The sequence below is a fragment of the Zootoca vivipara genome, chromosome 3 (assembly GCF_963506605.1).
Source record: "Zootoca vivipara chromosome 3, rZooViv1.1, whole genome shotgun sequence".
Taxonomy (NCBI): Eukaryota; Metazoa; Chordata; class Lepidosauria; order Squamata; family Lacertidae; genus Zootoca; species Zootoca vivipara.
The window spans coordinates 114,862,010-115,004,963 of NC_083278.1; the positions used below are offsets into that span (position 1 = coordinate 114,862,010).

The window sequence follows — 142,954 nt, forward strand, 5'->3', positions numbered from 1 at the left end:
TAAGGAAAATAAAATAAAATTTTGTGAATCGTTGCAGGGATAAAATGAGCAGTGGGAGAACTGTGTATGCCACCTTGTGCTCCTTACAATTAAAAGGTTGCTCTGTATTTTTAGGACATTTGGGTTTTGCCTAATAAAGGCATTGCCCTACTGTGGACAATTGTATTCTGCACACTTTGGGATGCCTACATCTCTCTGCAGAACCGTGATCAAGTCATGGATCTCTTCTGGCAGACCGAGAGGCAGGACATGCCACTCTATTTGTCATATCAAACACACACACATCCTTTGATGGTTTAGACCAGGCATCCCCAAACTGCAGCCCTCCAGATGTTTTCGCCTACAACTCCCATGATCCCTAGCTAACAGGACCAGTGGTCAGGGATGATGGGGATTGTAGTCCAAAACATCTGGAGGGCCGAAGTTTGGGGATGCCTGGTTTAGACAACTGTTGGATGGAGAGAAAACGGAATCACAGTTGTCGAATTCCAATGTTGGCCACTAGATGGCGCTGCAAACTAATTCAAGATAAAACAGTGACTTCCTCAGTGCCCCAAATGGGTGCCTGGTTATATTTTAAAAACGTCAAATCCCACTTCCATACAGTGCCAGATTTACGTATAAGCTAAACAAGCTATAGCTTAGGGCCCCACTCTCTTGGGGGGCCCCCAAAAATAAAGGGGGGGAAACTGGATGTACATTTCCAAAATATAAGATAAAAAACAAATAAAATAAAACCTACATACAGTTAGAGCTTAATAATTATGTCACTATTAATATACTTCTTCTTAAACTGTATTTCAGTTCAACAATTACTTTGATAAAATGCATTTTTTGTTTTGTGCAAATGACTTTAGAGACCTATGAGGTCCATAAATTACCATATAGCATATATTCAACACAAAAAACAGTGACAATTTGTTGTTGGCAAAAGACAGCTGGACATATAAAGGGCCCCATTACCTTCAGTAGCTGAGGGCCTCATCAAAGATATATCCAGCCCTGCTTCCATATGTGTGTGTGCAAGCTTTGAAGGCACACAGAGTTCCTCCCCTGGGAGAATGGAAAATTGCCTTATTTGCAGAAAGGTAGGAAGCCAGGCGAGTTTACAATGCCAAGGCTACAAATGCTTCTTAGGACTCAAAATCAGTAACGTTGCTCCGCTCTTTCTGGACACGGCCTACGATTTAATCTCCATATCCAAACATCTTTTTTTTTTATTTTGCTCCGGAGCTTTCCCCTCAAAAACCTGCTCTAGAATCACAGAACCATAGAATTGTAGAGTTGGAAGGGACACCAAGAGTCATCTAGTCCAACCCCCTGCGATGCAGGACCCTGGCAGGTGGCCATCCAAAATCTGCCTAAAAACCTCCAAGGAAGGAGAGTCTGCAACCTCCTGAGGAAGCCCATTCCACTGTCCAACACCTCTCACCCTCAGAAAGCTATTCCTGATGTTTAGTTGGAATCTTCTTTCTTGTAACTCGAAGCCATGGGTTCGAGTCCTACCGTCTGGAGCAGGAGAAAACAAGCTTGCACCATCTTCCATGTGACAGCCCCTCAAGATATTTGAAGATGGCTATCATATCTCCTCTGAGTCTTCTCTTCTCCAGGTTAAACATACCCAGCACCTCCAAGCATTCCTCCTAAGGCTTGGTTTCCAGACCCTTGATCATCTTGGTCGCCCTCCTCTGCGCACCTTCCAGCTTGTCAACATCCTTCTTAAATTGTGGAGCCCAGAATTGGACACAGTGTTCCAAGTGTGGTTTGTTTGACCAAGGCAGAATAGAGTAGAACTATGACTTCCCTTGATCTGGACACTAGACTTCTGTTGATGCAGCCTAGAATAGCATTAGCTCTTTTTGCTGCTGCATCACACTGTTGGCTCATGTTAAGCTTGTCGTCCACTGAGACCCCTAGAACCTTTACACATCTACTGCTAGTACATGTAAAACTCAATGGGAGCAAATGTCTATACGGGTTTTCTGCAGATTGCCATTTTCTCCAATTTAGTTTTATAGAGCGGGTTTTCGTGGGGAGGGAAAAGCAGAGCAAAAGATAAGGGTGAATAAGTCCTTCGTAGCAGCCTTTACTGGTACTGGAAATTACTGATATGTCATTAAATGCAAGGGAATACGTGCATTTACACATGCATGTAACTCCGAGTAATTCTATAGGAGCCCTTCTGCAAATGGCCTTTGCAACACAACTTGGTTAAATGGTAACAAATGATCGAGATGCACCTATTTCAGGGAATGCTTGGACGTAACCCCGTTTTCCCAACGAATTCACAAATTTCTTGCTGACTTATCACTGCTGCCAGTAAAAACTGAGCCGAAATAGTACAGAAAGCAAAACAGTAGCCACGTTTCCAGTCTAGAGACTCCTCCCGTCACAGAGCAGGAATTCTTCCTGAGCCTCCCCTCTGTGAAACTGGTTTAACAAGTATTGATAACTATCCAAGCAGACTTGCCAAAAGAGCAGAAATAGTTGCATGAATGAAAAAGGTCTGTGTCAATGGATTCTGGAGTCAAGGTATTCGCCATTTCAAAAGAATGGCTCAGACTGGCCAAGAAAACGCAATCACTGAGCATAAACAGGAGAGAAGTGACTAGTGGGGTGCCACAGGGTTCTGTCTTGGGCCCAGTCTTATTCAACATCTTTATCAATGGCTTGGATGATGGGCTTGAGGGCATCCTGAGCAAATTTGCAGATGACACCAAATTGGGAGGGGTGGCTAATACCCCAGAGGACAGGATCACACTTCAAAATGACCTTAACAGATTAGACAACTGGGCCAAAGCAAACAAGATGAATTTAAACAGGGAGAAATGTAAAATACTACACTTGGGCAGCTTCAAACAAATATAAAACCACAATAAAACATGAAACATAAAAAAAAAATTCCCTAAACAGATGCCTTCAGATGTCTTCTAAAAATTGTATAGTTACAGTGGTACCTCTGGTTAAGAACTTAATTCGTTCCGGAGGTCCGTTCTTAACTTGAAACTGTTCTTAACCTGAAGCACCACTTTCGCTCATGGGGGTTCCTGCTGGCGCCACGCCAATTTCTGTTCTCGTCCTGAAGCAAAGTTCTTAACCCAAGGTACTATTTCTGGGTTAGCGGAGTCTGTAACCTGAAGCGTTTGTAGCCCAAGGTACCACTGTACTTATCTCCTTAAGTCGGTGGGTCACATAACTCCATATACAGTGGAACCTTGGTTTATGAACACCTCGGTTTATGAATTTTCGGTTTACGAACGCCACGGACCCATCTGGAACGGATTAATTCACTTTCCATTACTTTCAATGGCAAGGTTTGCTTCAGTTTATGAACGCTTCAGTTTATGAACAGACTTCCGGAATCAATTACACCCATGCTTCGGGTTAAGTACGCTTCAGGTTGAGTTCTCCGCGGACCTGTCTGGAATGGATTAATCCACTTTCCATTACTTTCAATGGGAAAATTCGCTTCAGTTTATGAACAGACTTCCGGAACCAATTGTGTTCATAAACCGAGGTACCACTGTACTCCGCTGAAAATAGGGGCTTCCTAAGGAAAAACTTTGGCCACATGCACCATTACGTAACGACGCATGAGTCATTACGTTACGATGCCCTGCCCCACACCCCCGGGCACGGCAATTTTCCGTCCCAGGTGACAAAGCGGCTCCTCCACCACTGCCAAACTGCAGGAGGCAGTGGAAGACAGGAGTGCCTGGCGTGCTCTGGTCCATGGGGTCACGAAGAGTCAGACACGACTAAACGACTAAACAACAACAAGGAAAAACGGGACATTCTGGGATCAAATCAGAAACCAGCTTGGCTTCTGAAAGTCCAAGACTGTCCCTGGAGAATAAGGACACTGGGAGGGTCTGCTTTCTATCGTAGGAGGACAAGCAATAAAAAATAAAATAAAAATATGTGTTTTTTAAATGTCCTTCACTGGTTGCTCTGCAGTTTTGATTCTTAGCTTGCGTGTCCTTTGGTTAAATGTACACTTTAGTGACATTTCCCAATTGTCATCTCAGTCACAAGGGGGTAATCACATGTGCAGCTTTTAATCATGGGGTTGTGGCAGAAGAAGAATTTTAAGCTGTTAGCAGTGACTTTGCAGTTTTAAGGAATGCTCAAGCAAAATAGGGGGGAAAGAGGAAGGAGGCTTAGGAGGCAAACTCTACCGAGCGTCACAGAGCTTATTTTATTTCATTTTTTAGCTTATGCTAAAGTATTGTCATGCTACAATCCAGCCTTGACTCAGGGTCCTCTGCTGAAGTTAAATGGTGAGCGATTCAGGACAGATAGACGGAAGCACTTCTGTGGAACTCCCTGCCGCAGGATATAGTCATGACGACGATCAGCTCGAAAATGACATTCATTGAGGATATGGCTGTGGATGAATACTAGTCATGATGGCTCGACTCTGCCTCCTCATTTCGGATGCAGCAATGCTTCTGAAAACCACTTGCTGGAAACCACAGGAGGGGAGAGTTGCTCTTGTGCTCAAATCCTGCTTTCCGGTTTTCCGTTCGGGTTCGGGTTGGCCCTTGGGAGAACAAGATGCTGGATTGCAGGGGCCATGGTCCTGATACTGCAAACTCTTCTTATGTTCCTAAGTCTTTTTCGTGTAATAATAAATAATTTGTTGTTGTTGTTTATTGGTTTAGTCGTGTCCGACTCTTCGTGACCCCATGGACCAGAGCACGCCAGGCACTCCTGTCTTCCACTGCCTCCCGCAGTTTGGTCAAACTCATGTTCGTAGCTTCGTGAACACTGTCCAACCATCTTGTCCTCTGTCGTCCCCTTCTCCTTTCCCAACAGGAGAGACATGTTTTGTTGCAGCTGGGACAGATGAAGGCGTCCTGTTGTGCTGCTGCAAATGCACCAGGGTGTTTCTTCGCTCTGTGTTACTCCCAGCCATCATTCCTCCTGTGGTCACTCCTGTGGATACATGACCTGTCTCTCTCCAGGCACTGTGATCGCTTGCAAGTCATTTCCACACAGCGGGGCTGATGTTGCCAGCCTTCGTGACATGTTTGCAGACATCTTTGTAACAGAGTTGGTCTGCCAACTGGCCGGGTGCCAGAAGCCAGCTCCCCACAGAGCACACCCTTGGGGATCCTGCCATCTTCCATTCTGCAGAGCCAGAGGTACGCAGAAACTAACAAACCGCACAAAAATACAATTGTCACTCATTGCTCTGCCCTGCTTTTGCTTTTGGCCCCACCCACACTGGAATGTGGCCCCCAGACGGGAACATGGCCCTCAGAGAGAAAAAGACTGTCCTCTCTTCTGTTCCTTTTCTGTGTCCTGAATCTTCACCCCATCATCTAACTTTTTGCAAACATGCCAAAACCTTTCTCCAAAACCCTGAACATAAAAGCACAGCCTGAAAACTACCTTTGTGCATTCCCTAGCTATTGGCTGAGCTGCTGTGATGTCACAGAAACCTAGCAATGTGAGCCATGGCTTCAGAAATCCAGCCCCTCCTTGCAGTTTAACAGAGACCATTCAAAAATGGAAAATGAGTGAAGACAATCCAATACGGATTGAATATCAAGTTGGCTCTTGAAGGAGTATTTTCACATTACCGTCACATTACACTGCTTTTCTTCAATGTAGTCCCATTTACGCTTTCTTTCCTCACAGTCATTTTGAGCTGACAAAAGCTACCATCAACATGTTACTCACTTCGTTTCACTTCAAAGACATCTGACTCACATGTTGCTTTCAAAGAGTCTGAGCATCGCCAGGGCGTAAACTCTTAAATTTAAACTGCAAGGGAAATGAATGCTATTGTCTTCAAATTATTTTTTAACAAGTGTTCCAATAAATATGTCTACATTAACAGCACTTTGGGGTTGTTCTTGCTTTTATTTCGAACATTTCAGGTTAAATACTTACGGTGCAGTTGCGAGCGAAGGTGATCAGTGGAGCAACTCCTCTATGAGAAAGTTAAAGGTAAAGGGACCCCTGACCATTAAGTCCAGTCACCGACTCTGGGGTTGAGGCGCTCATCTCGCTTTACTGGCCGAGGGAACCAGCGTTTGTCCACAGACAGCTTCCAGGTCATGTGGCCAGCATGACTAAGCCGCTTCTGGTAAAACCAGAGCAGCACACGGAAACGTCGTTTACCTTCCCACTTGGAGCGGTACCTATTTATCTACTTGCACTTTGACATGCTTTCGAACTGCTAGGTTGGCAGGAGCTGGGACGGAGCAACGGGAGCTCACCCCATCACAGGGATTCGAACCGCCAACCTTCTGATCGGCAAGCCCATGGCTCTGTGGTTTAGACCACAGCACCACCCACATCCCTATGAGGAAGTTACCAGAGGTTTAAAATCACAAAATATGCAGCAAAGTAAAGCATGGAAATATAGGCTGTTAGACCTTTAAAATATGCCCTTCTAAGTTCCCCTAGTGTAAAAAGACCACACATTTGCTAATTTTAAAATAGTTTACAGTGGTACCTCGGTTTATGAACACAATTGGTTCCGGAAGTCTGTTCATAAACTGAAGCGTTCATAAACTGAAGCGAACTTTGCCATTGAAATTAATGGAAAGTGGATTAATCTGTTCCAGACGGTCCACAGAGTACTTAAACTGAAGTGTTCATAAACTGAAGCGAACTTTCCCATTGAAAGTAATGGAAAGTGGATTAATCCGTTCCAGACGGGTCCGCGGAGTACTCAACCTGAAGTGTACTTAACCCGAAGCATGGGTGTAATTGGTTCCAGAAGTCTGTTCATAAACTGAAGCATTTATAAACTGAAGCGAACTTTCCCATTGAAAGTAATGGAAAGTGAATTAATCCGTTCCAGATGGGTCCGCGGCGTTCGCAAACCGAAAATTCGTAAACCGAGATGTTCATAAACAGAGGTTCCACTGTACTTACAAACTCTCCAAAGGTTAGATTCATGTGCTTTCCCACACAGCATTCAGAAAAGTTGCACAGGCATTAAAGATGGCTTAGTTATAGTGGTGACAGTTCCTAAATTATTGGTATAGGAACTCAAGAAAGGCTTGTTAGGCTTGTTACTTTCCTCCCAAAGTGTAAGGAAGTGACCTAGCTAAGCCCAGCAGGAAAGCTTACTCTATGGCGTCAGGGGTGTAGCAAGGGAGTGGCGTAGGGGGCGCTCTGCCCCGGGCAGCGCGCAATCCTGAGGGTGCCATGGCAGCTGCCCCCGCCCACCCACACTGGGTGCCCTGCCCCCAGAACTCGTGTCCCGCCCCCGCAGACGACACATCCTGCCCCTGTGGGCGACACACCCCGCCCCCAAAATGTGTGCCAGCCCCGCCCCCGCCTGCTCTCCGCCCCCGGTGGCAGAGCATGAAGCTACGCCAGTGTATGGTGTTAACCCCTTTATGCATTAATTAGACTTAAGCATGTTGGTTATATGAGGTTGGTTATCCCACATGTCTGTTAAAGCTATGGTTTTCCCAGTAGTGATGTATGGAAGTGAGAGCTGGACCATAAAGGAGGCTGATTGCCAAAGAATTGATGCTTTTGAATTATGGTGCTGGAGGAGACTCTTGAGAGTCCCATGGACTGCAAGAAGATCAAACCTATCCATTCTGAAGGAAATCAGCTCTGAGTGCTCCCTGGAAGGACAGATCGTGAAGCTGAGGCTCCAAGACTTTGGCCACCTCACGAGAAGAGAAGAATCCTTGGAAAAGACCTTGATGTTGGGAAAGATGGAGGGCACAAGGAGAAGGGGACGACAGAGGACGAGATGGTTGGACAGTGTTCTCGAAGCTACGAACATGAGTCTGACCAAACTGCAGGAGGCAGTGGAAGACAGGAGTGCCTGGCATGCTATGGTCCATGGGGTCACGGAGAGTCGGACACGACTAAATGACTAAACAACAATCCCACATGTCTAAATCAGGTTGTCTACCAACTGCATGTGCAACTCCGTCTGCAGAGGTCCACAGATTAAGCTGCTTGCAAAATGCAAATAAAACATGAGATACCTGTTTGGCTGCTGGGTTAAAGGCACTGCTAGGGAGTCCAGTTGGAAAACAGTCTTAACAACTGTTAAAAAAAACAGATAAAAGGGATGTTTGTGGTGTGTCAAAGTGCTAACAAGAAACCATATGACCTTTTGCAATTTGAATGCTAAACCATTTTCTACTGAGTCATTGAGCAGTGTCAGCAGAGGAGGAAATATGTGTGCTTGTGTATGTTTATATATCTGTGATCTGCTAAATAGGACATATCCAATGTGCTGGGGCCCTGGGATTGTGCATATCCTTGACCCCTGTTTAGCTGGAGCCCAATCCCACCCAAGAAAGTTTGGCTCTTCTAGGAACTAGCTGGTGGGAATCAAACTTTGCTGAGGTCATAACTTCTTTACCCATGCTCTGGAAGTCATGCAGGCACTCAGCTGGGTCAATGGGAAGTACGTCTTTGCAGGAACGTTCTCCAGCCCTTCAGGAAATGAAGGCTAATATGCAAAAAAGAGGCTTGCTTAAATACAGATCAGCTTCTGCTTCTGAATATCGGATTGCTCTTAAAAGGCACAGGAGCAGGGCAGGCTTGTAAAAGGTAGCAATGCGATGTGCAACAGTGTGGCCTTATTTTGGAAGAGAGATGCAAACAAAAGCACTGCCTGCAGCACGCCTAGTTAAACTGTGGAACTTCCTTCCACACAGGAGGTAACGATGGGCCACCAGCTTGGACGGCTTTGTTGTAAGAATTCTAAGGTCATGGAAATAAAATGAACGTTCGGAAGTGCACAAGGAAAGCACGCATACATAAGTATATAAACCACAAATAGTACAGCAGAGTAATCCTGAAGCCATCTTGGCTCTCCTAAAGACTTTAAATGCAGAAGGAAATATCTTGAGAGAAACCTTTCCCAATAGTTCTTTCACTTACAAATCCTGTCTTAAGGGCATATTTTGTGCATGGATAGGGTTAGCCCTGTGTGACCTGAATTCAAGAACTAAAGTATTTACCTTCTCAAAAGAATGGCCAGGCTGCCCAGGTAATGCAATCAGTAAAACATGATCTTGGCAGACAGGAGAGAAGTCATACTCTCAAATTTCTGTGGCAGACCACCTCTTTCTGTGATGTATGGATGAGACCAACTAAGTTTGTTCTTGGTATGAGCTTTCATGTGCATGCACACTTCTTCAGATACACTGAAACAGAAGTCACCAGACCCTTCTATGTATATAGTTGGAGGGTGGGGTGGGTTTTTTTTCTCAGGAGGAGGGTAGTAGGAGATGGGTGATTGACTCAATGGGTATGGTAAACCTGTTGACAACTGTTGCTGAATTATAACTTATCACTTATAAATTGCTGACTTACAACTTATCACTAAACTGAAAACTATGGAGAGACCTGGTCTTAATAGAGATACTGGATTCCTGTCTCATCACATATGCTAATCATATGCATACTATCCCTTGCTTTTACTTGTAGGACTAATTGCAGTCATTAAAAGTCCTTAAGCTATCTTTTGTGTTCAAACAATTTCTGAGCATGTTAGATTTCTGAGTCCGCCTTTCCCAAGTAAAATTTCAGAAAAATGATCTAGTAAAGAAGTATTATTAATTTATTTATTTGGGGGGGGGGGTTATGACCTGCCCTTCATCACAAGGTCCCAGATTGAGTCACAGCAGGGCAAAAACCACAAGATTAAAATCTGTTTAAACCACAGACAATCAAAAGGACAGGGTGGGTCTTAAAGGCCCTTGTCTCTGGTGTCAAAGGTCAGGGTAGAAAAGTGTATTGTCAGCATGTGATCCAAGCCGTACAAGAATGTCTTTCTCCGGACTGACATATCCCTCCCCCTTCTGAATGCCTGACATGGTAGAACTGCAAATAATGCTTCAGAGCATGTGCAGAGTGCTTCCCCCCTATCGCATGCCACCAGTTTTGTAGAGAGGATCAGTTCTGAACAAAGATACCGTTGAGCAACCACAAAGTGCAATCATTTTCTTTGGTAGCATGGAAAAAAAGGGAAACGGCCAAAACACGACCCTCGAAGATTTTTTAGTCAGACCAGTAATATTGTAGGCGATTGGCATAAACAAAATGGATCACCATAAACGCTCCTCTGTTCTCCAAACCCCAGCGGAGATTGAGGCTGATTAGTGTGATTAAAATGAGAAGGTATATAGACCACATTACGGTTGGTGCCTGAATAGGATTTACACCTGCCTACTCAGAAGTAAACCCATACAGAGTTCCATGCAACTCCTAGGGAAATGTGCACAGGAGTGTTACCTAAGAGGTCCAGGAAATCCAAGGCTGCAGACTTGTATTTTATATACTTCTAACAAACACACCTCCACCTTGCCAAGTGCTTTGCAGCGATTTGCCTTCAAGGGGACTTGCACACGAATGTTGAAGCAGGCAGATATAAGATATAACAGGAGATGTGAAATAAATCTAAGATACAAAAAATGTCTAGCGGGTAGAACATGAGACTCTTAATCGTAGTTTCATGGGTTCGAGTCCCACCTTGTGCAAAAGATTCCTGGATTGCAGGGGGTTGGGCTGGATGACCCTCTGGGTTCCTTCCAACTCTTCAATTCTATGATTATGATCATTTTATTTATTGAATTTATATACTGCCCGATTCCTGGAGGTCTCAGGGCGCGATTCACAGAACAAAATTATAAAAAACAAAACAAAATATATAATCAAAATAAAAACAACAACCCAATAACGCCGCGCGCCCCCCCCCCAAAAAAAACAACCCACATTTTAGAAGGGCATAGGATGTTATAATCTATGATTGGAATCAGTCAAAAGAGCGCAAGAGGCAGCAAATGAACAAAAGAGAGCAATTCCATATTGAAACAGCCCTTCAAAGGCATGGGGAAAGCAGATTAAACCAAGACCCTAAAATATACCAGGTAACTGGATTAAGGGAGGGCATTCACGATGCCACACAATCTTATCAGGGATAAGATTTGAGTTTGGGCGCCTGTGGGGTTTGATCATTAATCTCCAAGCTTTTCCAGACACAGCACCCAACTTTTAACCACTTCTGCATTTTGGGACCCAATTTTTTTAAAAAAATTATCATGTGTTTGCTTGGTGGTACTGTCCCTGTTTTAACCTAGGATCAGGCTGTGACCCAGTCTCCTGTCCTGACCCACCAGCTGAAGACCAGGGGTGTAGCAGATAGGACCGGGGAGGCTTGAGTTCTAATCTGCACTCAGTCATGAAGCTCACAGGGTGAAGTTTCACCAGCCACTGTCTTGCAGCCCAAGAGGTTTATGGCCACTGTAAGAACAGGATGCAAGGCTAGTAAAATTCGGGGTGGGTAAGAATGGCTACTCTTTATTGCATTCATAACCACACAGATTCCCCCCCCCATTTAATCCCCACAATCACCCTGTGAGGTAGGTTAGGGCGTAGCCAGGATGACTAACACGCTCCCTCGTGTTGGAAGCAGAATTGCCCCTTCCTGGGAATCACAAGCGAGTGGTTGTTTTGCTCAGGTTCTGATTTTGGGCTTCTGTTTGGCCGCTGTGCAAACGGGGGTACTGGACTAAATGGGCCTTTGGCCTGACCCTGCAGAACTCTCCTTGTGGACACAGCTGAGTTTACTCCCAAGTAAGCATGCCCAGAGCTGCAGCCTTCTGAGATGAACACAAGAGCATCAGATGAGCCTGCTGGATCAGGCCAAGCACCTGCCCTGTGGAAAACCTACAAGCAAGACTTGAGCCGAAGAGCCCCTCTCCCCTCCTTTGTTTTCCAGCAACTGGTATTCAGAAGCATTGCTGCTAGTGACATTGTAAGTCCTCTCCTCCATGAATTTGTCTAATGGTCTTTTAAAGCCATCCAAATTGGTGGCCATCATGTGCTTCCTGTGGCAGCGAGTTCCACCGGTTCACTACCGGTAGCAACTTGCGTGAAGAAGCCCTTTCACAGAATCATAGAACTGTGGAATTGGAAGGGACTATGAGGGTCATCTAGTCCAACTCCCTATGTGGGACTCGAACCCACAACCTTAGTTTAAAAGTCTCATGCTCTACGGACTTGAGCTACCCCGGCTATTTATAATCTATCACGAATCTCCCACCATTCAACTTCATTGGGGCGCCCACGACTGTTCCGAGACAGGGAGAAAAATCTTCCTCGTCCCCTTATCTCCATACCATGGCATTATTTTTATAATCATGGGAAGGAAGGGTGGGTTAAGGAGAGGTGTGCAGGATCGGGCCCGCCGGGGAGCCTCTGTGCGTGCAATCCTTGCCCACCCCCACCCCACCCCCACCATGCCCCATCGACACCGGCAGCGTTTACTTGAGAGTAAAACAAACGGGCGAATACGAAAGCGCCCCTTTGCGCTTTGGAGAGATGGGCGCGCCACCCATCCTTGCAAGCCATGCCACGATCACATGATTTATCTATGGGGTGGGTGGGTGGGGGAGGAGGAGGGAGGGAGGGGGGAGTCACGTGCTGCCGGGTCAGCTGCCGGAGAGGCGCAGCGCCCACGTGGGCTGAGTCAGCAGGAGGAGCTTGCGCTGCGCGACCGAGCCGACCCAACCGGCAGCCGCGCTTAAATAGAGGGGGGACCTGAACTCCGGCTCGCTCGGCTTGGCTCAGATCCACTTCCTATCTCAGGTACCAGTAAGAGCAACGCTTTACTCCTTCCTTAGGGCTAGGCGTGGCCCCGATCCTGGCCGCTTTTGCTGCTGTGAGGGTGTCTATTAGGGTGCGGGAGGAGGAGGAGGAAGTGGCCAGGATGGAGAGGTTTGCAATATTGCGCAAGGCGTGGGACCCTTCCATCTCCTTTTGCCAAGAAATTCCTTATCCAAATTTTCAGCAAGTGCCGCGGGGGGTCGGCCCCATGTACCCCGCTTACTCGCCGGTAAAGAGTGTGCGTGGATCGTGGCCTCGGGCGCGCCCAGACTCAGAAACCCGCTTTGTTGGTTTGTTGTTTTTTAAGAGTACAATAACTAAAGCTGACCTTTAGACTCTGTAAATCCGGCCTCTTGTTTTGTTTTGCAACAGTTACAGCAGGTTTGCAAAAGAGTTTGGCGAATCTGATTTGCTTCCTTACTTCCTTAAAGGAAACCGACGAAGCGGTTGAGGGTTTTTCTGTGGGGGTGGATGGGAGAAGTATACTTCTTCAAGGCATCTGGGGGCGGAAAGTGGCCGGGTGTCTCTCTCTGGAGGGCCCTCTGCACACGCTCTCGTTTCCTGGGCTCACTCAAATGCAAAAGCTTCCTACTCTGATATACAAACAGGTTTTGTTTTCCTCCCACCCCCAGTTGCTATGCTCCGGCAGGTTTTCCGCATATATGTGCAAATATATTGCAAAGGCAGTGGGGGTGTAGTGGTTAGAGTGTCTGGCTAGGGCCCGCAAGAGCAGAGTTCAAATCGCCTGCTCAGCCATGAAGGCTACTGGGTATGGCTTTCGGCTAGCCAGTCTAACCTACTTTTACCTGTGGGTATAGGGTGGTATGCAAATTCAATAAATAATAATAATAAATGAGACTTAACAGGGTTGTTGTGATTATAAAATGGGGAGGGCGAGAACTATATAACCCACCTGGAAGCCCTTGGAGTAAAGGTGGGGTATAAATCAATTATATTTTTTTAGGAGGGGGGGATGTTTTGAAAGGTGGGGCCTCACCAACCCTTTGCTGCTCAGTAATTGTTTTGCTAAAGGTGTGTTCATAATATTGAAGCTGGTAACAATGCCATCCTCCTCCTCTAAACCAGAGTTGGGACAAACTGTGGCTTGCCAGATTTTGCTGGACTAAAGCTGCCACCATCCCTGATCTTTGAGCATGCTGACTGATGGAAGTTGAAAATCCAGTATCTCTTCTCTGTCTGCTCCCCCCCCCCAAATTCCCATTACTCTGGGACCCATAACAGGTTTTTGCTAATTTAGTCTCACAATGCATGTTTGGGCTAGAGGGAAGATGGGAATTGAACCGTTGGTGCTGTCCTGGAGGGCTCTGTTTTTGTGCACGAAGGAGAAAAGATGGCAAGCAGGAGGAGGAAGATCTTCTCCAAGGGTGGGGCTTCTTATATATCTGATTTTGAAACTCAAGGCCTGCTAAAAATAATTTAAAAAAGGACTTCTAAGGAAGCCTCATTAGCATTTGAGTGTTGTTAAGCTTATTTAAGCTTGCAGCTTTAGACAGATGATCCAATTGCCCTTTATCCAGGGCAGCTCTGGTTTTATTTTTAATTTTTTAAGTAGCGTGAACCATGTGAAAAAAGGATCTAGGGGAACAATTTGATTTTTAAGGGGGCCAATTCGAGATTGAGTTATTAACAGTTAATGGACTTTTAGGCTTCCTCCACATGGATAGGAGTTCACTTTTTTGGATAATAAGAATTATATGTCACAGGGGGGGGTGTCCAGCATTTTAGAAATGCTTAGGTGGGGCATGGCCAAAAAAGGGGGGGTTGGGAACCACTGATCTAGGGGGTCTTAGTAGACCGCAAGCTTCACATGAAACAAAGAAAGTAATGCAATTCTAGGCTCCAGCAACAGAAGTACCGTGTCCCTCTCAAGGGAAGTAATAGAACAGGCACCCCCAAACTTCAGCCCTCCAGATGTTTTGGACTACAGTTCCCATCTTCCCCGACCGCTGGTCCTGTTAGCTAGGGATCATGGGAGTTGTAGGCCAAAACATCTGGAGGGCCACAGTTTGGGGATGCCCGTAATAGAATCATAGAATTGTGTTGTCGGAAGGGGGTTGGGCTGGATGACCCTTGGGGGTCCCTTCCAACTCTACAATTCTATGATTCTTTGTATCGCCGGATCAAGTTCATCGGTTCTGCTGAATTAATGAATAGCTCTAATTGGATTTTGAGGAAGTGTGCAGTTAATTGCTACTGCTTTGACTTTTACTGTGTCCTTTCTTCCTTAGCAGATTGTGCAAACCACTATTCTGTTTATAGGGTAAGGGGTGGGCACTGGAGATGAGTTTGTGGAACCAAGATGGCAATCTCCTGAAAATGTTTGGGTGCCACAGGTGTAACTAATCCTGAGCTAGGTGGACTTAAAAGGAAGCTTCCTCTCTTCGTATGTAGAGGTTTGTGTGGACTGGCTTTTCTTAGTGGCAAAGAGATTTGTAAAGGCAACCGATGCCAAGCCAAGCCAAGCAAACAAATTGATGTACTGTAATTTCCAGGAACTGTGAGCTTGTGTCTAGCTAGTGTATTTGGGGGGGGGGTGCTGTTAATTGCAAAAAAAAAAAAGTTTGGGAGGAGTCTGGAGGGAGGTGTCCATGGTGGAAGAAAAACAAAAGAGCCGACCTGATCTGTATTTAACTAGTGTCTGTAGGTATAAACCTCAAGTGTTTTGCATGCCACCCCTGTCCATGGAGGCGCAGGTCAGTTCTGTGTCCAGGGCAGCTGTTCCCCAGCTCCAACTGGCACGCAGGCCGAGACCCGACCTGCCCGCAGACTGACTCGCCAGAGTGGTGCATGCCCTGGTTATCTCCTGCTTGGACTACTGCAAGGCGCTCTTCATGGGGCTACCTTTGAAGGTGACTCGGAAACTGATCCAGATTGCAGCAGCTAGACTGGTGATTGGGAGCGACCGCCAAGACCACATAACACCAGTCTTGAAAGTCCTACATTGGCTCCAAGTACGTTTCTGAGCACAATTCAAAGTGTTGGTGCTGACCTTTAAAGCCCTAAATGGCCTTCGACCCAGTATACCTGAAGGATCGTCTCCACCCCCATCATTCAGCCTGGACACTGAGATCCAGCGCCGAGGGGCTTCTGGCGGTTTCCTCCCTGCAATAAGTGAGGTTACAGGGAACCAGGCAGAGGGCCTTCTTGGTAGTGGCGCCCGCCCTGTGGAACACCTTCCTATGAGATGTCAAGGAAATAAACAACTATCTGACCTTTAGAAGACATCTGAAGGCATCCCTGTTTAGGGAAGTTTTTGATGTTTGATGTTTGATGTTTTATCGCATTTTTAATATTCTATTGGGAGCTGCCCAGAGTGGCTGGGAAACCCAGCCAGATGGGCAGGGTCTAAATAATAATAATTATTATTATAATAAATTAATTAACTGTACCTGGTGATAGGGAGACACTGGGAAGGGTTCAGTGGCACAACACTTGCCTTCCATGCTGAAGGTCTCAGTTTCAATCCCTAGAGAGCTGCTTGCCAGTCAGGGAAGGCAATATTAAGGTAAATGGGCCAGTGATGTCTGACTTGAAAGATGGCATATTCCTACGCTCCTGCATGGGTGTGCCTCCTTTAAATTGGAGCCCTTTGGCAAGTCAGTTGCAGGTGATAGAGTTTTAGAGCGGGAAGGGACCACGGGGGTCATCTAGTCCCAACCCCCTGCAATGCTGGAATCTTTTGCCAAACGTGGGACTCGAACCCGCAACCCTGATAATAAGAGTATCAGGCTCTACTGGCTGAGCAGGCATGGAGTTCCACTGATGGCCTGGCAACTCCTTTAGCGGGGGGGGGGGGGAGAAATGGGGTGAAAGGCAGAGAGATAACCTTGCTGATCTGTGGAAGTTCTCATAGCCTGAGGCCCAGAGATTTCCACCCACTCAACCCTCACATCTCTGTTCCACTCTCTGCAGCTTCATCAGCTCAGACACCGGACCAGATCATTTTTTGGCTGGCTTTTGTGGTTTGAGCTGACATTTTGGCTTCCTTCTCAGGGCTTCCTGGAGCAGCAGTGAAGGGGAAGGGGCAGAGCTGCCTTGAGTTGGCTGAGCAGCGAGTGGAATTTGCAGCCGGGCTGGTTTCCACTACGTTTCGGCTCCGTCTCAGCAAGCAAAAGCTCCGTCGGACTTAGTGACACTTCCTGGTTAAAACAAAATAAAAAAAATTCTTCCAGTAGCACCTTAGAGACCAACTAAGTTTGTCATTGGTATTGAGCTTTCGTGTGCATGCATGTATCTGAAGAAGTGTGCATGCACACGAAAGCTCATACCAATGACACTTATTTGGTGTCTAAGGTGCTACTGGAAGAAATTTCTTTATTTTGTTTTGACTATGCCAGACCAACACGGCTACCTACCTGTAACTTCCTGGTTAGGCAGCCTCACTCAAGGAGGCTAGAAAACAGTGAACGGCATGGCCTGCGGTGGGTTTTGAGGGCCAAATAGAGGGACCTGGTGTGCTGCATTTGGCCCCCGGGCCTGTGTTTCTCCACCCATGCTCTATAGGCCTTGGCCAGGCATCCCCAAACTTCGGCCCTCCAGGTGTTTTGGACTACAGTTCCCATCTTCCGCGACCACTGGTCCTGTTAGCTAGGGATCATGGGAGTTGTAGGCCGAAACATCTGGAGGGCCACAGTTTGGGGGTGCCTGGCCTAGACATTGGGCTGTGAAATTGCAGGGGGTTGGGCTAGATGACCCCTGGGTGTCGCTTCCATTTCTGCGATTCTTACAGAACACCCTGGTACTGGCTCCAGGTCAGGGGTCAGCAACCTAAGGCCCATGGGCCGGAAGCAGCCCGCCAAGCTCTCCCCCAAACCGAGCTGCCTGCTCGTGTGCTGCGCTAAACTGGTGCGGCGCAGGGACTCACTTCTGCAGCGCTGGAAAGCACATCTATGCATGTGCAGATGCCGGAAATCATGGGCTTCTGCACTCTCTCTCTCACACACACGATCCGGCTCATGGAGGGATCTCTGCGGGACTGATCTGGCCCAGGCAAGATAAACCTTGCTCTGACACCTGCTCCAGGTGTTGCTGGGCTCCCCAGCTTTCATTAGCCGGCCCGCCAGCATGCTCAGTGGTCTGGGTGATGGGAACCGGATTCCAAAACACCAGGTTGGAGAAGACTGGGGAATACAAAACATGGTCCAGAATCCTCGTGGGGTTATGTCAGATGAAGCAGAGGCTTCCCAGCAGATTTGGAGAGTTGGAAGGGGCCCTAAAACATCATCTAGTCCAGTGCAGGAACCACAGCTTTAAAATCCCTTTCTGTGAGATGGAAAGCTTGAAAACACGGCTGTCTTAAGGAAACAAGCTCTTGTGTGTACTATCTGGTTTTGTTGCATTGGGAATGGGGGAGGGGAGACACCCACTCTGAAAAATCTCTTCAGAACCACAAATCTGGGCCGTGCGACGCAGATGTTCTGGCTCTCTTTCCAGCTCTGCTTGCTTTTTGAAGAGCTGGGGCCTTTTGTGTGTGTTGTGTGTTTAGAAGGATTTATGTTTGTTTTTACTGGGTCAGGGAGGGGAGAGAGGGTTCCCGCTGCCACCTCCCTGCAAGATCGACTCCAATCGTAAATATAGTCCAAAGTCTGCTTCTTCCTATTGTCTCTGGCGAAGTCACGAGTTGGTTGTGACTTGTTTTAACCTGGGAGGAGGTTGGAAGGAGCAATCCTTAGCTCATCTTCTTAATTCTTGGATCCTTTGTTCGAGGCTTGCACACCTTATCTTGAAGACTGTGATGACTATCCTCTGGTTCCCTCTTTTAACTATTGCCTACGTGCAACTTTTCAAAATGGACATACAGCTCCGATTGCATTTTTAAAAAATAAAAGGGAACTGGCAGATGGCGTTTTTTGTTTTGCTGTCATTTCTCAGGGATCTGTCAACCACTTCTGCATCCATAAAAGTCCCACTTCAAGTATGTGTCTCGGGAACCCTGACTTTAAGCCTGCCTTGGCAGGTTTGGGTGAGGATTATCTTAAAGCTCACGCTTAACATTTTGACTTTCCTCCACCAGAAAGTACTGTGTATGTACCAAGCCATTTGTCCATCTAGCTCAGGCATCCCCAAACTCGGCCCTCCAGATGTTTTGGGACTTCAACTCCCATCATCCCTCGCTAACAGGACCAGTGGTCAGGGTTGATGGGAATTGGTAGTCCCAAAACATCTGGAGGGTCAAGTTTGGGGGGTGCCTGATTTAGCTCAATACTGTCTACACTGATTGGCAGCAAGCAGCTCTTGAGGATTTTAGGCAGGGGAGCAAGCCCAACCCAATCATGGTCATAGACGAGCGTAAGTAGGGTGGGGTACATTCATTTAAAATCTGTAAAACGTTTTGGAAAGCTAAAATTATTAAAGCAGAAGGTATATATAAAAGACTACAGTGGTGCCTCGACTTACGAATTTAATCCGTTCCGAAGGCACCTTCGTAGGTCGAAAAATTCGCAAGTCGAAAAGCGCCATTGGAAACGCGATTTCCCATAGGAATGCATTGTCGAAAAAACCCTATCTAAAACCGCCGCGGTTTCCGTTCGGATGTCGAGAAATTCGTAAGCGTTTGCCCCATTCGTAAGTCGAAAAATTCGGTTGTCAAGTCGTTCGTAAGTCGAGGTACCACTGTATAAAAATCTAAAAGCAGGGTTAGGTGCATAAAAGGTTACTACAGTAAATAAAAGGCTATGTCTATCAATTTACAAAACACTCTGATATGAGTGTTCATTAAAGCTAGTTTGTGGCACAGGTCATCATCCGGCGAATTTTGGAGTCAAACAACATCTCGAGAGCCACAGGTCTTAGGGACGCCATATTTCAGGCAGTGAAAATCTCTGCCCGAGAGTGTTGTTGGGCTCTTGGCTGCTGCTGTGTGTTGGAGCATGACAAAGTTGAGCGAGTCATCGGCTGATGGAAGAGGAAGAACCCTCCTCTGTTGTACATCCCTGGGTATTCTCAGCCTTGTAACCAGAGAGTTTCTCTTTGCTCATCTGTTCATGGAGCAGTTTTTAAAGGCGGTTCTATACTTCAGCTCATCAACAAGTGAGCATGTCAAATGGGGAAATTGATAAGGGCGCAACGTAACTATCAAAGCATCTTGAGTGAAGCAGCTGGTACTATGATAAATCTCCCAGCCTCCCCACAGAGTAACTGTCTTTAAAACTGTCTTGTAGCAGGTTTCTGAGTTTGGCAGAACACTTGAGGATCTCTTCGGGAGCAGACGGACGCTTAAAAAGGAGGAGGGTCAAATATAGATTTGTAGAGGGACCCTGTGGATCATCTAGTCCAACCCCTTGCAATGCAGAAATATGGCAGCTGTCCCAAACGGGGATCGAACCAGCAACCTTGGCATTGTCAGCACCATGCTCTAACCAATTGAGCTATAGTACAAACCAAGTGGCAAGGAAAGTTGCCTTTGGTGTATAAACTATGCAGACTGAATGTGTGCATAATTTGGGTCCCACCCCACCCATCTTACAATGTGGCAACACCTCCCCTTTGGAACTCCCTGCCTGTTGACAAAAGCATATTTTTTTTAGGCAACTCCATATTAAAACATGTATAATGTTTGCGTGCGTTTTAATCTGGTTTTCAGTTTATTGCTGATTTTGCTTATTTTTGGAATATTTTGAATCGTTTTTAACTTTTTCTTACTTCCCCCCCCCCTGATCATTTCATTGTTTTCTTATTTTTGTAAGCAGAACAATTTAGGGGATTGCAGCGGAACTTCCCCACTGAGCTTCCCAGAACCCTCCCGCTTTTAATTTTAATATTTCACTCACGAGTCCCACTTCCTTAAAAGCAGTGGGGAAGTTAGAGGCAGTGGGAATGAGCTTTACGTGTTCCATTTAGTGTTGAAACTTTGGAAACATGCTTCATAACCAGGCTGGTGTCTGTCTGTCTTTCTCTTGGTGCAATTCAGCAAAAAGTGGTGGCCTGTTTTCCTGCATGTCACTTGGGTTCTGAGATAATGCAAAACCCATGATGCTTCAGCTGATCTCTGAGTTGCAAAATGTGTTTGACGGTCTTTAGATAAGAGTCTGTCTGCCCCAAGAGAAGCCTGCAATTCCCATCGCCTCCTTTCCCTTACACCAGACAAGCAAGACCACAGCTGCACCTGTGGGCATGGAGATTCTGTGCTGACTGATCACTAGTGCACATGATAGAATCCTAACCTGATTCACAGGACAGGTGACTGGTCAAAACCAAGTACCATTTCAGGGGTGATGTTTGCCTAGTTATCACCGAGCCTTGAAATCTGTTTGGGCCATCCTACTTCCGTTTTTTTCTTTCTTTCAATAAACATTTTTATTAGATTTTCCAATTTAAATACCTAATCCATCTTCCAATTATACAAATTATGTTGTTGTTGTTGTTGTTGAGTCGTTTAGTCGTGTCCGACTCTTTGTGACCCCATGGACCAGAGCACGCCAGGCACTCCTGTCTTCCACTGCTTCCCGCAGTTTGGTCAAACTCATGTTCGTAGCTTCGAGAACACTGTCCAACCATCTTGTCCTCTGTCGTCCCCTTCTCCTTGTGCCCTCCATCTTTCCCAACATCAGGGTCTTTTCCAGGGAGTCTTCTCTTCTCATGAGGTGGCCAAAGTTTTTCCTTAGGACGCCCCTATTTTCAGCGGAGTATATGGAGTTATGTGACCTACCGAGTCAAGGAGATAAGTACAGTGGTACCTCGGGTTACAAACGCTTCCCAAGAAGCAGGCGTCTTTTAATTTCGTGACTGCTGTCACCATCTGCAGTGATCATGGAGCCCAAGAAAGTAAAATCTCTCACTGCCTCCATTTCTAACCCTTCTATTTGCCAGGAGGTGATGGGACCAGTGGCCATGATCTTGGTTTTTTTGATGTTGAGCTTCAGACCACATTTTGCGCTCTCCTCTTTCACCCTCATTAGTTTGCCTACCCATGGTCAAAACAGTGCAGATCCAAGCATCTTCAGGCATGCCACCTCCAGATGGTGGAGAGATGCCAGTTGCCATACTGACACACTGGCACCGTCGCTTGGTCACAAGTCACCAATAGCCAGGTGCAAAATCTGGGTGCCTGGCTAATTCTGAAAACTGCTTCCTACAAAATTCTCTTCCACACATCTTTCCTTGGATTTCCTGGGTGTGGTTTTTTTTCCCCTACACAGAGAATATTTCAGCCTGAAAAGTGGTACCTTGGTTTACGAACATAATCCGTTCCGGAAGTCCGTTCTTAAACCAAAGCGTACTTTCCCATAGCAGCAGGGGACTCAATTTACAAATGGAACACACTCAACAGGAAGAGAAACATGTTCTTATTCCAAGGCAAAGTTCACAAACCAAAACACCTACTGTCGGGTTTGCAGCGTTCTGAATCCAAGTTGTTCATAAACCAAGTTGTTCTTAAACCAAGGTACCACTGTTTAGGGAAGCTTTTAATGTTCAATAGATTATTGTATTTTAATATTCAGTTGGAAGCCGCCCAGAGTGGCTAGGGAAACCCAGCCAGATGGGCGGGGTATAAATAATAAACTATTATTATTATTATTCCTCAAGCAAAATAAAAATATTGTCTCTTTAATTGGTCCAGATTGCATGATGCATTTTTATATTCAATGAGCTGAGATCTCTGGCTAGGCAATAGCCCAAGACGGTTGGCAGCAGTATGCAAAACCACCGCAGGCAAGATAGCGTTAGCCAAAAAGTTGCATGTCCATAATTACTTGTAACATTTATATGCTCTTTTTAAAAGAGTGATGTGCAGCTTTCTTGTTCGTATTTGTTTGGCAGTTGAACATAGGTAGTCATGCAACTTAAATTTGCTTCCATTCTTTTTCCCCACCCCCACCCCTCTTAGGGTTCCGGTCTCCAAAATGTGGCAGTCCGTGGTATATCTGTGTCTCCTGGTGGTCCTTACGGGCGCTCGCAATGTCCCCGTCTTCCCCCCTCTCTCTCACGACATGGTCAACTACATCAATAAGTTGAACACTACCTGGCAGGTAAGTACCAACTTTTGGCTGGCCAGCTGGGATGGAGGATGACACTGGCAGGAGAAGGAGGTGTTAAGCTGCCTGTTGGGATGACAGCAAGGCAGATGTCCCATTCCTGAGCTTTGTTTTTTGCCTCTCAACCGGTGAAGGATGCAGGGAGAGGTGATCTGGTTTTAGATTCTGGTGGGCACAGTGTTAATTCTACCTCCCTTGGTGAAGGAAGGGCTGTAGCTGAGTGGAAGAGCTTCTATTTTACAGGCAGAAGGTCCCAGTTTCCATCCCTGGCATCTGTTGTTTTTTGCTGTTGGCTAAAAGAAAGATACTAGGCGTAAAATAAAAAGAGAATTTCCTGGATGCATAGGTCCAGGTTTGGGACAAGTACTCTTTGGTGGGAGAACTCCCAGCAGAGATTTAAAATGACAAAACATGCAACAAAATAAAGTGTGGAAATATAGACTGTCCGACCGTTTAAAATATCCCCTTCTAAGTTCCTTCCTAAGTTATCCACTTCCCCCCAGCATAGAAAAATGCCACACGTTTGGTAAGCTTAAATGGTGTACTTGCAAACACTTCAAAGGTCACACTTCATGTGCTTTTCCATGCAGCATTCAGAAAGCACAGGCAGCAAAACTTGATTAGTTCCAAAGTGGTGAAAGCTTCTAAATTATTTGTTGAGAAACACAAGGATGGGTTGTAGAAAGTCATGTGGCCTATTGCCTATGCCTGGAAGCAAGCAGCTCAAATCTCTTTGCATGCCACAGTTCAGATGGTAGACTGAGGGAACAATAGGACTGCCTTGCTTTCCTCCCAAGGTGAAGGGGACCTGACTTGACTAAGCCTGGCAGGACAGCTTACTCTATGGCATTAACCCCTTCCAAGCTTTAATGAAGAGTTGAGCATTTTGGTTATGAGACCGGTTATCCTACAGTTTGTCCTGAGGTTCCCAGTTCAGGTCACCTGCTCTTCTGCCAAGTTCTCAGCTGTGAATTCAACTTAGGGGTGGAGAGGGGAGTGATCAGGTCCTCATCACAAGGCCATTCTGCAGGATACTCCTGCAGAATAGCTATTGGAGAGTGTACAGTGCTAGTTTGGTTCTCAAACTTAATATGTTTTGGAAGTCCATTCCAAAACCAAGGTGCGCTTTCCCATAGAAAGTAATGCAAACTGGATTAATCTGTTCCAGACTTTTATAAACAATCCCTAAAACAAGAATTTAACACGAATTGTACTATCTAACGAGACCATTGATCCACAAAATGAAAGCAATACACAATGTACTGTACTGTAAAATCAATAGAACAGTATTGTAGTTGATAAAAATGAAAATATAAATCCCCCCCTTACCTGCGTTGTCTAAAGTGGCTCTGCAGCTTTTATCCATTTCTGCAGTCACACACTCAATAAACCAGTAGCTGAACTGGGTTCCACACAGTCACAAAAACAAAACTAAAAGCCACAAAAACAAAAAATAAATAGCAAAAACAGACAGACCTCAGCGTAGCACTCAGAATGGAAGTGTGGCACTCAAATTGGAGCATGTTCAGCTTCCGAAAACAGTTCACAAACCAGAACACTTATGTCTGGGTTTGCATTGTTCGGGTTCCAGGTTGCTCGACAACTACCGTATTTTTCACTCCATAAGACACACTTTTTTCCTCCTAAAAAGTAAGGGGGAATGCCTGTGCGTTTTATGGAGCGAATCTGTGGTCCCTGGAGCCAAATTGCCCAGGGGCAAAAAGCAGGTCGTGCTTTTTTTATATGGTATATATAGAAAGAGCTAAAGGCTAACAAGAGGGAAAGAGGGGTGTTGAAAAGCCGCTCAGCAGCTGATTGCAAGAGATCGGGAAGAGGGAGATAAGGGACGCTAGCTCCCTTCCAGCCCTGCCCCCTTGCCCAGGCCTCCATTGTTGAATGTTGTGCAAAGGGAGGCTGGCTGTTTGTTTCCCCAGCAACATGTGACTGGCTGATTGGATTATCTGGCTGATTAGATTATCAGAAGCTGCAGACCTGTGAGTTGAACAGGATTTTTTCCCTTTGCAAAGTAAACTCAACAACTTTGAGCTGATCCTTTAAAAAATGGGGATTTTCCTCTTTGCAAAAGAAGCTGCACAACTGTGAGCTGATCCCCCCCCCCCGCAAAAAAACAGGGCTTTCCCCCTTTCCTCCTCTGAAAACTAAGTGTTTCTTATGGAGCGAAAAATTTGGTAAGCCGTTTGAGAACCAAGGTGCCACTGTACAATTATGTTTCTGTCTTTTCTTAAAGGCTGGTCACAACTTCCACAATGTGGACCTGAGCTATGTGAAAAAGCTGTGTGGCACATTCCTGCATGGCCCCAAACTACCAGAAAGGTGAGTTTTCTGTTTTTTTTACCTCTGGGTGCTTAAGGCTGCACGAGTTTCCTGTAACTCTGGCCTTCTCAATACAGCTTCCAGACACAGGTCTAGCCTGCTTTTTAATGAGGATAATGCTTTAGGTATTAAGTGGAACAAAATATGGATTCCATCTTGTCAAAATGGGAAATTGATTCAATAAATGCAGTAATATCCCTTTGCTATTCCTGACCCCTCCCATCATCTTCTTAAATTGCTGCCAGAGGGGGACTGGTCACGCTTTGCATGCAAAAGATTCCAGGTTCAACCCCTGCCAGCCCATAGTTGATGCTTTGTCTCAGAACCCTACAGAGCTGCTGCCAATCAGTGTAGACTGTACTGAGCTGGGTGGACCAATGGTTTGACTTGGTGTGTTGGGAAAATATTGAGGTTCAATACCCTGGAACCACTGACAGAGCTTTGCCATTGTCTGAAACTCGCTGGCCCTGCAACGCCTAAATAAACATGTTGTTTGACTGACAATTGGACTCTGGATCTTACTTGCCGTCCAGGCTGAACCCACAGAATATTGGGTATTGATTCCCAATATTTCCCCAACGGATCTGTGGTGGTTTCCTATATTCCTAACCTTTGGGGTGGGGAACAGGCTGCGTGTTTTCTGGGCATTTTGGATTACTTGGGTACTTGGCGTGGGAGAAACTTGCAAGACACGCAGTTGATATCAGTGGAAGCTGATAATCTAATGGAAACCGGTTTGCTGACCTATGAAACAGCAGTTTATCTCAGCAACTTCATATTACTGACTTGGTGAGTTCCGAGTCTTATCACCAGTATGGGTGGTTTTTTTACTTATTTCTGTTAACATAATTTTAATACCATTCTTACTTGATAGAAAGCATCTACGCAGTGTGCAAATAACTCTTAAAAGAATCGTTTAGAGACGGCAAGCATGCAAAGTTCGCATTTTTTATTGAAATATAAAAAACATTGGAAAACGGCGGTGTTATTCTGGAAAGTTTTAAATAAACAATAATAGCACTAACCTAAATGAAAAGAAAGAGAAACACGAAGTCCGGTTTAACAGGTAAATCTTAATTTGTCCCACACAGAGAAAGGTGGACCCTTCCCAGCTCTCGCCTCCCTCCCTCCCACCCTGGGAGAGCTTCCCTTCCCTGCCTCTCACAAAAGGGCCCTGCATCAACTAGCTAATTAAAACTAATTTTATTCTGTGAACCATCCTGAGATCTTGTGATGAAGGATGGGTATATAAATTTAATAAATAATAATAACAACCTGCCGCTGCCTTCATTAAATAAGTAAATAAACACAAACTGCCTATAATAAAAAATTAGGTGTTTCAGAATGCATGATAAAATCGCAAGCCCAGTGTAAGCTTGCTGAAATGAAGAAGGGTCTTAGCAGGTGCTGAAAACAATACAGAGAATAGGCCTGCTTAATGTTAATGGGATGAGAGTTTAAAAGGAATTCTTGAATGAAATCTGAATCTATCTCTCTTTTTCATTTATTCATGAGGACTAGCGTCCCTGTTCTAAAAGCAGATTCCATATGCAAAAGGGCATTGATTATCGAATTCTTCCCCCTCCCCAATTTTTATTTATACTCACGCAACGAAAAACTCTCAAGACGGAAGCGTTTTTGTTGACTCGCAAGACGAAGTTTTCTATGGCCGTGCTTCGCAAGACGATTTTTTTGCGTTTTTTTTTGCCTTGCTTTGCTTTGCTTTGCTTACATTGGAAAACCGCAAGATGAAATTTTCGCAATACAAAACGACTCGCGGAACGAATTAATTTTGTCTTGCGAGGCACCACTGTACCATTAATTGCCAGCTTCCCTTCCCCATTCATTCTAGTTTCCATGTTTCATTCTAGTTTCCCCATTGCTGCTGCATATTCCAGGTGCACCCCTAGTCCCTTTTCAAGAGGGCATTGTTTAAAATCTTGGCTGGACTTGGTGGGGGGCACCATCCTGCTTTCATCAGGAAAAAGAAGGAATGCCCAAGACGTTAATCTGTCGCTCCTCTTTCCGCACTCCCAATTTTGAAATGCAAATAGGATTGGATTTTCCAATGACCTGGTCCTGCCTGACAGCTTCGACTCGCGGCAGCAGTGGCCAAAATGTCCGACCATCGGTGAGATCAGAGACCAGGGATCTTGTGGTTCCTGCTGGGTAAGACAGAATTTTAAAGCCTCCCCTTTGCCAGTCCTTCCTTCCTTCCTTCCTTCCTTCCTTCCTTCCTTCCTTCCTTCCTTCCTTCCTTCTTTTTTGGGCCATCTGAATACCAATTTCTGGAAACTGCTTTTACATTGTTAAAATGCTTTTGCAAAAGCAAATTTCATAGCAATGAATGGATATGGTTTGAGACAAAGGTTTGCGCATAAATCGGTGAGGGAGCATGGGAGAGGGCTGGTCCTGTGTGTGGCACAATATGATCAGTGTGCTGTTGTATGATATTTAATTTTTTTTGGAAAGCCTTTTAATCCAATTCCTCGGTGTGTATGCAGTCCAGACAAAGCTGAAGTTCTTTTTATAAAGCTCCACAGATCTGAATCGGAGAGGGCTAAGCACCACCTTAATGTCTCCTAATAAGAATCAGTGGTGCTTTTAAAAAGTGCTCAGTTATGCTTGGAACATAATCCTGCCTATGGAAGCAGCATATACACTGTTGGTACCTTGGTTCTCAAACTTAATCCGTTCCAGAAGTCCGTTCCGAAACAAAGGCATGCTTTCCCATAGAAAGTAATGCAAAAGGGATTAATCCATTCCAGACTTTTAAAAACAATCCCTAAAACAGCCATTTAACATGGATTCTACTATCTAACAAGACTATTGATCCATAAAATGAAAGCAATAATCAATGTACTGTACTATAAAATAAATCAGACAGTATTGTAGATGATAAAATTTAAAATTATTATTTTTTCCTTCCCTGCACTGATGATAGTCATTGTTCGGATGGGGGGCTTTTATCTATTTCCGCAGTCACACAATCAATCAGTAGCTGAACTGGGTTGCACACAGTCACAAAAACAAATTAACCAAAAAAGCCTCAAAAACAAAAACTCAAAATAGCAAAAACAAAAGCGCCAAGCTTAATCTATTCTAGAAATCTGTCTGAAATGTTTGAAAACCAAGGCGCAGCTTCTGATTGGTGCAGGTGCCCCGGAACAATAGCCGACAGCTGCATCGGACGTTTGGCTTCCGAAAAAAGTTCAAAAACCGGAACACTTACTTCCGGGTTTCCGGTGTTTGAGAACCAAAGTACCACTGTACGTACATATGCAAATTTAAATCAAGCCTCTGCCCCGAGGAATTCCCAGTGAGAAAGGGAGGGGGTAAAGTCAAGCTAATGGTAATGGACGGATGCAATTGCACTTGTTTAATTATGGTTTGGCTTTGCGGGTGAAGCCTAAAGGGTTACTCTTCACGAGCTGGCTGGGCTGCTACTTACTCTCTCTCTCTATTGCATTCTCTGCAGGCGTTTGGTGCTGTGGAGGCCATTTCGGACCGGGTGTGCATCCACACCAACACCAAAGTGAATGTGGAGATCTCTGCAGAAGACCTGCTCTCTTGCTGCGGCTTTGAATGTGGAATGGGGTAAGTTCTTTTCCTGTGTATTCACCTTTCAGAATAGCCACCCCCCAAGCTCCCTCTGCTTCCTGACTTTCCAGAATAGCAACCCCAAGCCTTTCCTCTGTTTGAGAAGCTGCCCCATTCGGGAATACAGTTGTACCTTGGTTTTCGAACAGCTTAGTTCTCAAACGTTTTGGCTCCCAAACGCCGCAAACCCAGAAGTGAGTGTTCCAGTTTGTGAATTGTTTTTGGAAGCAAAACGTCCTCTGATTGGCTTCCTGCAGCCAATCAGAAGCTGCACTTTGGTTTTCAAACCTTTTGGAAGTCGAAAGGAATCCCAGAACGGATTCCATTCGACTTTCAACATACAGCTGTAAATGTGCCCATAGTACCTCTGATATAGGGACCCAGGTGGCGCTGTGGTTAAACCACTGAGCCTAGGGCTTGCTGATCAGAAGGTCGGCGGTTCGAATCCCTGTGACGGGGTGAGCTCCCGTTGCTTGGTCCCAGCTCCTGCCAACCTAGCAGTTTGAAAGCACGTCAAAGTGCAAGTAGATAAATAGGTACCACTACAGCGGGAATGTAAACAGCGTTTCCATGTGCTGCTCTAGTTCGCCAGAAGTGGCTTTGCTATGCTGGCCGCATGACCTGGAAGCTGTACGCCGGCTCCCTCGGCCAATAATGCGAGATGAGCGTGCAACCCCAGAGTCGGTCACGAATGGACCTAATGGTCAGGGGTCCCTTTACCTTTACCTTTTTACCTCTGATCCACTGTACGTCAAATAATTTAAGTATGGGGAAAGGATAATTAACTTTAAGTGTCTCTGGGCGTGGGATGTCAGAATACGCCTCTGGGGGCCCACACAACCCCCGGGATGAGACAAACCTCTCCGGGCATTTTCCTGGTGTTGCGCAGCTCTGGGATGTCCACAAATCATCAGTCCCAGTGTGCTCCAGCGACACATAGCAGATGCCTATGTGTGCACACACACTCAGCAGAGATCAGCAGAAACACAGTGGAGATTGCTGTGCTCATTCTAAGCTTTTATTAAGCAGTATATACAGGACAAAGTGATCATGGCATCCTCTCACTTCAGCTCCAAGAGAGAACAGAAAGTAAAAAGTACAAAAACACAACAGAGCGGAAGAGATAAGGCTAGCTTCCGTTCTCAGGCTTCCCAAGCCTAGAAAAGTAATCGCAGACATTCGATGTAACAGTCACACATCAGCAACAGAGGAGGGAAATGCTAAAATGGGATGGGAACTGACATGCAATCCATGGCTGCTGCAGAAGACTCTTGTTATCCACCAACCTGGTCCTGCGTTCCTTTGATAGGATGTTGGCCCACCCACGGTGGTTTGCTCTGCAAATCTTTTTGCAGGCCTCCAGTTAAAACCGCCCCTGCAATTTTTTTTCCCCCACGGATCTTCGCGATAGCATTGCATAAACAGTTGCTTCCTTGCAGGTGCAACGGAGGCTATCCTTCAGCCGCCTGGAAATACTGGACGGAGAAGGGCCTGGTGTCTGGCGGGCTTTACGACTCCCACGTGGGTGAGTTTGACTCCCGTAGCAAAACAGAAGCAAGTGGCTTTTGCTGGCGCTACAAATTGGTTCGCCGTTGCCAGCCCTCCACCCCACCTAGTGGTTTTATCTTTGTTCTACACCTATGTGGGCGCGCGCGCGCACACACACACACACGCCCACTTGTGAATCAGAGGCACGCTGCCTCTATCCGCTGGAACTAGTAAACTGGGTTTAATGCTGCCAGGAAGTTTACAGTGGGCCAGAAGTTCAATTTGCAATAGATGGTTGGCTTAGGATTCCTTGTGTCGGGGGGGGGGGGGGCATTGGTGGGGATGCTTCAGAGCGTTTTGTATGTGGATGAGATTGTGAAGGATGTTTTTGGAAGGTTATGCTTATTTATTTACTTATTTACTTATTTATTTCTTAAAATTTAAACATGGCTTGCTTGTAATAATAAAAACAACAACTGAGAGCTGTTGACAAAGAGAATGAATTATATCGTGTCATCGGCAGAAAGAATCCTTTAAGGAACGTTCAGAAGATAAAAAATCAGCAATAAACTAGAAGCAGATTATAAAACAGAACATCTGCCCCCTTGTGGCTTTCTACATTGCTGTTCAGGATAGATACGGAGACATCCATGGCTTTTTAAGTTCCTGTATAAAAGCCTTGTGTTAAAACTGTTCCGCTGAACCGCTTCCCTTGTTTGAAGGCGACTGAACTGTTCTAACGATGGCCTGTGTCGTCTGCTACTTCTAGCGGATTTGCTGGCTCTAAGGTTACACCTGCACGGTACATTTAAAGCACCACGATCAACACTTTTGACAAGTCATGGAGAATCCTCGGAAGTGCAGCTTGTTGACGGGAAGGGCTGTCGCAGGAAACCAGGTTCAACCCCAGAATGGCATCTCGGGTAGGACTGGGAGGAGAACTACCAGCCTGTATTAGCAACACTTGGCTACATAGACTAATAGTCTGACAAAGCAATAAGGCTGCTGAATCCTAAGGTTGCTGAATTTACAGCGCTGCGCTTCCCCAGCGCCCATGATGAACTACAGTTCCCAGTATTCTCCATGATTGTTAATGGTGGTATAAGAGTGATTTAAATCCATGGGGTGGGTATGGCCATGGTTTTCATTTCCCTTTTAACTTGCAATTGGCTACTTAAAAAAATTCAGGAAGGCAGGGGATATGTGTGTCTTAAAAGCAAATACAGTGGTACCTCGGGTTGCGGACCCATTCTGTTCCGGGGTGCCGTTCGCACCCCGAAAAGTCTGCAACCCGAGCGGAGCTTTAGCGCATGCGGGAAAGTGCGATAGAACGTGTCTGCGCATGCACGAAGCACGCAGAATGCTTATGTGCATGCGCGCGGGGCGGAACCCGGAAGTAAACACTTATGGGTATGCCGCGTTCGCAACCCGGAAAAACGCATCCTGCAGCGGACGCAACGCAAGGTGTAGCTGTTGTCCTGTTCTGCTGTTTCCCGCAAAAGAAAGTCACATTGGGGCCTGAATTGTGGAGCAGGAACAAAATTCTGTAGATGTGCATGTTTTATTTCTGACTGAAGGGTGTGGTGTTGTCCCAGCTGCAGGGTTTCTTGCCCTACGACCCCCTGGATGGAATGTGATTTTTGTATTTTTGCTACTGTCCAACAGGCTGCAGGCCATACTCTATCCCTCCTTGCGAGCACCACACCAATGGAACCCGCCCCCCCTGCACTGGGGAAGGGGGCGAAACCCCAGAGTGCACGAAAAAGTGCGAAGACGGCTATTCTCCATCCTACAAAGAGGACAAGCACTACGGTAACAGCATTGCTTCTTGGCAAAGACCAGCGATAACAATGCAGTTCTTTCTCCCTAGGTTTAAAATATAAAAGACATGGCACAGAAGGAAGAAGGGATGGGGAGGGTAGAGGAAGGAACACCAAGATCAGGCACCACTAGTTCATAGTTAGCAAGAGTTCTTGTAATGACCTGGAGGAATGGAACAAATTAAAGGAATTGCAAATTAAAGGGGTTTATGTTTCAGCAGAGGCAACAAAGCAGCCTTCCTCTCCCTTTGGCACAGTCTGATGGAATCTTTAAAAGACCGTTCACATTGCATGCTCAGGGCTGCAAGCTTTAAAGGGCTGCAATTTAACTTTGTATCTTGTTTTGGAATCCAATACAGACACCCAGGGCAGCTTATTTGAATTTAGCAGTCCTAGAAAAGCAATCTGATTAATGCGGACAGGTTTTTAATTATGACAAAGCCTGCAGTCTTACAACTTGACATTTAATCTAGTGCTTAAGATACGTCCCCTTTGGGGATGCAATCCTGCCACGGTGAGCAGCTTTTCCTACAGGCAGTTCATGGACCAGGGGTGTGACTTCATCACCCTTGCCATCATTGGCCACGCTGGCTAGGACTGACAGGCAGGGGAGGTTATAGTTCTGGCATCCTGCCCTGTTCTTCAAAGTGTGCTTCTAGTCCCTATGATTTAAACAAGGCTTGAGGATGCCTCCTCAGTAAACCACAGCTACTGTGACTCGAATCCCAGCTGGGCACCTGGGGTCAAGCAGAGGGAAGGTGGGAACTCTGCAAATCTGATTCGTTTTTTAAAAAAGGAAAATGCTTTGAATTCGTGCTGATTTGGAGGTTGCCTCCTCTATCTCCGCAGGCGTGACTTCCTACGGTGTCCCTCCCAACCAGGATATGATAAAGGCTGAAATTTACAAGAATGGGCCGGTGGAAGCAGCTTTCGTCGTTTACTCAGACTTCCTCATGTACAAGTCAGGTGAGACTATTTATTCTGAATAAATTGCCTGGCGCTTTAACCCTTACAGCAGGGGTAGGCATTAGAAGTGGCCCTTCAGACCCCTCTGCCTGGCCCCTGGGAGTCTGTTTGGGCCACATCTCTTCCCTAGAAACCCTCCTCAAATATGGAGTCTTTAAGGTGGTTGGATGGTGCCTTGCACGCCTCCTCCTGGAAACTCCTGGAACCAAACTGGTGCCAAATGTATTGCTTTCCTTTCCTTTGGAACACATCAGCGAGGCCGAGGGGTGGGTGGGTCTTGTTGTCTGGGTAGCCCGGGACCTCCAGACACACTGCCCAGGCTTGCACCCTTGGAGGCTCGCTCCATTGTCTTTTGAGGCGGACTGATGCCAGGATCAACAACATCTGGTAAATGCCTCTTATAGTGGAGTTGCGCCATCCCACGGCCCTCGCTCATTTTGGTTTTTAGATGCAGCTACGGTCACTTTCTTCCATCACTTTTGTTCCACTGCAGGCGTCTATCAACACGTCTCTGGAGAGGAAGTTGGCGGCCACGCGATCCGAATCCTCGGCTGGGGCGTCGACAACGGCACCCCCTACTGGTTGGCTGCAAACTCCTGGAACACCGACTGGGGTGAAAATGGTAGGTGGGCAGTTTGGGAGGCCCTGGCTTGTTCAGATGATAACTTGCTGAGTGGCTGGGCAGGAGAAAAAGGTCTTTCATCTCTTTATAAACTGTTCAGTGCCAAGGCTGTTGTGAAAGCACCTGACGCTCCGCTTGATTGAAAAGAGTAGCTTGTTTTTTATTTATTTATTTAAAAAAATGCTTTATGCCTGTAATGATTTGCACAAGTCAATGGGAGTATCTGGCAGAAGACCCAGTCAAAAAGCTATTTCTTGACTTGTGCAAATCACAGCTGGCACGAGTTGTTAAAGGCACCAGCTTCTGTGTCCCATCTCTCTTGCACAAAAAACGCTCCAGGGTTTAAAAGCCTAGCTAAAAACTCCCGGGCTTGGAGACACTTCACTAAGGCATTGCTCTCCATTCCTCCTAGGCTTCTTCAGAATTCTCCGCGGGGAGGACCACTGTGGAATCGAATCCGAGATAGTCGCTGGCATCCCTCGGACCAGCCTGTACTGGAATCAGCTGTAAAACTGCTTTTCTTGAATCCAGCCAGTTAGCCCTTCTGCAAATAATCAGTTGATCATACCTGTGGAGAAAATAAGTTGCCAGGGTTGCGAAAGTCTCATGCAAGACATTTTAGACTTTAGCTTTTTTATTATTATTAAAGCTTTTGGATTTTTGTTTTTTTAATAGTGTTGCACTGCTCCCTCTGGGAAACTCTGCCTTTGCACCGAGAGGCACGTAGCTTGGGTTCGACACAAAGCCTTCCTGGGCTGCAAGCGACAGACAATTTGCAGAGCTGAATTTGGGGAGTCTTCCAGAACAAGTGGAAGTGAATGAAACCCCCATTCATTCTTTTACCACCTCAGTGATGATAATCTGAAACTTCTTCCAAGCCTTAATTGCAACAATCCTCCGGAATTTCTCTTGAGTTGCTGCAGAGCCAATACAGTTGATCCAACGGCCTTGGGGCAGTTCCTTGGCTGCTGTATCCCAGTGCCAAGAGGTTAAAAGGGTATGTTCCCCCAGCCGCCTTCCTCCACCTCAACATGCCCCTAAATTGGGTAAGGGTAGGGGGAACAGTGAGGTTTCAGAAGCCCATGGCCTTATTTCTGAACCCGGACAGCCAAGCGCTCCTGCTTCTATGCTGTAATCTCCATATGAAATGTTTGATTTATTTTAATCTGGCTTTATTGGATTGCCACGCCATCATGTTCGCTGGTGCCTGAAAGCCAGCTTGCAATTATAATTGCATTTAACAGCGGCAGGAGGGACCGACTCTGCCTTTGTTTTGTTTTTAAATTAAGATGTTAAGTGATGACACTCCTTTTTTTTTTAAATTGCCTATTCTGTTTGGAGAGCTGGGCTTGTGCACGAGCAGCTAGTAGTTACGTAAAGAACAAACCTATTTTTGCTATTTCAAATTACCAAATTGTTTTTATGAAAATGAACTAAAGCATGCAGCCAGCAGAATAAGACAGATACACACATCTTCCTTATTTCACTAGCTCCCAACTTGAAATACCCTCCCTTTTTGCATTTGACAAAAGAACCATGTATTACAATTGGCTGCTGTTGCAATCACAGGATTTGTCAATTTGTCTTAACTCTCTACAATAAAGGCCTTGTTACCTGGCTATATAGTAAGTTCTTATTCTTCCCCCTGGTGGCCAGAAATGGTTTTGTGTTTTCCTGGGAAGTGGTATGTTTTAAGCTCCCTGGTCTTGTGTGCATGCCTGCCTGCTTAGCTGTTGCAGGTGGAGAAACTGGTGTGACGATAAACCCCAACCTTACTATAGACCAGGCATCCCAAGACTTCGGTCCTCCAGATGTTTTGGACTACAATTCCCATCATCCCTGACCACTGGTCCTGTTAGCTAGGAATCATGGGAGTTGTAGGCCAAAACACCTGGAGGGCCACAGTTTGGGGATGCCTGCTATAGACAATACTATACACAAAATTCTGTACTTTTAAAGCACATTCATTCCCTCAAGGAATTCTGGGCGCTGTAGTTTGTTACGGGTAGCTGGCGACTGTAGCTCTGCAGCAGCCGAACTACAGTGCCCAGAATTCTTTGAGGGAAAGGACGTGTTTCAAAGGTATAGGTTGTGCCTGAATATTAGAGCTTCTGTTTTGGGAGGGGGAGGCTGCATACATGTTCCTGCTTTTGAACCAGCGTTGCACTCAGAAGGGTGGAGTCTGTTTTGTATGAACTAGGCCAGCATTTGACCAACTGGGCCTTCTGCAATTGTTTCGTACTACAGTTCCAGTTGTGATGGCTGAACCCGATTGGAATTGTGGTCCAATACATCTTAGAGGGGCCCCAAATTCATCAAAGTGCCAAGCAATCAGATCAGAGTCATAGAATCTTAGTAGGAAGGGACTCCGAGGGTCCTCTAGTCCAACCCCGTGCAATGCAGGAATCACAGTTAAAGCATCCATGGCAGATGGCCACCAAACCTCTGCTTGAAAACCTCCAAGGAAGGAGAGACCACCATTTCCCAATGGAGACCGTTCCACTGTCGGAACAGCTCTCACTGTCAGAAAGTTCTTCCTCTTGTGAAAGTCTATTGGCAGTTGCAGTGAAGAGACTCGAAATCTCTCTCCTGGCTGCTTTTAGGTTTCGACTTCCGTTTTTCTTTTCTTTTTAAAGTTTTTATTGAATTACAAAAATATGTGCAATGTCTCTCGTGACATCTTTACAAATCAGTTTCATTTGTCGAGACACCGGGAAGAAAAGGGGGAAAGGTAGATGGGGTGGGAGGGTGGGGTCAGGTGACAATATTTCTATTTTGCTTAGTGTATGTGGGTTTTTTGTTTTGTCAGCGTCGCTTGTGTAGATTCTCCACAATCTGTATGTTCCTTCCCAATTATGCTTCTTAAGCAATGACCACTTCAGCCTTTATAATGTGTTGCGCAGCACCGCAATCTCTGAGCAGTGCGAGATTCCAGGGGTTCCAGATGTTTACGAGAGTTTTGTTTCCTTGGAAGGAGGGACCGCAGAGACTGTGGCATCTTTAGGATGCAATGTATTGTTTATCCACACTTGACATAGGTACCGTAACTTCCTTTCTCGTTCGAAGACCCCATACTTAGGGGCCATAAGTAATAGTCCTTGCCTGGCTTTAGCAATGGGGTTGCTTTTAAATTGTTTTTTTTTAATTAAAGATTTTCTGGGGTTACAAAAGAACACAGATTGTCTCTATTTTCAGATTGTAAAGTCCTTTCTACAGATCAGTTATATTTGATGTGAGACTTTTGATGTTGTATACAATATAAGGTTTGGGGAGAAGGGGGGGGATCTTCTATTATTTTAACCCTTGCTGGATCCAGGAATTAGAAGGCACTCTGGCATCATGCAGCCCAACACACACAGACACAAACTCTCTCAACACTAGAAAAAGCTTATAGCATTGTAGAGCTGGAAGGTACCCAAGCGGTCATCTAGTCAAAAGCCCCCTGCCACAGGAAGGTTGGCCTTCCACCAAAGGTCTTTTAGTAATCCCTGTGGCTCCTTGCTGCATGCTTCAAATGTACAAAGCAAAGCAGAGACTCTCCACTTTAAAGACAAGCTGTCGTTTCCACTTTTTTGGTCAACGTGTTGTGGTTGCTAACACAACCACAACCCATGCCCAGGAGAGGAAGCTTGTGGGGCAAACACAGGAATTGGCTTTTTGTTCGGTCAAAGCAATTTGGTCCATCTGGCTAAGAGTTGCCCACACTGACTGGCAGCGGGTTTCAGAGGAGGGGTTTCCCCCCAGCTCACCTGGGGTTTTCCGCATGTGAAGCAGATGCTCTATGCTCTATCACAGAACTTACAGGTAAAACTCGGAAAATTAGAATATCGTCAAAAAGTGCATTTATTTCAATAATGCAACTTATTTTTTATTTTAATTTTCACAAATGCTTTCTTTCGGAAATTCCACAGTAATAAAACAAATAGTTACAATAATACAAAAATAAACATTGCTATTACATTTCATTTACAACTGACCCGCCTAACGACAAATACAATTACAACGAATAAAGGCTTGACATATCTTGCTTTGCATGTCATGCATCTAAATTGCGTTACTGAAATAAATGCACTTTTCGACGATATCCTAATTTTCCGAGTTTGACCTGTAAGAGGTAGGGTTAGGAAGCTGGAAATAGGTATGTGTTTATTGTGGAATTTACTAGATGGCTGTGTGTGAATAGCAGCATCCCCTAGCACCGCAACATTTTGTTGCAGGTGCAGCTCAGCCTGGATATGATACAGATGCAGGTGCCCTGTGTGACGGAAAAGTTTAACAGTGAGTTGGATTTTGCTGGGAGGGTTCGTTCTGACAGGTGGTGGAGCTGAGGAGAGCAGAGAACTCTCAGCAGATGATCTAAGGTTCTGAATTGCAGAACCCTGTTAAAATAGAAAAGGCACAGTCGCACACAGTGCTTACAGGAAAAAGGGTCCTCGGAGGGAATACTCTCGACAGGAAAAGGCAGCAGTGATTCCGAGGTCAAGGAGGATTTGGGGGGTCTGTAAGGAAACAGACCCCCAAATCCTAAATTCCTTAAGGGTGTGTGGATAAGTCTGATCTATGGAAGATGTGTAAAAGGAAGTAACGTTAAGCCTGAATAGCATACAGCCTATATAACTTGAAACAGTATACAGTCATACCTTGGGTTAAGTACGCTTCAGGTTGAGTACTTTCAATTTAAGTACTCCGCGGACCAGTCTGGAACGGATTAATCCACTTTCCATTACATTCAATGAGAAAGTTTGCTTCACTTTAGGTTAAGTACGGACTTCCAGAACCAATTAAATATTTAACTTGAGGTACCTGAGAGTGGTGCATGCTCTATCGATCGCTTGGACTACTGCAATGTGCTCTACGTGGGACTACCTTTGAAGGTGACCCGGAAACTACAACTAATCCAGAATGCGGCAGCTAGACTGGCGACTGGGAGCGGCCGCCGAGACCACATAACACCTTGAAAGATCTACATTGGCTCCCAGTACGTTTCCGAGCACAATTCAAAGTGTTGGTGCTGACCTTTAAAGCCCTAAACGGCCTCGGTCCTGTATACCTGAAGGAGTGCCTCCACCCCCATCATTCTGCCTGGACACTGAGGTCCAGTGCTGAGGGCCTTCTGGCGGTTCCCTCGCTGTGAGAAGCAAAGTTGCAGGGAACCAGGAAGAGAGCCTTCTCGGTAGTGGCTCCCGCTCTGTGGAATGCCCTCCCACCAGATGTCAGAGAAAAACAACTACAGTACCAGACTTTTAGAAGATATCTGAAGGCAGCCCTGTTTAGGGAAGCTTTTAATGTTTAATAGATTTTTGTATTTTAATATCCTTCTGGAAGCTGCCCAGAGTGGCTGGGGAAACCCAGCCAGATGGGCAGGGTATATATTAATTATTTATTATTATTATTATTATTATTAATTATTATTATTATAATATACCACTGTACAATTTAATAAAAAGCAACGCACTGCACTGTGACTAACCTCACTGTTTGTTACATTTCTGTGGAAGAAGAACCAAAACTCCTCGTTTACATCTGTTATAATAAAGTTTGTTTGCAGCCTGTTTCCCCAAAAGAAAAACCCATTGTCGCTCATTCATTCTCCATTGGGGATTTAACCTGAGGGAAAGGAAAACAAGAGGGCTGTGGCACAGTAGTGCCAGGGAGAGTGCAGTTCTGCCATTGCACCCGGTTGGAAAAGTTCAGTGTTTGCCTGATTCAGCAATCTTTGCGCAGACAAGACAGTCAACAAACTCTTTACTCCGAAGGTTAAATTTCTTGGCCTCCCCCCTGCCCTTCCCGGGAGATATAATACAGCCTGAGCTGTAAGGCGTCCAAAGGGCAACCGCCACCCCACTCCCTGATGTCATCAAGTGACACTGGCTCTTGCAAGATCTACATGGCAACTTGTTTTCCCCTTACAAAACTCTCTGGAGTTCTACACCATTCAAAAATATATATAGGATATTTGGCAAACTAATCAGAGCTCCCTTAAGGGAAGCTGCAGCCGTCCCAAGTTTTGTCAAAAACCAAAGATAGAGAGGATCCACATTGTGCAGAAAATCAATTTCTGGAAGAGCGGCCAAGGGAGCTTGACAAACTGATATTTTCTTTTGGAAAGTGGCTCCAGTGGATTACACCACCGCCCCCCGGAAAACACATGCACACAAACACAGCCATTAAGTATAAAATGGATCACAGCCAGGATAGATATGGTTCAGAGTACTGAAAGAGGGCTTCCTCTAGAGTAGGCCTGGGGTACCTGTGACCGGCCAATGCTGCTGGCTTACAAGTGGCCATGTTGGCAGGGGTAGATAGGAGCTGGGAGTCTGCAGCTAGGCCACAGGTTTGCCATGTCTACTCTGGAGCAGCCTTCCCTAGCCTGATGCGTTCCAGATGTTGTGAATGGCAACATCTCCAGTGCCAGCCAGGGCAGCTGCAATCCGAAACCTCTGGCATGGACCAGGCTAAGGAAGGCAGGAGCAGGAAGGGAAGATGCAAAGCAGAAGTGCTCAAACTGTATGGTTGCGGAATAACCAAGAATATCTATACCTGGTGTTGCTTTTTTAAATATAAAAAAATTGAGGCTGTTTTGACCAGATGTACTGAACAGAAAAACAGCCCCTGGCCTAGGAACGATGATGCATTCTACTGATTGACCCCAAGATATTTTCATTAAAGGGCCCCACCTCGGCAGCCTGGCCTCAGACCTTTTTGAGAACACACACAATAGACTTTCTTCTCCAAATAAGAGGTGATTGAGAAAGACTGGTTTAAAGCATTCTCTAACTTGGTCTCCCAGATGTTGTTGGACTACCGCTCCCATCATCCATGACTGCTGCCTCTGCTGGCTATGGATCATGGGAGCTGTAGTCCAACAACGCCTGGGAACCTCGAGCATCTTAGAACAAAGCCAGTCACAGGATCAAAAGCGAGTGAGCCTGCTTCTCAAATGCTGACCCTCAAACTCACAGGCTTTTGCACCAACCAGAAGCAAAGAACTTGACTGTCAGTTGTGTGCATTTTGCAATCCACGTTCCACATCAAAGAATCCCGTAAAAACAGAATCCCTCTGTGAAAACAAGGCTGCCACCCACCAATATGTGTTGCGTTACTACCACAAAATCCTTTAGCTTAGCTTCTTACAATACAGAAATCTAACCTTTAAGGTTTGCCAGAGGGGTCTGTGGTGGGAGAAAAGTGTCAACCTTCTGCTATTACTAATTATTATTAATTTATTCAATTTATACACTGCCCTATACCCGGAGGTCTCAGGGCAGTTCACAAACATAGAATCATAGAGTTGGAAGAGACCACAAGGGCCATCCAGTCCAACCCCCTGCCAAGCAGGAAACACCATCAAAGCATTCCTGACAGATGGCTGTTAAGCCTCTGCTTAAAGACCACAACATATAAAATCAAACCAAAAATAACAACCCAATAAAAAAACCTGAAAGAACTACATTCTAAAAGGGTGTTGGATGTCAATAAGATCAACCAAAGGTCTGGTAAAAAAGGAACCTTTTTGCCTGGCACCTAAAGGTGTATAATGAAGGCGTCAGGCGAACTTCCCTGGGGAGAGCATTCCATAGACTGGGAGTCACTGCAGAGAAGGCCTGTTCTAAAATAAGCCAGGGGAAATCCTTGGTAAATATTAGAACTTGCTACGATTTCTAAATAAGCCCGACTCAAGATAACCATACCATGGACTCTTGCATTGCTTTGGTCGCTGAATTTGAACAACTTGAATAAAAGCGGAAGAAAAAGAGAGCAGGAGGCTTCATCACAGCATTTTTTCCCCCTTTTTACTGTCAAAATTCACAAGCAACAAAGAGGCACCTTCAAACACTCTAGTTAAAAAACACTCTAGGTCAAAAACACAAAAAAGGACGCAGATCCAAACAGGTCTGCAGGAAAGAAGTGGAAGAAAAAAATATATTAAGACAGACTCCATTGACAGACTTGCCTGTAACCAGTTCATCCAAAAGAGGAAGAAAAAAATTAAGAGGTCTGGAAACTGCAATTTGTTAGATGCTTCAAAGCTAGCAAGTAATTGCTTTCTAGGTGAAATCTTCTGGCTCCAACTTTAGCTTGCAAGATTCCAAGCCCTCCTTCAACAGTCCTGGGACATCGATGAGTTCTCCCGTTCCCAAAGGGCAAGGAAATAATTACAGCAGCATATTCCCTCCCGCTGTGAAGGGCATGGCATCCTTGGAAGTCTGCTCTCAGTTCTCGCCTGTATGGACGTATTCCTCTGTGGCTTTCGACACGGTGCTCAGGTACTGCCAGCTCAACGCAGCTAAGAGCATCACGCAGGACAGGTATATGGGAGAGTAATGGGTCCGGGAGACCAGGGCTCTGCTGGGTAGGCTAAGGGATTGGACAGAGGCAATGATCTGTTGTATCTTGCTGGAGGAGGGATCTGTACTTGGGATCTTCTGCTGGATCTGCGGGAGAGAAGAACCAGCTTTCATTAAGAGGCAGCATTTGTCCAAACAGCTCTCCTGTTATTTATTATTACCAGCAACACACCAGAAGCGAAGTGGCCGCGTTTTATTGCCTTAATATACCAGAAGCAAAGTAGCCTCCTCCTATTGCAGCAACAAACTAGTAGCAAATTTGCCTCAAAACAAATAAAGCAGGCAACCCCCAAGTTTGTCTGCCCTTAATTTCCATCCCCACCAGTAAGTCAACTGACTGAGGTTTGCCAATCTCAAGTTTTTAACCACACTAAGCAACTTTTAGAAGACGTGAGGTCTTTGTTTGCCCTGCGGATGTTTGTTTAAGTTGGGTTCAGTTTTGTAACTTACCTTGAAATGTTGCTTATATTTTATTCTGTATGTTGGCATAAGGCGCTTTGAGCATGGTTCTACCATGGAAAAGAGGCGCAGAAATAAAACCTACAGCAATCATGAACTCACCTCTTCCACATACTGGTACATGATGGCTTTAACAGCCTGCATGTTCGTCGCATCCATCATCAGAGTGACGGTTTGTCCCTTCCGAATCTTCACCACTCCCCGGAAGACTTGCTGGTTGTTGTAGCAGGCAGCCAACGTGGCGATGGCCATCACCTGGGGACCAGGAGTGGAAGGGGGAGAAGAAGAGAAGTCACAAAAACAATCTTGTTTGATTCTGGGCACCACAGTTCAAGAAGGATACTGACAAACTGGAACGTGTCCAGAGGAGGGCAACCAAAATGGTCAAAGGCCTGGAAACGATGCCTTATGAGGAACGGCTTAGGGAGCTGGGTATGTTTAGCCTGGAGAAGAGAAGGTTAAGGGGTGATATGATAGCCATGTTCAAATATATGAAAGGATGTCATATGGAGGAGGGAGAAAGATTGTTTTCTGCTGCTCCAGAGAAGCGGACACGGAGCAATGGATTCAAACTACAAGAAAGAAGATTCCACCTAAACATTAGGAAGAACTTCCTGACAGTAAGAGCTGTTCGGCAGTGGAATTTGCTACCAAGGAGTGTGGTGGAGTCTCCTTCTTTGGAGGTCTTTAAGCAGAGGCTCGACAGGCATATGTCAAGAATGCTTTGATGGTGTTTCCTGCTTGGCAGGGGGTTGGACTGGATGACCCTTGTGGTCTCTTCCAACTCTATGATTCTATGGGCTATCAAAAGTCATTAGATACACGTTCTCTTGACTTCCATTCATCCCCATGTGTTATCTGAACTTCATGTGATATTTTTGGCATTTCGGTTTGTTATTGTTTTGTTTGTTTTGTTTTGTTTTTGTTTGGTTTTGTAAAATGTATGCATTGTTCTAAGCTTTTTATATATATATAAAAAGGTCATTAGATACAAATAAATCCAGAGCAATGTACAGCATTCCGCAAAGGAAAGCTTACTAGCACTTCCCGGCAAGCCAGGTGATTTACAAAGCTCTGAACAACTTAGGTCCAGGGTACCGCAGGGACTTCTTGAATCCTTGCATCCAGGGTGGACAAAAATCAATGTCTCTTTGAAAAAAAATATGTTTTTGTTTTTTTAAGTCAGATTTTTAAAGATTTAAATCAGATTTTTAAAATAAAATGCTTTTGGAGGAAAAATCCTTCTAAAGGTAAAGGTACCCCTGACCATTAGGTCCAGTCGTGACCGACTCTGGGGTTGCGGCGCTCATCTTGTGTTATTGGCCGAGGGAGCCGGCGTACAGCTTCCGGGTCATGTGGCCAGCATGACAAAACCGCTTCTGGTGAACCAGAGCAGCACACGGAAAAGCCATTTACCTTCCCGCTTGGAGCGGTCCCTATTTATCTACTTGCACTTTGACGTGCTTTCGAACTGCTAGGTTGGCAGGAGCTGGGACCGAGCGACGGGAGCTCACCCCGTCGCAGGGATTCGAATCAGTTTTCTATTTAAGTTACATTATAGTCCAAAAAGTATTCATCAGGAAATAAGGATTTGTGTAAGTTTTTCATGTGTGCTAAAACTCAGTCTATGTGGGTTTTTTAAAAAAAAGTTTAACCACATCAGTTAACAAACATGGATACATATGCTATAATGTTGTTGTTTTAGTGAAATAAATTGTTTAAATTGTTATTAAGGAAATGATTATTTTTCTCCTTCCAATAAAGTACAGTGCTACCTCTACTTACGGACGCGATCCGTTCCAGGGGTGCCGTTGGCACCCCGAAAAGTCTGTAAGTAGAGCACCGCTTCTGCACGTGACACAATAGAGTGCTCCTGCGCATGAGTGAAGCGGTAAACCCGGAAGTAAACACTTCCTGATTTGCCGCGTTCGTAACTTGAAAAAACGCAACGTGAAGCAAACGCACCTCGAGGTATGACTGTACAGCAGAAAAGCTGCCCTAATCTAAACAGTTAACTTATTAAACCTCACAATAATTTCATAACTATTGGTCTATGTATAATAGTATAACCAAATTAGTAATATTTGATATAACTGTGAAGAACTACTCTGAAAATTGATTATTCCAAAAATAAAACCTTCATCTGGTTTGCAGATATTAAGATTATACCAGCAAGAATGTCTTTCTGTAAAAAAAAAAAAGATTTAAATCAAGTCTTACCGACTAGTGATTTAAATCAATTTGATTTAAATCAAATCCACCCTGCTTGCATCCCAGCTCTTATCACTGAGATCATCTGCAGGAGCGTCGCTGGCCGTTCCCCAAGTCGGTGAGGCTTGTTTGGCAACAATGTGTCATCAGCCAAGTCCTGCGGAATATTGCGCCAACAGAGATTCAGTGGGCGCCTTTTGTGTCAAGCTTTTAAATGCCAGCTGAAAACTTTTCTATACCGCCCGGCCTATGCAGGCAGTTAAGAATACACTCTTCCACAACGGTTAACTGATAATAGAATCAGACAATTGTAGAGCTAGAAGGAACCCAAGGGTCATCTAATCCAACCCCCTGCAGGAATCTCAGCTAAAGCATCCATGACAGATGGCCATCCAATCTGTGCTTAAAAACCTCCAGGGAAGGAGAGTCCACAACCTCCCGAAGATGATCATTCCACCATCAAACAGCTCTTACTGTCAGAAAGTTCTTGCTGGTGTTTAGTCAGATATCTGTTTTTAACTTTGCTGTGGTTTTTATGTGTGATTTTTTTCCTGTAAACCACTTTAAGTGATACATCAGGATTAAGATATTTTTATAAATAAATAAAACCCCAGAACTCTGTGCAAAGTACTGATTTAACATCTCCTCCTCTTTAGAAAGTAACTTTTCCAAAGAAACTTAAAAAAAAGGCACAGAACGAAAACCTTTTTAAAAACTTTGAAAAAACAAACCACAAATCATCTGTGGACTCAGCCTTATTTACCAGCTTGTTGCAGGGATGGGAGGAGAGAGTTATACAGGAAGGGTACCAAAGTCTCATCTCTTCTCCCTGCTCAGACTCTCCCCAAATAGCTGAAATTTCACCACCAATGTACACTTGCAAGCTTTCCCCCGTTTCTGGACAATGCAAGAATCAATAACTTGTGTTTCTTTGATATATGGAAGCAAACTTAAGGCCAGGGTTCTCAAGACGCAACCCTCCCAACTCCAGACAATTCGTTTGTTTTTTATTGCAAGCTCCCGGCCTGCGATGGAATTGTCATGTAGCATTTATTCCAGCCCTCCACGATCTCAGGGTAGGCTGGCTGCAATCTGGTCCAGGCAGAAAGGCCACATTCTCCAGTTCCCCGCTGTCATCTTAACAGGCAGTGCCGGATTTAAATATAAGCTAAACAAGCTATAGCTTAGGGCCCCACTCTCTTGGGGGCCCCAAAAAAATTAAAGAAAAAAAACCCTGCATGTATATATCCAAAATATAAGGCCATGGGTAGGCAAACTAAGGCCTGGGGGCCAGATCCGCCCCAATCGCCTTCTAAATCCGGCCCGTGGACGGTCCGGGAATCAGCGTGTTTTTGCATGAGTAGAAAGCGTCCTTTTATTTAAAATGCATCTCTGGGTAATTTGTGGGGCATAGGAATTCGTTCTTCTTTTTCTTTTCTTTTCAAAATATAGTCCGGCCCCCCACAAGGTCTGAGGGACAGTGGACCAGCCCCCTACTGAAAATGTTTGCTGATCCCTGTATAAGATAAAAAACAAATAAAACAAAACCTACATACAGCAACAATGTTTTGTGTTGTGTAAGCTCCTATGACAGGGGTCCCCAGACTTACCCGGGTTTGGGCTGGTGCCTGCCGCGCCAATCGCACGGAGGGTGGGGGTGTGCCCGTGCGCATGCGCACACACACTTACTGGCGCAGTGGCGCGCTTCCAGGTCGGAAAAATCGCCGAAAATCGTTTGTGCGCATGCGTATGGGCCTCCCCCCCCCCGACAGTGCACCAGAAATGACCTCTCTGGGGTCGTCGCGGGCCGGATTGGGAGGCCAATTGGGCCGCATCTGGTCCACGGGCCGTAGTTTGAGGACCCCTGTCCTATGATGTAAGTCATGGGCCCTGCCTGCTAGCCTGCTCCCTAAAATATCACTGGTATGCTCCTTTCTATATAGGGTCCCTACATTCTGCATGGGCAGGTTGCATGGCAACATGTGCAAATGGCTTTAGATACCTACTAGGTCCATAAATGACCATATAGCAGATATGCAACACAAAAAATAGGACAGCTGGACATATAAAGGGCCCCATTACCTTCAGTAGCTTAGGGCCTCATCACACCTAAATCCGGCCCTGATAACAGGAGAAGGGAAACAGAAGAGCACCTTCGAAGCGGGAGACAGCTTTGCACGCGCCCCTACCCACCTGCGGAATAGCGCAGAAGTTGAAGACGCTCTGGTTCTTCAGGCGGGACAAATATGTCAAGACGTCAGGAACATGGTGCAAGGCATTGGCAATGAGCTCATTCATGCACTGAACGGCCTTGTCAATGTTCTCCGGCTTGGCCAGGTCAGACAGCTTCTTCACGTACTTGCTCCAAACCTGGGAGACATCGAGAAGTCATCAGTCATACAACTGGAAGGGACCCCCAACGGTCATCTAGTCTGACTCCCATCGATGCAGGATGTGAACTGAGAGTGGCTATGCAGCCCTGCACTGAGAATTTCCTCTTCCCACTAGCTTTTTGTTTTTAAGCTTGTGTGGTGTCTGTTTGTTTGTTACTTTGATTTTATTCTAATTTTGTTAAATGATTAGTTTTTATCCTACTCGATACATTTTGTCCCCATTTATTATATATTTATTTTGTAAAAATCCACACATCACTTTCTTTGTTTTTTTAAAAACACAAACAAACCTCAAAGACAACAAAGCAATACAATTATTGGTTAAAACAAACAAACAAAACCCAGCCGAAACAAACTATTTAAAACGCTTGGGGGGGGGTGGAATTAAATAAATTCAGCAATATATTAGAAGCAGATCAAAATACCCAGCAATATCCTACATATCTAGGTAGGCCTGCCTAAGCAAAAGTGTTTTAGCAGGTGACAAGGTGACAGAGCACAGCTGCCTGCCTGGTGTCAAAAGGAAGGGAGTTCCGAAGTGTAGCTGCTGCCCCAGTTTCTTTAAAATCTCCCCAAGCTCTCCCACCTGCATTTTCATCAGCAGAGATTTTTTGCAAGCTGCTTCGTGGGCACAGTTCCTTGTGGGGAGGAGGCTTATTATAAATATTTATTACTTTTATTTATTTATTAAATTTCTGTACTGCCCGTCACCCGAAGGGAAGTTTTTAATGACTGTTTTTATTATTATTTTCAGATATGTTTCAAACTGCCCAGAGTGGCTGGGAAAACCCAGCCAGATGGGCAGGGTATAAAAATTATTTATTTATGTTATATTATTATTATTATTATTATTATTATATAAAAACCACAAAAATACATACCATAGTATCATAGCCCTTTTTAGGGAAGTTTTCAATATTTTGATGATGTTGCTTTTTTATTATTGTTATTGGTGTTCTGTTGGGAAACCCAGGCAGGGTATAAATAAATAAACGTGGGGCTACCTTTGAAGGTGACCCAGAAACGGCAATTAATCCAGAATGCGGCAGCTAGACTGGTGACTGGGAGCGGCCGCCAAGACCACATAACATCGGTCCTAAGAGATCTACATTGGCTCCCAGTACGTTTCCAAGCACAATTCAAAGTGTTGGTGCTGACCTTTAAAGCCCTAAACAGCCTCGGTCCTATATACCTGAAGGAGCGTCTCCACCCGCGTTGCTCAGCCCGGACACTGAGATCCAGCGCCAAGGGCCTTCTGGCAGTTCCCTCACTACGAGAAGCCAAGTTACAGGGAACCAGACAGAGGGCCTTCTCGGTAGTGGCACCCACCCTGTGGAACGCCCTCCCATCGGATGTCAAGGAGATAAACAACTACCTGACATTTAGAAAACACCTAAAGGCAGCCCTTTTTAGGGAAGTTTTTAATCTGTGATATTTCAATGTATTTTGGTATTTGTTGGAAGCCGCCCAGAGTGGCCGAGGAAACCCTGCCAGATGGGCGGGGTATAAATAAATAAATAAAATAATAAATTATATATCATCATCATCATCATCATCATCAAATAAAGACAATACCCTGCCACACACATAAGATTTTAAAAGGTCATAGGTTGTTTAATTAGGCAAAGGCCTGGGAGATGAGGAATGCTTTTGCCTGGCATCTAAAGATATGCCAGGTGCATCTCTCCACAAGTGGGGAGCCACCGCAGAAAAGGCCCATTTCTCGTGTTCCATCAAAACAGGTGGTCTCCATCCCTGGACCAAATGTCACAGCTTCCCCTCTCCTCTTGTCGCCCCTTGCTTTACCTCTTTGGGCCAAAACTCCCGGCCTTCGAGCTCGTCCTCCAAGTAGTCCCGGATGATGTTGACTTTCTGCAGGAAAACCCCCAGGGAGTTGGCCAGCTCCGTGTCCTGCCCGATGATGGGGTCTTCCAGCTTCGATGCAGCAAAGAGCTGGGAGAGACCAATGCCCACCAGGCCAGCGACGTAATGGCAATACTAGAGAGAGGTTTTTTAAAATAAAATAAATCCAAGCTATAGCAGGGGTTTTTGTTTGTTTTTTAAATCTACTTATTAAAAGAGCTGCAGGACTTAAGGGTTTCTATCTCCCTCCTTTGTCTGGCAAATGGGAAAGGAGGGTTTGCATAAGCACAAACATGGCTGCTAGTTGTGCACATCAATGGAAAAAAAGCATTACAGCGTAAATCTCAAACAATTTATTAAATCAATGCACATTTCAAAAGTCATTACATCAAGAACAGTCACACCTTGGTTCTCGAACGGCTTATTCGGCGAACAAATCGGCTCCTGGACGCCGAATTTGTTCCGGTTTGCAAACGTTTTTCAGAAGCCGAATGTCCGACACAGCTTCCGCTTGAGGGCAGGAAGCTCCTGCGGCTAATTGGAAACTGCGCCTTGGTTTTCGAACAGTTTTGGGAGTCAAATGGACTTCCGGAACGGGTTACATTTGAGAACCAAGGTTCCACTGTATAATGAAACTAGCTAGCCAGAAGCAAAAAGCTCAGGAAAAAAAAGTTTTGAAGAGAGATTTGACAATACAGAGTGAAGGGGCAGCCCACATACGTTATAGAAGATGACTCCGAGTACACAGAGAAGAAATTGGAAATGGATGTCGCAATAAAGAATAAGAAACACCCCGAGGAGCAAGGGGTGCACAATTTTGCCCGCCAACTGCTAAACCTACGGAGGACATCCCACACTGCAAGTTGAATCCAGCTTGGCACGTTTCCTGAACGCAAAGGTTTTCAGCCCCACGTAGATTCCCCGGGGACCCCTTCCCAATTCTGCTCACCTGGTCCCACTCCTCCTCAGAATCCACCTTCTTCTCCAAGAATTCAGCCATCCCCAGACCCATTTTGTGGCAGCTGTCGGCAATCACATCCCGGTACACCTTTGCCAGGTTGCGGAACTCCAAGGAGATCTAAGGCGATAATCCCAAGTGACAGGAGGAAACGAAATGAGCCAATTCAAAACAAGGGTAAGGATGAAGTTTCTGCATTCAAGGGAAACGGAACTATACTCCTCTTTCTAGGGCCAAAGTGTAACCAGTTTGACAAAGGGTAACCAGTTTGACAGTAGGCACAGGTCTACTCAGAAGTCAAGTCCTACCCAGTTCAGTATTTGACTACAACTGTCATCACTCACTAGGACTGATGGGAACTGGAGTCTATAATATCTAGGGCCACAGTCTCCCTCGCCCCTTGGTTCAGGACCAGATTATTGTCCAGCCACAGCTTTAAGGGTGCATTTGATGTCATAACTTTTTCAAGACACCAATCGTCAAATCCTGCCTTCGCACTTATAGGGAACCAGCAGCCTTGTCTCTGACATTGCTCAGAAATTCTAAAATAAACCAAAATGTCACTGCGGTTTTGAAAGCAGTGGTTAAAATCAGGTCAGTTGTGAAAGATCCAGCTCGCCATCTTGATGGGACCCAACTAGAAGAATGGCAAACCAAGCCGATGGACTATGCCAAAATGGCAAAATTGACTGGAAAACTCAGGAATCAAGAGGATAAAAACTTTACAAAAGAATGGGGGGGAATTATAAGCTATTTAAAAGACTACTGCAAGTAGATGGAAACACTGGAAGGATTTTGATTTCACTTGTAGTGCAACAATCACCATGGAAAATATGGATTGATATAATAAGAGTATGGAAGAAGATGCAGTTTTAATTGATTAAAATGGGACTTCAGGGAAGGGGGAAGAAGTCCTGCGATTCGGAGGAATCTCTGTATATGGTTATGTTTTTGAATTTTTTTTCTAATTTCACATTGTAAAATCAAATAAAAATGATTTTTTAAAAAACAAAATTTGCACATCTCAAAATGGTACCCAACTGCATCCAAACACACGACAAAAACCTGCTCTTCATTCTCAGGAACTGTCATGCAAAAATTTAGTTACCCTGTTTCTCATATTTTAAGACATACCCATAAAATAAGCCATAGCAGGATTTTTAAGCATTCAAGGAATATAAGCCATACCCCGAAAATAAGACATAGTGATAGGCGCAGCAGCAATGCCGGCCGCGGCAGGAGGAGGAGGAAAAAAATAAGACATCCCTTGAAAATAAGCCATAGTGTGTTTTTTTGAGGAAAAAATAAATATAAGATGTGTCTTATAATATGAGAAACACGGTATTTCTCAAGAGGCGTCCAAATACTTAACGATCAGGTGAGCAACTTCCTAGAACGTACAGTAGTTAGACCAGTCTAAGATCTGTGTTTATCCCTTGAAGACCGAAGCATCCTTGGAGGCAGTTAATTGAATTTGGGGGTTAAACTGTTGTTTTTCTCTCCCCCCCCCCAACCACCTTCAAAGTGCTGCTAAACCCCCTTGAGAAGAGATGGCTCAGAAAGAGACCATCATACAACCAATGTCCTATCTGCTGCCAGCAAGCGCCCATTTTGCAGATACCAAGAGCCATAGCAAACTGGCCATGTCAGGATTTGCACGGCAAACTTAAAAAGACCGCACGAACGCGAGACTGACTGGCCAAATTGCTCACCGTCGGGAAGTCTTCCAAAACTTGCTTGTCCTTCTCGTTGCTGTCCATGTATTTCCAGTCCGGCTGATACAGGTAGGAGTGGAAGTTGTGGAGCATGGGGACCTTGGTTTCCACGTTGATCGTCATGTCGTCCTCGATCGTGTCCATGGCTCGGAGCACCAGGTAGAAGATGCACACGGCATGACTGAGGATGAGGAGGAAAGAGGTCTGAGCTGAAGGACTCTCCTAGCACAGAGGGTGGAGCACCCACCTTACAAGCAGGTGGCTTCCCAGCTTCGATCCCTGGCATCTCCAGAAAAGGCTGGGAAAGTCCTGCTTGAAACCTGGGAGAGCTAATAGAATAATAAAATTGGAAGTGACCCTAAGGGTCATCTAGTCCAACCCCCTGCTGCCAGTCAATGTGGGCAGAACTGAGTTGGATGGACTGGTGGTCTGACTCAGTAAAGGGCAGCTTCCTATGTCTCCATAGGCCCTAAAGAGGAGAGATGATGTTATTTAGGGCTGCCTCTGAGGCGGCTTGGTAGCCATCCTTCCACCCCCAAACAGAATGCTCTACTCTGACCGGCAGCAGCTCTCTCCTACCACCTGGCCCTTTCTACCTGGAGATCCTGGGGATGGAACCTGGCTTCTTCTGCACACAAAACAGGTGCCCGGACAATGGAGCGAGGTCCCTTCTCCCCAAAGCATGTGCTACCAAGATGTTACTCCTCCCCACAAACCAAGCTCCAGATTAGCCTCCTGGTGCAACTCAAGAGTGCCAGCATCAACCTTGCAGAACCTAAGGAGAGCTGCATCAGCCCAGGGGCCCATCTAGTCTGGGCATCCTGTCCTCACCTTGGCCAGCCACGGGAAGCCCGACAACAGGATCCAAGAGACTATCATGGCTGCAGCTTGCCACCCATTTGCAGTTTCCACAACTGGAATTCTGCATCAGACAGCCTCTGACTGTGGAGGCAGTGCACAGGGCTGGGTGATATCTGGGTTACAACATCATGATCTAGAACCAGCTAAACATCATAATATACTGATAAATCACCATGTCTGAAATAAGGATGGAGCTATGTAGAGGCGTTGGCTGGCTTCACGGTTTGCCCTGTATTGTGACTTTTGCCGGGACCTGCTCTTGCGATTCGCTACCGCCCTGCAGGAGGCAGGGGAGAGCTGTGAGCTGGCAGAGAAAACAGAGGCTGCAGGAACCGAGAGAAGCATTGGATGGCTTCATGGTTTTCCCCACAGGGTGATTTTTGCACACACACATCATTATTCGCAATACAGTGGTAGCTTGGTTCTCAAACTTAATCCGTTCCGGGAGTCCGACTCCCGAAACTGTTGGAAAACGAAAGTGCAGCTTCCGATTGGTTGCAGGAGCTTCCTGCACTCAAGAGGAAGCTGCGCCGGACGTGCGACTTCTGTAAAACGCTTGCAAACCGGAACACTTACCTCCGGGTTTGCAGCGTTCGGGAGCCGATTTGTTCGGGAGGCAAGCCGTTCGAGTACCAAGCTGTTCAAGTACCAAGGTACCACTGTGTATTGCCAGGTCAATAACTGATATCACGATATGTGCTTTGAACAGGTTTGGGACAATATCTTATCTTATTTAACTTTCCAAAATTCAGTCCAGTTCTTTGCTATTATGATTACAGATCAGCCCCCCTTTCCTGGATGAGAGACTTCATTTTGATATATCTAACTGCACCAGCTTCTTAAATGGGCAGCAAGACTGGGTCACCCTCTACAGTCTGGCTGAAGCAATTTGCAGAAAACCTCCTGCATTTTTTTACCCCATGCAGACACACACACACCCCACTATGTATAGGGAACGGAGTCATTGCCTGCACTTCGCCTTTCATTCTTTCTCAGAGGCGGCTGAATTAAAGTTAATTGCTCTGGAGCAAACCCACGTTTACCCATAAAACAGGGCGGAGGAGGCCTGCTTGCGGTGATGCAAAGGGCAGCTCAGAGAATATCTTACTTGGTAAACTGTGAAAGACAGGCCCAGTGCAACTAACAGCAAACGTTCAAAATTCAAATAGACAAAATGCAGAGCATGTCAGTGAATTCCAAGAGGTCCAAAGCCAATAATTTAACAGAATAAATTCAATATTTACAGCAACAAAAAAGCAATCTAGATTTCAGTAGGGGCTAGACTGCATGCACCTGGTTCCCATATCCTTACCCCAGAGGAGACTGGCACTGCATCAGCAAAAGACAAATGTGAGAACAGGATGCTGGACTAGGTGAGCCGTTGGCTTATTGAGCAGGCTGTTCGTACGCTCTTAAAAAAAGTTGATGCTGGAAGTCTGAGAATTGCACCAGGAGGCTTAGCCAGATGCAGTTCCTTCCTGGACTTGTGTTTTCACTGCCTCCTAATAAATGGACCTCAGGTCTTTTTAAGTTGATGGAAGTTGCCAAACCACGATGTTCTCTTGATTTCACAAGCCAACCCAAAACTTTGTTTGGGGGAGGAGCTGTCTGGTCAGCAAGCAGAGCACATGCTCTAGGACCTCCCACCATGCTAAGGGCATTCCTGTTTGGCTTGCAGAAGGACCCAGGCACAACACCCACCATCTCCTGGGGAGAGCCATTGCTGCTCCGAGCTGACAGCCTTGGGCAGTCCATGGAGGAAACAGCCCAACCAGGCGGAGGCTGCCTTACACAGAACCACAGAGCTGGAACGAACCCCTAAGGGCCATCTAGTCCAACCCCCTGCAACGCAGGAACTGCAATGACAAAACCTCTACTTAAACATTTAATAAAAAATAAAAACCTCTGTCCGTTTTATACATTTCCAAGTGTCTCTGGATTTACAGAAACAGTCCCTGTTTCAGATTTGATCCCAGAATGTCCCGGTTTTCCTTAGCATGTCCCTATTTTCATCAGAGAAATGTTGGAGGGTATTACAAGCCAGCCTTTCTGAACCTTGTGCCCCCGGAAGCGTTTGGGACTCTCAGCTCCCCAGCCAGCATGTTCAGCACCTGGGGGCTGATGGGAGTTGTAGTCTAGCAAGAGGTCGCCAGATTGCAGGAAAACCATTCCACGCTTTGCAGCGCTGAAACTTCCAGGCTCCAGCCCCGCAGGCGGTGCCAAGCGAAGCACAGGAGCACAGCTTATTCTTTCGCGATCAGTCGAAGCGTACTGCCTGGCACAGGACTTCGATTCGGATTTCACTCCTCCCCGCCCACCACCCTCCTCCAGGGGGAGGGGAAACAACCACTTAACTTGCAACCAAAACAAAACCCGTGGGCGCGCACCGTTAACCCTTTCCTTGCCAGACCAACGCAGTTAACCCTTTCCAAGCCTATCCTTAACCAGCGTGCAAACTTGCCCGCCCCTCACTCCGTGCGCCCCGCACCCGCCCTGGGAACTCACCGCAGCTCCCCGTCGAGGGCTTGGATGACGGCGGCGAAGCTCCGGCTGGTCTGGTTCAAATACTGGTAGCAGCGGCGGAGGCTGTCGCTGAGAGAGTCCTGCAACAAGAGCACAGAGGGCGGCGGCGCGCTCAGGAAACGGGTCCCCCGGGAAGCCAGCGGCGGCGGAGCCTGGGGCTGCTGGAGGCGGTGCGGGCCGGACGCCGAGCGCACCCGTCCCCCGGCCCAGCAGCAGCTGCTGCAGCCGCCGCCGCCCGGCCCCGATCCTCCTGCTGTTCCTCCAGCACGGGACGGGGAACGGGCCAAGGTGCGCTGGAAAAGGGAGGCTGCGGCTTTGGAGGGGCCGCTGGCCATGGAGAGGGAACGAGGGGCGCGCCCGGGCTCACGGCTCAGCAGCGCGGCCCCCGCCTGGCCCCGTGCCATGGGCGCGGGGGAAAGGATCCGGGGCGCGCGCAGCCAGAGGGGAAGCGGACACACCCACCGCCCCTTCCCTCGGCGGGGAGGGAAGGCAGCCGAGGCCGGCCCGCCTCCTTCTCTCCCCGAGTCGAGTCGCGCCGCGCCGCGCCTGGCCGCCTTAACCCCTGGCGCTCCCTGCAGGCTTTTTGCAAAATCGCCCTGGGCGAACAAACTCCAGCTTTTCCTTTCCTCCTTCTCTCTCTTCATTCAAGGGGAATGAGATTCCCCCACCCCACCCCACGAAAGCGCAGCGGGATCCACAGCGCGATCCTGGGCGTTTTTAAATTGCCATCTCATTTCTCGCTGCATTCCTTTTCCGCAATAGCCGGAGGTTCCTCTCCTGCTCCCAGCGTTATTCTGGCAACACACCCCTGCGAGGTGGGTCAGGCTCCGAGTGACGGGAGGCGCGGGGCGGACTTGAACCCGGATCTCACGCGGTCAGGGTCCTAATCCGACGCCTTAACCACTAAACAGCACTTGGCTTTACTGAACGGCACGGCTTTTATTATTTCGATTGTTACTTGCTAAACTTCTATACTGCCCTTCCTCTGAGGATCAGGGGCCAGTTTTCAATATTTTAAAAAAACACAAAAATACATAACGATCTTCCCCCACACCCCTGCCCAATTTAAAACGTCCTAGTTTGCTTAATTAGCCAAAGGCCTGGGAGGAGAAGTATGGTTTTACCTGGTGCATTAGGTATATATTGGTGTATGTGGCTAATAACAAAAACAGCCTTATAAAACTTAAACTGAATATCGCCTTTTATCCAAATAGTAGCCTGGCTTAGTTGTTATGTGCAGAAATAATTTAATAACATTAAAAAAACCAAAACCATTTGTGTCTTTACTGAGAAGCAAGTCCCTCTGAGCTTCCTGGCACTTAATGTCCTGGGGCTTAAGTCCCCTGCTGGCTTTTCCTACTTGCCAAGTTAGCGCCAGAGCTGTTCAGCTATGCTCTCTTCAGAGTCAACATGCCTACTGTTGCACTTTAGATGTTGGCGTCTCATGAACCCAGTGTTGGGGGGACTCGGGGAGGAAATCTGTGATTTGGGCCTTCAACTCCCATCAGTGTGCGTGCACACACAAATACACACACCACCAGCAGTGATCAGGGATGACGAGAGAGGTAGCCAAACAAATACCTAGTGGAGAGGATTCAGTAGGACTGGCATCTGCACCCTGGGGGCGTTCCCGGGCTCCATTGCCTCTCCCCATATGAACTGCCCTGGACCCTGCAATCATCATCTGAACCCCTTTTCTTTGTGTGCCTCCTCCATGAGATCTGGAGGGTGGCAACACAAGAATGGGCCTTTTCTGTGGTGGCTCCCCGCTTGTGGGATGCTCTCCTCAGGGAAGTTCACCCAGCACCTTCATTGCATATCTTTAGGTGCCAGGGGAAAACATTCCTCTTCTCCCAAGCCTTTGGCTAATTAAACCATCTACGGCCTTTAAAGAGGGGAGGGGGCTGTTATTATTTGTTACTATTTTTGTATTTTTATGTTCTAAACCACCCAGTGATCCTCAGATGAAGGAAGCTCCCTTACCAACTGTCTGGCAGCAGTGGCTGGGTCCAGAAGGTCACACTAACAGAGTTTTAAATTTCCTACAAGATCCCAGAGTACCCGATGTGGCGTCACCTTGGAGCACTGTGGGAAAAGGACATGATGGTGGCTCCTCGGTCTCAGCTGCTCTCACAAGGATGCATAGACTGGCAAGTTGCCAGGGAACCCTGCAGACACAGAGCCAGCCCTGGGACTCAGCCAGACCTTGGCAGGCTAACTTTTCATTTTCGTGGAATCAGAAAGAATTAGCAGCAGGAGGGAACCCTGGGAGACCAGGGTTCAAATAGCCACTCAGCCATGGAGCTCACTGCGTGACCTTGGGCCAGTCACTGCCTCTCAGCCTAACCTACATTGCAGGGTTGTTGTGGAGATTAAATGGGGAAGGGGAGAACCGCATTAAGCTCCTTGGAGGAAAAAAGCTTCAGTAAAAATGCAAGAAATAAGTGCAGCAGATAGATAATAAATAAAGATGACCACGAAGATTTTACTTAATTGCCTTTCATTTTCAAAGATTTCTTGGAGAATTTGGGGCAATGTGGAAAAGCAATGAGGCGAGGGAGTTGTGCAGGAAAGGTTGGATCCCACCTCAGTGCACCTGGCATCCAAAGTACCCCCCAACCAGCTGCTTCTACAAGAAGAAATTTGTATCAAGTGCTCCAAAACAGCAGTTCCAGCATAGTGCGATTTGGCCCAAGATCCTGCTGGAGATATTTGGTGGAGGGAAAGGGCTTTTCGCTTTAAAGAAGAGAGAAAGGAAGAAAACAGAACAAAACCATATGTCCAGAGGACAGGCAAGTTCACTGCACATATAAAGTCATCATAACAAAATATAATTGATACCTTTCATAAAATCTGACAGGCAGCAATTCATAATTAAGGTGTAAGAGTGCTTTGTCATATCATGAGCCAATAGTGATGGTCCAATTTAAGACCTGTCTGACACTGTAATTTCACAATATAGAATTTTATTTGATTGCTATAAACTAATATTTTTTTCCAATTATTTCTTGTCTGTCTTTGTTCTTGCCTCTCCTGCTCCAAATCCTGCATGTCTGACATTAGATTGTGGACTTTGGGAAACAGTATGAATCCATTGTCTCTGGCTAAACGGCTGCAATTAATAGACTAATGTATTTTGATGTGTGTTGGAAGCTGCCCAGAGTGGCGGGGGAGACCCGGCCAGATGGGCGGGGTATAAATATTATTATTATTATTATTATTATTATTATTATTAAAGACATGTATTAAATATGTCTGAAAATAATTTACAAATTTCAGAGCCTCTCCAGCCCGCCCGCCCCCTTCTGAAACCATGATTTCTTCTCTCACTTCCTTGTCAAGGTAGAAGAATGGAACAGGGAAAAACAGAAGGGAAAAGAGAAAATAAGACATACACCCCATACAACAACTCCTCATCTCCATCTTTTTCTATTCCCCATCTACTTTATCTATTAGAAATGTTTTTATTCAGCTTTTCTGCCTGAACGTGAGCGATTCAAGGAGAGTCACAACCAATCCAATAAAAAAGCATGCCAAGCAGATGTTTTCGCCACTGAGCTACAGCCCTTACCAAACGATGTTTGGGCAGCACCACTAAATAGAACTTCAATTTTCAGAGGCAGAGTATCACTTAATACGCCAGTTGCTGGGGGATGGGGGAAACGTGGGAATGCAATTTCCTTAATGCCTTGATGGTGGGCTTCATGGAAGTGTCTGTCTGTCCGCTATGAGGTCCTTTGGCCCTATGAGGTCCTCTGGCCACTGGGAGCAACAAGATGCTAAACCACCAGAGACTGGCAGCTGCCCTCCAGAGCTTCAGACAGGGGAACATTTCCAGTCCTGCTTAAGAGACAGTGAGCATCGACCCTGGAACCTTCAGGCACACTAACCACCGAGCTAAGGGCCTTCTTAGCCAGTGATGACAAAACAGTACATTAAAGCAAGCAAATGAAAAACCAGGGAACGAGACAACCCATTCTTTCCCCACCCATTCAACACAGTGCACTGTCGCTCCCTCACCTGGTCCATCTTGGGCAGCACCGTCTTGTAGCCTCCCATCTTAAACCTCACCAGGTTGTAGAGCTCCTCTGGGTGGCCCAGCCATTTCTTGAACAGCTCCATCAGCTTCCAGTCTCACCTGTCAATTTGTGGGTTTGCAGAGCGATGAGATTTAATGAGGACCTGCCCTGCCCAGCCTTCTCCCCAAATCCCTATTTTTTTCTCTCTACCCTGCGGAACCCGATTTCCTTTTCTATTTTAATTTTTCTTTCCTCTCCCACTCCCAATTTCTTACTCCTCCTCCTCCTCCACCTGGCTCCATTCACCTACTCTCACCTTTTCTTTCCTTTTAACCCACTCTTCTTCCCACCCACCTGACTTCCCATTCCCATTCCCTCCCTCTCCCTCCCTCCCTATCATCCTGCTCTGTTGCTCTTTCCCAGCTGCCTTAATTCTCCCCTTCTTAATTCCTGCTTTACCTTACTTGGAGGTTTCTAGTCCCTATGAGGTCTTCCCCTCCCCTCCCTCCATACGATCCCACTGTTTCCCTCCTTCCCACCCACCCTATCTGCTGCCTTAATTCACCCCTTCTATATCCCCCAGCCCACCTTTACCATCTCACTGGAGGGTTTCTAGTCCCTATTAGGTCCTCCCCAGCCCCTTCCTACTTCCTTCATATGATCCTGGTCTGGTTTCCTCCTCCCCGCCTGCTTTAAATCACCCCCTCTCTGTCCCCCTACCCTTGCCCTCATTGGAGGGTTTCTAGTCCCTATGTGGTCCCACCTACCTACCTACCTACCTGTGACCCCACCCTTTCCCTCCTTCCCACTCACCCCCGCCTTATTTCACTCCATCTGCCCACCCTTACCCTTTCCTTGGGAGGGTTTCTAGTCCCTATGAGGTCCTCTCCTTTGAGCCCGGTCTGTGTTCTTCTTCCTCCTCCTGCCCAGCTGCTTTCACTCGCCCCTTCTTCTTCCGCCCTCCCTGGAAGGTTTCTAGTCCCTATGAGTCGCCGGCGCCTCCTCTGCCGAGATGCCCGGACAGCATCTCCTCCGCCCCCCTCCCCTCCTGTGCCCTCAACGGCCGTCCCCTAGCAGCAGCCAATCCGCGGGCGCCGCACCCGGCTCGGAGGGCGGATAGGCAGCCCGGAGGCCGCGCGGCGCTGGCGCCAGGGCCGCGTCGCCCAATGAGGCCGTCGCGGGGGCTGGCGTGACGGCCGCTCGGCGCCTCCGGATTGGCTCGGAGGCGGCATGGGTGAAAATGGGGCGGGGCGGGGCTCCGCAAGCAGCCGGGTTCCTTAAAGGGGCCGCGCGCACGCCCGCTCTTGCGCCGCCGCCGCCGCCGCCTCTTCCTCCTCCTCCCATCACCCTTCCTTGCAAAGGTTGCGTGCGACCCCCAGGCACACACACACAAACACAAAGACAATGGTGCAATATATCTAGAGGCGATGGTACAATGGGAAACGTGACGTGTGTTCACAAACAGCCAGGAATATTTGTCTTATCTGCAATCTAAATCTCGCCCCCGTTTCGTGGGTACCTGATAATTAAGCTGGCTGCGCTACTGCATATGCGACATTGCAATGATCACCATTGTGAAAGGGGGATTATATAATGTGCAATGCTGAGAGGATGCAATGTTATAGGGTGGCACATGTTTTACGTCCAGGGGACGTAAACTCCACCCTGCATATAATTGATAACATGAAGTTCCAGACTTGACCTGGTTCTTGGGGGTAAAAGCGTCAATGGTTTTTTAGCAGGTGTCAGGAAGTTTACTTTTTGAAATATGGCAACCCTAGGGGCTGTCCCCTTCAAATATTTGATTGGAGGCCCCTAGGAGTTGGCTCCTATCTGGATGGCCTTGCAGCAGATTCCCTGGTGGCCCCCTGTAATGCGGAGCTAACCAGGACTATCAGCTGCCTGGGTCCAAAGTCCTCCCTGTTCGCATGGAGCCCAGATGGCCCCCTGATTTCCCCGGCCGGAGCTGAGGGTGATGAAACAATTGCTGAGATGGCTGGAGTGCTGGAGGCGAAAAACTCGCTCTGAAGCAGACAGAACACGGGTTAGAGCTCAACATGGAGCCTGCCAAGTGGTGACAGTGACTGTGAAGAGGACTTTCTTTGTCCACTCTATTGCATCTGCAGAAAACAGTCCCAGGAGACTCTTTCAGATGGTTCATAGTCTTAGCAGAACCACCTTTGCCATCGGGATCTGGGGAGGACCCCAAGATCTCCTGCAATGATTTTGCAAAGTTTATTTGCAGATAAAGTGGCTCAGATTCGGAAAGAGGTAGACTCCACCATGGGCCACGGCCGGAGAGTGCTGGAGTTCTGCCTAGTCAAGTTGCATGGGATCAATTCCAACCTGTTACCTCCGAGGATGTGGACAGGCTGCTTGGACGAGTGAAACCAACCGCCTGTCTCCTTGATCCTTGCCCATCCTGACTCATAAAAACAAGCCAGGCAAGGCTGGGCAATGGGCTTTGTGGGGTAGTGAATGCTTCCCTCTGTGAAGGACGCCCAGACACCTTTATTAAACCAGTTCTTAAGAAAACCATTTTTGGACCTGGCCATCATGGCCAACTATTGCCTAGGCTCAAATCTTCCGTTCCAGGGCCGGGTGAATGAGCAGATGGTTGCTGAACAATTCCAGGCTGAGAGAGAGGAGTCTTGTTGTCTTGCAGCCCAGGACCTCAAGCACTCTGCCCAGGCTTGTGCCTCGGGGAGGTCACATCAGTGCAGCTAATGCAACAGTTTCACTTCACCCCCAGCAGTGTACTCCATTGTCTCTTGGATGCCAACAAGAGTACCCATTCCGGCTGGGGCTGATGGGAGTTGTAACCTATTTTCCATTTAAGGGGAGGCTGCTATGCTTCTTCCGGTAGGATTAACAGCAGCCAGCACTGCAAGCAGAGCTGGCTATACTCAATCCCCTCTTAGCCAGCAGATAAAGGGGAAAGGGTCCCTTCTGCCTCTGCCTGAGAGTCCTGCACTTTGGACACACATTTTCTTATTCACTGCCTACTGGACCTGCTGGGTTACATTTTTTTGCATCATAGATAAATGCTTGCAAGCTTGCAACACCCCGGTTTCAACAGGGTTACTATTATTTACCTCTTCTAATCGCCAAAGTAGGTTGCCAGTTTTCTGCCCGCAAAGCAGCCTGGCCTCTTCATATTTAACAGATGGGTGGTGATAGTATTATATTATTATTTAAAAAGGAAAAATAGTGTACACAACGGGATCGGTAAGAACTGAAGCTACAACTGCGGAGTCAAGTTAAAGGTCTGTTCTACGACAAGAGCACATTGGGTTGCTGCAACTAACTTTTACTCATAGTGTTCCTATTGCTATTAATAGCCCTAAGATAATTGTGGCCACTAACTTCAATTAGTCTGCTCTGAGAAAAAGTTACCGGTAAGGTAAGTGCAACTTCAGTCTTCAAAGAGAGCACAGAACAAGCCGTTCAGTTCCAGGGAGTTTCCTAAATTTCAAACTTGCTGAGCTCCTCTTGCAGATAAAAAGATTATGCAAGCGTCTTTCGAAAACCTCTCTCTTCTTTTTCTAAATATTGGGACCTCAAGACCGCCATTTGAGTGGCTGGGGGAACCCAGCCAGATTATTTCTAAATAATAAATTATTATTATTATTTGCGGATTTTTCTTTTTCAAAAAAGAAACAAACAGGGAATATGCCCTCAAGACAGAGAAAAACTAGAACCCTGGCAATAAAAGAGAGTGCAAACAAATTGTTCCTGCTTTTGACATTTAAAAAGTCTTTATAGTGATTAGCATCTGCCCCGCAGGGCACACTACAACAAAGAACTAAACACAGATTGTGTTCTTAGGAGCAGTGATATTTTTCTAGAAGGTGCCGGAGCTCACCGTGAACTTCTCCTTCATTCTCTTAGAATGGTAATGGTGCCCACCTGAGAGGGTCAGCTCTGGCTAAAAGAAGACCTGCCCAGAAGTGAACATAATGTTGCATGGCACCCCAATCCCCAAGCGGTGCAAGATTCTAGGGGTTCCAGATGCTCAGCTTTGTTACCAGTGGGATCTTTATGACATAAGGTAAAGGTAAAGGACGCCTGAACGGTTAATTCCAGTCAAAGGCGACTACGGGGTTGCTGCGTGTGACGAAAGTCCTATACTTTCCGTCTTTATTGTACAACCTGCTTCTCAGATTGTGCAAGGCTTTAATGGGGATGTCCTGAGGTAAAGTTCACCTCCCACTATCCCAGTTATTCTCCACCTGAGGAAGCTTTGTGTCACCCTCAAACCAGTCTCCCTCTTCCTCCTCCTCTCGGTGCACTCCAGGGACAACAAACTCTCCTTCCTGCCTTAGATAAGGGGTTTTGTCCTTCTAATGAGTATCCTCACCAGATGAGCAATAGATACCTCTGCTGGAAAGATCACACAGACAATGGTACAGATGGAACTTTAATTTAACATTTAATGTCTTATGAACTTAATGGTTGCATTCAAGGTTCATGTGTACAAGCATGTGGTTTCAATGGAACTGTTCTTGTTAAACATATAACTTCAAACCTCACCAATTCCTCACCTAACACTACTCTATAAACCTACAGTGGTGCCTCGCTTAACGAATGCCCTGCTTAACGAAATTTCTGCTTAACAAAAGGTTTTTTCTAGCGGAGGTTGCCTCGCTAGACAAATTCGTTTTACGAAACATTCATCTAGCAAATCGCGGTTTCCCATAGGAATGCATTGAAATTCAATTAATGCGTTCCTATGGGCAAAAAAAATTTCAATTTTTTTTCAATGCATTCCTATGGGATTCGCTAGACGAATTTTTCATTATAAGAAAAGACCCATGGAACGAATTAAATTCGTCTAGCGAGGCACCACTGTATTCCACCCTCACCCAAGCTCACACTCTCCTGCTTCATCTCCCTCTCTCTCCCCAACTGTCAACTGTCACTAACTGCCGTTTTCTCCTCCTAGAATGTTTGTAACCCCGCCCCCACAAGCATGTGATGTAACTCAGGGTAGGCGATGCATTAACCCTTATACATCCAGGCTGCGACCAGATATATCATCCTAGGGTTATTTCGTTACACGGCGCTATTCTCGCTTTCAGGCCGAGGGAGCTGGCGTTTGTCCACAGATAGTTTTCTGGGTTATGTGGCCAGCAAGACTATACTGCTACTGGCACACGGAGGACCGTGATGAGAGCCAGAGCACATGGAAACGCCGTCTACCTTCCCGCCGGTCCCTATTTATCTACTTGCACTGGCGTGCTTTCGAACTGCTAGGTTGGCAGGAGCTAGGACAGAGCAACGATTTGAACCGCCGACCTTCCAGTCAGCAAGCCCATATATGGTTTATATATACATGTATGCAACCTGAGCCTACAATGGGAGGGTTTCACAGCCCCAACATCCCAAAAGGGTCTTACTTCTCCTGTAGCCACTGCCTTGGATACAAACAGACATCAAGGATTGCCCTCCTCCTCTCTTTCTCCTCTCTTCTTGCTTTCCTTCTCAGTGACATCACTCCTCCCCTCTCCAAACCCTGGCTTTTATCGAATCCAGAGATTACAAAACCCTGGCCGCCCACACAGGACAACATTGATGCAAGCCACCCCAGTGCAAAATTTGAGGTGTTCCAAGCATTCACCCTAGGGACGTGGGTGGCGCTGTGGTCTAAACCACAGAGCCTAGGGCTTGCCGATCGGAAGGTCGGCGGTTCAAATCCCTGCGACAGGGTGAGCTCCCGTTGCTCGGTAAACGGCGTTTCCGTGCGCTGCTCTGGTTTGACAGAAGCGGCTTTGTCATGCTGGCCACATGTCCTGGAAGCTGTACGCTGGCTCCCTCGGCCTTTAAAGCGAGATGAGTGCCACAAACCCAGAGTCGTCCATGACTGGACCTAATGGTCAGGGTTCCCTTTATCTTTACCTTTAAGCATTCACCCTAGGGTTAGGTGTCCTTAGAATGAGACTGGTGTCTTTAGAATCTATGGTTCATTTACGCATATATGGTTCATTTACGCATTTATTGATTTATTTTGTTAAGAATCTAACAGTGAGCTAAAGAAAGAAAAAATAAAGACATTTTAAAAGCCAGAGGGAAACAACAATAACCATATGATCTGTTTTCCCCCCAATAATAATAATAATAATAATAATATTTTATTAATTATAGCCCACCCATCTGGCTCGTACTGAAGTCTCATATTGAATATAACTGACCTGTAGAAAGGACTTTATGATATGAAAGTAGAGGCGATGTATGTACTTCTGTAACCCAAGAAAATCTCTAATAAAAACAATTGGGAAAAACAACGACAATATGATCTGTCATGGATGCTTTAGATGAGATTCCTGCATCACAGGGGGTTGGGCCAGGTGCCCCATTAGGGTTCCTTCCAGCTTTACCATTCAATGTTTCTATGATTCTATATGACAACAAAATATAATTAAGATTACAAAACTATATAACATATATGTACATGGATGAACTTGTTTCCCTCAAATAGACATCGATGCCCGAGTCACAATGGTTTCAATAAATACATTCATTAAATTTGTCCATGCGTAATCTTTCTCCGAAAGCAATCCATTCTTGGGTTGCAAGAATTCCTATTACAGGTACCGTGTTTCTCATATTTTAAGACATGTCTTATATTAATTTTAACTCAAGAAAATAAGCCTATGGCTTATTTTCGGGGGTGTCTTATTTTTTGCCGAGCCCCGACTGAGCGGGAACCAGCAAAGGCAGCAGCCCGCTGCCGGCATGGAGCTCGGCAAAGCGCGCGCTCTGTTGGAGCTCCATGCCGGCGGCGGGCTGCTGCCTTTGCTGGTTCCTGCTCAGTCGGGGCTCGGCAAAGCGCGCGCTGCTGCCCTTGCCGGGTCCCGCTGGGTCGGGACTTGGCGCGGCGTGCCCTGCCATACCGTACCAGCATGTCTTATTTTCGGGGTATGCCTTATATTTCGCCAGGTCTTGAAAATCCTGCCATGCCTTATTTTTTAGGGATGCCTTAAAATATGAGAAACACGGTAGGTAGCCGTGTTGGTCTGAGTCGAAGCAAAATAGAAAAATTCCTTCAGTAGCACCTTAAAGACCAACTAAGTTTTTATTTTGGTATGAGCTTTCGTGTGCATGCATCTGACGAAGTGTGCATGCACACGAAAGCTCATACCAAAATAAAAACTTAGTTGGTCTTTAAGGTGCTACTGAAGGAAGAATTCTCATGTCATCTATCCATCAATCAAAAGAGATCATCTTTTTGTCCTTCCAATGTATCAGTATCAATCATTTTGCAGATGTACGGGGCGTGTAGACTGCTTATACAACCACAAAACTCTCTTAAGTGGTCTGTGTCATCCATTTTTGACTTTGCAACCTCCTGGGCAGACCTCGTTGCAACAAGAACTTCCTCCCTGCTTTGCCTAGGTTGAATAGGACATCTTGAGCTCTCTCTCACACACAAACCCAACCACCCACATTCTTCTTTCTAAGAACAAAGTTCGACAAACCCAAGCCCTTGGTTTTCCCCCAGGTAGCTCAAGCCTTCAGCATTTCCTTACATCCTGATACAATCACAAAATCCCAAATTCTTCAAACCATTCAACCTTTCCCTGGGCAACAAGTTCTGCTCCATACATCACAAGGTCTTCCTTCTTATGTTACACCGGGGTTAGTTGGCCCACAGTCCCTAGACCAGGGGTTCCCAACAAAATTTTCTCGAGGACCCCTCATCAAGCCGCTATTGTGACAAGGACCCCCATTAATTCCTAATCCTAAAATTAAAAAGTGAGAGCCAAATTAAGAGTCTTTTTATATTTTATATTTATACGTTTTTTACACTTACGATTTAGGTTCAATGGACACTGACAAGATCGGTTCGAGAGTCACTGACTTACTTGCTTGAACATCAAATGCATTATCTTCCACTTCATCTGTAGGCCTTTGTCGTTTTAATGAACCACTTTTTAACCAACGGTCCATTTTTAACTACGCGAACTGTAGCTTCCGCGAAAAACAACACTTTGTTTACAAACACTACTGTTTTGCAAAGAGGCAGCGCGTGCCAGGGAGGAGGGAGGGGAATGGAGAAGACAGGGTACCTGCGCAGTAGCGTACAAATGAAGCCGACGCGCGCAAATCATCTTGGGGAGGTGAGCGTTAGTAGAATGCGCGCGCTGCCTCTTTGCAAAACAGTAGTGTTTGTAAAGCGCCACCTAACGGCATACAGCAGAACTACTGCCTCTATCTAATTCTAGTTTTGCGCTAGACTCTGCTCATGCAGGAAGCGGCCAAAACAAAAAATCTGTTATCATACGAAATATATTTAATATATTTTTTATTCTAATAGCATCTTGCGGACCCCTCTGGCATAGCTCGCAGACCCCTGGGGGTCCGCGGACCACCTGTTGGGAACCACTGCCCTAGACATTGGGCGGCTTTAAGAATTTGGTGTCTATATATAGATATATATATGAATTTCTAGCCATGTTTCTTCCTCCTACCCACTTTTTATCCATTTTGGGGGTATTTGTGAGTGAGAGAGCAAGGTGTGTGGTGATGATCATAGAATCATAGAGTTGGAAGAGACCACAAGGGCCATCCAGTCCAACCCCCTGCCAAGCAGGAAACACCATCAAAGCATTCTCGACAGATGGCTGTCAAGTCTCTGCTTAAAGACCTCCAAAGAAGGAGACTCCACCACACTCCTTGGTAGCAAATTCCACTGCTGAACAGCTCTTACTGTCAGGAAGTCCTTCCTAATGTTTAGGTGGAATCTTCTTTCTTGTAGTTTGAATCCATTGCTCCGTGTCTGCTTCTCTGGAGCAGCAGAAAACAACCTTTCACCCTCCTCTATATGACATCCTTTTATATATTTGAACATGACTATCATATCACCCCTTAACCTTCTCTTCTCCAGGCTAAACATACCCAACTCCCTAAGCTGTTCCTCATAGGGCATCGTTTCCAGGCCTTTGACCATTTTGGTCGCCCTCCTCTGGACACGTTCCAGCTTGTCTGTATCCTTCTTGAACTGTGGTGCTCAGAACTGGACACAGTACTCCAGGTGAGGTCTGACCAGAGCAGAATACAGTGGTACTATTACTTCCCTTGATCTAGACCAGTGATGGGCAACCTTTTGAGCTTGGTGTGTCAAAATTCGCCCAAAAACTGAGCATAACTCGGGTGGTGTGTCACTTCGAGAAAAAAACACCATAATTTCACGATATTTATAGTTTAAATAACAAAAATGTATAATTGTAATATATAACGGTATTTAATAAACCAAAAACTAATTATTTAACCAAACCAAACCAAAAAAACCCTTATTTATCACAAAGTGCCCAGAGTTGTTCAGCTTTTTGGGGGGAGCTGCTGACTAAAGTTTTGGAGGTTTTTTTGGGGGGGTGCAAAAGTTGCTTTGCTTTTTTTGGGGGGGGTGCCCCAAAGCTGCTGCGCTTTTGGGGGGGGAAGAGAACAGAAATAAATGACGAATAATACTTTCAAAGCACCAAAAAAAAAAAAAAACCACAGCAATGAACGGGTTAAAAAACGAAGGCTGTTACACCCAATCATAGTCTGCTATAGCGCCAGAAAAAAAGCAGCACAGAAAGGGTTAAAAAACCAACAACAACAACAACAACAACAACAACAGCACGAATGGGCTGATGGGGCGCGTGCCAGCAGTGAGGGCTCTGTGTGTCACGTCTGACACGCGTGTCATAGGTTCGCCATCACTGATCTAGACGCTATACTCCTATTGATGCAGCCCAGATGATGATGATGATGATTTAAATCTGTAGCCCCCCATACCCGCAGGTCTCAGGGCGGCTCACAAGGTAAAATCACAATTTAAAAATGCCAAATACACAATCCAGATAAAAACAAGAGCAACCCAATTATTCCCCCATCCCCAACACATTTTAAAAGGACATTGAATGTCAGTCAACCAAAGGCCTGGTTAAAGAGGAACCTCCCCCCCCCCTGCCTCCACCACTTAAAGGTGTATAATGAAGGCGCCAGGCAAACTTCCTTGGGGAGAGCATCCCACAAATGGGGAGAAACATATATGTGCATTGCAGGGGGTTGGACTAGATGATCCTTGGGGTCCCTTTCCAACTCTACAATTCTCTGTTTCTACAATTTTGTTCTGTGAAACCAGCATGCCCACCCGCACGAAATGTCTCCCTTCTCCTAGGGTTTCGTTTGGTCTGCTGATTGAGGATGAGGAATAAGGTTGTCTCTGCACTGTGAACTCACATCAGGGTATATTATGATGTTGATTATTATTATTATTATTATTATTTAAAAATAATAGTATGTCAAGGAGATAATAATTGCACAACTTTTAGAAGACACCTGAAGGCAGCCTTCTATCCGGAGGTTTTTAATGCTTGATGTTTTTATTATGTTTTTAGATATGCTGTAAGCCGGCCAGAGTGGTGGGGTATAATAAATAATAATAATAATAATAGTAATAATAATTATTAATAATAATAATCCTATATAATAATGTGCAAGTGTCTCTGCGTCCAGTCCCTGTGTCCCTGTGTCCGTGCTACTGCGCATGTGCCCCACGGACACAGGGATTGGACACAGAGACTGGACACACACGTGCGCTCCCCCCCGCCTACCATTTCCCTTGCAGTCCTCAGAAGAATCGTGGCCTTCTCCTGGGCGGCCGCTGCCCAGCTGGGCTCAGCGGAGCGCCCAGACGAAGTGGCGGCCGTGGGAGGGGCCAATCGGCCCCCCCACACGCCGCCAGCACCGAAACAGGCCGAATGTTCTAGCGCCCGTTTATTTAACGGGCTGAATGACACTAGTAATAATAATAATAAATGCCACTTGAAAGGCCATAGCTTCCCCTCAAATGAGCCTGAGAACTGAGAACTCTTTTAACGCAGAGCATTAGCCACAGCCCCCTGACCCCTGGAAGAAACACGCACGAGAAACATTTCCTTTGAGGAACAAATAAAACTTTAATACAGAAACCAGGAACTTCTCAACATCTATATGGGACTCTCATTCTCCAAAGCGGCAGAATGCTAAACATCTGCTGTCTATTGTAGCCTTGGCTGCTACACTAACTAAAAAATCTGTATTTAAGACTGAGAAACTCAGAGTTCAACAGCTGTGTTCATTTTTTTTGAACCCAACATCTTTCATTTAACCACTTTGGTCTGGCTCACACTTAACGTGGCCCAAGGGTTTGCAGCCTTTTCTCTTCTCAGGAAGAGCCTGCCTGCTTTTTTCAGCACTGGTTGAAAAAACCGGAAAGCTGAAATCCAACTCTAAAATTTTGCAAAGCCAGTTTTAATCCTTATTCAGAGCAGAACCCAAGTTCTTGTGCCCGTTTGAATACTACTACCGATACAAACCCTTAGGAACGCAACATTTGTGCCTAATAATGCAATGAGAATTGTGGGGCGGATGGGGAGGACAGAAAGGGCTTGGCACAACAAGGTGAGCAGGACTCAAGAACGGCGACGTCGCCAGGGATAGCGATGGCAGAAATGGCCTCCTGCTTGGCAAGCCCTCCTCGTCTTCGAAGCGACATTCGCAGACCCCGCCACTAGTTGACACTGCACTGCGGGTCTCTATACCCCACCATCACCCAAGTGGGGACTGGGGACATGAATGCCACAATACAATGAGGACTAGCCGCTTGGTAAGTACTCGTCAGTATTAAAACCAGGGTGGAAATGGTTGGGGTTAAGGTGGCATCTCCGTAGCAATCGTGGGCATGTGCCCACCCACCCTGCCCTGCCCTCTCTTCAAATTTTAGCATCCTAGCACAATCCAACCGGGGGGGGGGCAGAGAGGCTTAACCCTTCAGCTGCTGCGAGTAGAAAGGTCCTCGGCCTCTTCCTGAGCAACTTGAGGCTGGCACTGAGGACACCACCAAGTAAGTCTTTTCAGTCCATCCGGGGGACCAAAGGCTTCTTTCCTCACCTGGTGCCCTTCAGGACATGTCTCTTTCTGGTAGATCTTCCAGTGTTGCCTCCCTCTCTGCTGCTTGTTGAGGAACCACTCCGAGGTGAAGCGAACAGCATGGTCAAGCAGGGATCTGAGTTCCGGGAGGGGGAGGAGGGATCCGAGGGAGAGCGGGTTGATCTTCGCTAGGTACAGGGCCTCGTTCTTAATGATGTTCCCTGGGATGAAATGTTAAAAACAGGGTATTTAACACCATCAAAACTTGCTAAAGTGTATGTAGGACAAGATCTAGCGAGTGTTGGAAATGTAAAGAAAAGGAAGGTATATTTTACCATATGTGGTGGACTTGTAAGAAAAGGAAGGTATATTTTACCATATGTGGTGGACTTGTAAAGAAGGAGAAGGAGAAGGAGAGGAGGAGGAGGAAGAGGAGGAGTTTGGATTTGATATCCCGTTTTATCACTACCCGAAGGAGTCTCAAAGCGGCTAACATTCTCCTTTCCCTTCCTCCCCCACAACAAACACTCTGTGAGGTGAGTGAGGCTGAGAGACTTCAGAGAAGTGTGACTAGCCCAAGGTAGTCCACAGCAGCTGCATGTGGAGGAGCGGGGAAGCGAACCCGGTTCCCCAGATTATGAGTCTACCGCACTTAACCACTACACCACACTAGCTCTCAGGTAAAGAAGTAAAGGCTTTCTGGGAAATGATATATAATGAGTTAAAGAAAATGTTTAAAAACACTTTTGTTAAAAAATATATATCCAGAAGCCTTTCCACTGGGTATAGTAGGCGAAGAGATACCCCCAAAAGATAAAATAATAATATATTTATACCCCGCCCATCTGGCTTGGTTTCCCCAGCCATTCTGGGCAGCTTCCAACAAAGTTTAAAATATAATGATTCATCCAATATTAAAAGCTTCCCTAAACAGGGCTGCCTTCAGATGTCTTCTAAAAGTCTGATAGTTCTTTATTTCCTTGACATCTGGTGGGAGGGTATTCCACAGGGCAGGCGCCACCACCGAGTAGGCCCTCTGCCTGGTTCCCTGTAACCTCACTTCTTGCAGGGACAGAACCGCCAGAAGACCCTCAGAGCTGGACCTCAGTGTCTGGGCAGAGTGATGGGGGTGGAGACGCTCCTTCAAGTATACTGCGCAAGGCCATTTAGGGCTTTAAAGGTCAGCACCAACACTTTGAATTGTGCTCGGAAACGTACTGGGAGCCAATGTAGGTCTTTCAGGACCGGTGTTATATGGTCTTGGCGGCCATGCCCAGTCACCAGTCTGCCTGCCATATTCTGGATTAGTTGTAGTTTCCAGGTCGCCTTCAAAGGTAGCCCCATGTAAAGCACATTGCAGTAGTCCAAGCGATCGATAGAGAGATAACTAAAGCACATATGGTACAAGCCTTCTTCAACAACTTCCCATCCTCTTCTATAACCTCTTTTTGGAATCTGGAGGTTGTATAACGGAACCCTTTCCTATTGTCTTCCTTGTACATTTCATTTAGTTGTCTGTAGTGTAACCAACTCTGAACATACCCTTTTATTTCATCATACTCTTTTAATTTCCATTTACCTTCCTGGTCACTCAATAATTCTCTGTATGTAGGCCACTTTTCCTTTTTGCCAAGCAGTTTAAGCAATGAAGCTTCAATTAGTGATAACCACCAGGGCGTTTTTTTGCTCTATTAGGTCTCTATATCTTTCCCACACCCTCATTAATGATCTCCTATTTACCGGTATGTGATTATAAAATCCTTTAAGCACCTTTCCTTCCCCATACCAAAGATATGCATGCTACCCGTATCTGTTGTCATGATCTTCCAAATCTAAAGCTTCCTCCTTTTCCACTTTTATCCACTCCCTAAGCCATACTAAACATGCTGCCTCATAGTACAATTTAAGGTCTGGGAGAGCAAAGCCTCCTCTTTCTTTTGTATCTGTAAGTATCTTATGTTTAATCCTTGGCCTTTTGCCCTCCCAGACAAACTAGGAAATTTCCCTTTGCCATCTTTTGAGGCCATCATCCTTAACCATTATTGGGACTGTCTGGAAAAGAAAGAGCATTTTTGGTAGCACATTCATTTTAATCACCATAATTCTTCCTAGTTAGGAAAGATTCATTCTGCTGCATATTTCTAAATTTCTTTAGCCAAATTCCCAGATATTTAACCTTTTTGTGGATTTCTATCTCAATGTTTTCCTCTAAGTATTTTGTCTCTTCTTTTTAATAATTTTTTACTAATAATTTAGTTTTAGTTTTATTTAACTTATATCCTGCTACTTCCCCAAATTTTTGATCTTTTTCTATTACCAAGGGGAGAGATGTTTTTGGATCTTCTACCGTAATTACCAAGCCATCAGCTAATGCTTTTAGTTTAAATTCATTTTTTTCAGTTTTTATAACTATTATCCCTTTGTCTGTTCATATATTCCTTGCAAGTACTTTCAGAACCAAGATGAACAACAGCAGTGATAATGGACATCCTTGCTTGGTTCCTTTTTGTATTTTACATTCATTCGTTATCACAAGTTATTACAATTAATTTTGCATTCTGTTCCAAATATATTGCTTGTATTCCTTTTAAAAATTTATGTCCACAATTAATTTCTTCCAACAGTTTTTTCATCAAATCCCAAGATACATTGTCAAAAGCTTTTTCGGCATCTATAAACATCATTGCTGCTTTTTTTCATTTTTTACTTCCAGATATTTGATCACATTTAAAATGTTTCTTATATTATCTTTCATTTGTCTACCTGGTAAAAATCCTGCCTGGTCTTGATGTATATAGTCACCTAAAATTTTATTCAATCTTGTCAGGGGGTTGTTGCGGCTACTCCCGAATAAAGACGCTCCAGTCCATTCTGTCTTTTAAGGGTTTTATTGTGCATACTATTTACAGTGCAGAGGTAGCAGAAAACATGACCTCCTAGTCACTCGCAGAATTCGGCAAAGGCGCCCATCTGCTTTGGGGCCAGCATAATAGCTTGGGCACCCCGAAACACCACCCTCTCACCCTGCGTTTGGGTGCTCACCTCAATTCGGGCGCCGGAAGCGGCTGCGCTCCCTCCTCCAGCTGTGGGCTAGTGCGGTGCAGGGGCTCTGATACATTCCGCTTCCCTCCTCATTCCCCCCGCCTGACCCGCTGCTACCGCTCTCGCTGGGCGAAGTGCTGGTCAGGATGACAGGGGGAGGCTCCCTGTAGGGAGTCCCCCTGACAAATCTATTTGCTAAAATGTTTGCAAATAGTTTGTAATCATTCTTTAGTAATGAAATCTATATATATAAAAATGTAAAAATCGTGAAATTCCGTTCGACACTTTTCTCCGTAACCGCTTGACCGATCGTCCTGAAATTTTGACACAACGATCCAGGCCACTCCTAGAGCATTGTTGGGGGCAAAAATCCCTCAAATCGCACACCTGCCCAGGTGCAGACCTGCTTTTCCACCAAGTCAAACAGCGCCCTCAAGTGGCGTAGTACCCTCCTCCACCCCCTCCCTTCCTGAGAAATCTAAGCCACACCCACAAACCAAATGACATCATCATCAACCAAGCAACTGAAATACACCAAGGCAGCCATTTTACCTAGGCCTTTGTTTTAGGCCCCTGACAGGCTGCCAGGCCTCCACTAGGCCCAGGGAGGGGGATAACCCACAGCAACACACTTGGGGGCACGGCAAGGGGTTTTACTTTACCATTTAGCACCACTACCCCCCCCCAAAAAAAACCCCACCAAAGAACCAACATTGCCAAGTGGAGGTCGGGGCCTGCCTGGGGGGGGGGGGGTTGCCACAGACCGCAGCACGGCCTTCGATTTATGTAGGCCCCTGCACGGCAAGGGGTTTTTACTTTACAATTTACCACCACTACCCCCAAAAAATCCACAAGACAAAAATAAATATGACTTATTTTATGGGTATGTCTTATTTTAGGAGAAACAACTGATTGTAAGCCCCTGTGTCTTTTTCTTAAAAAAAAACAACCATTCACTTTCTCTCCCCAGTTTAAGTCCTCAGATATTTGCAGTGCACACACACACACACACACCCCATTTACAATTCCTTACCTTCCCCTTGCCACTTCCTGGGTTTTTTTATGGAACTGAACAACTCGGGTACTTCAAAACGCACCTTCTGTTGGCAGGCCCTTGCAGGGCCACACAGAGGCCCGGCCCAGGTAGATAAGATAATGTGTCCCTGTTTTTAACCCATTTGTTACTTTTTTCATTTTACTGAATATGCTGACCGAGGCCCGCTTTGGATTCGGAGGCCCGCACCAAGTGGCCCATATGATCCCCCTCCTTCTGTCTGGGCCTGTCTGTTGCTACAGGGCTGTGGGGCTTCGCTATTTGCCCCCCCCTCCCCGGGTTGGGATTCTTTAAGTAGTTCTCTGGGTCCCAGGGCACATAATCACCCCCGATCCTTAATCTAAACATATAGAAATGTTCAATATGCGTGTGCAGGGGCCAATGTATGGAGATACAGGGGGGAGGGGACAACAGAGGGCTCAGACAAAAGTAAATACTGGGAAATGGAACCCAGAAACTGACAGCTCCTTCTCCAAGGATGGGGGCCAATGTAGGAAGATACCAGGGGTAGGGGCCAACACTCCCCAGGAACAACAGAGGGTTCAGACAAAAGTGCATGCTGGGAAATAGAACCCAGAACCTAACAGTTCCTTTTTGAGGGTGGGGGCCAAGGTATGGAGATACAGGGGGGAGGGGCCAACACTCCCCAGGGACAACAGAGGGAAGGGTATCCTACGGAAACACGGGATGAGCCGGGGTGGAGGGAAGAGGGGCAGGATACGTCATGAATCATGACAGGGGGGGGGGAATCACAGGAAAGAACCACAGCAACGCGTGGCCGGGTCAGCTAGTAGGTCTATAATTTTTAATTTGCATTAGGTCCGAATCTTGTTTTGGAATCACTGTTATGTAAGCTTCTTTTTTTTTTTTTAAACATAATTTTTATTGATTTTACAAATTACAAAAGATGGTACATACATATACACCTTTTCCACCTTCTTCCCACCCCCCTCCATGGGTCCTCCCCTGCCACAGAAGTATCCCACGCAGGTGAACAGTCAGAAGTGGTCCATTTTATGATTGGGTTTCTGTCCTCCTCCCCCTCCCCTGCCCCCGAAGCCCCCCCCTGCCACCAGGGAGCTCCAGTGAACCAGGGCAGTACGCAGGAGTTCATCCATCCAACCATCTATTGTCATACCAAAAAAAAAAGAAAATACAAAAAGAGAAAAAGAGAAAAAAGAGAAGAAAAAAAAAGACAAAAAGGAAAAAAGACAAAAAAAAAATTCATCATAATTGTTAAATTCATAATTGTTAAACCATATTTTGTGGGCTTCCCCACCCTCCCCCCTTCCCCGGTTTTCCTCCCTTATTTATCATCTTCAACAGTTTCATAGTTCATATTTTATAACATACACCTTTATATCTTGTACCACTTTTAAACTAACTATTATCATTTTCGCCTATTGTCCAATCACTGAGAAATCAAACTCCCATTTTTTCTTCCCGTGCCTAATTTTTACCCCTCTATAGGCCTCCATATTTTCACCTTTTTCCAGAATCAATTCACTTTTTAAACCTATAATTATTCCCAAACTAACCTTACACCCCCCCGAGTACTGGCTCCACCCCACCAATCCAGCAAGTTCCATAGTCAGCAGTCCAGTTATAGTCCTATTAACCCATCCTTACAATCACAACTTCACTTTCCCTTCACCCCACCCCCTGTTTACAGTCTTTTGCCATCCAGGCCTCCATATCAGACCCCTGAGCTTCTTCTCTTCTCTGCTTAATTTTTCCTTCTTCCCTGTGGTCATTCTGGAGTTCCAGTAAGTCCAATCGTGCCCCCCTCGAAGGGGAGGCACTCCATCCAACTTTTTGTAGAGTAAAATCATCATTTTTTTTGTGATGGGCTTCATTTTGTGTTAAGTCATCACAGTCCTCATCATTGTCATTCTCACATTCGTCTTCTTCAGTTTCAAAAGCTTCATCTTCTAAGAAATCATATTCTGCCATCATCATCTGGAATTGTTGCTGTAACACTTGCCGTTGTGTCTCCTCTTGACATAGTTCTATTCTTGCTTCCCACATTAAGGTCAAAACAGTCCGCTGAAACTCAGGCGGGTACCTTTTTGTTGACATAGTTCAGTCCTGTCAAGGTCAAAACTTGTCACATGGGGTGGAATATAATCGCAGTCTATTTTCTCGACTCCATTTTAACAAGCTGGCTGCATTCTTAAAAATAAAGTTCGAACTCACATTTCAAAAGTATATAAACCAAAAAAGAATTTCCAAAAAGTCCAGAGATAAAGATAGAAATAGAATTTAACTATAAATCCTGATCAACTCACTGGATTGTCTGGGCTGCCGGCTCCCGAGGAACAGAAAGGTCTTTCTTAGTCTTACTTCTTTCTGCAGGGCAATCACAACCACAGTCTCTCTCCCCTTTTACCCTGCATTTAGGGGAGATTCTCTTTGATGCCTTTGAGGAATCCTTTTAAGTTGAAATCTTCTGTTTACGGCTTCGGGTTTCTGTTTACTGTCTCTTATGTTACCGTAGGGGGGGGGTGGCTTCCTCTTTTCCCCTCTCTCCCAGGTCCAAATTGTTGCCTTAATTTACATTCCAAAGAATCCAAATTACTCACAGTCTATTCATTTGCTGAATGTTCTTTGAAGAATTGGCCACCTCCACTTCCCAGACTCGCAGCTTCGCACTCTCAGAGCAGCAATGTCAGCCTGTCCGCCGCGGTTCACCTCCTCGCTCTCGGGGGCTTAAACAAAGCCGATCCGGGGAGGAGAGAGCCCGCTTTTGGCGCCGCCAGGCAAAATCTGTCCCCAAAAAGCTCGATTTGGGGCTTTTAAGGAGGTTTCGCTTCGCTGGAACGATTCCCTCCACCTCTGAAGCGCCGAGGTCCGCTCCGCTGTGCGGACCCCCGTCTGAGCACGATGGCGTGGTCAACCGGAAGCCCTATGTAAGCTTCCTTCCATGTTCCTGGGATTTCACTTGTTTTTAAAATCTCATTCATCACATCCTTCAATGGATTCACTAATTGTTCACTAAATTATTTATAATATTTTGCCATTAATCCATCTGGACCTGGTGACTTGCCATTTTTTGTCCAGCTGATTGCATTTAAAATTTCCTGGCCTAATATTTGGGTATTTAGAATAGTTAAATGTTCTTTTATTCTTGGCAGATTACTGTTTTTTATATAGTCCTCTATTTTGGCACTTTTTTCCTTCCCTTTCTTATACAACTCTGAGAAGTATTTCACAAATGCTCCTCTTATCTCCTTCGTTTTATCTGTAATTTTCCCATTTATATTAATTTTATTTATAAAATTTCTTTGTTCACTTTTTAACAATTGCCATGCTAACAATTTCCCTGATTTGCATGTTCAAAATATTTCTGCTTCACTCTTTTTATTTTGCAACTAATCTCTTCATTAATTATCATAGTGTATTGAGTTTGCAATGTCCTGATTGCTTGTTTAACTATTTCTTTGTTGCAAAATAAAAAAATTCCTTCAGTAGCACCTTAAAGACCAACTAAGTTTATATTTTGGTATGAGCTTTCGTGTGCATGCACCCTTCTTCAGATACACGAAAGCTCATACCAAAATATAAACTTAGTTGGTCTTTAAGGTGCTACTGAAGGAATTTTTTTATTTTGCTTCGACTCAGACCAACACGGCTACCTACCTGTAACTATTTCTTTGTTGGCTTTTTTTGGCAGTTCCTTCTCCTTTTTCATTACAGTCATACCTCGGTTTAAGTACGCCTCAGTTTGAGTATTTTCAGTTTAAGTACTCCGCGGACCTGTCTGGAACGGATTAATCCACTTTCCATTACTTTCAATGGGAAAGATCGCTTCAGGTTAAGTACGCTTCAGGTTAAGTACGGACTTCCAGAACCAATTACACTCATACCTCGGGTTAAGTACACTTCAGGTTGAGTACTCCGCGGACCCGTCTGGAACAGATTAATCCACTTTCCATTACTTTCAATGGGAAAGTTTGCTTCGGGTTAAGTACGCTTCAGGTTAAGTACAGACTTCCGGAAACAATTGTGTTTGTAAACCAAGGTACCACTGTATTTCATCCAAAATTTGTGAACTGTTTTCGGAAGCCAAACGTGCTCTGTTTTGAGTGTTATGCTTCCGATTTGAATGTCACACTTCTGTTTTGAAATGTGGTCTGCCTGTTTTTGCTATTTATTTTGCGTTTTTCTTTTTGCCATGCTTTCGGTTTTGTTTTTGTGACTGTGTTTAACCCAGTTCGGCTACTGCTCGATTGATTGTGTGACTGCAGTACATTGTGTGACTGCAGTACATTGTTGATTGCTTTCATGTTATGGATCAATGTTCTCATTAGATAGCAAAAATCATGTTAAATTGAATTTTAGGGGTTGTTATTAAAAGTCTGGAATGGATTAATACATTTTGCATTACTTTCTATGGGAAAGCGCGCCTTGGTTTTGGAATGCTTTGGTTTTGGAACGGATTAAGTTTGAGAACCAAGGTACCACTGTACTGGGAACAAAACTAAAGAGATACAACCCAATACATACCAAGCCCTGAGAAATATCTTTGGTCCAGGAGGGTGTGGCACACAGGTACAGCTTTGCACAGGGCCCCCAAAGCGTGTTCCTGATCAAACTCCAAGCTCAGGATGTCAGTAGCCGGCTCAGCGGTAGGAGAAGAACAGCTATGGATCCGGCAGTTATAAAAGACAAGGAAGCCCCCTCCATCAAAATGCAGAACAAGCCTGAAAGTTGAACGAAGAATATATTACTGTTTTAGAACAGGGGTGGGGAACCATTTTGGTCTCTATGATCCAGAGTCTCATTGTGATCCGGCAAAATCTGAGAAGCAGGGGCCACCTGTATGTCAATCAAATGGTGTCAGATGATTGACAGGTGGGTGGCTCCACTCATCTTTCCAAATACCATGTGCAGGGTCTCCAAGCATCAGGCAGACATTCGGCTGTTGGTAGCCTGCCATGGCTTCAAAGTCCTTCTACTGTTTGCAAAGGGGTTTTAAGACAATTAACCTGTGCCCCCATGGACAGCTGTGAGTCCAAAATGACTTCCAGGCTGTGCACCTGGTTCTTCACCTGGTCCGAACAGGAAGCTGCCTGGGCCTATTTTTTTATGGCATCTGTACAGCATAGTAATTATCAAATTCGTACCTGGGAACTGGATCTTTCCAGTCCCCTCTTTTATTAGCCTTGTTGGCCCTTGCAAACTCATTGGCACGGACGCTCCCATAGAGCCAAAAGTGGAAGCGAAGCCATTTCCAAGGGGGTCCGGCAGCGTCGTCCATAAATGATGGCAAATCAGCTTCGTGCTCCTCCTGCAGGGGGCCCCACGGACCCCCAGAGTCGGCCTTGCCTCCTTCCCAACTCTGGAGAATGGCACTGCCTCTGCCAAGGCCTATCCCTTGGCTGCTTGACCCGGGTTCGGAAGGTTCTGTAGAGGAGCTCTCGCTTCTGGCCGCTGCTTCCTGAACTCCACCAAAAGCCAGGAACAAATTCTTCCCATGGACCTGAAAAAAATCAGGGATATCAGAAGGCATCGTTTTCTGTTCCATACTGTATTCATCATAGAGATGTAAAATTTCCAGAGTTCATAGAATCTAGAGTTGTGTACACCTATTGGAAAAGTTAAAGGACCCCTGGATGGTTAAATCCAGTCAAAGGCGACTATGGGGTTGCAGCACTCATCTCCACTTTCAGGCCAAGGGAGCCGGCATTTGTCCACAGACAGTTTTCCGGGTCATGTGGCCAGCATGACTAAACCGCTACTGGCGCATAGAGGACCGTGAGGAGTGCCAGAGCGCACAGAAACGCTGTTTACCTTCCCACAGCACCGGTACCTATTTACAGTGGTACCTCGGTTTAAGTACACAATTGGTTCCGGAAGTCTGTACTTAACCTGAAGCGTACTTAACCTGAAGCGAACTTTCCCATTGAAAGTAATGGAAAGTAGATTAATCCATTCCAGAGAGGTCCGCAGAGTACTAAAACTGAAAGTACTCAAACCGAAGTGTACTTAAACTGAGGTATGACTGTATCTACTTGTGCTCACATGCTTTCGAACTGCTAGGTTGGCAGGAGCTGGGACAGAGCAACGGGAGCTCACCCCATCACGGGGATTCAAACCACTGACCTTCCGATCAGCAAGCCCAAGAGGCTCAGTGGTTTAGACCACAGCGCCACCAACTGGAAAACAACAAAGCCGGTGGACCTGATGGGATACCTGCCGAAGTCTTCAGAATGAACTCACATAACAACTTCCGAAGCTCATCGAAAAAATCTGGGAGAGAGGCACATTGCTCTCTGATGCGCTCTCCCCAACCCGCTGCTTGCTAACTCTGAAAGGTCATCCCTAAAACACTAGCATTAGCTTGTAAACTAACTTCTCGGTTGAGGGAGAAACCCCACTCATTTGCAAAGGAGATTGGCATTTGAGCCTTTGTTGTGCTAGCATATCATTGCCAAACAGGCTATCATAGAACCATAGAATTGTAAGAGCTGGAAGGGACCCCGAGGGTCATCTAGTCCAACTCCCTGCAACGCAGGAATCTTTTGCCCAAGGTGGCGCTCAAACCCATGACTCTAACAGTGATGGCCAAACTTGGCCCCCCAGCTGTTTTGGGACTACAATTCCCATCACCCCTGACCACTGGTCCTGTTAGCTAGGGATGCTGGGAGTTGTAGTCCCAAAACAGCTGGAGGGCCATGTTTGGCCATCACTGATAAAGAGATTAATGCTGTACCAGCTGAGCTGCCAGTAGCTCCCTGCAAGGAAACTGGTCTGTTAATTAGCTGTTAATACATCACTGAAAGCATCATCTTGGGCTTGGCCTAATTAAAACTTAACACAGCACATGCTAATTTCAGAGGATTTAGAAACGCCTAACACAAATGTCCAGGTTTAGTTTAGTAGCTGTTGACATGCCCAACAGCTTAAAAACACATCGGGTTTGTTGACCTAGTTTTAATCCTCCAAGCATTAATTAAATTCTAGCACCCACTTGGTCCCAGAAATTTATGTCAAGTCTAGTGCCCACCAACTTACAGCAATATTATTCTTAATGCTGTAAAAATTCAAATGAAATGCAGAGACGAGGAAAAAATACACAAAGTATTTGGGGGAGCCAAATGGGTGCGAGACTCACCTTAGTGTCCTGCAGCACCAGCCCCTTGAGATCATCCGGGTTCATCTGCTTCGTGCTTCCCCCTACTTTGGTCACGGCCTGCCCCACAAATGAGGAGCACCGAAGCTGGAACCGCTTCACAGTTGGGCCCTCAGGCATCGCTGCAGGAGAGGAAGAAAGTCCCTGAAGCTGAAAGGGGCCAAGTTAAGCTGTAGTGCGAGGGGAACTTTGGGGAAGGATTAAGCCTTGGTTCTTGCCCTGCGTAGTTTAAAGAAATGTGTGCTTGGTTCTCCTTTAAAGAGAAACATTTCCCTTTTGGTTCCCAACGTGAATGTATAGACAGTATAGGGTTAAATGATAAATCCACTACAGCTGGGATAATTTGGGTCCTGGGTTGTAAAAGAGCAGTGAATTGTAATTAGTCTGTTGGTCCGGGATGTACGGTATGTAATCTCTCTCTTTTTGGGGGTGGTGGTGGTTCATAATACTTTATTAAACAAATATTGATTTATACAGTTATTGCATCAAACTGACTACATAAAGATAAAATAATTAACATACCATTGACTTCCCGTCATCATCCGCTGTGTGTCTACTTTAGTTTTCCAATGTACAGACCTTACTCATCATATTTTTATTTTTTATTTTGTACATATTATTTCTAGTCATACCTACTTGTCTAGATCTTATTACAAACCAATCATCAGTCCATAACTGCCAAGAAGAGTCCATCGTTGTTATCGCTTTCTTGTAAATAGTTCTTAAATTTTTCCCATTTTTTAATAAATCGTTGTTTTGAGGTTCCCCTTAAATTTTCAGTTAACTGAGCCATTTCCAAAAATTGTGGCAGCTTTACCTGCCACTCTCCTATTGAGGGGGTTTTGTCCCCTTTCCAATTAGCGGCTACCAACAATCGAGCTGCCGCCGTGGCATATAGAAATATGCAATTTACTGGGAGATCTTTCCCCACAATTCCAAGGAGAAATGCCTCCGGTTTTTTTACAAAAGTGATTTTTGAAAATCTTTTTCAGTTCCTCATATACTTTGTTCCAAAAAATTTTTATCTTACAACATACCCACCACATATGAATCAAATCTCCTCTTGCCTCCCCGCACCTCCAACAGACATCTGCGATATTTTGGTACATTTTAGATAGCTTGGAGGGCATTAGATGCCACCGGTACATCATTTTATACATATTTTCCTTGATTGTATAGGACATCGTAAATTTCATATTACATTTCCACAAAGCCTCCCACTCCTCCATCATTATTGTATGGCCAAAGTCTTGGGCCCATTTAATCATGACTTCTTTCACTTCTTCATCTTGGACTTCCTATTCTAGAAGTAGATGGTACATTTTGGAAATGATCTTACTATTATTATTCAGCAAATCCCTTTCTAATCTAGACGGCTCTGTATTAAAACCTTTCTTTTTATCCTCTTTATAGACTTCATTTAGTTGGTGATAATCTAACCAGCTGACTAATTCGTTTGTAATCTCTTCGTATTTCTTTATTTCCGTTTGTTCGTTATTCCATTTCAGCAGTGATCTATAGGTTACCCATTTTTCTTTGTTGTTGTTTTTCCTTACGGCTTTGGCCTCTACTGGTGAAATCCAGAGAGGAGTTTTGGGCTCCAATAGGTTCTTATATTTCTCCCACACCTTGTAGAGAGATCCTCTTATTATATGGTTTAAAAAACCCCTATGTGCTTTAATTTTGTCGTAGTACAGATAAGCATGCCATCCGAACCTTATATCAAATCCTTCTAAATCAAGTAGGCTTGATCTCTGAAGCACAAACCAATCTTTTAACCAAGTCATACAGGCCGCTTCATAATATAGCTTCAGATCGGGCAATCCAAATCCTCCCCTTTCTTTGATGTCAATTAATAGCTTATGCTTGATTCTCGGCCTCGCTCCTCGCCAAATAAATTTGGAAATTTCTCTCTGCCATTCTTTTATACACCCAGTATTGCGTATTATGGGAATATTTTGAAATAAAAACATACACTCATCTTTATAACCGAAATTCGCCCCAGAAATGATAATTTTAATTTGTTCCAGATCACCAAATTTCTTTTAATTTCTTCCCATGTCTTTATATAATTATCCTGATATAAATTAATATTTTTCGAGGTTAACCAAATTCCTAAATACCCGTATATTCCGGCGTATAAGACGACTGGGCGTATAAGACGACCCCCAACTTTTCCAGTTAAAATATAGAGTTTGGGATATACTCACTGTATAAGAAATACGACCCAGCGTATAAGACGACCCCTGACTTTTGAGAAGATTTTCCTGGGTTAAAAAGTAGTCTTATACGCAGGAATATACTGTACTTAATTTTTGAGGAAAATTTTATTTGAGTTAAGCGTTCAATTTCTGATTTTTCTTCCGTAGATAGGTTTTTGGCCAAGATTTTTGTTTTCGTATTGTTTAATTTAAATCCCGCCACCTTTCCAAATTTGTTAATAATTTCTAATACCTTAATTATACTTTCTTTTGGATTCTCCGTCGTGATCATAAGATCATCGGCATATGCCCGTAATTTGTATACTCTGCTACCGAGTGTGACCCCTTTTACCTCTCTCTCCTCCCTGATTTTATTATTTAATATTTCCATCACTAAGATGAAAATCAAGGGGGAGAGGGGGCAGCCCTGTCTGGTGCGTACGGTATGTAATCTCAGACCTTGGAAATAGGGAGGGATTCATACCCCAGGGCGTTTGTGAATTAACATTCTCACAGCTGTATTTTATTGTTTTGATATGTGGAAATAGGAGCTAGGTCTTTAATCATTGGATCTTGACTGATTAAAGAATCCCTTCAATTGGTTTAAGATCGCAATACCTCCGTGGGGTTAATGAGGATATATACTTGGAGTCTAGAGGTGCAAATTGCTCTCCTTTGGCAACCTTTGTTGATGCTAACATCTTTCCTTGAGAAGATTGTGGGAATTAGGTCAGAGTGTTCGCCATGCCCTTTGCTGGAGTGACTTTTGATTTAATCTTAAGATTGAACTTTTATGTGTGAGTACATTAGATAGTGATGTTCCCAGAAGACTACCCCAGATATCTGGAAAGTTGATGTGGTGTCGTGTCTCAACCCCCTTTAAGTTTACCACTTTTTAAAAGTTGATCTTAACCGTTGTCATTCTTTTCGCAAGCCACTTTGGTTGTTGTTGAGTTTTTAAAAACCAATTAAGCGGTGAAGCTCGCGCGGCTGACAACGCCAAGGTTGCAGGTTCGATCCCCTTATGGGACAGCTGCATATTCCTGCATTGGACTAGATCAGGCATCCCCAAACTGCGGCCCTCCAGATGTTTTGGCCTACAACTCCCATGATCCCTAGCTAACAGGACCAGTGGTCGGGGGGGGGAAATGGGAATTGTAGTCCAAAACATCTGGAGGGCCGAAGTTTGGGGATGCCTGGACTAGATGATCCTCAGGGTCCCTTCCAACACTACAGTTCTATGATTCTATCACCTCCTCAGATTTCGTAATCAAGCGCTGGCATGGATAGTACGTCCGGAAAGCTTCCAAGTCCAACACTTGTACCCTACATGTTCACACCCCTCTACGACTGCAGGCGTCAGTAAGCACACACACACACCCGCGAACACAATACTTTGCCGATGGAAGCCGTGCACACGTGCACCCCGCGTGTCAAGAGTCACCACGCGCATTAAGGGCAAATGAACATGTGAACGCTCCGCCTACTCAGCCAACCTGGTTTCTCTCTGGCTCTCTCTCTCTTTTAGGCTTCTGCGCTCTGATCATGGCATTTTTTGGGGGAGGAATCCGGACTCTGTACCTTTCCAGGGATGAGAAACTCCTTTCGCACTTTCTCAAAGCAGCTGCTCCGGCAGACCCACTCAGCAGAGCGCCGAAGTGCGCGTCTCCGGAGCAATCGATGTCCCCCTCCCCGCCCCACCTCTTTTGGGCCCCGCTCTCTCCTTGCCGCTGTGCATGGATGATGTCTCTCTGAGCAGATGATTTCTCCCAAAATGCCACTCAGAGGTCAGGACAAGTCCCTTCAGGGTTGTTGCCCTCTTTGTTTCCAAAAAACAAAACAAAAAACAACTCTTTAGCACTTTGGGCTTTGTGCCTCTGAGCACTCACAGAGCGTTCCTCTCCCCCGCTCCGCGTGGGAGAAAGGTGCTTTTAAAAATACCCAAGGTCCAAGGGATTCTGAGCATTTTTCTTTTTTTAGGAAAAGAACTTTTAAGGGAATGTGATGGGAGAGGGTTTTCTGAACATGTGCAGAGTGCAAAACAACCAAAACTGCCCACCCCTTTTGTCTGCCTTCCTCTCATTTACAACCTCCTATTCTGGAAGTTTTGGCCAGACCATAAAAATTGTCCCTTGGAGAATCTTCGATTCATGCCCCCTACCCGCCCGGCTCACCTGCTCTCCACAAGCTCACCTTCTGCGTTCCTTCAACTGGTTCATTTCTAAAACAGGAATGGGGGAACCTCAGACCTGGTGGCCAAATGTGGCCCCTAGCTCCCTCCTATCTGGCCCTAAGGACACTCCCCTAGCTATATACCCCTTCCCAAGCCGCAGCCCTCATTGGGCCTGGCCATTCCCTCCTCAAATTCTGTTGTGTGACCAGCTGGAATGTAGCCTATTGCACATAGGAAAGTCGAATATGTTGCCCCGCCCACTTTGGCATCTGGCCCCGCCCACCACTGTTCTGCGGCCCCTGGGAAGTTTCCAGGAGGGAATGCGGCCCCTGTATTGTATGATGAGAGACAATGTGGTGTAGTAGTTAAGACCTGGGAGATAGGGGTTCCAATCCTCACTTAGCCATGAAGCTGGCTGGGTGACCTCAGGCCACTCGCTGTTGCTCAGCCTAACCTCACTGGGTTGTTGTGAAGATAAAATGGGGAGATGGAAAACCATACATGGTATGATACCTTAAGCTCATTGGCGGAGAGGTGGGTTGTAAATGCAATAAATTAAATAACCGGAGGGGTGTGTGTCATATGAATCATGCAAAACAACATAAATGATGTACCTATGCTGAACTTCTGTAATTCACCCTTCTGCAATTCAGTTTCTCTTGGTGCAAAATTTGAGTTTTCACCCTGCAGAATGTTAGTTTGAAACCATACCATGTCCTGCTTAGCTTTACACATGTGCTAGCAGTTTTATTGCTCCATTACGAGGGAGTTTTGTTGCTTTCTGGTGTGTGCGCATGCGCAGAACTGGCAAGCCGGATTTTTTTGCATCCTCAATCGCTGCAGCGAAGAGATTTTGAGAAGCGAAAGGACGAAGGAGGAAGACTTTCTCGATTTGGAAATGAATGCTTGTCCATTTATTTCCGTTCATTCTAACAGGTGAAGTCAGTATGCAGATCGGTAGTCATATTGCATCATAATATAGAGAGAGATTCACACGTATATATTATAACTTTAAATAATCTTAAACTTGTTCGGGCTCCTGCCTCGCCATCGACCATTCAAGCAAGCATCTTCTTGGAACAGCACCTTTCCACAGACACTTATCATGCTAAAAATACATGGATTGTTTTTTTTTTATTATTATTATTATTAAAGAAATAGTATGAATGTCACTTAAGGTTACCAACCAGTTTTTTGGCCCGAAGATGCTGGTCATTTCCCCTAGCTAGCCTAACCATCCAGGGCTGCCAACTAGGGTGAACTACGTTCAAAGTAGTTCAACTTACAGTTCAAAGTAGTTCAACTTGAGGTGGTCAACCTTGTTTCTGGACTCCAGCACTTCCACCAAAGGTGGGGGCTCACACAATCAAATGCTTCAAACTCTCTGCACATAGAAAAGTAGCATGTCAGGGAGAAATATCCCGCCCCAGCCCTCTCCCTGATAAACTAGTTTTCTAATTGCAGGGGGGGTGTCTTGTTAACTTATTTATTTACAGCATGGTGGAAGTCTTGCCTAATACAACCTCCCTCCTGCAGCCTGGCGTGGTAAAGGCACAGGTCTGCATCCTCAGCTAAGCTCCAGGATGGCTCACCTAGAACACATCAAAATTTGGCTGTCACTTCTTTTGTAAAATAAAATACTTGGAAGTTCAACAGGTGGAGCGTTTCTTGGCACAGAGTGATGAAAACAACGGAGAGGGTCACTTCCCCTTTCGACATTTCTCCAGAGCTCTGCAGCCTACCTGGTTACCTGAGCTTCCTGATTTATTTTTAAGAAAAGCACAATGGGAAGTGTCACAGATTCATAGAACTGTAGAGTTGGAAGAGATCCGAAGGGTCATCTAGTCCACCCCCATGCAATGCCTTACTTATGACATCTACCCCAGGCACTAATTGAAGCATAGAAAACTGGGGAAGCCAGCTGGAGATCAGGGTGCCTGCTGATTTTGTTTTTAAGGGAAGTCCTCCCCTTTACTTTTTTTAAAATCCACATGGATTTGTTTAAAAGTTAATAAAATTTCATGCAAAAAAAAAACCAACAAAAAAGAGCAGTTGCAGAATAGAGGGTACCTAACCTTCTTGTGCAAATGAGAAAGCCAAGTTGAGAATGCCATGAGGTTTAGGGAAATACGTACAGGCAAACAGCAAGGCTGAAAAATGCAGTACACTCTTTTGCAGAAGGAAATAAACTCCCCGCAAACCCCTCAGTCACCCTGAGAGTAAGGTATGCACAGCAAAAAGCCACAAGAATTTCACACCTTTCATAATTTCAGAAAGCAATTTCTTTTCCCCGTAAACTGATGGATGGCACCTCCCTCTGGGGATGCATCAGGTCCCTGCCTGTCTTTTGCCTCCTCTCCAGGAGGAGAAGCCACCCCTCTCCCCAGACCAGCTGTCAGAGCAAGGACAATTCCTGCACCCCATAATAAGCCTCCGGAAATGGCTGGAGCTGGAACACAGGATAAATTTTCAGTGCATATTTTGAGTAACGTACTATATTAAAAAGAAAAGGAAAAAACATCCCTGTAGGATGAAACGTGCGTGCCAATTCCGTCTCCGCAGATCTCGGCATGCTCCACCTATGTGCAAAAGGAGGGTCCCTTAGTCAGAGAAGCATCTGAATGATACAAAAGATGATTTTTTAAAAAATGAAAATGCGGCCAAACCCTGGCACTGTCCCCTGGGTTTTGTAACCAACGTGCTCAACTCGAATTAATGCATGGAGGGATTAAGACCATAGTGTATGCTGTCCTACAAGGTTTGACTAGGTCACCTCTGCTCACATTCAAAGGGCTACCAAATCTTTGTTCTCCCACTTTCCACCACATGTGTATCATGTAAACCCTTCCGGTAAGGAATCTACGAGGCTTAAGCAAGCCATCTTTGTGTTTTTATACAATTAATTTAGGAACTTTCACCACATTTAGGAACTTTCACCACCATCTCATATTAAGATCAGTTCCAATCTTAAATTTTGCTGCCCGTGTTTTCTGACTGATGTATGGAAAAGCACATGAATCTGACCTTTGAAGAGTTTGTAAGTAAACCATTTTTGACTTGCCAAATGTGTGGTCCTTTTCTATGCTAAGGGAATCGGGAGACTTTGGAAGCAACTTAGAAGCGGATATTTTAAAGGCTCCATTTCCACGCTTGACTTTGCTGCATGCTTTTGTGATTTTAAATTTCTGCTGGGGCTCTCTCACGAAAGAGTACTTGCCCCAAACCTGGAGCAGGCATCCAGGGAATTCTCCTTTCATTTTACTGTATCTATATTTTATTGTTTTCTTTTAACCAAAAGACAACATACCAAGAGGTTTATAAATCTTAATTCCATTCCAAAAAGTCTTAATTCCATTCCAAAAATGACAACCAATGTTCTGCTGGACATTTGGGTTGAGGTGTAGAGGTTTCAAACCCGAAAACCTGGGGAAGGGCTAAGTTTTTAGATGTGGTTTGAAGGTTGGTCTTCCCATTTTTGTTACATGGTGCTTGCACATGTAAATAATTTGCAGCCTCCCCAGCTGCTACAGTTCCTGGAATGTTTAGCAGGGAAGAAGTTATAGCATGAGTTCTTCTTATGAGCATCCTCGCACGTGTGACAGCCACAGAGGCTGCAAAGGCTATTTTTTTCACGTTGCAGGGAAGGAACAACAGCCCTCAGCAATGTAAATTATTAAACTTAATAATGCCCAAGATCTGGCCCTCACAAATGCCTACCATGGCAGAAAGACTACTGTATCTTTCAGGAAAGGAGAATGAGCTGCATTAAACTGCCACAAAGGGTTTGGCAGAGATTTTACAAAAGCTGCGATGTGTTTTAATTAATGTTCATTTGGTGGCAGAAGGGGGTCAGGTGTCTTGGGGCTCCCTAGCACCTGAAATATTGGAGGAAAATGTAAGTGGGCCCTTTATGAAATGCATGGACATTAGGCAAAAAGCATAGGTCTGCCTTCTAAGAACGTTCCTGCAAGAAAGCCCCTTGCCACCATGTCATCGTTTCAGCGCTGGGCACCAGCAGATCCAACTTGTGGCTTGCTAACCAAACGCTGCCTCCAGATTGACGGGAGCGCCACTGAGGAAGAACGCCAGCCAGGGTTCGGCTGGGCGAGTCGCACAAGGTTTGCGGCCTCAGTTAAACGTCCAAACCGTGGCCCCAGACAAAAGTTCTCTTCAAGGCAGAACTGAAGGCTATAACTGGAAAGGTGTTTATGTCCATCTAGATTAGTATTGTCTGATGGGCAGCAGCTCTCTAGGGCAGCATTTGCCAAGGTGGTGCCCTCCAGCGGCTGATGGGAGTTGTAGTCCAAAGACGTTGATCCAGGGACTCTCATATCTCCTCTACCACTTGCCATCCGATTCAGGTAACTAGCCATGCCGGGGATCAAATCTTCTGTACACAAAATGCGCCCTCCATGACTGAAACACTTTAATCTAAAGATTGAGCTGACCCATCTTCTCCATCAATTGATTACAGTCTGGAGCCTGTGAGATTTGCAAAGGAGGGCCAAATCGAACAAGGTCAAGTGTAAAATGCACCGAAAAGCTTTGAGGATTAAGCTTAATAAAGCCATTCTGTTTGCTTTCAGATAGGCAAGACTGGGCTTGCTTTGGTTTAAATCGGCTCAAGAGCTTTATAGCTCCTTGATGTTTGCAGGAGTGGGAATGTTAAACAGCAGCTTTGCAATATTGTTTTTAAACAGGCCAGGATTAGTGTTGGTTAAATGACGGTAATTGTTGTGTCCCAACAAAGCTGATCACCGATCAAGCGAGCTGCTGTTTAAGGACTGCGCCACCTGTGACCCACATTCCACCTCTTCCTTTCAAAAAAGCAAGAGCGTTTTGTGTGAGAATGAAAGAGATTTTAATCTGGGGAGTCCATTGCATGCAGAAGGGCCAAGGTTCGATCAAAGGGAAGTAATAGTCCCACTCTATTCTGCCTTGGTCAGACCACACCTGGAATACTGTGTCCAATTCTGGGCACCACAATTTAAGAAGGATATTGACATGCTGGAAGGTGCGCAGAGGAGGGCGACCAAGATGATCAAGGGTCTGGAAACCATACCTTATGAGGAACGGTTGAAGGAGCTGGGTATGTTTAGCCTGGAAAAGAGGAGACGGAGATAGGAGAGCATAGCTGTCAACTTTCGGATTTGAAAATAAGGGATCAGCAGCCTCACCTGTCCCGGGGACAGTCTACAGTATATCTAACAATCCAGGATAGCAGTGGGAAACGGCGCTGGAATAAGGAAATTTCCAGCAAAAAAAAGGGAAGGTTGACAGCTGTGGCTTGGAATAAGGGAGTTTCCTGCAAAAAAGGGAGGGTTGACAGCTATGTATGAGAGCCACCTTCAAATATTTAAAGAGCTGTCACATGGAAGAGGGAACAAGCTTGTTTTCTCCTGCTCTGGAGGGTAGGACTCAGGCCAATGGCTTCAAGTTAGATTAGAAGAAAGGAGATTCCGACTAAACATTCGGAACCTTTCTGGCAGTCAGAGCTGTTTAGCAGTGGAACAGATTCCCACAAGAGGTGGTGGACTCTCCTTCCTTGGAGGTTTTTAAGCAGAGGTTGGATGACCATCTGTCATGGGTACTTTAGCTGTGATTCCTGCATTGCAGGGGGTTGGACTAGATGACCCTTGGGTCCCTTCCACCTCTAAGATTCTATGAATCCCCAGCATCTCCAGATAGGGCTGGTCGAGACCCCAGTCTGCAGATCCTGGAGATAGCTGCTGCCAGTCCGTGTCAACAGTACTGAGACAGATGGAGCAGCCGCCTGACTCAGGTAGCTTCCTGTGTTCCTAAGGGCGGTAGGAAGTCCCTCTTTCGGATCCATTCCTGGTGGGAACCCTGGCACAGCTGCTTTGAAAATAATAAAAATAAGTTTTATTGATAGCAATGGGTATGGAGAGGAGGAAGAGGAGGAGGCATAATCCAGATGTCAGAAAAGCAATTAAATTAACACTGGCACAGTGCAGGCAGTTGCAAAACTGCTGGATGCAAGAGATTCCTCTGGCAAGAGTCACTAGCCGTGGTATCCAGAACCCGGCAACTCTGTTCCACGCTTTTCAAAACAGCTCTCGTGTCTTTTCCCAGACCCTGAAGTCTTTCACTTAGTGTTTATCTGTGGCATTTGCTGCACAAGGCAGCTCCTTTTCCATCCTGGCTTATTATGGGATTGCAGTCCTCCATTCAGGGAAGGAGAAAACCCAAAATAAATCTTAAGTATTCATTCAGCGTTGCAGTCATCGGCGACCGTAACCCGAGTGTCCTGACCAGCAACAAGGGTTCTTTTGCGTTGTGGGTGGGTACGTTTTGACAATCGAACGGGGGACATGGAGGGATAACACCCCAACTAGTCCCTCGTGAGTCTGCTCACCCCTCGTTTCAAAGAATCGACTGCTGGTATCCAAGTGGGCAAATATCACCACTGAGAGGAGCCAGATCTGTCCATGGGGGTTGCCAGCCGCTGACCGCCCCCCCATCACTCGTAAGTATTGGGGTATTGTTTGGTCCACATATTCTCTCTTCTCCTCTTGCACAATTCATGTCCATCGCTTTGCTTTTTCAAGACTCGATCATTCAGCTGTGTGGAAAAAACCTGGTTGCCTTTCCAGGGACATTGGGCAAGGTGAAAGATCCGTCAGAGGGGATAGATTTGTGGACAGCTCGGCGGCATAATCTTGCAGTTATCTGGCCTTTGGGTATTTCAATGAGGATCAGATGTCTGGAAAACCCATCCACACAGCCAAAGCCTGCCCCCGGGAATCATCTTGGAAATGATCACCATTCCTGCATTGCAGGGGGTTGGACTAGATGATCCTTTGGGGTCCCTGCCAACTCTAAAATTCTCTTGGTTCTATGATTCTATATTCCAGGGAATGCCAGTGCAAAGGAATCTTTTCTCCTCCTGTTGGGCCAGAGCGGGGAATTTTAATAGATAGCAAAAGGCAACAAGAGTGCTGTCGAAGACTGCAGGGCCAGATTTGGGCAAGTGTATACATACTTTTAACTGGAGTTTCTGTCAGTTTCCCTGAAGGCATTCGAAGCTCTGAAGCAACTGAAGACCTCGTTCGTTCCAAGCGTGGCGGCAACTTCACAGAAGCGTTTTCAAAGCAAGCCTCCAAACAAAACCTTTCGATAGCACAATCTGGAATGGTTGTGTACACAGATCACCTCCAAAGCATATTTGTTCCCCTCAAAGAATTCTGGGCATGGTAGTTCGCCAAAGGTTGCTGGGAATCCCGACTCTGTGAGGGATGAACCACAGCACCCAGAATCCTTCGCGAGAAAGAATGCGCCTCGGAGAGGCTTTCGAGGGACGGCGTGTGCCCGGCCCTCGGATCGGGATCTACAGCCCTCAGGAAATTGGCTGACGAAAGCAAGCAAAAGAAAACAAAGGCATGTCTGATGGTGGGAAGATGCCTTCGTATCCCAAGCCTGAAGCTGCAGGGCAGAGATTGTTATGCCGTGATAATGTCTCCATGGCTTTCGCCCAGGACCAGACTGTTCCAGGAGTCTTGCTTGGAGCTGGGCTGCGGAGACTGGCTCATAGCTGCCGGGTAGCTTTGTGGGGAAAGTTTGAGGCTCGGCATGGCAGAGTGAAGAGCAGGTCCATGTCCAGACATGGCAGAGACTGAGAATGCCTGATTTTTTTTGGGGGGGGGCATGGAGACAGAATGGAGATAGATAGAGAAACAGATTATCAATGGAAGTAATTAACAGCAGCAACTCACAATTATACAAAATAATACGCTTAATACAGATTAATTATACCCTAGTGCAGTGTTTCTCAACCAGTGTGCCTCCAGATGTTTTGGGACTACAACTCCCATCATTCCTGACCACTGGTCTTGCTAGCTAGGGATGATGGGAGTTGTAGTCCCAAAACATCTGGAAGCACACTGGTTGAGAAACACTGCCCTAGTGCATGGGTTGGCACCGGCAACCATTTCAGGGCTGAGGGCCGCATTCCTGCCAGGAATTGCTCCTGTCCTCTCAGTAATGTTTTTGTAAGTGTTTTTGTAAGGACCCAGGTGGCGCTGTGGGTTAAACCACAGAGCCTAAGGCTTGCTGATCAGAAGGTTGGCGGTTCGAATCCCTGCAACGGGGTGAGCTCCCGTTGTTGAGTCCCTGCTCCTGCCAACCCAGCAGTTCGAAAGCACGTCAAAGTGCAAGTAGATAAATAGGGACCGCTCCAGCGGGAAGGTAAATGGCGTTTCCGTGCGCTGCTCTGGTTCGCCAGAAGCGGCTTAGTCATGCTGTCCACATGACCCGGAAGCTGTCTGCGGACAAACGACGGCTCCCTTGGCCTATAGAGTGAGATGAGCGCCGCAACCCCAGAGTCGGACACGACTGGACCTGATGGTCAGGGGCCCCTTTACCTTTACGTAAGGCATTCGGGGGAGATGCCCTAATGGCTACAAGATACTGACCCCTTTGCCAAACGTAGAAGATGATCCGGGGGGATGGGTGCATATTAAAAATGGAAAGCGTAATGCTGGTGGTCAACAAAAGAGGTTCAAAGACTGTCTCAAGGCAAATCTTTAAAAATGTAGTATAAACACCAACAATTGGGAAACACTGGCCTGCGAGCGCTCCAGTTGGAGAACAGCCTTTACCAAAGGTGTCCTGGGCTTCGAAGACAATTGAACTCAGGATGCAAGGGAGAAACGTGCTAAGAGGAAGGCACGCTTGGCAAATCCACACCGTGATCAACTCCCACCTGGAAACCAATGTCCCCACTGGAAGGACGTGTGGATCCAGAATTGGCCTCCACAGTCACTTACGGACCCATTGTTAAAACCGTGTTTATGGAGGACAATCTTACTCGGCCACGAGTGGTCGCCAAAGAAGAAGAAATATTTTAAAAAGCATATCCTGCAATTCTGAGGTCTTAGCCCTGCTCAAACCTCCATCTCATGGCTGCAGTGAGGATAAAAACAGGGGGTGCTTTGCGCTCTGGAGGAAGGACGGCATATGGTACCAATTGATTAAACTGAGAGGGGCTCATGTCGATGTTTAAAGCCCTGTGTTCAGTCCTTGATGACGTCTAGCTAACGGCTTGCTTTCTCCTGCTCCGAGGGGAGGAACCGAACCACTGGGTTCAAATGACAAGAAGTTCAACTAAACATCAGGAATGATTTTCTGGGGGTAGGAGCTGTTCGAAAGTGGAACTGACTCCCTCGGAAGGTGGTGGGCTTGCCTCCATTGAGGGCTTTTAAACAAATCTTGGGTGGCCAGTGGCGGATTTACGAATAAGCTAAACAAGCTATAGCTTAGGGCAGGCATCCCCAAACTTCGGCCCTCCAGATGTTTTGGACTACAATTCCCATCTTCCCCGACCACTGGACCTGTTAGCTAGGGATCGTGGGAGTTGTAGGCCAAAACATCTGGAGGGCCACAATTTGGGGGGTACCTGGCTTAGGGCCCCACTCTCTTGGGGGGCCCCCAAAAAAATTAAAGGAAAAAAAACCCTGAATGTACATTCCCAAAATATAAGATAAAACCGACACACAGCAGCAAACACTGGTTTGCTCATTTCTATATATAGTGTGCCTACGTTCTGCATGTGCAAATGGCTTTAGATACCTATTAAGTCCATAAATTACCACGTAGCATATATTCAACATCAACACAAAAAACGGCGACAATTTGTTGTTGACAAAGGACAGCTGGACATATAAAGGGCCCCATTACCGTCAGTAGCGTAGGGCCACATCAAAGCTATATCCGGCCCTGCAAGTGGCCATCCATCAGGGACTCTTTAGGTACAATTCCTGCATTGCAGGGGGTTGAACCCGCAGGGTCCCCTCTAATTCTACAGTTCTACGATTCTATAATTGCCCCACGAGTTGGGCCCACAATCTTTTCCTTTTGCCCCGTTCCTCCTGTGGTGTTTCGTTCCTTCCTCCCTTACCTGTGGAATGGGCGCCGTATGCCCATAATGAGAGGAGATCCCTGGTTCCATTTTGATGGGGCGCATTTCTTCCACGGCAGTTGTGGTGGTTGTCGTGCTGGTGCAGGGAGCAGAGCTGATGGAAGAGGGAAGGCTGTCGCTACTGGCAGTCCCTGGGCATGGCGGAAGAGAAGGGAGAAGACAACAATGTGTTAAACTAGGTCTGTCTTGAAACTGTGCCAGATTTTGTTGTGGTCAATTTTTTCATCATGGGGGGGGGGGCTTCCGTTTTTTTTTTTTGCAAAGATAACAAACTGGGCATCGGGTGGATCTCCCTTGGGCTTTTAGCATTGCAGCTCAAGTCCTCTGGAATCAGCTGAAATTACATAAATTGCAACGTCGTGATGTAGAATGGGAAGGGACCCCAAGGGTCATCCAGTCCAACCCCCTGTAATTCAGGAATCTCAGCTAAAACATCCATGGCAGGTGACCATCGAACCTCTGCTTAAAAACCTCCAAGGAAGGAGAGTCCACAACCTCCCGAGGGAGATCGTTCCATTGTCAAACTTTAAGAATTAACAGTTCGAACTGTTTTCGTTTAAGAAGGCTTTCCCTGAGGCATTTATGGAATATTAATTGTGTGGCGCAATGGGGTTTTGCTGTTAACCAGAAGGTTGGTGGTTCAAATTTTCTGTTTTACAATTTAGAATACTTATTTAAACATCCTTAAAATATCAATGACTTCCCTTCTTCTCTTTCCATGATTCATTTTGCATGCCATGCATCCCTGCATATTTCACATAAACCGCTCAGTATTACGTTATTACATCCATCAAAACTTATTTACACGGTTGAATTTATCTAAATGCTACCAACCTTTTACAAGTGTCCACAATTCACCCCCCCATATATTCAATAAACATTTTCCAATCTTGTCTAAACGTATGTTCTTCTTGTTGATGTTTAGAAGACATCTGAAGGCAGCCCTGTTTAGCGAAGTTTTTAATGGCAGATGTTTTAATGTATTTTTTAATCATTTGTTGGAAGCCACCCAGAGTGGCTGGGGAAACCCAGCCAGATGGGCAGGGTATAAATAATAAATTATTATTATTATTATTATTATTATTATTATTATTATTATTATTATTATTATTATGAGTCGGCAAGTTGCACCACATTCCATCAGCTTAAATTGCCATTCTTCTTTAGTTGGGACTAAAATTCTATGGTTCTATGATCTGTACAAATTGTTTCATTATTTCTGACTTGGGTTGTGAAGCGGTACAAGCAATGGGGCAGTCACCTGTTGGCGCCTTGGATTTGTTTAAATTCTTTGGTTTCCGCTTCCTGGTCTGGATCCCTTCCTTCCGCATTGCTAAAGGCCTCGGGACCTAAGAAGAGAGCAACCTTTTAGAGCATGCACAAAAACCCAGAAACATTAACCCCTCTCAATATTGCAACAGTCCATGGCCAACGGGAGCGGGACTGCAAATCCAGGAATTGAGGCAGAACTGTTTCGGAGCAGGTTTTCATCTCACCGCAAGGAAGACAATCTAAGAGCGTCTGAACATAAGAAGTGCCTGCAGGATCCGGCCAAGGGCTCATCTAAGTCCAGCATCCTTTTCCCACAGGAGCAAAACCACATCCCTGTGGGAAACCCACAATCAGGATTCGAGCACAAGAGCCTTTTCTCCTCCTGTGGTTTACAAGCAACTGGTATTCAGAAGCATTGCTGCTTCAAACTGTGGAGGGCAGAGCATGGTCGCCGGGTCTAGTAGCCATCAACAGCCCCCTCCCCTGTGAATTTTGTCTAATCCCCTTTCAAAAATGGTTGGTGGCCATCGCTGCCTCCTGTGGCAGGGAGTTCCACAGTTTAAACTATGCACTGATTGAATAAGTGTTTTCTTTCCGTTTTATGGTTGAACAAAATTAAATAGTTCCACAGAAACATGTCACACCACAGAGAAAAGCCAAGCACGGACAGTAGTTCCATGGTGCAGTGTACACTACATATTCCATGTTCCAGAGAGACTGCAAGATGTATGATCTTCTTTGGTGTGTGTTGCTCTTACCTCTTGGAGGGAAGGGTGAGAAAATAAATGGAAGGACTGAACAAAATTAAAAAGTTCCCCAACGCGCGGGAAAAGCCAAGCAGGGAGAGCATTTTCAGACACTACATATTCCATGCTCCAGAGAGACTGCAAAATGAATGCTCTGCTTTGGCACATTGTCCTTACCCCGTGGAGCTTCATGTATAAACCGCAGGCGTTACAGACCGGCTCGCCTTCTGCATTCCGGCGCCACAGCGTGGTCGTAGTGGTATGGCAATTGGCGCATGAGAGTCCGATCCGACGGGAAGCCGACTGTGGGAACAAGGGTCGGAAGCGAGAACAAATGGCTGTTAACTCACCAGTGGCCTTGGGCAAACCATTCTTATTTCAGAATACCTGCAGAGGCTGCAGAGGCTGGGTTCCTGCTGTGGTCACCTCTAGATCTCACACAACCCCTGTTCTAAAACAGCTACGTCAGCTGCCAGTTTGATTCTGGGCTCAATTCAAGATGCTCACGGTTTGGGTTCAAAGCCCGAAACGACTCGGGCCCTAAGCATCTGAGAGACCGGCTCCTTTCCTACAGATCCCCTCAGGTATTAAGATCCACAGAGGGCCCCCCCTTGGTCGTTCCTTCACCCTCAGAAGCTCAGCCAGACTGGCCTCGGACAGGGCCTTCCCTGCAGCGGCCCCTAAGTTGTGGAATTCCCTGCCCACAGAGGTGCCTCTGGCTTCTTCACTACACAGCTTTTGCAAATGCCGAAGATGCAACCTGGATAGCTCAGTTGGTTAGAGCGTGGTGCTGATAATGGCAAGGTTGCAGGTTCGATCCCCTTACGGGACAACTGCATATTAATGCATTGCAGGGGGTTGGACTAAATGATCCTCAGGGTCCCTTCTACCCTGACCTTTGACATCTGATACATGCGTTTTCAGGGCCCACCCTATTCCTGCAATCCCTTTTTTAAATCCTGAATTTTAAAGTGCTCTAACCTGGGAGCTGCTGGAGGGCAGGTAATAAATTAAAGAATGGCGATGATACGTTTAAACCATGGTTTCCAAACTTTGGGGGGCCAACACCCTCTTGGTTCCTAAAACTCCTCCCCGGTGCCCCTTCCCTTACAAAAGGCGTTATTCAGAATGTCAGTTTGCATGACCCACTAACAAAGCAATAAAACTCAACGCAGTAACCCATCAGTTCCGCCAAAATCCAATGAAAACTAGTTTAATTAGTTCAACAAAACTGATGAACTTGATCCAAGGATGTTCAGAGTATGATAGTCATTCACATCTCCAGCAACCGCCTTCTGTCTTTTTTACTTTACTTTTTACTGTCTTCAAGCATCTTAGCGCCTCCTAGGTAATCCCACCGCCACTAGGGGGAGCGATAGCCCACTTTGGAAACCTTTGTGTTAAAAATAAAATGAGCAATGACGCAATATCATAAACTATGGAATGGAAATTTCTAATTGGCCGCCAGCAACTGAGATCGCGCTTCCGGGCCGAGTTCAGAGATGGCATCCTAGGTTAGCGCAGGTGTTTTCTTACCAGCCTCCTCTGGGGTTTGATCAGCGGTCGGTTAATGCCGTTTATCTTGTGGTAGAGACCGCAAGCATTGCACAGGTAATGGCCGGTGCCGTCTCTTCGCCACAGCGGGGTGGACATCGCTCCGCAGTTGACGCATTCCCGGCCTTCGGAGTAATCATCATAAAAATCTGCAGGTAGCAAGAGGAAGGGGGAGAGAAAGAGGATGCAAGAGTTGGTCTCGCAGAATCATAGAGTTGTGGCATTGCAAGGAACCCCCTGCAATGCAGGAATCACAGTGAAAGTATTCCTGACAGGTGGCCATCCAACCTCTGCTTAAAAACTTCCAAGGAGTCTACCACCTCCTGAGGGAGACGGTTCCACTGTCAAACAGTTCTTACTGTCAGAAAGCTTTTTCTGATGTTAAGTCGGAATCTGCTTTCTTGTAAAGTGGTACCTTGTTTCTCAAACTTAATCCGTTCCGGAAGTCCATTCCAAAACCAAAGCGTCCAAAACCAAGGCGCACTTTCCCATAGGTAGTAATGCAAAATGCATTAATCCATTCCAGACTTTTAAAAACATCCCCAAAAACAGCAATTCAACATGAATTTTACTATCTAACTATCCATAAAATGAAAGCAATAAACAATGTACTGCAGTCACACAATCAATCGATCAGTAGCTGAACTGGGTTACACACAGTCACAAAAGCAAAACCGAAAGAGTGGCAAAAACAAAAACACAAAATAAATAGCAAAAACAGGCAGATCTCAGCATAAATACTCAAAACGGAAGTGTAACACTCAAAACAAAGCACATTCGGCTTCTGAAAAAAAGTTTGCAAACCAGAACGCTTACTTCCACGTTTGCAGTGTTTGGGTTCCAAGTTGTTTGAGTACCAAGGCGTTTGAGAACCAAGGTATCACTGTAATTTGAAGCAACTGGTTCGAGCCATACCCTCCAGAGCAGGAAGAAAACAAGCTTGCTCCATCTTCCATGGGACAGCCCTTAAGATATTTGAAGATGGCTATCCTATCTCTTCTCAGTCTCCTCTTCTCCAGGCTAAACATTCACAGATCCCTCAACTGTTCCTCATAAGGCTTATTCTGGAGATGGATTTCCAATTCAGGCAATATGCAGAATCATAGGCAAATCTGAGCTGATTGACCCTCCTGCCCTGAGGCTAAGCAAGGTAAGTGCATATAGCTCCAGGAAGGAAGATTCAAAGGGATTTCAGTTCTTGATTTCACTTTTTGATTTAAAAAATCTATAAGCCACCTTTCTGGACCAGGTACACCCTAGACAGTGACCAAAATATAGGACGGGACAGAATTACCATAATCAAGGACAAAAGTGGTAAGGACCTAACAGAAGCAGAAGACATCAAGAAGAGGTGGCAAGAATACACAGAGGAATTATACCAGAAAGATATGGAGGTCTCATACACCCCAGGTAGTGTGGTTGCTGACCTTGAGCCAGACATCTTGGAGAGTGAAGTCAAATGGGCCTTAGAAAGCATTGCTAATAACAAGGCCAGTGGAAGTGATGATATTCCAGCTGAACTATTTAAAATTTTAAAAGATGATGCTGTTAAGGTGCTACACCCAATATGCCAGCAAGTTTGGAAAACTCAGCAATGGCCAGAGGATTGGAGAAGATCAGTCTACATCCCAATTCCAAAGAAGGGCAGTGCCAAAGAATGCTGCAACTACCGCACAATTGCGCTCATTTCACACGCTAGCAAGGTTATGCTTAAAATTCTACAAGGCAGGCTTAGGCAGTATGTGGACCGAGAACTCCCAGAAGTGCAAGCTGGATTTCGAAAGGGCAGAGGAACCAGAGACCAAATAGCAAACATGCGCTGGATTATGGAGAAAGCTAGAGAGTTCCAGAAAAACGTCTACTTCTGCTTCATTGACTATGCAAAAGCCTTTGACTGTGTCGACCACAGCAAACTATGGCAAGTTCTTAAAGAAATGGGAGTGCCTGATCACCTCATCTGTCTCCTGAGAAATCTCTATGTGGGACAAGAAGCTACAGTTAGAACTGGATATGGAACAACTGATTGGTTCAAAATTGGGAAAGGAGTACGACAAGGTTGTATATTGTCTCCCTGCTTATTTAACTTATATGCAGAATTCATCATGCGAAAGGCTGGACTAGATGAATCCCAAGCCGGAATTAAGATTGCCGGAAGAAATATCAACAACCTCAGATATGCAGATGACACAACCTTGATGGCAGAAAGCGAGGAGGAATTAAAGAACCTTTTAATGAGGGTGAAAGAGGAGAGCGCAAAATATGGTCTGAAGCTCAACATCAAAAAAACCAAGATCATGGCCACTGGTCCCATCACCTCCTGGCAAATAGAAGGGGAAGAAATGGAGGCAGTGAGAGATTTTACTTTCTTGGGCTCCTTGATCACTGCAGATGGTGACAGCAGTCACGAAATTAAAAGACGCCTGCTTCTTGGGAGAAAAGCAATGACAAACCTAGACAGCATCTTAAAAAGCAGAGACATCACTTTGCCGACAAAGGTCCGTATAGTTAAAGCTATGGTTTTCCCAGTAGTGATGTATGGAAGTGAGAGCTGGACCATAAAGAAGGCTGATCGTCGAAGAATTGATGCTTTTGAATTATGGTGCTGGAGGAGACTCTTGAGAGTCCCATGGACTGCTAGAAGATAAAACCTATCCATTCTTAAGGAAATCAGCCCTGAGTGCTCCCTGGAAGGACAGATCGTGAAGCTGAGGCTCCAATACTTTGGCCACCTCATGAGAAGAGAAGAATCCTTGGAAAAGACCCTGATGTTGGGAAAGATTGAGGGCACTAGGAGAAGGGGACGACAGAGGACAAGATGGCTGGACAGTGTTCTCGAAGCTACGAACATGAGTTTGACCAAACTGCGGGAGGCAGTGCAAGACAGGAGTGCCTGGCGTGCTATGGTCCATGGGGTCACGAAGAGTCGGACACGACTAAACGACTAAACAACAACAACAATCCTATCTCTTCTCAGTCTCCTCTTCTCCAGGCTAAACATTCACAGATCCCTCAACTGTTCCTCATAAGGCTTATTCTGGAGATGGATTTCCAATTCAGGCAATATGCAGAATCATAGGCAAATCTGAGCTGATTGACCCTCCTGCCCTGAGGCTAAGCAAGGTAAGTGCATATAGCTCCAGGAAGGAAGATTCAAAGGGATTTCAGTTCTTGATTTCACTTTTTGATTTAAAAAATCTATAAGCCACCTTTCTGGACCAGGTACACCCTAGACAGTGACCAAAATATAGGACGGGACAGAATTACGATACATGTATATTTAAAAATGCAACTATAATAAAACTGTATTGATATATACAGGAAGGTATTCTAAGGGCTGAGTGCGACACAAGACCTGTTCCTACATTGTATGGAATGGATCTCCTGATAAGATGACAGATGCAGGAGCGCAGCTGGGTACAAAATGAGATAACTTTCAAAAAAGTGAAAATCCGTCGAGTTTTTGTTGAGATTTTTTTGGGAAAAATTGTTGAGCTTTTCTTGGGGGCTCGGGTGGGCAAAGTTGTTGCCTTTTTTTTTTGCAGCATCTCCCCCCAAAATGAAGTTTCACCAATTTATTTTGAAAATCGCCCCCCAAAATCGACACTTCCAGTATGGACTGCCACACACATGCCTGGGTTTTCTCAGGCATTTTAGTCACTTTTCAAAAATTCCACCTGAATGCCATTTCCGACGGGCAAATCCCAGCTACGTCCAGGAAACTCTGAATGTATATGGCAGCCTTATCTTAGGTATCCTGTACAGGACTTCTTTGTATAGAATCACCAGCACAAATTAACTTTGCCTGCTTGCTAATGGTGCAGCCACTAGGGGGAAGCATCACCCCAATCTACCGTAGGCTGGAAGAATGGACAGGGCAAGTTTCATAGAGAATCAGAATTGTCAAGTTGGCACCGACCCCAAGGATCACCTAGCCCAGTGGTGGCAAACCTATGGCACATGTGCCAGAGAGGGCACTCAGAATCCTCTCTATGGGCTTGCACGCCATCGCCCCAACAGTGCCATAGCTTCTGTGCTGGGAGTAAGGGGGGGGAGGCACATCCACAACCTGTGACAGAGGCACATCCACAACCCACAGCGTTCATATCCCGCAGCGCTGCGTCTGCGCAAGCGCGTGACGCAATTGGGTGCTTCTGTGCATAGCATGATTTGGCGCTTCTGCGCATGCGCAAGCGGCAAAACCCGGAAGTAACTCTTTCCAGTACTTCCAGGTTTCCCAAGGTACGCGACCTGAAAACCCGTAACCCGAGGTACCACTGTATGTGACCTCTGAGCCACACAGATCTTTAGATGACACCTGAAGGCAGCCCAGTAAAGGGAAGGGGCTTTTTTTTAATGCTTAATGTTTTATTATGTTTTTTATATATGTGGGAAGCTGCCCAGAGTGGCTGGAGCAACCCAGTCACATGGGTGCAGTGCCGGAATTACGTATAAGCTAAACAAGCTATAGCTTAGGGACCCCCAAAAAATTGAAGGAAAAAACACTAGATGTACATATATTGGGTGCCTACATTCTGCATGGACTGCTTGCATGGCAACATGTGCAAATGACTTGAGATACCTATTAGGTCCATGAATTACCATATAGCATATCTTCAACACAAAAAAGTGACAATTTGTTGTTGACAAAGGACAGCTGGACATATCAAGGGCCCCATTACCTTCAGTAGCTTAGGGCCTCATCAAACCTAAATCCAGCCCTGGATGGGTGGGGATAATGATAGAATAGGACATCCCTATTTTCATCAGAGAAATGTCGGAGCGTATGCTCTTCTTATGTTCTTAGGAAATAATCCTAAGCGATGCCCCTGCCATCTGATATACTCCGGATTTATATGCGGCCCAGGATTTATAACCACGCGGTAACAGAGGGCTGTTTGTGCTGCACACTGCAATTCTTAGGCCGAGCATGCACAACATCCAGGCCCAAGCTGATAAGCAGCGCATGCCTTCTTTTCTTTGGAAGAAATTCAGCCTGAGTCCTGTGCCAGACAGAAGCTGGAATCACTTGCGAGGGGCGGGAGGGAACTGGCTGTGGAGCAGAACAGTTTAAAAATAACAGCTGCAGGCCTTGAAGGCTGTAATGCATCAAATCCCGCCCTGCTAAGTGTGCTGTTGGAAAGGACACACTCTCCTTTCCAAGATGGTGCAAAGCAGAAGTTGAGGTCCACCAAACCAAATGTTGGCTCAGCCCCATCCAAGAGCCAGCCAGCCCCATCTTGCCCAGCATCCTGCTTTCACAGCAACCAGCCAGATGTCTTTGGGAAGCAGGACCTGAGCACAAGAGCACTCTCCTAGGTCTGCCATATGTCCAGACATAAACAGAAGACATACAGTATAATATGTGCATGGATTCACAAACAAATAAGAAACAAATAAATGTTCCATGAACAGGAATGGTAGGAGTGGTAAGTCACTGTCAGAGATCACAGAATGGAAGGCAGAATGCCTTTGCACAGTCAATATCCTACAAACGTGAGAGGATGGGTGTTCCAAAAGTCGAAACAGGGTGCTCCAAGCACAGCAGCAGACAGTACAGTTCTTCCAGGATAAGGAACTGTTTCAATGATAAATCTTCAACAGCAAATTAATAATCACCAAAGGTACATCAAATGGCCATGATGGATCAGCTTTCACTAAAAAGTGTAGCACACTTTTTAGTGATAGCTGATCCATGGCCACGTGCTGTCTGCTGTTCAGAATGTTCTGTTTTGCAACACAGGGGATTTTCTTTGGTGTATATGTCCAGACATAGCTGGGATTTGTCTGTCACAAATAGCATCCAGGCATCAATCGCATATACAGTGGTACCTCTGGTTGCGAACGGGATCTGTTCCAGAGGCCGCATCCTGAAGCACCGAATCTATGCACACGTGTGATGCAATTCAACGCTTCTGCGCATGCGCAAATCACGATTTTAGTGCTTCTGCGCATGCACGTGCGCCGAACCCGGAAGTAACCCGTTCCGGGACTTCCGGGTTTGGCGCACGACGCAACCTAAAAAGATGTAACCTGCAGCGGACGTAACATGAGGTATGACTGTATTGGTAAAACATCTGGGAAAACCTGGGTGTATGGCAACTCATGTCGGAAGTGTTCCTTTTTATCCCCCCCCCAAATAGCTCAAAAACTCAATTTTGAATGGCACTATTTGAACGGCAATGCTGTTCAAAAAATTTTTTGGGGGGGCGGCCCCTACAGGGACCTCGGTCCCCAGGAGTTGACTTTAGGTAAGGATTCTTTTCATGACACAGGACTCAGGTGGTTGTTGTTGTTTAGTCGTTTAGTCGTGTCCGACTCTTTGTGACCCCATGGACCATAGCACGCCAGGCACTCCTGTCTTGCACTGCCTCCCGCAGTTTGGTCAAACTCATGTTCGTAGCTTCGAGAACACTGTCCAACCATCTCGTCCTCTGCCGTCCCCTTCTCCTAGTGCCCTCAATCTTTCCCAACATCAGGGTCTTTTCCAAGGATTCTTCTCTTCTCATGAGGTGGCCAAAGTATTGGAGCCTCAGCTTCACGATCTGTCCTTCCAGGGAGCACTCAGAGCTGATTTCCTTAAGAATGGATAGGTTTGATTTTCTTGCAGTCCATGGGACTCTCAAGAGTCTCCTCCAGCACCATAATTCAAAAGCATCAATTCTTCGGCGATCAGCCTTCTTTATGGTCCAGCTCTCACTTCCATACATCACAAAGACAACAGGACTCAGGTACATGGGTCAATTAGAAAGTTAAAAAATGCATTATAAAAATGTGACGCCATAGGGCGCCGTAGAGCAGCAGTCCACCGCCAACGATAAACTGCATTTTATAGTTTTTTTCTATAGTGTTTTTCATAACATTGCAGATCCAGCCACAGTGCAAGACCCCTCAGCTGCTTCTTGCAATATTAAAAGAGGAGGAGCCGCAGAGGCCATTGGACTCAGAAGCCTGTTCTCTGTGCCAAGAGCAGCAGGCAAAGGCATCTCAATTTATGGCTTTCAGCTTCTGGCACCGGCTCTAAATCCTGTCATTATGAGGCCTCTTGACACCGATTCTTTCCCGTGGGTGTCCCAACAACTTGGAAAGGAAATGCTTATTCAAGGCAGCAAAGGGTCTGGAGGGCTCCTGCCCAGCAACAGAACAATAGCTGCAGTAGGCGATCACGTTCCATTCAGAAAAGATTTATGTTGCTCTTGGAACTTTTTTAAAAAAACCTCTTCCTGTCAGACATATTTCAGGGAATATTCGCTCTCCCTCCGAACGGGAGAGTCAAGACCTTAACACTAGCTTCGTGGACATCCAGGAATGCTGGAAGATTTAGGATAGTTAAAAGAAAGGTCTTCTTCACTCAGCACATAGTTAAATTTTGTCTCTGAAAATTTTTACACACATCACTTGGGAAGACAGGTGAACTAATGCTAGTGTACTGGAAGAAGCAAAGATCACCAGTGTGGGAGCAATGATTCTTTGACATAAACCTCGTTGGACTGGTCATGTTGTTCGGATGCCTGATGATCGTCTTCCAAAGCAACAACTCTATTCTGAACTTAAGAATGGAAAGCGTAATGCTGGTGGTCAACAAAAAGAGGTTTAAGGACTCACAGCAAATCTTTTAAAATGTAGTATAAACACTGACAACTGGGAAGCACTGGCCTGCAAGCGCTCCAATTGGAAAACAGCCTTTACCAACGGTGTCACAGACTTTGAAGAATACTCGAACTCAGGACGCAAGGGAGAAAGGTGCCAAGAAGAAGGCACGCTTGGCAAATCCACACCGTGATCAACTCCTGCCTAGAAACCAATGTCCCCACTGTGGAAGGATGCGTGGATCCAGAATTGGCCACCACAGTCACTTATGGACTCATTGTTAAGACTGTGGAAGACAATCTTAAGTACGAGTGATTGCCAAAGAAGAAACTGTGGAATTCCCTCCCACAGGAGGCAGTGATGGCCACAAATATGGATGGCTTTAAAAGAGGACATGGCTGATCCATTGATGGCTACTAGCCAGGAGGGCTGTTTCCATTGGAAAGAGCACAGTGAAAGCACCTGCTAAAAAATTCCTGCTTAGACAGGCCTACCCAGATGTTTGGAAAGTTGATGCAGGTTTAATAATAATAATAATAATTTTATTATTTTTACCCCACCCATATGACTGGGTTTCCTTAGCCACTCTGGGCAGCTTACAGCATTAGCTTTAATTTGTTTTTTTGTCTTCTCTCTCTCTCTCTCTCTCTCTCTCTCTCTCTCTCTCTCTATATATATATATATATATATACACACACACACACACACACACACACACACACACACACACACACATATATATGAACTAAAGAATTCTAAACCCTGTAAGATCACAATAATTAAATCAACGATAAGCTGAAAATCAGATTAAAAGACACGTCTACATTCTACGTAAGGACATAAGAAGGTGCCTGCTGGATGCGGCCAAAGGCACCTCTCATTCAGCCTCCTGTTCAAAATACTGGAATAAATCATAAAATAGAATCAAAGAGTTGAAGAGTTGGAAGGGGTCCCGAGGGTCATCTAGTCCAACCCCCCTGGAATGCAGGAATTTGTAGCTGTTCCATACAGGGATCGAACCTGAAACCTTGGCTTTATCAGCACCATGCTCTGAGCTATCCATGCCGGAGAAAAAGAAGTAACCACTCTGAGGTCTGTTTGTCTACAATCCAGCGGTAAAACCAAATTTATGAAATGAAAAGCAAACAAATGATACAAGCAGTAAAGCTTTGAAATCACCAGAAATCACTGCTTCCATAAAGTTTTAGTGCCAATGACTTGCAATCATGCTTTGTGTCCAGAATCAAGAGTTTCGCCTTGGCAACCTCAGCCCTGTAATCTTCTAAGGCTGAATGAATCCCACCCGTTCTGTGACGGATTTGTCTTAATTCTCATCACCGCTCACAATTCAGCACTTCATCCTGCAGAGGGCAGTACTGCGCGCAAAGGCAGTGTCGTGCACACACTGCAACCTGGGCGTTGAAAAAATCCTGAGCCTAGCTTTAGAATCATGAGATTTCCACCCACCCCGCTTTCTTTTTGCTTTAAAGAATGCTTTTAAGTTTCAAAGTCAATAAGTTTCACTTAAGCCTGCCTTATTTAGCTTTGTTCGCACAGTCTGGAAAAAGAAAACACATGAAAGCTGACTATCGGTCACGTAATCATAGGACTTAATGGGCCGGGTTGGCCGGGAGGTTGAAGCAGGAGAATAAAGTCTGGAAATGCTGCAGGACAGCATTTCGAACCAGGAGCCCTCGATCCAAATCAATTGCCTATAGGATTTCTGCAAAGCTCTGCAGAGCTACAGGGTGGGGCTGGGATTGTCAGTATGAAGGTTTCAGCGGTTAAAATTTAACTAAGAGCACTCAGCGAAGAGACATCCTCAGCAAGACGGAGCCTTCCTCATTCTGTCCCAGGACCAGCAGTGAGTGAGAGTAGGACCTCAAACCAGAGCTTTCCTTTGATAGCAGCCCAGTCTTGAAGAATCTGGAGCCTTTGTATGTAAAGCAAACAGGATTACTTTTGTGTCGGACTTGCCTTTGATGGACTTATCAGGAATAGTTCACATATTTAGGCCTGTCTGTCACAAGACACCCTCACCACCAATTGTGCGTTTCGGGTGCTCCTACAGAATGTAAGCGCTGGAAGGCAACTTGAAGACTCTTGCCACAAGAGTCCACTATCAGCACCATGAACCCCAAAAATTTGGGATCCTCTCCAAACCTGTGCCAAAGTTTTGCAGTTAAAACACTGCCTGCATGCCCCCCAAAAACCTCTGCAGAACTTTGGCACAGTTTTGGAGAGGATCCCAAATTTTGCTTCCACCATCTGCATACAGTCTGCACATGGCCCACAGCCCTTCAATTCGGAGCACGTCTTAAAAAGAGTTCTGACGAATGTAGAAATAAAATGAAGAAATAATGTTTTTCACCGCTAAGATTAGATCAACACTTCCCAGAAGCTTACAACTGAACGAAAATTCAGCTATCACCCAATTATGGAAAACTTAGCTGATCAATTAATTGATCGTATGGGCAGATGTGTTTTTCTTAAAACAGCAAGAATTTGGTCTTGTATTTGGTCTGAAGCCAAATACATAGGTAAAGGACCCCTGGATGGTTAAGTTTAGTCAAAGGCAACAATGGGGTGCGGTGCCCCTCTCGTTTTCAGGCTGAGAGAGCCAGCGTTTGTCCACAGACAACTTTCTGGGTCGTGGCCAGCAAGACTAAACCACTTCTGGCGCAACGGAGCACCGTGACGGAAACCAGAGCACACAGAAACACAGTTTACCTTCCTGCCACAGTGGAACCTATTTATCTACTTGCACTGGCATGCTTTTGAACTGCTAGGTTCGCAGAAGCTGGGACCGAGCAACAGGAGCTCACTCTGTCATGGGGATTCGAACTGCTGACCTTCCGATCGACAAGCCCAAGGGGCTCAGTGGTTTAGACCACAGCACCACCCACATCCTTAGAACACAAGAAGAGCCCACTGGAACAGTCCAATGGTCCATCTAGTCCAACATCCTTTTCCCACAAGGGCCCCTACATGCCTGTGGGAAACCCACCAGCAGGATTCGAACACAAGAGCCCTTTTTCCTCCTGTGGTTTCCAGGCAACTGGTATTCAGAAGCATTGCTGCCTCCAACTGTGAAGGCAGAGCGCTGCCATCACGGCCAGGAGCTAACAATAGCCCTGTCCTCCATGATTATTGTCTAATCCTCTTTCAAAGCTATCCAGGTTGATGGCCATCACTGCCTCCTGTGGGAGGGAGTTCCACAGTTCAACTCTGTGCTGTGTGAAGAAATAGCTCCTTCTCTGAGTCTTCCAGCCAGGGCCGTCTTAAGCCTATCCAGCGCCATGGTTCAAAGATCCCTCTGGTGCCCCCCCCGCCATTTCCCAGAGTTGCTGACCTTTGTGCTGCGTGAAGAAGGGCCCTTTCCACTTAGCTCTGTCTTGAATCTCCCAATATTCAGCTTCACGGGATGTCCCCGAGTTCGAGTGTTAGGTGAGAGAGGGAGGAAAACACTTTACCCACTTTCTCCATGATTGCCATGATCGTGTCACTTTTCCTGCGCCTTTTCCCCAAACCAAAAGAGCCCCAAACCTTTCCTCGCAGCGAAGTGGCTCCTCTGGCCCCTTTCCTCCCACCCACTACTATAATTGAAGCAATTTCTCACCGCTGGCGTGGTGGGTGCGTGCACTCTGCACCCCCTCAAGAGGCGCGCGCCCCTCGTCCGAAATAGGCTCCTTCCTCCACCATCCTCCTCCGATGCCGCGCGTGGTACCTGTGGGGGCGGAGCGGCCTCGCAGAGCAGGCAGCCACGGACCCCTTTGCACCTGCAGCAGCCCCCAGGCTTGCCTCCCGCTCCCCGTCCTCCGGAGGCAGAACCAGCAGCATCGGCGGCCGCCGCCACCTCCTCCGCCTCCATCCCAACCCCAGCAACAGCGCCCCTTGGTGGCCAGGTGCTCTGGCGCATTGCGCCACCCAGCCCAGGCCTAGAGATGGCCCTGCGTCCAGCCTTCAGCTTCCTTGGATCCCCATGAGCTCTAGCCTAGCTCAGTACTGCTGACACTGACTGGCAGCGGCTCTCCGGGGTTTCCGGAAGGGAACGCTCCCAGGGATTGAACCGGACACCTTCTATATGCAAGGCAGATGCTCTACCACTGAGCCTGTGGCTCTTAGCTCAGCTGGTAGAGCATGAGACTCTTAATCTCAGGGTCATGGGTTTGAACTTCACCTTGGCTGAAAGATTCCTCCTTTGCAGGGGGGCTTGGGCTAGATGACCCTCGTGGTCCATTCCAACTCTACGAGTCTGTGAATTTACTTTCTTTCAATGGAGTTTAAACGGTCAAGCTGTAGCTGCCAACAACCGAGGGACAGAACCCCTGGAAAGATCGCAAAGTGGAAGGATCAGCGAACCCACAGCATCCGCAATCCGCAGCGCCACATCTGTGCATGTGTGGGTTGTGATTCGGTGCTTGTGCAAAGCGCGATTTGGTGCTTCTGCACATGCAAGAGCGGCAAAACCTAGATATAACCCGTTCCGGGACTTCTGGGTTCGCCACGGTGCGCAACCCGAAAACACGCAACCTGAAGAGGCTGTAGCCCGAGGTATGACTGTATTCTCAGAGCCAGCCCTTTAAGGATCAAGGCAAAAAGATCACATCCTGTTGACTTCCTGGGACGGGAAGGAAAAACATTTCCAAGAAAACCATCCCTCCTCTCGCACGGCTTGCCCTTGAACTTTGGCAGCAGCCTTGCTGTGCAGGAAACATGGAAGGAAGAGCAAAATAAGGGGCGTCGTCATGCCAGAGAGCCTGGGCGGGGCTTGCTGAGAAAGTGGGTGGGGCTGAGAAAGGGAGGCATTGGGTAGCCCTGCCCATTTTGAGCAGCCAGCTTTTCTCATGAATAGCAAGGAAGTGAACAGGAGCGCCAAACTGCCCTTGTGTTATAATCCCCAGATTTGCACGGCTGCGTAAGATTAAAGTGTCTTAAACAAGAATGACAGAAACCTGCATTGGGAGCATCAGCCTGCTAAGGGCCGAAGTCCCAAGGCGTTTAGAGCTTTGTAAATGAGAGGTACTTCAGCATATGTTCAACCGTCCCACTCAGGATATGGATGCTGGACTAGATGGGTCCATCCAGCAGGCTCTCCTTATGTTTGTCCGCAAAAGAAGAAAGGAATAAAATGCATGACTCATGCACTTCATCTGGTTCACAACTGGTGCAAGGCTGCACCTATATTAACATTATTATTAATAATAACAACGGCAACATCCATTTTTTTTTTTTGCAGCAGCTGACAAGTATCTGCAAGGGCCAGTTCCAAACTCTGCAAATACGCTGACCTCCCCGTTAAAATAGCCTGGACCGGAGTTATCAGAAGGAAATAAAACTTTTGGGCTCAATTGATTGGGCTTTTTATCTAAAATAACAGACATTATAAGATAGGGGGAAAGGTTTTCGATAAGGAAGAGAATCAAAGCAGTCTTGAACCCAGATCAGATCGGGGCAGGAGAGAGAGAGAGAGAGAGAGAGAGAGAGAGAGCAGGGCAAGTTCAAACTCCTCCGCCCGCCCGAGCCGATCGATGAAATCCTCGTGGCTCGGGTCATTTGGTTATGTGTGTTCCAAGGGGGTTGGGGGGTGGGAATCCGAACCGCTGCTAAAGTTGGGTGAACTTTGAAACTCCAGCGTTTATTCTGCAATTATCATTAACTTGGTAAGCTGGTCCCTATCGATCAAGTCTCAGAATGGAGGTGCCAAAGTTTGAATGAACTGTTTGTGGAGGAGAGGTGCTGGAGAGAGGAAAGAAAGAAAGCGGGGAGGAAGGGATGAAGAAAGATGGCAAAGGATGAGAGCGAGGGGAAGGAGAGATGGAGCTTTCCAAATGAACATTCCTGAAGAAAGACAGCCCTGATTGGCTGATGTCGCAGAGCGGGACAGGCAGACGGCTGCCATTGGCTGAGCTGCTGATATTGCAGAGGGAAGAAAAAAAGGCAAAAGGGAATAGGAAAGGGGGGGGGGAGATGCAGAAGACTTAAAAGGCAGTAGAGTGGTTCAAAAGATGGCATAGACCAGGCATCCCCAAACTGCGGCCCTCCAGATGTTTTGCCCTACAACTCCCATGATCCCTAGCTAACAGGACCAGTGGTCGGGGAAGATGGGAATTGTAGTCCAAAACATCTGGAGGGCCGAAGTTTGGGATGCCTGGCATAGACCATGGTGTAGGTGGAAGATGATGATGGAGAGCACAGATCCAGGATGCTATCTTCTGGGGCTGACTGACTGACCTTCCTTCCTTGAGCATTGAATGAAGTGATGAAGAAGCTTTCAAGCATTACTACTGTGTTACTGTTTACTGTATGGTTTTCCCAGTAGTGATGTATGGAAGTGAGAGCTGGACCATAAAGAAGGCTGATCGCCGAAGAATTGATGCTTTTGAATTATGATGCTGGAGGAGACTCTTGAGAGTCCCATGGACTGCTAGAAGATCAAACCTATCCATTCTTAAGGAAATCAGCCCTGAGTGCTCCCTGGAAGGACAGATCGTGAAGCTGAGGCTCCAATACTTTGGCCACCTCATGAGAAGAGAAGAATCCTTGGAAAAGACCCTGATGTTGGGAAAGATTGAGGGCACTAGGAGAAGGGGATGACAGAGGACAAGATGGTTGGACAGTGTTCTCGAAGCTACGAACATGAGTTTGACCAAACTGCGGGAGGCAGTGCAAGACAGGAGTGCCTGGCGTGCTATGGTCCATGGGGTCACGAAGAGTCGGACACGACTAAACGACTAAACAACAACAATATTATTATTATTATTATTATTATTATTATTATTATTATTATACAATGAGCTTTGTGTTTGTGTGGGAGTGCTTCTTTTTTCTTCTTTATTTTCTCTCTTCCTTTCTTTTTTATTATTTCGTTCTCTTTAGATATTAGCTTTGTTTGGTTTTAATTGTATAATAATAATAATATTTTATTTATACCCCACCCTCCCCAGTAAAAACCGGGCTCAGGGCGGCTAACACCAATAAAATTACAATAAGACATAAAAGAAAAGAAAACAATTAATTAAAATACAGATTAAAATACAATATTAAAATTTAAAATGCAGCCTCATTTTAAGTAATCCATAAATCCAAACCATGAGGGAAGAAAACACAGGGGTCAGACTAAGTCCAACCCAAAGGCCAGGTGGAACAGCTCTGTCTTGCAGGCCCTGGGGAAAGATGACAAATCCCGCAGGGCCCTGGTCTCCTGTGAAAGAGCATTCCACCAAGTTGGGGCCAATACTGAAAAGGCCCTGGCCCTAGTAGAGGCCAATCTAGGATCTCCAGAATATTGTTTTTTGTGGACCTTAAGGTCCTCCGCGGGACATACCAGGAGAGGCGGTCCCGTAGGTACGAGGGTCCCAGGCCGTATAGGGCTTTAAAGGTCAAAACCAGCACCTTAAACCTGATCCTGTACTCCACCTGGAGCCAGTGCAGCTGGTAAAGCACTGGATGAATGTGATTCCGCGGCCGGGACCCCCTAAGGAGCCTCACTGTGGCATTCTGCACCTGCTGGAGTTTCTGGGTCAGCTTCAAGGGCAGCTCCGTGTAGAGCGAGTTACAATAATCAAGCCTGGAGGTGACCATCACATGGATCACTGCGGCTGATCCATGACAGCCTTACATGGATCACTACCGCCGATATATGTTGTGTGTGTGTGTGTGTGTGTGTGTGTGTGTGTGTGTGTGTGTTATAAGATTTATTTAGTTTTGATTGTATTATATGTTGAAAACCTTTAATAAAATTGAGTTTTTAAAACCTGATGAACTTGATCCAGTGATAACCAGCTTCTCAAAGTCCTACAATGCTAGACAGCACTCTATAGCTGTTGCAAAAGTAACCCTTGGATTCCTCAGAAGCTGTTCAGGAATTCCAAAATGAGGAGATTGGTTCTCAAGTTGTCGTCGTCGTCCCCCACCCCACCCCGCACCTTGCATTTAAACTGCACTGAACCTGGGACCTTCTTGCATGCAGAGCACTGAGCAGAGATCATTTGCCGCCCCACCTCACCCCTTGCAAACACCCGGTAAATTCCACTGGTTGGCATTCAGCTACGTTTTACTCAGCAAAGGACCCACTGAAATCAATGAACATGACGTGTGCTAGATCTATTAATAGCAGCATTCATACCTAGTTGCACGCCAGCCCTGGGGTCAATGAGTTTGCACAGCAGGCTTTCCAGTGATAAGGCATAATTCTATGAAAGATGCACGCACAATTCTTTCTTTTCCTCTGCCTTCTACTTAATCGAACGCATCTTTGCTTTGCTGGCATAATCTAAACAGATAATAGCGGAACTCAGCTGTTTTTCAAATGCAGAATGCAAGTTCCTCTATCTCTGCTGTACTCGAACATCTGCCACTGTTTTAATCCACCCCTTTCTGCCTCTCACTGTTCCTTCCTTCTCGCTCCCATGCCTTCTTTTTTTGCTCCCTTGCTCCACCCTGACCTCAGCCAAACCTAGGATTGTGACATGATACTACAAAAACCCTCCAATGGAGGTTGCGTGATGACAGCCTTACATTTTTATGCATGGGGAAGAAAGGCCATGTTGCAGATAGCAGGCATTTCCACGCAGCCATTAGCAATGTATATACCGTACAATGGAACCTCGGTTTAGGAACACCTTGGTTTACGAACTTTCGGTTTACGAGCGACACGGACCCATCTGGAACGGGTTAATTCACTTTCCATTACTTTAAATGGGAAAGTTCGCTTCAGTTTATGAACAGACTTCCGGAACCAATTACACCCATGCTTTGAGTTAAGCACGCTTCAAGTACGCGGACCCGTCGGGAACGGATTAATCCACTTTCCATTACTTTCAATGGGAAGGTTCGCTTCAGTTTATGAACGATTCAGTTTAAGTACTCCGCGGACCATCTGGAACAGATTAATCCACTTTCCATTACTTTCAATGGGAAAGTTCACTTCAGTTTATGAACGCTTCAGTTTATGAACAGACTTCCGGAACCAATTGTGTTCATAAACCGAGGTACCAATGTATAGGCCTCTATGATGTATCATATATCGTGTAAAGAAGGAGGAGGAGGAGGAGGAGGAGGAGGAGGAGGAGGAGGAGGAGGAAGAAGAAGAAGAAGAGGAGGAGGAGGAGGAGGAGGAGGAGTTTGGATTTGATATCCCGCTTTATCACTACCCTAAGGAGTCTCAAAGCGGCTAACATTCTCCTTTCCCTTCCTCCCCACAACAAACACTCTGTGAGGTGAGACTTCAGAGAAGTGTGACTAGCCCAAGGTCACCCAGCAGCTGCATGTGGAGGAGCAGAGACACGAGATTAAGAGTCTACCACTCTTAACCACTACACCACACTGGCATAGTGTCCAGATCAAGGGAAGACATCTGAAGGGAGCCCTGTATAGGGAATTTCTTTAATGTTTGATGTTTTATCGTATTTTTAATATTCTATTGGAAGCTGCCCAGAGTGGCTGGGGAAACCCAGCCAGATGGGTGGGGTATTAATATTTTAGAAAGAAAAAGAAAGAAAAAGAGTAGCTTCCCCCATCCCCAGTGGATGCTTTAGCTGAGATTAGACTAGTTGACCCCTGGGGTGCCTTCCAACTCTCATGTACAACAACCTGGAAGCACCACCAGCCCCAGATTCCAGCTGCTCCTCCTCTCCTTGAGAATTAAGGCCTGCTGTGTTAGCCATTAGCAGTTTACATTTAGGATTCCCACCTCCAGGGAAGCTAAACTCAGAAGACTTGGCGCCTGCCTCTTAAATTAGACTGGCACCTTGATCCCAAACATTCACACTGGCTCAACAAACCTCCAGGTCAGGTTTGGTCATCAACACTTGAAGATTGACTGTCCTTATTAGCAAAACACCTTCCATCTCCTGCTGGCTGAAGGCAAAGGGCCATTTAAATGTCAAAAAACGCAAGGAATGCAAGGGATAGAGAACAATTACTGCTCCTTGGTTGCAGAGAAGGCCTCTGTACAGAAAGGGAGCACAGATCTCCTGCAAAATGATGAGATCAATCCCGCTTCCCAAGGAACTCTAGGAGCTGTTGTGCTCTGTCTCCTAACAACGCTCAGTGCCTTTTAAAAACTACAGTTCCCAGGATTCGTTTTGGGGAAACCGTGACTTGTTAAAAGTGGTGTGTTTACATACAATGTAAACCAGGGGATGCAGAACTTGTTTTTTAGCAGAACTCTTTGCCATGCAAATAACCAGACCCTGGTGCAAAAAAAGAGCACTTTGAGTGAAAGAACACTGATTCCACAGAGTGGTTTAACTATCAATCCCTTTTCTCACGGAGCTCTGGGAATCGTAGTTCTTTGGATCCTTCATATTGGGAGACTGAGGGAAGGGGACGAGGCGAGGCTCCCAGGTGAGAGCTGGGCAAGTTCACTCTTCTGTATGTGGCATAAAGATGCAAAAAACTTGATACTTGATACTATTACAGTATACTCCTCTCTCTCTCTCTCTCTCTCTCTCTCTCTCTCTCTCTCTCTCTCTCTCTCTCTCTCGTTTTTTCCCTTTTCTCTTTTCCAGTTTCTTTCCTATCTTTCTTTTTTTAGATTAGTTTGGCTCTTATTGCATATCAAGTGAAAAACTTTCAATTCAAAAATGATTTTAAAAAATAGATAAATAAAAAGGAAGCGTACCTCTCCAAGGGGAACAGTGGATCTCTTAGCAACTTGTGGCACCCTTGACAAACTACATTTCCCTTGGTTCTTTGAGGGAAGCAAGCCATGGCTGTTTAAAGCGACATGATGCTGCTTTATAAACGAAGATAGGGCTTCGGTTTAGAGTCTGAGAGATGGGATTTGGAAGAAGAAAATGAACCATTTTTACAATTCCGTTCCCGCCATATCCATGCGAGGAGAGTAGTGTTTACTGACTTCTGTGAGCATGCCCCCTTCCATGGGCAGAAATTCATTCATTCACAGAATCGTAGAGTTGGAAGGGACCCCGGGGGTCATCTAGTCCAACCCCCTGCAATGCAGGAATCGCCGCTAAAACATCCATAACAGGTGGCTATCAAACCTACTTAAAAACCTCCTAGGGAGGAGAAAGGTCCACCCCACCCCTTGATCAATGATATCTCCTATGTCAGGCATTGAAAATCCGGCTATGAGGTTCCACCTATTAGCATGCAAGAAATTTTAGGAATATAGGGTCAGACCAAAGGCCTCCTCTATGACTCACAGTGTTCAACCGGATGTCTTGTGCTGCGGTTATTTGACTTTTTAAATAGGAAATTAGGCAGGGGCGCTGCAGAGATTGCCACAGCAAAAGGCATTCCGCTTGCTCAGTTGCCTTAGGAGGTTTTTTTTAAAAAGCACACAAGCAGGGTAAATAGAAAAATGCTTCTCTCCATATGTTCCCTGTTATTTGATTCCCTAAAATCACCCCGGGGTTCTTTTTGCACCTTTCCTTCCCCACAGCTGGTCGATTTTCTCCCTTAATGACCACAACACCTTGAGAGTCAGCCTTGGCTGAGAATTGCAGTGATGCTTGTAAGCACCTCCAAGGGCGTGATTTGTTGTTTTCCTGGAATCATAGAATCACAGAACTGTAGAGTTGCAAAGGGCCAGGAGGGTCATCTAGTCCACCCCCTGCAATGCAGGAATCTTTTGCTCAACGTGGGATTTGAACCCTTGACCCTGAGATTAAAAGTCTTGTGTTCTACTGACTGAGCCACTCTGAACACATATATACACTCTGAACATACAATTCCCATTTGCAGCTGAAATATTCTGGTTGGGTGATGATGATGATAATTTATAACCACACATTTCCACCAGACCAGGACTCATAGAATCATAGAATCATAGAGTTGGAAGAGACCACAAGGGCCATCCAGTCCAACCCCCTGCCAAGCAGGAAACACCATCAAAGCATTCTTGACATATGCCTGTCAAGCCTCTGCTTAAAGACCTCCAAAGAAGGAGACTCCACCACACTCCTTGGTAGCAAATTCCACTGCCGAACAGCTCTTACTGTCAGGAAGTTCTTCCTAATGTTGACTCAAAGTAGCTTACAACACAGATAAAATATAGAAAGGTAAAAACATATAAAAGAAAATTGGTTTGCAAGTAATTTAAAATACTTTACAAATCTATTAAAATACACGTGATAAAAACAGCACAGCACTCTTTGTGCCAGCTGGTGACGCATTGTTCAAGGAAGCCCTCCAGGTCCAGGAGATTAGTTTTGAGCAGGCGTCCCCAAACTTTGGCCCTCCAGATGTTTTGGACTACAATTCCCATCATCCCTGACCACTGGTCCTGTTAGCTAGGGATCATGGGAGTTGTAGTCCCAAAACATCTGGAGGGCCTCAGTTTGGGGGTGCCTGGTTTTGAGTCTTCATTTGGAAGAGAAGTCCTGATGACTTTTAAAAGAACAGATTCTCCAACACTGGCGGGGGGCAGTATGGTGCAGTGGTTAAAAACAAGAAAGTATGACGACTTTATTGAATTGTATTGGTTGCCTTGATGAAATTTTTGTTGTTGCCATTTCCTTCATTTATGTGCTACTGTATTTGATATTATCGTGATTCCTACGTTTGTTGTTTTCAGTGCTACTGTGATTATCATGAGTTGCTTTGAGCTGTCGGAAAAGCGGGATTCAAACATTAAAATCAAATTCAAATCAAATATTTAATTGTATTTTAAATATTTTGTTGGGAGCCGCCCAAGGTGGCTGGGGAAACCCAGCTAGATGGGTGGGGTATAAATAATAAATTATTAATTATATTATCAGAAAGAAAGAAAGAAAGAAAGAAAGAAAGAAAGAAAGAAAGAAAGAAAGAAAGAAAGAAAGAATGCCCAATTTCACTGTCGGGCAGAGCATGTTGCCCCTGCTCAAGAATGTACAATCGGAGCAATTCCATTGTGCTTATCCCTGCCTCCCCTTCCTCTGTCATTTCCCTTTTGTCAAATTTTGGATTGCAGGTTCCTTGGGGCAGAGACCTGACTTCCCTCCTATTCTCAGCAAAATGCTATGCACGCTGATGCTGTATTGACAACAAGAACCAGCTTAAAAAGAAGCAGCTCTAATACATGGATGTGTGTACTAATGGGCTTTTAAGAAGGGAAACCTGCCCCCGCCCCCCAAAAAGCAAAATCAGGACAAAATAGGAAATGGATTTGAAGCTATTTGAGATCGCCCTCCCAACTGTATTATTCAGTTTATCAATGTACCTGTAATGGGGACCAGCACAGAAATTTGGATTGAATGGGAGATTCACATGTGTCCTTGCAAATATAAGACCTTGAAAAGGTTTATGGACTCACATCATAGGAGGAATTATACCAGAAAGATATGGAGGTCTCGTACACCCCAGGTAGTGTGGTTGCTGACCTTGAGCCAGACATCTTGGAGAGTGAAGTCAAATGGGCCTTAGAAAGCACTGCTAATAACAAGGCCAGTGGAAGTGATGATATTCCAGCTGAACTATTTAAAAATTTTAAAAGATGGTGCTGTTAAGGTGCCACACCCAATAAAGTTTGGAAAACTCAGCAATGGCCAGAGGATTGGAGAAGATCCGTCTACATCCCAATCCCAAAGAAGGGCAGTGCCAAAGAATGCTCCAACTACCACACAATTGCACTCATTTCACACACTAGCAAGGTTATGCTCAAAATTCTACAAGGCAGGCTTAAGCAGTATGTGGACTGAGAACTCCCAGAAGTGCAAGCTGGATTTCGAAGGGGCATAGGAACCAGAGACCAAATAGCAAACATGCGCTGGATTATGGAGAAAGCTTCCAGAAAAACGTCTAAACAACAACAACAAAAAGCCCAAAACATTTTTTTGCAATCTGTCAAGAGTGGTCTCCTTTCATTCTCACCCCGTTTGGCTTGTGTATTTCAAACGCATCTCAGTTTTGAGGGCTGGCAGTGGCATATATTTTTAAAAAGTGCAGGCAATGGCAACATGAACAGGACTTCATTGTTGTTATCTGCAGAGCTGAACCCTCTTCTAGAATAAACTGTTCCCAGCCAAAGAAAGTTCAGAGGTTTCCTTGATTGAAAACAACGCTCAGGCTGGCCCCCTGACCCCTCCCCTCCGAAGCACAGAGAAACATGGAGAGCGCAAGAAATGGATGCAAAACAATGAGGACTAGCTGCTTGCCAAGGATGAGTGTGGGGCTGCGTGTGTTGCAGCGAGTTTCACGTTTCTTTCAGAGGCACAATGTCACACTCCCTGCTTGCTTGTTTATGAATTCATTTACAAAAATTGCTGGTAGCTTTCTCTTTAACCCAAAGCAACTTAGAACCAAGAAGACTAGCGTGCTCTGGTCCATGGTTGCTGTTTTGGGGGTTGTTTTTAAAAGTCTGGAACGGATTAAGTTACTTTAGTTCCGGTGAGAAACTGCAACAGGGAAAGGGGAAAGGAAATTATATGGATAGGCTTCCCTTTTCAAATGTTCCGTGGTAAGTTTTCCTTATTGAATTACCTCCTGCTGCCTTCCAACAACAGAAAATGAGACTTCGGTAACATGCAAATATATTTAAATCCAATCAATTCATCAGGAAATTAATAGGTTAAAAAAGGCAGGTAAAAAAAGGCAGGACTAAATAGGCTTACTTTTTAGTGGTTCTTAATGGTCTTCGCAGCTTCTGAAAGACCATGCATATAAAAATGTATGCTGAATTTTTATGGTGGAATTGGACCAAAAGATATTTTCTCACACGAGACAGAAGAGCAAATCTACTGTTCCTCTAAGTCAAGGCATGCAGTCCCAAGGCTGGCTGAGTTTGTTTGGTCCCTAAGACAGAGAACCCAACAACTGCCTCTCCCTGTGAGTAAAACTGCAAAAATAATAAAATTAAATACCTTTTTGTCTGCTGCCATTTCACGATGCCCCGAACCGGCTGATACTGTGTTTTCATATTTTGTTGGGAGCCGCCCAGAGTGGCTGGGGCATACTAAAATTATTATTATAAATTATTATTACTATTCAGGCAGTCATCTCACCTCGCCAAAATGGCCTTGTATGGGGTGTTTTGAAACGGCAGCAAATGGTTAGTTATTTAATCTCCAACTCCTTGAAAGATTCTATCAAAGGTGTCTCCGGAAAAAATTACTGGTACATATCACTTGGGAAGACAGGCGAACTAATATCAGTGTACTGGAAGAAGCAAAGATCACCAGTATCAAAGCAATGATTCTTCAACATCAACTTCGTTGGACTGGTCATGTTGTGTGGATGCCTGATGATTGTCTTCCAGAGCAACTACAACTATTCAGAACTTAAAAATGGAAAGTGTAATGCTGGTGGTCAACAACAGACGTTTAAAGACTCACTCAAGGCAAATCTAAAAAGATATAGTATGAACACCAACAACTGGTAAACACTGGCCTGTGAGTGCTCCAGTTGGAGAACAGCCTTTACAAAAGGTGTCATGGACTTTGAAGACACTCAAACTCAGGACGCAAGGGAGAAACGTTCTAAGAGGAAGGCACACTTGGCAAATCCTCACCGTGATCAACTCCCGCCCAGAAACCGATGTCCCCACTATGGAAGGATGTGTGGATCCAGAATTGGCCTCCACAGTCACTTACGGACTCACTTTTAAAACCGTGTTTATTGAAGACAATCTTACTCGCCAAAGAGGAAGAAGCAGCAGCTAGACAGACCAACAAACACAGAGATGCAAAGACAGGATAATTTCCAGTTGGCTTGGACGCGCAATTCTGCCTTCAGAGGGTGGGAGGAAGCGGAATGGCTAAGGTGCATCCAATATGGGTTTTCCAATTCTGATTGACACAGGATGCCTTATAGCATTGGCCCATCTAGGGCAGACACTGCCTGGCAACCGTAGGGAGGAATATTTCCTCTTTCTACCTGGAGATGCCCAGGGATGGAACCTGAAATCTTCTGGCAATCCTCTACCGTGGAGCTAAGCCCTTTCCCCACACCTCCTGACACGTGGAGCTAAGCCCTTTCCCCACACCTCCTGACACGTGAGAACCTACAAGAAGTGCAAATTAGTAGCAACTACAGGCTTAAGTTCAAAGCTTAAGTATCTCTGGAGCCTCCCATTTAAAAAGGGAAAGAAACCCAACACCTGCCTTGCTTAAATCCCTGCTAAGGAGAGCAGGCAAATCCAATTGCAAGCAACATCTCCTGCCTACCAGTCAGAGGTTCCTGGAGTTGCTATTTGAATGATGTATAATTACAGAAGAAAGGGAGCCAGGTTTCCCTGGGAGGGAGGGAGGGAGGGAGGGGGGTCCTATTCTCCTTCTCAGCTGGCGCAAGCAAACATTTGCATGTTGCTTTTACAACTCTTGACAGCTCTTTTTTCCAGCACAAGCCAATAAATTGTCCTTGTCACATCAACAAAAGGCCAAGATTGAACTGCAGTGTGTTTGTGTTGCATATTTGGGTGCGCTTGGAAGGGCTGGCCTATCAGGCCTTGCAGCAAAGTACAAAGTCACAGGCATTACCTGCACATTGAAGGCCAGACAAACAGCTGCATCCCAGCAGACTTGGGGCACTCTCTTGGCCCCCCCCCCCCAACAAAATTTAAAAGAAAAAATGGATGTACATTTCCAAAATATAAGATAAAAAACAAATAAAATAAAACATACATACAGCAACAGTGTTTTGTGTTGTGTAGGCTCCTATGATGCAAGTAATGGGCCCCGCCTGCTAGCCTGCTCCCTAAAATATCCCTGGTTTGCTCCTTTCTATATATAGGGTGCCTACGTTCTGCATGGCAACATGGGCAAATGGCTTGAGATACCTATTAGGTCCATCAATTACCATATACTGTAGCATATATTCAACACCCCCCAAAAGTGGCAATTTCTTGTTGACAAAGGACAGCTGGACATATAAAGGGCCCCATTACCTTCAGTAGCTTAGGACCCCATCAAACCTAAATCTGGCCCTGACCCCATCAGAACTGGAACAGAACCTAAATCCTATTGAAATGTTTCTGAGCATTTGCTGTGGAATCATAGAATTGTAGTATAGAGTTGGAAGGGACCACGAGGGTCATCTAGTCCAACCCCCTGCAATGCAGGAATCTTTCGCCCAGCATGGGGTTCAAACCCACAACCCCGAGATTAAGAGTCTTGTGCTCTCCCAACTGCCCCAATACAGCTATTGGCCCACACACTAAGGCTAAGCGGTCTGGAGTGTTTTCATTCGCACCTAGAAATGTAAGGGAAACCCCGTCAGATCACGCCACAGGCTTAACTTCTCCAGCATCCTGTGTAGCTAACCAAATGCCTACAGCAGTGATGGCGAACCTATGACACACGTGTCAGACGTGACACACAGAGCCCTCACTGCTGGCACGCGCCCCATTGGCCCATTCACACTGTTGTTGTCAGGGCCGTCTTGAGCAGATCGCGTGCCCTAGTGCTGAGGGGCAGAGATCGCTCCGCCGCCCGCCCCGCCCTTACAGGGTGCAATTGGTTTCTGTGCGGCTTTGCCGCGCGGCGCCCTCCTTGCCAGGCCGGCGCCCTCCTTGCCAGCCCCGCGCCATGGTGCACTGCGCCACCAGGGGTCTATGAAGAGCCGGCCCTGGTTGTTGTTGGTTCCCCCCCCATTTGTTCTCCCACTCCTCCTACAGCTTGTCTCCACTAGAGCTTGTCCCCGCTGTTGCTGGTAGCCAGAGATTGGGTTTTTAACCCTTTCTGTGCTGTTTTTTCTGGGCGCTTTGGCAGACTGATTGGGTGTAACAGCGTTCATTTTTAAACCCATTCTGTGCTGGTTTTTTGGTGCTTTGACAGACTATGTCAGTGCTGCGTGTTAGTTTCAGCGAAGGTATTATTCGTCATTTATTTCTGTTCTCTTCCCCCCCCCCAAAAGCACAGCAGCTTGGGGGCATCCCCCCCCAAAGCAAAGCAACTTTTGCACCCCCCCAAAAAAAACCTCCAAAACTTTGGTTAGCAGCTCCCCCCAAAAAGCTCAACAACTCTGGGCACTTTGTGATAAATAAGAGTTTTTTGGTTTGATTAAATAATTAGTTTTTGGTTCATTAAATACAGTTATATATTACAATTATACCTTTTTGTTATTTAAAATATAAATATTGCGAAATTATGGTTTTTTTCTCGACGTGGCACACCACCCAAGTTATGCTCGTTTTTTTGGCGAATTTTGACACACCAAGCTCAAAAGGTTGCCCATCACTGGCCTACAGAATCCCACAAGCAATAGCCTTCTCCCCACTGGGGATTCCCAGCAAATGACACTCAGGGTCATCGGGCCTCCGACAGTGGACTGGGAACATAGCCATTGTGGCTAGCATCCATGGATAGTCTTATCCTCAAAGATAAAGGACTGACCACACTCAACTACCGTACTGCACCAGCCTGTCTAAACGCTTAGGAACATAAGAAGGGCCTGCTGGATTCGAACACAAGAGCCCTCTCCCCCTCCTCGGGTTTCAAGCAACTGGTTGAGGCAGAGCACAGCAATCATTAAAACCTCTCCTCCGTGAATTTGCCTAATCCTCTTTTAAAGGCACCCAAATTGGTGGCCATCCCTGCCTCCAGTGGGAGGGAGTTCCACAGTTTACTAGACCACAGTGTGGTGAAGTGCTTCCTTTCGCCCGTCCAGCTTCATTGTATGGCTTCTGGTTCTAGTGTTATGAGAGAGGGACAAATACTTTCCTGTGTCCACTTCCTTCATGCCGTGCATGACTTAGAAACTTCTGTCATCATGTCACTTATGAATCACCTTTTCTCTAAATGGAAATGTCCTGTTTGGAATCAGAGCTCTCCACCAAATTCCCTCCGTCCTCTGAAATCTTAAATCTGGGGATATGTGTCTCCTTCCTTGGAGGTTTAAAAGCAAAAGTTGGGTGTCCATCTGTCCTGGATGCTTTAGCTGAGATACCTACATTGCAGAGGGTTGAACTAGGAGACCCTTGAGGGTCGCTTCCAACTTTACAGTTCTGTGATTCTATGATATCATCTGAGAGAGGGACCTCCTTCATTGTGCCACCCACTAATGCAATGTCCCCCTCCCTACCCCTCACCCAGGAAATTTGGCTAGCACCACCTATGATGTTGTTCTGCCATACAGGGAAGAGATATAATATTTACAACATGCCATGTTTTAAGGTGCTGCAAGTTTGTTGCTGCTGCCTGTTTAATTTCGTTTAATTTCGTTACACGTACCTCTCACATTTTCTCCAAGCTACCCAAGGTCTCCCGCTCCCCATTTTACCTTCACAACAACCCTGAGAGGTAGGTTAGGGCTAGGAGTTAGGTAAGTTAGGAACAGCTTGAGGGTCCTCCAGGATAGCGATTGTGGAATCCAACCTTTGTCTCCCAGGTTCAGACACATCAGAACCAGAACCACATCAAAATGCTTAGCTGCTTCTGTCTCCCTAGCTGATTTCACTCCCAATTTCTTCCTTTGCAACTGGATGTTGTGGTGCGCTTGTGTGCGGACTGAATTTCTTGAGCAATCTGGTAACCTTCTTATTGCTAACAAAGTCTCTGGGGATTAGAGCCCTACCTGTCAAATAGTTTTAATTCATGTCAACTAAAGCTCTAAAATTAAAGGAGAGAGGAAAAAATATGGCATCTTTAGCAGCAGATTTAAAAAACCACCCTATGGCCTCAACAAAGTGTTAGCTGCTTCCATCTTTACAGGGACAGAAACCCATCACTTTCCCTTTGTATCCTAAATTAAGCAGGAAGCTTGCAATTCCACCACCCCCCAAGCCTGGAGCTAAAGAATCAGGGCCCCACCCACAGACTGCTGGGTCTTTAGCAGCCTCTAGGCAAGGCATGGTCAAGTTCAGCCCCTCTACATTTAAAAGAACTAACATATGCAAATATATATATTAAAAAATTGAAACCTCATAGCACTGAATCAGGTTTTCCCCAGAACCAACAACTGAAGGAAAGGCATTCTCTCCAAAATCAGCAACATTTGGAGTTTTGTTTTTACTTAGCAATACAGATGGATCCAGACCTTTAAAAAAGAAAGAAGCAGCTCCGTTTATATTTTCTTAAAGTGGAATGTATGATGCTCCCAATTCTTTTCCTAGAGTAGCATTTTTATTACTATTCATGGTTAAGTTAACTCATACTCATGGAAAAGATTTTTTTTTTAAAAAGAAAAATCCTCATTTTCAGAGATAACATCCTTCAAATAACCAAGTAGTAGAATATTCAGAGTTCGCCTAAATGTATGAGCAGGAAATAGCAGTCAGCCGTAAGGATCATGATAGCTAAAAACTGGGGGATGGAGAGTACATGTGAATGCTTCGATAAAAGTTTGGTCTATAGTAAAAATGACTAATTATAAAAGTACCGTACACACATAAATCAACCCAACAAATTCATAGAAAGATGTGCATTCATCGTTATGCTTTGGAACAACACGTTTAGCAGCAAAGCACAACTTTATGCAGCCTTCCATTTCAAAGAATCATAGCGTTGGAAGGGACCCCCGAGGATCATCTAGTCCAACCCCCTGCAATGCAGGAATAAGAAGCTGTCCCTTATGCGGATCAAGCCTGCAACCTTGGTGTTATCAATACCACGCTCTAACCAACACAAACACCGTTAGCGTTTGTGAACAGGTGCTTTCATTTGCTTCATCGCACCTTATTTGTTAGCATCTACGATTTTGCTGTTAAGCATAAAAGTATCATTTCAAAGCGCCCTCTTCTCCAGATAAAATTTTCAGTTCATTAATTGGTTAGATGCCAGTCAGTTCAAAACCAGCACACCCAAAACCTGCTTAGCAATGTTGTTGTTGTTGTTGTTTAGTCGTTTAGTTGTGTCCGACTCTTCGTGACCCCATGGACCATAGCACGCCATGGGGTCACGAAGAGTCGGACACGACTAAATGACTAAACAACAACAACAACAACATTGCTAAGCAGGTTTTGGGTGTGCTGGTTTTGAACTGACTGGCATCTAACCAATTACAGTAGCTTTTTTCTTTCTTTCTTGTTACTAAAGGTAACAGAGAGAGCGGATCTTACCTAGGTTGGGGTGTCTTGCCCCACCTGGGGTCCCCCGATTCTGGAGGTTATGGAGCATGGGGTTGTCGAAAGGCGAGGAAGTCCAAGTGGCCCCCAGCTCTGGGGTCATGTAGCTCGCTGGGTAGGGGCTGGAGTAAGATCCACTGAAACTGCGGGCGTATTGTTCCCTGCTGTTGGCCGTGATGCTGAGGGGGTTGCTGTACGTGGCCCCCTCTCTGGAGGTGGTGGTCGGGATGGGGGAGCCGGCGGCGAAGGAGAACCTGGGCGAGACGGACGGGTGCGTTGAGCTGGGGTTATACGAGGCGCTCTCGGCTCCGGGCTGAGTCCAGATGGAGTGGGCGGAGGGGCTGCCTTGCTGCGATGAGGCAGACCCCTGGAGGTAAGGCAGGCTGGGAATCATAGTGCCGACTCTCGTGGTAGGGATGTAGACGGGAGAAGTGGCAGCCGCACCGTGCATGAAGCCACTCGCCCCTTCGTAGGCCTGAGGGCAATGGTTGGCAGCCATGGCTAAGCTCTGGTACATCTCTGGAGGAGCAGGCGAGATCCAAGGGGGTTAAGAGGAAGAGAGAGTCTACCTCCAAAAATCAGGGTAGGAGGTGACAGTGCCGTTCCCAGCCAGGTCCAGGATGAGAGGATAGGGTGGGGAAGCAGTTTTCTGGGTCCTAACAGGAAGATGCACCCTTTTTCTTCAAGGTGTTTCCATGCATCAGAGCCAGCTGTGGCTTCCTTGGTCTGGCATCCTCCTCTCCCTCCCGGGCCTGGTTCACACCTAGAGAGGAAGAGGAGACAGAATGAGATATGCAGGTAAAGTCTGGGTAGGGGGAAGAGAAAGAGGGAGAGGAAAGTTGGTTCAAAAAGGCTCCCCTCCTTGTTTAAGGCAGGTATAAAAGGTGAGAGACGGTCAGAGGGCACCACCAGTGCAGCCAAACCTTTGTCCCTGGGGGTATGGAGGCTGCTAATTGGACCAAGTCTGGCTGTTTGATCTGAAATCACATCACAGCAGCAGACTGTCCTTTTGGGAAAGGGAGTGAAAATAATGGATTGAAACTGGAGCCTAAAAGGGATGGGGTGGGGTGAAAATGGAAAAAGTTGTTTTGGGGGGAGCAAAGGTATAAGCAGGTTTGCACAAAGAAAGATGGGAGTAGGATAGGTCCCCCCCCCTGTACTGTGACATACGTGTATACTTTTCATGGAAGGATAAAATTGTAGAGCTGAGAGGGTACCCGCCCCCCCCCCAAGGGTCAACACAGAAATGGGATGTCTGGAAACTGTGCGCATGCTCAGGGATGGGATGGGTTGAAAATGCCACAGGCCACAATTCCTCCCAGGTTCATGACTTCTGTGCATGCTCAGAGGGCGAGGAATGTTCATTACAGAGCTATTCTTTGCAGCCTTGAACAGCACCCCCCTCCCCGCTTGTCAAAATGCACATTTGTGTACACATCAAAAGGCAACTGTAATAAGTCATGATTTCCTCCTGTGCAGTTAAGATCTGCCAGTTCTGCCCAACCACACAGAGAGGCAAGCAGTACCGTAGGATCCATGTGGGATGTGCGTACTGCAAGGGGGGAGGTGTATAATTGTGCACACAAGAGCCCTGGAACACATGCATGGAACACATGTGTGATCCCCATCTACAATGCATGTACATCTACATGTTCAAAACAGCAGCAGGAAACGCAGGACAGGCTAACTAACATTAATTGCTCGTCCTTCTGTTGCCGCAGGAGAATACGAAGGTGTTGTTTTCCTGTTGTTCTTAACCTTCAAGCCCAACCTTTCCTCCAAGGAATTCAGAGTTCAAATGCCCCTCCTCCATTTCATCCTCACCACAACCCTGCGAGGTGGATGAAACGGAGAGAGCAGTCGTCACCCAGTGAGCTTCATGGCTGTGGGGAATATGAACCCAGAGTCTCCCCAGCCTAAGTGTAATCACAACTCTAACCACTGTGCCACAGTGTCTCTCCAGGGCCTTTTGGAAGCCAGCCCTTCAACACACACACAAAAAAACAGTCCCCTTCAGCAGTCTGCATTTTGCACGCAGGCACCAAGGGAGCGAGGCGACCTCCACTCCCTTCTCAAATGGTCTCCTCAACACATAATGCCTGAAACAGAGAGGACTAGAACCTTTTAAAGGGCAGAAGCACATGGAGTCACTCAAAAGGATTGCATGGACAACCCCTGCTTAGGAGACACAGGAACTAGCAACCTACTTTGAACACAAACGCAATCTGCTTTCCACAAGGCGATGGGCGGGCAACCTTTGGGCATGTGCAAAGTGTCATTCATTCCCTGACTCTCAAGCTCCCCACCCCCACCATCTAAGCACGTGGACTTTGATAGCCTGACTCCCAAGAACTGCAAGATCCCATCCCTGAAACCTCTCTGAAAAGCCTCTCTCCCAAAGAAATGGGCCAGCGTTGATGCCAAAAATCGAGCTCTTCTCAAAAATACACTGAATTCGATTTAAAAATCCTTCCAGTAGCACCTTAGAGACCAACTAAGTTTGTCATAGGTATGAGCTTTCGTGTGCATGCACACTTCCTCAGATACCAGATTTGAATTTAGAGACCGGATTCCCCGCCGCCGTCCCCAGTCTCTCTCTCCTGCCAATCGGCCCCAAAGGAAATTCTCGTGGAAATGAAACATAAACGGAGATTAGGGTTTTTTTATTTTTATGGATAAGGGTGGCTTCTCTGTTAAATGGGATCACAAGCGGTCTCAGCTCCCCACCCCCCAAAATGTTCCCAGCATGCCCGCTGTTTTTGCGCCAAGGTGAAGCGAACAAACCCTCTCTTTCCAGATTTTCCGGGTTAATACGAATTAACACTCCCCCACTTCCCACTCCTCATTCCCCGTAGGTGAAACCGAATTTAAGCGTCGCGAAGATTCTTCGCCAATCGATCCCCTGCTGCTCAATAACAGCAGAAATGAACGTAAGTGAGGAAAGCTTTTCTCTTTCCTTTTTTAAAAGTAACTTGAAATTAACACAATTACTGTAACACAAGTCTGTCTGTACAGGCCCGCAGCATTTGTTAAAAGTTTTAGCCGTTTCTGTTCCAGATTTATCAAGCAGAAATCGGCTGCCAGCGTTCCTTTAAAAAAAACACACCACACTTTTTCCTTAAAAAAATAAATCATACCCTTACATTGATTCACTCATGAATCGGATTGATCTAATATATTTTAGCAATCTCCTCCAGAAAATGTTTGTAGAACTAAACTCTTCAAAATAATGAATATTTTCTGACAACGCAGGAGCAAATCTAAATTGCAACGTGCACAAATATAAAATCTGCGGGCAATTACGCACAAAATAATGCGATTTAATGTATAACCTTCAGCATTGCATTGCAGCCTTGAGAAGCGTACAGTTATGATCACACAAAATAGCAAGACCAGCAGGAAATACGGACACGCTCCAGCCAACTTTGAACACTTCAAAACTGAAAGCAGGACTTAAAACTTCCTAGCAAACGAATGTGTGTCCTACTACATTTCTCCCAGCGGGGTTTAAAAAGGTGCTTTTGCAATTTTGAAATTCAATTAACTCCAACCCAGATGTAAATAAAGAGACTCCCGCTTTATATGTAGATGCAAATAGTTGGCATTTTGCAAAGTTTAAATAAAACTTTGCAAAATTTAAAGGTGTGTGTATGGGGAGGGGGGAGAGAATCCAAATAGGATAAGCATACTAGAAATATTTGGAAGGTTTTTTGTTTGTTTTTTAAATCTATCCTTACAGGGTTCCCCCCCCCCCAAATCGTTTTCGTCTCCCCTCTTTTAAGAACGGAATGTTTTTATTACGGTATTACATTTTGCGAAGGAGATTTGAACGTGGGGAATAAGCAGAGGTTTATTCACTCACTTGGCCGTCTGCTTTACTTGGAAATACTGCAAGAGCGATTTACTCGGAACGCAACCCTTTTTACGTGGAAATCACAGTAAAAATAAGAATACTGAATCAGATCCTCTGAGTGGCTCCGTCCCACCCTCAAAGGGGTTTTTTTAACTTCCGGGCTTAAAATCAGATATTTGTTGCTTGTTCCCTGCTTTTAAAAAAAGCGATCACAAAAAGAGAGACTGTTTAGGATATAATAATTAACTTTTCTCTTTCTTTCTTTCTTTTACAAAACAGTGCCTTAGTGGGGAAGAAAGAAATAGTAGCTCTACATTTGAAACCCCACTTTTTTTTCCAAAAAATGTTTCTTATTGCCGCCCACCCCCCAAAAAAACCCCTGTTTGAGTAGCGAGAGGGGGGATCACCTTTTGAACAAGAGTGCCCCTTAAAAAAATGAAAATCCTCCCCGTTAAATGAGAATCTCGATCAGCAAACCTGGGGTTTACAAAGTAGCCAAGGCCGCTTGGAGATTTTATTGCAAACAGTTTAGAAGTTTTATTACACTCGAGCGGCATATAGGTTTTGTTACACAAATCTTTTTTTAAAATAAATAAATATAGTAGCCAGTAGCTAAAAAGAAGGCAAATAAGGAAGACTTTCAGAACAGCAAGGAGACCTAGGATAATTTCAGAAGAAGAGTAGCAATAATAATTCATATTACGCACAGTTCATCCCCATCGATTTCTACACGGCATCTATCAATCCATCTGAGATCGGAGGTAAAAGTTTTCACGTTTGACTGAATCAATCCCACTACTACCCTAAGAGGGGAATAACCAGAGGTATAGCAGATTTGCGCAAAAAAGAGAAACTACCGCGAAGGGATTATTTGTAACGATTCGGTAGAAAGATTTAAGAAGTTTTATTTTTCACTTTTCTAAAAAGGGACCCTCGTTGCGTTTCCAATCGCTGATTTCTTCTCTCTCTTTTTAAGCGAAAAGAATGTCTGCTTTGTGGGAAGCAAGGAAATGATATAAAAAGAAAGCGAACGGAGATCTAGGGAGTTGGCGAAGAGAAGAAGGAGCGAGAGAGAGAGAGAGAACGAGAAGGGGCGAAATGAAACTGGAAAGGAGAAAGAACGAGAAGGTGGAAGCGGGGGTGGTGGAATCATCGCAGCGCGATCCTAAGCTCGCTTTACTCGCCTCGTTGGGTTCAGCGATCCTCATTCCCGGGGAAACCTGCATGGAGAAGGTTACAGTTTCAGCTGGGAAAGGAAAGGCCGGGTTGGCTGCGGAGAGGGAGAGACAGACAGGAGAAAACCTATATCGGAACCTATCCAAGGGGACAGTGGATCTTGCGTAAAAAGGGAGCGACATTTGTTGCCCTAAGAATCCAGCGTCAAACGAAGCGAAAGACGACCAGATTTTCTCGATCCGCGTACACTTACCCATCAAATATATCCAAAGAGCAGCCTTTCCCTCAAAGAGTTCTGGGCACTGTAGTTTCTCCCTCGCAGGGTGACAATTGCCAGCAGCCCATCCTAAACTAGAGAGCCCAGAATTCTTTGAGGGTGAGGAATGCTCTTTGGGCGTCCTTTCACTGCGATTCCTGCGTGGCCGGGGGTGGACTAGATGGCACTTGGCGATCCCTCCCCACTCTACAGGTCTACGGTTCTATAAAGGTCCAGTACGCGCGCGCGCAATATATCTCTGGGAACAGTTGGTGAGGAGAGAAGGGGAAAATCAAGAAAAATGGTGAGAGGTCTGCAAGAGAGACAGAGAAATCCAGCCGACCTGCTTTCCTCCGTCTCCGTTTGCTTGCTCCGAGTCGGGCTGACGGGCTCCCTTCCCCGCGAAGCCGGTTCCACTCTGGAGCAGCGCCGAGGCGCAGCCTGCTGTGTCAACGCTCGCGCTCCGGGGGCCAGGGAGCCTTGATCACGCCGGTCACCCCGCTGAGAAAGCCCGCAAGTGGCCCGCGGGAGGCTCCTGGCCCGTCTCTGAAAGCTGCCTGCTTCGGGCGGCCGCAGGAGCAGCACACCTCCCTCCTGCCGGGAGAGAGAGGGAGAAGGAGAGGGAGGGAGGGAGGGAGGGAGGGAGGGAGAGGCAGGCGTCAGGCGCCTCCGGCCCAGCCCCCCTCGGCCAGGACCTCGACAAGCAGGGCTTCTGCTGACGCTTCCCACCTCCTCCTCCTCCTCCTCCTCCTCCTCCTCCTCCTCCTCCTCCTCCTCCTCCTCCTCCTTTCCCCCCACTTTCTTGCCTCCTGCCTGTCGACTGGCCTCGCCACACCATAGGAACACACAGGGAGTTGCTTTCCCATGACTCAGAACATTGGTCCAGCCAGCTCAGTAGCGTCAACACGGGCCGGCAGCAGCTCTGCAGGGTTTTCTGGCCGGAGGCCCCCTGTTAGCGTCGCAGCAACGGAACAGCTGACACATTTGCAAAGCTTAAGCAGGGTCTGCTCAGGTTTCATATTGGATGGGGGCACATCAGGTTGAGAGGCCTGTGTTGCAGGGGGTTGGACTAGATGACCGTCGGGGTCCCTTCCAACTCTTAAGATTCCGTGATCCCCAGCCCTGCCTGGAAATGCCATTGGGAACTGAACCTGGGACCCCCTGCTCCTCCACTTTCCCAAAAGATGCCTTGTGGGAGTGTATCTGCTGCACAAATGAGCCAAGCTTCATTCCTTTGGGGGGGTGGGAAACTCTATGTGTGTGTAGATCAGATAGATATATAGATAGATGATAGACAGACAGACAGACAGACAGACAATAGGGGCAATATTATGTAATATAGCACCCTGAACAAGGACAAAATCCCCCCCCCTAAATATTACTTATTTTCACAAGAATTCCTTTTGGTACAGTTGCTTTTTTAATGGATATTCTCATTAGTTCCCTGTATAAATAAAGGTCTTCTTGTTGTTGCTGGCACCTGTCTGTCTTGGCAGAGACCATTACAGGAGAGGCATGCTTTGTTGCAGATAGAGGTGTTCCATAGCAGTGTCCGTCCCCCCCCCCCCACTCATCTCAGTGCTCATTCCTCTGCTGGTCACTGCTATGGATGTGAGCAACCTCACTGGTCATCTCCAAGCTTTGCGGCATTCCCACGCAGCCAGGCCAGCAAGTCCTTGGGGATCCCGAAATTTTCCATTCTGTGGACATGACCAAGCCAGGATAGATGTCGCTGAGACAGGAGTGGGAACATGCTGCGAATGTGGGCCTCAAAAGGATATTGTGGCGTTGGGAAAGGTTCGGGAAAGGGCAACCGAAATGACCAAGAGGTGGAACTTTCTTTAAGAGATCGCCCAAAGTCGTTGAGCTTTTCTTAGGAGATCAGCCAGAGTTAAGCTGAGCTTTTGGGGGGGGGGAACATCTCCAGAACTTGCTTAGCTAGCTTTTTGAGGGAAGGACAGTGCCTGTGCCACCCTGCAGTCCCCCAGGTTGCCCAACGGGCCCTGGGACGCCCTGCGGCCCCCCTGACAGCCTTCAAACCCCCGCGATGCCCAGTGTGCCTCTCCCACCTTGTCCCTGCCTTTCTATCTTACTGAACTCATGAAAGCTGGATGCTGGAAAATTAAGGACAGATACCGTAAAAGGAACTCCTGCTCTTCATACAGTGCATAGTTAAACTATGGAACTCACTCCTGCAGGAGGCAGTGTTGGTCAGTGTTGGCTTTTATAGAAGACTGGGCAAATTAATGGGGAAGAGGGCTAGGGATGGCTACTAGCATACGAGTCAACTCCTAGGGGCTGAGGTCCCTCCACCCCCTGCCCCCCCGTAAAAATATTTGAGGGTGCTGGGATCCCCCAAAAGTTGGTGGGTTGGCAAATTAAGGCCCGGGGGCCGGATCTGGCCCAATCGCCTTTTAAATCCGGCCTGCGGATGGTCCGGGAATCAACATGTTTTTACACGAGTAGAATGTGTGCTTTTATTTGAAATGCATCTCTGGGTTATTTGTGGGGCATAGGAATTTGTTCATTCCCCCCCCCCGCAATATAGTCTGCCCCCCCCAAGGTCTTAGGGACAGTGGACCGGCCCCCTGTTGAAAAAGTTTGCTGACCCCTGGTCATTGCCATTCAAATTCTATGTGTTGTGATCGATTATGCCGGGCAGGGTTATTAAATACATACAATTTATAAAGCCTGATTTGCAAACCTGGATCAGACCTTATTGAAAGAAAAGAAAGAAGGCAACTAACAAAGAAACCTTGAAATTGTGATCCAATATGATATATGGGTGTGAAAGTAATAGTTATTCCAACAAATGCAAAATTATGAACAAGACATTATACTATTTATAAATGGATTCCAAATATTGTTATATTTATCCATGCACATTCTGCATCTAAAAGCAATCCATTTGTATGTTGCAAGAGCTGTCATGTCTTCTGGCCATTGGTGGAAGTGGGCCATGGTATTCTTGTAGAATCATAGAGTTGGAAGGGACCTCCAGGGTCATCTAGTCCAACCCCCTGCAATGCTGGAATCTTTTTGCCCAGCGTGGGGCTCAAACCAACAATACTGAGATTAAAAGTCTCATCTTCCACTGACTAAACTATACATTTCCAATGAATCAGTGCCACTTTTTTTAAAGAGTGGAGGAAGTCCATCTACGTGGACACAAGTCTTCAGAAATCCCATTAACTTGCATTGAGGAACCAAAATAGCTGTAACTTCCTTGTCTTCTTCACTGGGCCATGACATTTGCAGACTTGCCAGCCTAGCTGCTTACTTGGGGGTTTAGCCCTGCTAACTTGCAGACAGGAGTTTGACATTTTGGCATCTAAAGCAGCATATATAAACTATTTTTTAAAAAAATGGAGACAGAATGCAATAAGATAGCAACTTTTCATTTTCATTTTTATTTCTTAAAAAACCCAGTTTATGAAAACCAGCAGTAAGAAAATGATAAATCATTGCTGCCCAGAATCAATGGCTGCCTTTTCCTGTTATCAGTCTTGAAGGCTGCAGAATAATGGATGATGATATCCCTCCCTCCCTCCTTTTTTTTTTTTAATGCAGCAATATTGCTCTCTTATTACCCTATTAACCTTTAGACCCTTCTGTCTGCCTGACGTATAATCACATGCACAGGTCCATCCAAGGACGACAGAGAACAGCCTCGGGGCACGTGATACCAATCCCTTGCTGAAGCAAAGTGGGGGGCTGCGGGGTCGTGGCCTGGATAAGAGACTGCTGAGGAGTGGAGCCCCATATCTCCACCCCCAATGACTCTGAACTTTGTCTGCTGGGATAGCAAAGATTTGTAGAATTGTAGAGTTGGAAGGGACCCCCCCCCCAAGGGTCATCTCATCCAACACCCTGCGATGCAGGAACTTCAACTAAAACACCCATGACAAATGCAAACTCAGTTCTCTGTGTGCTGGTTCCTAAGTAGCCCCAACGGAATCATCCACACAGTGAACACGAGGGAGGGATAAGCAAGCTGGGGAGTGGAACCCCCAAATTTTGCAGGAGGACAACAGAATTAAGTAACTAAGCAGTCCAACAAGGGTTAAGCCATGGGTAGGCAAACTAAGGCCCAGGGGCCGGATCCGGCCCAGTCGCCTTCTAAATCGCTCCCGTGGACAGTCTGGGAATCAGCGTGTTTTTACATGAGTAGAATGTGTCCTTTCATTTAAAATGCATCTCTGGGTTATTTGTGGGGCATAGGAATTCGTTCATTCAATATATATATATAGTCTGGGCCCCCACAAGCTCTGAGGGACGGGTGGACCGGCCCCCTGCTGAAAAAGTTTGCTGACCCTTGGGTTAAGCACTCATTATAGGCGCAGAAGGCACCGACAGACAGTTGGAAGAGGGGAGAATGTAGAAAACCAGGAGTGGGGAGGTGGAATGGAATGGAGTGTCCTGGCTGGAAGGATTTTTTTTATTTTGTTTTTCCTTACCCTGGCATTCTCTTTATATAGTGTTGTAATTGCAACAGTTTGGAGACTGTCTGTCCGGGTTTTTTTTTAGAGATCATATTTATCTATGATGGGCACAACTCATTACACTCAATAGTGATCTGCTGCCTTGGCCTGACCTGGACAAGGGCCCAAATTGGCCCAATTTGGTTTGGGATTTGGCTGAGTCTGGTGCTCAGCCCTTATCAATGGGGTGTGTGTGGAATGGATGGGCAGAAGGAGGAAAGGTCATTCTCTCATTCTCTCTCCAATTTACAGTATATACAGCGGGTGGCGCTGTGGGTTAAACCACAGAGCCTAGGGCTTGCCGATCAGAAGGTCGGTGGTTCGATTCCCTGTGACGGGGTGAGCTCCCATTGCTCGGTCCCAGCTCCTGCCAACCCAGCAGTTCAAAAGCACGTCAAAGTGCAAGTAGATAAATAGGTACCGCTACAGCAGGAAGGTAAACGGCGTTTCCGTGCGCTGCTCTGGTTCACCAGAAGCGGTTTTGTCATGCTGGCCACATGACCTGGAAGCTGCACGCCGGCTCCCTCGGCCAAAAATGCGAGATAAGCGCCGCAACCCCAAAGTCGGTCATGACTAGACCAAATGGTCAGGAGTCCCTTTACCTTTACCTTTACAGTACTTTATCAAAAGATCCCAGGGAGATGTACATCATAAGCCCATGCAATGGGCTGGAGAAAGTAAACAGGGTGGAAATGGTTCCTGAACCAACTTTGAAAATCAGAATGGTTTGGGGGAATGGCTATAGCTCCATGGTACAGCTTCTGCTTTGCATGCAAAAGGTTCCAGGTTCAATCCCCGGTGTCTCCAAATAGGCCTGAGAAAAACTTCTTGCCTGAAATCCTGAAGAACTACTGCAAGCCAGTGTAGACAATACTGAGATCAATGGGGTCAGTGGTCTGACTTCCTATACGTGTACCAATAATTTCTAGTTGTTTTTACAATATGTGAAATTTGTGCATCATGCCCGAGGAGCCTGTCTATTGCCACATCAGGCCTAGAACTGTCAGGTCAGGAGCACCTGAGACCTAGGGGCTGGCCCTGGTGATGTCATGGGGTGGGTCTCCAGCATAGCTGTCAAGTTCTCCCTTTTTTAAAGGGAAATTCCCTTATGCTGAATAGGCTTCCTCGCGAGAAAAGGGAAAACTTGACAGCTATGGTCCCCAGTGATTTTATTGGGGGGGGGCAGCCCCCGGTGATGTCATTAAAATCACATTAACCATTAGCCACAGGGAGGGTGGAGAGCAGACTCCCAAAAGGGTGTGTGTAATAATTTCCAGCCTGAAACTTGCAATCTGCATGCAGTTTTCTTTTTTTTTCTTTTTTTTGTTAAGGTGCTCTCGCCCAGATTCAAGCCCTCCCACTGCCACCTGGAGGGCAGCAGGCAAGCGGAGACTCCAGGTCAGCCCTGAAGGTCTAGCAATCCTAATCAGGTCCTTCTCAAACAATTCAGATTATCTCCTCTGGGAGGTACCCAAGTCACTTTGTTGCGGGTGGGGGGCGGGTGCCTAGATCCTGGTTCTGATCTACCCATTGACTAAGTCAAAATAATATATAATCCCATCATCATGGCAGAGGCCATCTCTAGACCAAATGACGCCCAAGGCTACTAGCATTTTCAGCTTCATCCCCCCTCCGTTTGTTCAGCGGCTGATGAATACCCTTTACCCCAGTTTATTTTGCAACCGGCACACAATTCTCATGCAGGATTGCTTACAAATCTGTGGAATGGGCTCAAAGGCTGCAGCAGTTTCTTCTAAGTACTGTACTGTAATAATAATGCTTTCTAAAAATAGAATAAGAATGTTAATGCAATGCAATGCCCATCACTGTCTCCCTCTTTACAAGTGAATATGCACTGTTTGCTTCCGCTGTTGAGTGGAAATTGCAGTAAATCGTCTGTGATGGGGAAACCCTAAACTTCTGAGCCCAGCGTAGATTTAGCCTTCCCATAATTCTGGCCCCGATGTTGCCTCATTCTGTACTGCTTTATCATTTATGCATTTCTACAAATCTTCTCAGTAGCTAAAATATAAGGGCCTTTTCTGTGGTGGCCCCTAAGTTGTGGAGCAGCCTCCCCACAGAGGTTCGCCTGGCACCTTCATTGTACAGACACCAGCAAACGCCAAGAATCACCTTTTTACCCTGGCCTTGAGATTAAAATGGTAGAAATAAGGTAGGTCCTAAAAACATGGATGCGTTGACCAAAAAACATTCAAAAACAGGTATTCTTTATTTTATTTTTTACTTTATTTACAACATAGTCCACAACAACTCATACATACATACAAACAAACAATCAAACCCACCACCATTGACAATTTAATTATCAAAATTAAACTCCTATCCCCTTACACACACCAAAAAAATAACATAAAAATAAAAGACTTCCTTTATCCTGTAAATGGCCTCCTTATTTACTTCTTGTATACTGTTTCTTTTATATGTGATTATTACATTTTTTCCTAATTATGACTTTAAAAAACCGCAAAGTCTCCTGTAGAAATTAACCGAAACAAGTCCAGGTGTATATTTTGGGGCAGTGTTTGGTAAAGTATTCTCTGCATTTCCCCCATTCTTTTTGAAATTCTTGTCTAGGCATTTAACAATATTTAACAGGTATTTAAGGGACACAGGTGGTGCTGTGGGTTAAACCACAGAGCCTCCCAGTTGCTCTCTGTCCCAGCTCCTGCAAACCTAGCAGTTCTAAAGCACATCAAAGTGCAAGTAGATAAATAGGTACCGCTCCATGCGCTGCTCTGGTTCGCCAGAAGCGGCTTAGTCATGCTGGCCACATGACCTGGAAGCTGTATGCCAGCTCCCTCGGCCAATAAGAGATGAGCGCCACAACCTTAAAGTCGGTCATGACTGGACCTAACAGCCAGGGGTCCCCTTACCTTTACCAGGCATTTAACAATATTCAAAATGTGATTAAAATCAACGGTAGCAAAAAAGAACTAAAACACACCTGACTTCTACATGCCTGGAGAGGCTTGCCTAAACAAAAAGGTTTTTTGTTGTTGTTGTTTAGTCGTTTAGTCGTGTCCGACTCTTTGTGACCCCATGGACCATAGCACACCAGGCACTCCTGTCTTCCACTGCCTCCCGCAGTTTGGTCAAACTCATGTTCGTAGCTTCGAGAACACTGTCCAACCATCTCGTCCTCTGTCGTCCCCTTCTCCTAGTGCCCTCAATCTTTCCCAACATCAGGGTCTTTTCCCGGGATTCTTCTCTTCTCATGAGGTGGCCAAAGTATTGGAGCCTCAGTTTCAGGATCTGTCCTTCCAGGGAGCACTCAGGGCTGATTTCCTTCAGAATAGATAGGTTTGATCTTCTTGCAGTCCATGGGACTCTCAAGAGTCTCCTCCAGCACCATAATTCAAAAGCATCAATTCTTCGGCGATCAGCCTTCTTTATGGTCCAGCTCTCACTTCCATACATCACTACTGGGAAAACCATAGCTTTAACTATACGGACCTTTGTAGGCAAGGTGATGTCTCTGCTTTTTAAGATGCTGTCTAGGATTGTCATTGCTTTTCTCCCAAGAAAGTGTCCCAAAAGTTTTTAATTATTGAAATTAATGGTTCCCTTCCACACTGCGTGGATGGCACAGTTGGTCACAGTGCGGTGCTGATAATGCTAGGGTTGCAGGTTTGATCCCCGTATGGAACAGCTGCATATTTCTGCATTGCAGGGGGTTGGACTAGATGATCCTCAGGGTCCCTTCCAACTCTACAGCTCTATGATTTAATGCTTTCCTTCATTTTTGGTGTACAAGTATCAGTACAGTATAAAACGCATATACCTAGAAGACCACGATCCACCTAAACAAGTCAGCCAAAAGTAAATCACTCGGCTACAAATAAGATTTACGTAAAAGTAAATTATTTAAGACTGGGGTCTTGAAGCTCATCAGTACTGAAATCAAATGCAAACTCTGATATAGCATGGGCTGCAGATAGGATACCTTCTTTTAGTTTATCTTTGATTTATTTCCTAATCTGAAACTAAACTGACCTGCTGTTTAGTTTATTGTGGGATTGTAAGCTGGACTTACGCTTCTCCACCCCCCTCCAAAAAACTCACCCCTGTTTACAATTGTATTTAAGTGGATTGTTTGAGTTGTATTAACATCTTGGGACCCTCAAGAGTCAGTGAAACCCAATAGGGCTGTGGTTCTCAACCCCCCACCCCCTGCTACAGATTACTTGACAGCTGCTGAGAGTTTTGGAGAACCGCCTAATGACTTTTCCCTGCCTGTTGTAGCAATTGTAATGCGCTGTGCTAGGTGCTGTATGATTTTAAATTGTATTTTAATTCCTTTGTCTCCTATAATGCATTTTATTGTATCACAGTTTGAATTCCATAGAATACAATTCAAGCCGCAAGTGTCCTTCACAGACATGCCCTGGACAACTTCAAGTTCACGGACCACAGTTTGGTAACTCCAGCAGTAAAATTCAGGGCTCTAGGCTGGGCTGCAGCACCCTCCATTACTCCGGGTCAATTGCCACTGCTTGGTCTCAGTTTGCCCTGTCTGTGAAATGGGAACAATTGCATTCTTCATAGGAGAAAGAATCACTATGGTTCTAAAGCACATTCATATCAGAGCTGTGACATTAATCATGGTGCTGCAGAATATGACTTAATGGTGTCTGATTTGGCTCCAGTGCCAACATTTTGCTTTGCAATTCGAAGGGAGAGAATTAAATCCCTTTGTTTTTGTTTTGTTTTTAAATGGTGGTTTCTGCTCTTCCAGGCGGCAGCAATTATTTTCAAGGAGAATATCGAGGCTTGCAGAATACAGTGTTCAACGCAGCGTCTGGAAAAATTGCAGGCGATGATAACGGTGGCCGGCTTCTGT

The 142,954-nt window shown here is 45.9% G+C and overlaps 4 protein-coding genes across 8 annotated transcripts; 1 reads left to right on the forward strand and 3 right to left on the reverse strand.

Moving 5' to 3' along the window:
• Positions 1-12,446: 12,446 nt before the first annotated feature.
• CTSB (cathepsin B) lies at positions 12,447-35,053 on the forward strand. The gene is made up of 10 exons (XM_035110890.2): positions 12,447-12,591; positions 22,457-22,598; positions 24,853-24,938; positions 26,993-27,107; positions 28,417-28,535; positions 29,978-30,063; positions 31,692-31,838; positions 32,696-32,812; positions 33,306-33,434; positions 33,847-35,053. The coding sequence occupies exons 2-10, from the start codon at positions 22,473-22,475 to the stop codon at positions 33,942-33,944; spliced, it is 1,023 nt and encodes a 340-aa protein (XP_034966781.1). The 5' UTR covers positions 12,447-12,591; positions 22,457-22,472; the 3' UTR covers positions 33,945-35,053.
• Positions 35,054-41,205: 6,152 nt separating this feature from the next.
• Positions 41,206-59,823, reverse strand: FDFT1 (farnesyl-diphosphate farnesyltransferase 1). Of its 5 annotated transcripts, none has more exons than XM_035110888.2 (9): positions 59,633-59,823; positions 58,786-58,903; positions 54,748-54,845; positions 51,379-51,562; positions 49,658-49,786; positions 48,652-48,843; positions 46,646-46,822; positions 42,344-42,496; positions 41,206-41,869 (listed from the first exon to the last, which is right to left on the reverse strand). In XM_035110888.2, the coding sequence occupies exons 2-9, from the start codon at positions 58,885-58,887 to the stop codon at positions 41,648-41,650; spliced, it is 1,257 nt and encodes a 418-aa protein (XP_034966779.1). In that variant the 5' UTR covers positions 58,888-58,903; positions 59,633-59,823; the 3' UTR covers positions 41,206-41,647. The 5 variants fall into 5 exon arrangements, with proteins under 5 accessions (XP_034966779.1, XP_060129136.1, XP_060129134.1 ...); XM_060273153.1 differs by having other exon boundaries at positions 59,729-59,740; XM_060273151.1 differs by lacking the exon at positions 59,633-59,823 and adding an exon at positions 59,379-59,442.
• A 9,862-nt stretch (positions 59,824-69,685) lies between these two features.
• Positions 69,686-82,177, reverse strand: NEIL2 (nei like DNA glycosylase 2). The gene is made up of 4 exons (XM_035110480.2): positions 81,896-82,177; positions 79,905-80,260; positions 79,285-79,481; positions 69,686-70,903 (listed from the first exon to the last, which is right to left on the reverse strand). The coding sequence occupies exons 1-4, from the start codon at positions 82,031-82,033 to the stop codon at positions 70,584-70,586; spliced, it is 1,011 nt and encodes a 336-aa protein (XP_034966371.2). The 5' UTR covers positions 82,034-82,177; the 3' UTR covers positions 69,686-70,583.
• A 5,181-nt stretch (positions 82,178-87,358) lies between these two features.
• GATA4 (GATA binding protein 4) lies at positions 87,359-134,196 on the reverse strand. The gene is made up of 7 exons (XM_035110885.2): positions 133,956-134,196; positions 128,322-129,090; positions 99,779-99,945; positions 98,420-98,545; positions 97,486-97,573; positions 96,204-96,355; positions 87,359-93,930 (listed from the first exon to the last, which is right to left on the reverse strand). The coding sequence occupies exons 2-7, from the start codon at positions 128,842-128,844 to the stop codon at positions 93,748-93,750; spliced, it is 1,239 nt and encodes a 412-aa protein (XP_034966776.1). The 5' UTR covers positions 128,845-129,090; positions 133,956-134,196; the 3' UTR covers positions 87,359-93,747.
• Between the last annotated feature and the right edge of the window lie 8,758 nt (positions 134,197-142,954).

Excerpts from the sequence above, each read along its gene's own strand:
- FDFT1 (XM_035110886.2), bottom strand. The coding sequence starts at position 55,169 with ATGGCACGGGGCCAGGCGGGGGCCGCGCTGCTGAGCCGTGAGCCCGGG. Across the intron at positions 49,787-51,378 it reads TTTTGGAAGACTTCCCGACG|ATCTCCTTGGAGTTCCGCAA; the intron begins GTGAGCAATTTG and ends TTATCGCCTTAG. Across the intron at positions 41,870-42,343 it reads TGTACCAGTATGTGGAAGAG|ATCCAGCAGAAGATCCCAAG; the intron begins GTGAGTTCATGA and ends TCTCTCCCGCAG.
- NEIL2 (XM_035110480.2), bottom strand. The coding sequence starts at position 82,033 with ATGCCTGAGGGCCCAACTGTGAAGCGGTTCCAGCTTCGGTGCTCCTCA. Across the intron at positions 80,261-81,895 it reads TGGTGCTGCAGGACACTAAG|GTCCATGGGAAGAATTTGTT; the intron begins GTGAGTCTCGCA and ends GATTTTTTTCAG. Across the intron at positions 79,482-79,904 it reads TGGAAAGATCCAGTTCCCAG|GCTTGTTCTGCATTTTGATG; the intron begins GTACGAATTTGA and ends TTCAACTTTCAG.
- GATA4 (XM_035110885.2), bottom strand. The coding sequence starts at position 128,844 with ATGTACCAGAGCTTAGCCATGGCTGCCAACCATTGCCCTCAGGCCTAC. Across the intron at positions 99,946-128,321 it reads GGCAAGACACCCCAACCTAG|ATTTTTATGATGATTACTCC; the intron begins GTAAGATCCGCT and ends TGCTACCTGCAG. Across the intron at positions 93,931-96,203 it reads ATACGGCGCCCATTCCACAG|GCATTCTCAGTCTCTGCCAT; the intron begins GTAAGGGAGGAA and ends AAAAAAAATCAG.
- CTSB (XM_035110890.2), top strand. The coding sequence starts at position 22,473 with ATGTGGCAGTCCGTGGTATATCTGTGTCTCCTGGTGGTCCTTACGGGC. Across the intron at positions 24,939-26,992 it reads GGCCCCAAACTACCAGAAAG|GATTGGATTTTCCAATGACC; the intron begins GTGAGTTTTCTG and ends AAATGCAAATAG. Across the intron at positions 28,536-29,977 it reads GGCTTTGAATGTGGAATGGG|GTGCAACGGAGGCTATCCTT; the intron begins GTAAGTTCTTTT and ends GCTTCCTTGCAG.